The 126,273-nt window shown below is 47.1% G+C and overlaps 5 protein-coding genes across 6 annotated transcripts; 1 reads left to right on the top strand and 4 right to left on the bottom strand.

Moving 5' to 3' along the window:
- Nucleotides 1-4,245: 4,245 nt before the first annotated feature.
- TPI1 (triosephosphate isomerase 1) lies at nt 4,246-15,880 on the bottom strand. Its single transcript, XM_080987244.1, has 7 exons — nt 15,676-15,880; nt 8,821-8,944; nt 8,027-8,111; nt 7,767-7,899; nt 6,308-6,393; nt 6,060-6,147; nt 4,246-4,835 (listed from the first exon to the last, which is right to left on the bottom strand). Exons 1-7 carry the CDS (start codon nt 15,785-15,787, stop codon nt 4,717-4,719), a joined length of 747 nt encoding a protein of 248 aa, XP_080843370.1. The 5' UTR covers nt 15,788-15,880; the 3' UTR covers nt 4,246-4,716.
- A 5,375-nt stretch (nt 15,881-21,255) lies between these two features.
- Nucleotides 21,256-48,362, bottom strand: USP5 (ubiquitin specific peptidase 5). Of its 2 annotated transcripts, none has more exons than XM_080987108.1 (20): nt 48,176-48,362; nt 41,602-41,727; nt 41,354-41,420; nt 40,968-41,101; nt 40,623-40,768; nt 39,458-39,642; nt 37,259-37,353; nt 36,300-36,493; nt 35,006-35,077; nt 33,532-33,613; nt 32,650-32,775; nt 31,987-32,140; nt 30,892-31,066; nt 27,876-27,964; nt 26,199-26,390; nt 23,975-24,118; nt 23,706-23,851; nt 23,405-23,558; nt 22,522-22,606; nt 21,256-21,879 (listed from the first exon to the last, which is right to left on the bottom strand). In XM_080987108.1, exons 1-20 carry the CDS (start codon nt 48,281-48,283, stop codon nt 21,786-21,788), a joined length of 2,568 nt encoding a protein of 855 aa, XP_080843234.1. In that variant the 5' UTR covers nt 48,284-48,362; the 3' UTR covers nt 21,256-21,785. The 2 variants fall into 2 exon arrangements, with proteins under 2 accessions (XP_080843234.1, XP_080843235.1); XM_080987109.1 differs by having other exon boundaries at nt 26,268-26,390; nt 48,176-48,357.
- A 417-nt stretch (nt 48,363-48,779) lies between these two features.
- CDCA3 (cell division cycle associated 3) lies at nt 48,780-58,396 on the top strand. The gene is made up of 6 exons (XM_080987240.1): nt 48,780-48,920; nt 51,662-51,839; nt 51,992-52,130; nt 52,954-53,229; nt 55,263-55,384; nt 57,948-58,396. The coding sequence occupies exons 2-6, from the start codon at nt 51,720-51,722 to the stop codon at nt 58,086-58,088; spliced, it is 798 nt and encodes a 265-aa protein (XP_080843366.1). The 5' UTR covers nt 48,780-48,920; nt 51,662-51,719; the 3' UTR covers nt 58,089-58,396.
- Nucleotides 58,397-58,534: 138 nt separating this feature from the next.
- On the bottom strand, nt 58,535-88,221 carry GNB3 (G protein subunit beta 3). Its single transcript, XM_080987225.1, has 10 exons — nt 88,060-88,221; nt 70,675-70,776; nt 69,792-69,830; nt 68,138-68,244; nt 66,919-66,982; nt 65,753-65,915; nt 64,750-64,816; nt 63,480-63,681; nt 61,706-61,922; nt 58,535-59,467 (listed from the first exon to the last, which is right to left on the bottom strand). The coding sequence occupies exons 2-10, from the start codon at nt 70,729-70,731 to the stop codon at nt 59,361-59,363; spliced, it is 1,023 nt and encodes a 340-aa protein (XP_080843351.1). The 5' UTR covers nt 70,732-70,776; nt 88,060-88,221; the 3' UTR covers nt 58,535-59,360.
- A 4,809-nt stretch (nt 88,222-93,030) lies between these two features.
- On the bottom strand, nt 93,031-119,385 carry P3H3 (prolyl 3-hydroxylase 3). Its single transcript, XM_080987122.1, has 15 exons — nt 118,720-119,385; nt 114,628-114,780; nt 112,335-112,521; nt 110,953-111,084; nt 110,708-110,838; nt 110,352-110,441; nt 108,251-108,303; nt 107,689-107,747; nt 104,003-104,127; nt 103,803-103,898; nt 98,632-98,782; nt 97,072-97,189; nt 95,716-95,791; nt 95,152-95,292; nt 93,031-93,597 (listed from the first exon to the last, which is right to left on the bottom strand). The coding sequence occupies exons 1-15, from the start codon at nt 119,194-119,196 to the stop codon at nt 93,379-93,381; spliced, it is 2,208 nt and encodes a 735-aa protein (XP_080843248.1). The 5' UTR covers nt 119,197-119,385; the 3' UTR covers nt 93,031-93,378.
- Between the last annotated feature and the right edge of the window lie 6,888 nt (nt 119,386-126,273).

The raw sequence follows: 126,273 nt of genomic DNA, 5'->3' as shown, positions 1-126,273 counted from the left end.
ATAGAAGACGTCCCTTCTCCTCCCCTTCTGTGCTGTTCTGGGGGTTCTTTTGACCCTCCCTCCAAGAGCTAATATGGGGGGTTGCACAGGGGGGAGGAGAGGGGAGAAAACCCCATTACACTGGCAGGACTTGTTGCACTGGGTCCCGCTGGCACAACTGTTTAGTTGAATCCAGGGCTCTCTATACCAACGGCAGGATTGATTGAATTAAACTATTCCCCGTCTTATTACGTTACTGGTGGGCTGGATGGAGAGAAATACATTGGCTCTGCTGGCTTGGGAAGTAGTGATCCCCAACAACATTGCTAAATAGGTTTTCCCTGTGCTGCCACTAGAAAGCTTCTGAATTATTTGAACTAGACCTTGTCTTACATTTGTGATTTAATGGTGCAGGTAGAGGAACAGGTTGAATGCATCCAGCCATTATTATTTTGGATGAATATTTGTGCTATGAGAGCTAAGCACTAATAATTTATCTGTAATGTTCCTGAGATTTACAGGCCTGTACAGTGGTACCTCGGGTTACATACGCTTCAGGTTACAGACTCTGCTAACCCAGAAATAGTACCTTGGGTTAAGAAATTTGCTTCAGGATGAGAACAGAAATCGTGCTCTGGCAGCGTGGCAGCAGCAGGAGGCCCCATTAGCTAAAGTGGTGCTTCAGGTTAAGAACAGTTTCAGGTTAAGTATGGACCTCCGGAACGAATTAAGTACTTAACCTGAGGTACCACTGTAGTTTATTACCTTTGTGCAAGCAGAGTTGTGCTTTTGTCATCCCAAAGTTGATCCCGTTTTCATGAATTACTTGCAATAATTTGCAACAGTGTATACATGTGTGTTTTATAATTTATTTGAGCATTTGAAATAATGAGATGTGAATAAATCTTTGCATTGTTTTCTTTTTCCTTTTGTGTTCAGGGTTAACTTTGTTTTAAATGTTTTGATTTACTGTTGCCTGCTATTATCCATTTCATTCTTTCTTTGTTAGCTAACTTGATTTTCTTTCAGGATGAACAATTCTAATTCACTACGTTGAAATGATGACAGGTGGCAAAGAAAGTGCTGGTGAAATTGACATAGATTATTTTACGTCCCTAGAACTGACCACGTGAGGGAGCTCTAAGACAGGCTATCAATTTTTGGGTGGCCAAAATGACAAAGCACTTCCTCCCCCACCAAATTTTGCTCTGCATTCTCTGTTGCTTTAACAGATCCAGCAGCAACAGCATTATATTGTTTGCCTTTTTATATAAAGCAAAATAGCAAAGAAACTGCTGGTCTGGGAGACATGGATTATGGGTTAACTTTGCACTGCGGGGGAATCGCACCCTGACTATGTTCAGAGCGACTTGGGTTACCACTTCTGTGGTCATGTCCACAGAATGGAATATGACAGGACCCCCAAAGATGTGCTTTACAGGGAGCTGGCTTCAGGTACCAGGCACGAAGGCAGACCAACTATGTGCTACAAAGATGTCTGCAAATGTGACATGAAGGCTGGCAACCTGGGAATCTCTTTCAGATGCCTGCAGACAGGCAGCCAAGTTGTGCATCCATAGCCGTGACCAGAGGAGGAATGACTGCTGGGAGGAGCACAGAGAGGAGGAACGCCATGGTGCGTCTGCAGACCTTCCTCTGCCCCACCTGCAACAAAACATGTCTCTCCCGTATCTGTCTCTACAGCTACAGCAGATGCCATCACTCTCCGCTGGATTTGACTGTATCCCCAGTGGCACTTGTCCATTGTCTCTCGAGACAGGTGCCAGCAGGTTTTCCTTTGCCAGGGGAGGATGAGCTATGGAGGTGGAGAGAGGACTCTGGCAGGCAGAACAGAGCCTCATGGGTCTCTGTAAGGCTGCTCTCTTCAATCTGGCATTTTCCAAAGGTTGCTGGACTCCAGCTCCCATCAGCCTCAGCCAATGGTCTGAGATGATGGGAGTTGTAGTCCAAAATTATCTGGTGGCCACCAGCTTAGGAAATTCTGCTGAAGAGGTGCACGCTCAACAGCAAAAAGCACAAAAACCCTGAAGTGCACCAGTTTGTCAGGCTCCAGTACCAGTTACCTACCTTAATCTAGTTTTACAGTGGGCTGCTGAAATGATGGAGCCAATTGCAAACTTATGAATGACAAAAGGGTATAGCAGGAAACCCTTTCCCAAGGTAGTCTGCTGAGCAATCACGCTAGGAAACTTACGGGAAAGGAGAAGGCTCAGCCAGCCAACCCACATCTTGAAAGGTTTTTTGTTTTTGAAAATACCAAGCATACAATTTAAGACTGCAAGCTCCTCAGGGGCAAAGGTATGCCTTTTTTGCTTATGAAATTCTGCATCAATATCTGTTTGCATCCATCTACCTCAAGTGACAATGGAGTGCGCCTCTGGGGGTGAGATCAAACTGCCGAAGAATCACAGTGCCTGCTGTGGCTGCAGAGACGGGCAACTCCTAACAGCTGCCTCCTATGTTGTTTTTGCTACGTTAGCATCACTGAAGTGACCTCCCCGGGACACAAGCCTGGGCAGTGTGAATGGAGGTCCTGGGCTGCCCAGACTTCAAGACCCCCTTCTCGACCTCGCTGATGGGGGTCCAAAGGAAAGCAGAGCAATATGTCTGGCACCAGCTTGGCTCCAGGAACTGCCGGAAGGAGGCGTACAAGGCGACATCCAGCAGTCTTAGGGACTTCACTCCAGATTTGCGTAGGGTTTACTCCTGACCCTTTTCTTCTCCAGAAGATGTCCTGCAAGACAGTGGGCATGGACTTTTCTCCTGGAAGCCTGACCACAAGGCAGTGAAAGTTTAGGATCAGAGTTTCCTTCAATAGTGCTGCAAAGATGATGTGGTTACATCTTGGTAAGGGCTAAAGGAGACAGTGTACAGAAGTGATGCCACCCTCCCCATCTGTAGGTATATATAGCAAATGTAAATTAACGTGTAGTATGTGAACAGCAGCTCAGCAAACATATTTTTTATCTACCTGGTTCAGACAAAGAAAACGACCCTGCAATTTAGTGGTGAAATATAGCTTCAGCATCCAGCGAACATTTTTGCGTGATCAATGTTATATTTTCCTCTGCAAATTTTTTTTGATAATTGTGCTTACCAAGAGTAAACGATTCTTCCCAATTATAACAATCATTCCTCAGTGGTGCATAAAATCCCATTTTTTGCAAGCGATGCCCCCTAAACCACCTGCCTTGACAGATGTGGAATTTAAGATGGCCTGCTTCTAACCAGAAAGCACTCCCATTTCACATGGGAGTTTTAATGAGAAATTAACTTCTAAAATGTAGTTTATATGGCTTCAGGCATGCCAAGGATACCGATTCATTAAAACCAGTGTTATCAATCTCGCCTTAACACCCCCCGGTCCGCCCTGCCCCTCATTCATTTCAGCTAAAATGTGATTGCCTTCATTTTTCTATGCCGCATTCTCTGGCTTATGCAGCAGTCAGCTCTGAAAGGTATGGACTTAGGGATAGACTTGACCCAAGCTGCACATGGCAGCTTGCTTTGAAATTATGAAAGCCAAAGTTTTCCTTCCCCGTATTTGTGGTGGGGAGTGGAGCGGCTGGCAAAAGCTCTCCAGCCAATAAACAGCACTCTTAATTCTTGCCCCCTCCCATACATTTTCACTCCTGCCTCCAGACACTGTGAAAATGAGAATAATTCCTCCCAAAACATTATGTGAAAATCTTGAGGCCTGGACAAGTTCCCCACCATGTTCTCCTCCAAATGACTCAAGGTGAGCCTGCCTGGCAAAGGATCAGAAGCAGCTCATGGCCCACCAACAAATCATGAAAATCAGTGCTTAAAGGGAAACGCAGGATAACTTGACAGTGAAGCAAAATGGTCTCTGGCCCAGTAGACCTGAAGGAGCGTCTCCACCCCCATCGTCCAGTGCCGAGGGCCTTCTGGCGGTTCCCTCATTGCGAGAAGTGAGGTTACAGGGAACCAGACAGAGGGCCTTCTCAGTAGTGGTGCCCGCCCTCTGGAATGCCCTCCCATCAAATGTCAAGGAAATAAACAACTATCTGACTTTTAGAAGACATCTGAAGGCAGCCCTGTTTAGGGAAGTTTTTAATGTTTGATGTTTGATTCTGTTTTTAATCTGTTGGGAGTCGCCCAGAGTGGCTGGGGAAACCCAGCCAGATGGGTGGGGTGTAAATGATAATAATAAAAATAAGAATTAATAGTAATTTATCTTGCAGGCTACACTGTAGTTGTGGCAACAGATTTCAGAGCCTTACGTTCGTTTCCCTTTCTTTATTTCTGTTCGTTGTTGGTTTAGGGGGTGGGACACAGTACGGACGCACATCTTACACACAACACAAGCCACTGGGTAAAGACTCCGACTCGGCTGAAGCGAGAGGCAAGAGACCCCGTCCTCAGCAAGGCAGCAAAACTAGACATTGATCAGAAAAAAACAGGCCTCTGTCTAGCTTACAGGGAGAAGAGCAAGGCAGGAAGCCCTGTCCCTCCAGCACAGGGGGAAGTAAACAAAGGCCTGCTTGCACAAAAGATCCAGCTAACCGAGAATTGCCTTGGCAACCGTTGTGTTTAGCAGCAGTGTGGGACAATTAACAGCAAAGTACGGGAGCGGGGACTTGAAGGGGAGTTCGTGTGACCCAAGTGCAGAGGGTGGGCGCAGGTTTCTACAGTGCCGTGTCTTCCGCCCGCGATGAACTGCACCCCCTCACTTCGAACGCCGAGCAGCAGCTTTCAGTGTTTCGCGTTGATGATGTCTACGAATTCAGGCTTGAGGGAAGCCCCGCCGACGAGGAAGCCGTCCACGTCGTGCTGGGAGGCCAGTTCTTTGCAGGTGGGGCCAGTGACGGAACCTGCAGAGGATTAAAATCCCCATTTTTTTAAATTTAAAAAATGTCCAAGGAGGGAAAAGAAACCACACAGCAGATAAGGACCAAAAAACCACAATAGTCTTTGGCTACATGGCTTTTCCAAGGCTAATTCTGCGACCCCCCTCACAGTGCCTTTCAAAAGCAAAACTACTCTGGGAAAGATAATGTGGAGAGGTGGCAGGAGTCCTTAATCCTGTCCAGCTTTTCTGCTGTAATAAAATTGTGCATGCACAAACACATATACCCAAGGAGGGCACCTTGGAGCAATGTAGGCAGGTGGAGGGTTAATGCCCACCTCTTCTCCTTGCTTCTCTGTTCTGAATTGTCTCCTCTCAGAGCAGCCATGCTTTCAAAATTAGGTAGCACGATTACATGTACTAGCTAGGCTGACTATTGTCTCGAACCACTGCAAACTGTGGAGGTTTCACCACAAGCAAGTAGCATATAAATGCTACCCCACATTGCCTTTTAAGAAAACCCTTCTTCTAACCCGCATCCGCAGCGCCTCACAAGACACTTATCTGCAACTAAATTATGTCTTTCCAGATGAACTCTCTTCACATTTTCTTTTAAAGTTTCTATGCCTACCTTAATTATTAGTGTTGGCAGCAGGGTCAATCTGGTCATGAAACCGTGCTATCTAAAAACCACACAGAAAGCTTGCTGTTCGCCAACAGCTACACTGGGATGGCAATTTGAGGAGGCGGTTCCATAGGCCTGACCATCCCTCCCAAATTAAACCTGCCATTCTCCATGGCAAGCTGCGAGAAGATGGACGCAGCTTCTGCGCTTGAATTGCGGTTCCTTTAATTTTAATTGCCAGTGTTTCATTATTCAGTTCAAGGATTGTCCTTGGCAAATCCTTACCAAAAGCCTACAAAGGAGCTCAGCGCTTAAGACATTTTCCTTTCTCCAGTACGAACCATCTCTTAGAAAAGGGAAGTGAATTTGGGCAACACTTTCCTCCCTACCCACATCCATATCTGCTGAGGAGCCAAGGTTTTTTTTAGTTCTTGTGGCCTGAACTGGCCCTACTACAGCCTGTGCAGCTAAGGAACTAAGGAACGCACAAATTAACTTTGTGCCCCTTTGAGAATCTGTTTGACAGGCGCACATCTGAAACAGGATGTTTGCTGTGCGATCAATAGGGGGAAAGGGCAAACTCTTGCCACACTTGCTTTGCGAACTGGGGAGGGCTCCGTTTACCTCCGTAGATGATCCGAGTCGACTGTGCAACAGCATCGGACACGTGACTCTTCAGCCAGCCCCTCAGTTTCTCGTGAACCTCCTGAGCCTAAGAAAAGGCAAGAATCGTGTTACTCACAGCAAGCTAAAGGCCATCGGTCCAGAGTCTCAGAGTGGGGCTCAGGGATATTCCCCATCCTCTGATGCCAAGACCACCTCCAAAGGGAAACAAGATTTGGGAACACGGTTCTCGCTAACCACATCCGTACCTGCTGAGGAGTTGCAGTTTTACCAGTCCCAATGGCCCAAACTGGCTCATAGGCAAGAACCACTTTGCTCCAGTCCTTCACGTTATCTGGGGACAAGAGAGGGGGACAGTGAGCATTGTGGGGGGTTGGGGTTGGGGGGGTAGTCAGGCACAATTTGACCTATTGGGAAGAGCATGTTTAGTTAGATGGCAGTTGCGGGGTGGGGAGCACCAAGATTAGACATCTCTAAATTTCCCATCAAGTTATGAGGGTAGAACTCCAGAATTGTAGAGTTGGAAAGGGGTCCCGAGGGTCATCTAGTCCAACCTCTTGCAATGCACCAATATTCTGCACAGTGTGAGACTCGAACCCACAACCCTGAGATCAAAAGTCTCATGCTCTGCTGACCGAGAGGGATTCGAAATAAAGCTGGAAGCCTCCATGAGCAGAGCAGATTCCCAGCTGGAGACCTTCGGCTTCAGTGCATGCGGGGGGGGGGGGAGCAAACGAGGCCTGAATGTGCACCCCTGCCCCCCCCCCAAAAAAAACACACCATGATATGGAGCACATGAGGACAAATGCCTGCATAGGGCTCAGGTTTTGGAGTAATGTATCCAGAAGCCAAAGTAATGAGAGAAAACCTGGGTCACTTAAAAGTTAGTGCTACCCAGAACTTTAAGGAGCTCTGAGCACGCATTTACTGTAAGCAAGTTGTGCTTCCTTTTTCTGGTTATTTGGCTCTAACTTTTGCTAAATACAGACAACTGAACAAGCTTTGTTGCATTGCAGTCTTCATTAAATTACTGTATTTTTAGCTCCATAGGACGCACTTCCCCCCTTTTAAAAACTATGGGGAAAAGTCTGTGCATCCTATGGAGCGAATGCAGGGGGGAGGCAGGCAGGAAAAGCCCCCAAGAGCCGCACACAAGCTTCGTGCGGCTCTTGCGGGCTTTTCCCCAGGAAGGAGAAGGGACCGCCGCTCCCCAACCTGTTCTGGGGCTGGGGTCCCAGCCCCGCGGCTAAAGAGGAAGCCAAGACAGCCAGCGGGATGGATCCCGCTCGCTGTCTTGGCTTCTTTGCTCTTTGGGGCTGGGGGGGGGAACCCGGGCTTCCCCCGACAGCCCCAGAAGCTCCGGGAGAAATAATATTTTTTTTCTTGATTTCCCCCCCCCCCAAAAAAAACCCAACAACTAGGTGTGTCTTCTGGTCCGGTGCGTCCTATAAAGCGAAAAATACGGTACCTTTCCATTGATATATAATTTTATGGTATTACTAAAATAAAATAAAACGGTATTATGAGCCATCAAACCTCAAAAACACACTTTCCCCAAAAGGTTTTGGCCACTAGTGTACATGGCATTTCCTGCCTACTGAATGATCTATTACCAAACGTTTTGCCCCATTATTTCAAACCAAAGCATTTCTCTCCCCTCACCTGAAACCCAAGGAAACTTCTGCACATTCCCCAGTCCCCTCTTACCAGCAATAGCCTTGGTCTGCTCAAATACCACTTTCTCGGTGATGCCAGCCTCTCGCTCGTCCAGTTTTTCCCCAATGCAGGCGATGACGCCCAGACCCTCAGCCAAGGCGTGCGCCACCTTCTGCCCAATGAGCTGGAAAAGGGGGAGGAGGACAGCTTCAGAGTCCCATACAAACTATACCATCTCCGCACACCTCCTTGCTGCAGGTGATTCCCAGCCCAGCGATGGTGGAGGGAAAGAAATCTACTAGATCACCCACCTCGTCGGACTCTCCAAAGACATGCCTCCTCTCAGAGTGTCCCAAAATCACCCAGGTGACGCCAACATCCTTTATCATGGCTGGGCTGAAACAGAAGGAAATAATAATAATAATAATAATAATAATAATAATAATAATAAATAAATAATAATAATAATAATAATAATAATAATAATAATAATAATAATTTTATTTATACCCCGCCCTTCCCGGTTCAAAAACTGGGCTCAGGGCCCAAATTTAAAACACTTAATTATAAAATCAGCATAAAATACGGTATAAAAACATGAATAACAATAAAATTCAAAAATCAAAAATCAATCAGATAATCCTCAGGGCTAGCTGGCTGAATTGGTCCTACTTGGGCCAGCGAGGAGGCCAGGGGAGAATTTGCTGTGGGGTCTCAGAGCGGGTGATCTTCATAAAAAGGGGAGGGGGAGGGAAGAGAAGGGAAATAAAAGATCAGGCTGAATTCAAACTAAAGGCCAGGCAGAATAGCTCTGTCTTACAGGCCTGACGGAAGGAGGTTAAATCCCGAAGGGCCCTAGTCTCATGGGACAGAGCATTCCACCAGGTTGGAGCCATCGCTAAAAAGGCCCTGGCGGAGGATAGTCTGACTTCCTTAGAGCCCTGGACCTCTAAACTATGGTTAGGGCAGACCAGGAAAGAAATCACACCATCTGTTCTGCCACGGGGTGCAAACCAAATGCTTATTTACTTTTTTAAAATTACCCCTCGCTAAAGGATTGCCAGTTCTTTGTGGCCCCCGGCCCCCAGAGTCCCAGCAGACTAACCTGATCTCTCCTGTGAAAGCTCCCTTAGGCACCTTGTAACAATTCTGGGCGGCCACACCGATCTTGGCATCAAGCTTTTGGCGGGCAAAGTCGAGGTAGATGGAGGGGGCACCACAAACGACCTCTGGGGACGAGAGGGAGAAAAGCGTCTAGGATGAAGCAGGCGCCCCACAGAGTCTCTCGGCTGCAGACTATTCCCACCCCAAGGCCAACTCACTCTTCGGGTGCTGGACACAACACACTTGTGGGTCAACTCTGCTGGTCATGCCATGAGGTTCAGAGGGTAACCATGGGTAAATAAACCTTCCCTTCCACCACCAATCTCCCCTTCCCCAGTGTTAGAAACTCAGATATACAGTCATACCTCGGGTTGAATGTGCTTCAGGTTGAGCGCTTTTGGGTTGCCACGGAACAACGTGATTTTGAGCGTCTGCACATGCACAAGCGGTGAAACCCGGAAGTAATGGAGCGCATTACTTCCGGGTTTCGACGCTCGCGCATACACTCAAAATGACATCATGCGCATGTGCGGAAGTGGCAAAACACGACCCACGCATGCACAGATGTGTCTTACGTTATTCAGGATGTGAATGGGGCTCCGGAACGGATCCCGTTTGCATCCCGAGGTACTACTGTATATAAGCTAGGCAGCAAATGGTTCCTTAAAACCAAGGTTGCAGTTGCCAAAACGGAATGTCTACTCTAGTTTATATTTTGGGGGCAAGACGACTCTAAAGTCTTGTTTTTGAAAGGATGGACTGACTGCGATTGATTCTCTGTTAAACATCTGGCTAGTTCAGATGACAATTGTGAGCTAGGCTAAGAACTTCAAAGAAGAAGAGTCACTTGATTGAGGACAGTCCCCATGTATATTGGCCTATTCGGACCTCTTTTTCTTAATCGTGACTGCTCCTGCTCAAGCTGCACAGGAAAAGCAAATGGGCTCGAGAAATTAATTCTGTGCAGATAAAATATAACTGATACCACCACTACAGGATGGGACATTAGTGTGTGGAAGCAGTCCAGATCCAAGGATCCCCAGGCACGCGCCACCAGATGGTGGAGGTGTCAGGCATCATCCTGGCACCCAGACATCTTCACTTGGTCGCAGCAAGTGGTTGAAAGTCAGATGCAAATGTGCCTGCCTAATTTCAAACCAAATCAATGATTTTTTTAAAAAAAAATTAAAAATTGTATTTTCAAAAAATTTAAATCGGATTTTTAAAATAAAATGCTTTTGGAGAAAAAATACTTCTAAAGATAGCTTTCTATTTAAGTTACATTAGAGTCCAAAAGCTATTCAACAGGAAATAAGGATTTGTTTTAAGTTTTTCATGTGTGCTAAAACTCAGTCTGTGTTTTTTTAAAATTGTTTAACCACATCAGTTAACAAAAAATGGATACATATGCTATAATGTTATTGTTTTAGTTAAACAAATTGTTTAAATTGTTATTAAGGAAATGATTGTTTTTCTCCTTCCAATAAAACATAGCAGAAAAGTTGTCCAAATATAAACAGTTAGCTGATTAAACCTCACAATTATCTGTCTGTGTATTTCTAATAGTATAACCAAATCAGTAATTTTTGATACAACTGTAAAAAACTATTCTGAAGATTTATTATTCCAAAAAATGAAACCTTCATCTGGTTGTAAATATTAAGATTATACCAGCAAGAGTGAGTCTTGTTGCCTAAATGGTGATTTAAATCAATTTGATTTCAATCAAATCCACCCTGATTCAAACACTGTGGCCCTCTCTCTTGATGGCGCCATGAGGCCTCCACAGCACTATGCACAAGCCCCACAGCACACTGATGGCCATTATTAAGTGTGCTGCTTGCACATCTCACATTCAGTCTGACTTCCCCCTTTCATGATCAATTGTGAATGCACCTCAGAATTCAGCACTCCAAGAGTTAACAGGGAGAACACAATCAAAAGTGATTTTCTTGTCTCAAACGGCCTTTATCATACCTAGTAGCATTTGAACAATAGTCTAATTTGAAGGGTTAAAGCTATCAGTTCTAAAAGCAGACCTGAAAACACACTAGAGTGTAGGACAATTGGCCTGTGGAAAGTGGGGGGGGGGGGAGGAGAGAGAGAGAAAGAATTTGGCTGAATTGAGGTGAAAGGGGAGATTTGGCTGAAGGTGTTAAGGTGGCACCTGAAGGAAAATGAATGCGACAAGGGCAAATTGTTTTTAAAAAGAGAAGGGGAAGTTGGAATGGCATTTGCATAGTGATTTTGTGGAGCCTGGGGAAAGGTTTAATGTGAGAATCAGAATAGGCAATTGCAAGACTTGGGTGGGGGGCACTGCTAGAGAAGTAAAAGTTCCATAGGGGGTTTGCATTTGGGGGTGAGGAAACTGAAGAGAAAACAAGTGCACAGCAAGGGGAAGAAAGAGCATAGGTTTCCCTAGAAATGGGAGCAGGTGGCGCTGTGGGTTAAACCACAGAGCCTAGGACTTGCCAACCAGAAGGTTGGCGGTTCAAATCCCGCGAAGGGGTGAGCTCCCGTTGCTCAGTCCTTGCTCCTGCCCACCTAGCAGTTCGAAAGCACATCAAAGTGCAAGTAGATTAATAGGTACCGCTCCGGCGGGAAGGTAAACGGCGTTTCTGTGCGCTGCTCTGGTTCGCCAGAAGCGGCTTAGTCATGCTGGCCACATGACCCGGAAGCTGTACGCCGGTTCCCTTGGCCAATAAAGCAAGATGAGCGCCGCAACCCCAGAGTCGTCCGTGACTGGACCTAATGGTCAGGGGTCCCTTTACCTTCCCTAGAAATGGGGACCTGGTTGGGTTTTAGAACAGAAGACAGGTAAGGGTTTGGGCAGCTGATGGGAAGGAGTGGGGAGCAGAGTCCTCAGGAGTTTCTGTGTGGGGAAGAGGAGATCTTTTTGGAAATCAAAAAGTTGGGCTTAAAATTAACAAAGACAAAGGCTACAAATCCTGTCTTCCTGATAGTGACTGGGTGTTAATAGATTTTACAGGGTGCCAACCAGGAAGAGACTGTCCTAAAGTTGCTAAGTGGTTTCTAAAAATGCATCTTCATGCCAGATGGGGGAAAGGAGATGAACATATTTTAGGGGGTTTTCTGGAAGGAGCCTTAGGTTATTGAAACTACTAGGTTAGTAAGGGGGGAGAAGAAAGGAAGGAGTGACATTTTTGGCAATTTTCCTCTTTGCTTAACACTTACATGCTCTTTTGTTTATCTTTAAATTTACAAATGCGAAGAGAGGATGTCAAAGACTTTCAGCAACAAAGCCTCACTTGAACACGGCCTGCCTGAGTGAGAATAGATGCTCTCTCTCCTTGACTTTCCATACTCAAAGAACTTCCCTTCTCAGATGCAGGCCAAATCTTATACCAAAAGCTGAAGCTTAGAGGTGCTGCACAAAATAATACAGCCCGGCCTACTTTTGTAAGATTGAAACGTGACAAAGGATATATTTGTAACCCAACCCGAATCTTTGGGATACTGCTGAAAAAGCCCAAGTAGTAAAAGAGCTGCTTTGGTAAGTTTTTCAGTGAGGTTAAATGCATCTACTCCCTCCAAATAGTTTTCACTCAGAAAATGGGAATCTACACTAAATCTTATGTCTCAGTCTAAAAAGCTACCTTCAGCAAGGTTAACCAGCAAACAGATTGGCTGTCATTTCCCATTATAGATTTATTTATTTTTATTAAAAAAACATCACCCTATCCTATTGACCAGGGATGAAGAACCAGTATTCCTCTGAATGCTGGACTTTAAATCCCAGTGTTCCTGACCAGTGACCGTGATCCCAATTTTCGGAGGGTCACAGGGAAGCAGATGTGCCAGCCACATCTGGGTTCAAGGCAGTACAAATAGCATCCTTCTTGGTGTGTGGCAAATCCCTTCTTGCTCTGTACTGCCAGGTCAAATCCTGAAACAATATCTGCCTGAGGGTCAAGAGCACAGGTAGGCAAACTAAGACCCGGGGGCCGGATCTGGCCCAATCGCCTTCCAAATCTGGCCTGCGGACAGTCTGGGAATCAGCATGTTTTTACAGGAGTAGAATGTGTCCTTTTATTTAAAATGCATCTCTGGGTTATTTGTGGGGCACAGGAATTATTATTTTTTCAAAATATAGTCTGGCCCCCCACAAGGTCTGAGGGACAGTGAACCGGCCCCCTGCTGAAAAAAGTTTGCTGACCCCTGGTCAAGAGAAACTTGAGCCTTATAATTCGTTTTTGCAGGCTGGAGACAGAGCTCAGGGGTAGAACACTTTCAATTTAAAAAAGATCTTACTGGGGTGGGAAAAGCCTTTTTTCTGCACAGGATCCTGGGTAGCCACTGCTGGTCAAAACAGGTAGCAAAATAGGACTAGACAGACAAGTAGCCTGACTCAGGACAAAGCAGTCTCATATGTTCATAGATATATAAGAGGTTATACAAATGGAGGGAAACCTAATAAGTGGGAGGGGGGTGGAGCTGTGGGCGCTGCAAAGGTCAGAAACTTGAAAGCTGACTCCATGGGGTAAAGGGCAAACCTATTCCCTATAACCAATAATCGTAAGAACTGCTACACTATTTCTTGAGAAAGGGGGCTTTTGGGGTGCGGGCAGCCTAGCGTTTACCTAGCAACATAATCCTGGATGTTTTTACAAGCTGTTCTGTGGCTAGAAGCCTTGCTTAGCCAGCTGGCAAATAACGGGTAAGAGAAAGCAACAACCGGATAGCTCAGTTTGTTGGAGCACCGACACTGATAACACCAAGGTTGCAGGTTTGATCCCCGTATGGGGCAGTTGCATATTCCTGCATTGCAGGGCATGGGACTAGATGATCCTCAGGGTCCCATCCAACTCTACAATTCCACGATGCAGTCTGCATGGGGGACACTGCAGTGGCATCTCCAACAGAGGGAGGTAACCCCAGATCTGCTCGAATCCTGAGGAGGCCGTATAATATAGAAGAGACAGAATATCTGGGGAAACTGAGTAGATCAACCTCCCCCCATATAGTTCATCTGGAGGCCCATTTCCTGACCTTTAGCTAGCTGCAGGGATAGAGTTTCCCAACTCCAAGTACAGTAGCTGGTATTTTTAGGCAGCTGCGCCGCCACCTATATTTAGGAACCCTCTCCTCCAGACCCTTTGACATTTCTTCAGGATGCCCCCACCTTGCCCTTTTCTAACCCGAGAGGGACAGCGAAAAGGATCTGCCAGCCAAATTTTGGTCCAGGCATCCTCTTTGCCCCCAGGCAAGGAGTCCATGCTGCAGGCAGAGTCTCCTGCTGCCACAACCATGCCAACCAAAAGCAAGAGAGGCAGACGGGCTAGCTAGTCTCACTGCCTGAGAACTGGGCATCGTGCCAGCCCTGATCAGACAAAGAATTCTGCAGCAGACCAGGCCTCAACTGCATCCCTTTTCCCTCTCGCTACATGGCCCTTGTGAGGACTGGTCAGATTATTTCCCGGCTTCTCATCCACTGCAAGCCACCAGTTAAATGTAGGGTGGGTGGTCATGAACACAGCACCCAAAGCACTCTGTGCCACGTGACTAGCGGGCACGCTCTCTCTGAACACAGGGTGACTAATAGTGGGCCTAGTTGCCCTAGTACAATAGACTGTAGGGAGAGAGGAAGCTCCTTCAAAGGTATTCTAAGATTTTTAACCTTTCATTTTTCTCAAAAGGAGGTCATTGAGAGAAGGCAAAAATGGGCAGGCGGTGCTTTACACAACTGCTCTGCAAGGAGTAAATCTGCTCCTCTCACAACTATCCGTACAAAATCACCAGCACTTGACCCGTTTACTAGTAACATAAAATCTACTTGTATTTTATTCCTCTTTGCATTGAAGCAATTAACTTTGCTCTGAGCTTGTGCTTAGGCCTCGGCTGTTCTATGCTGGCCTCCCTGGAAAACCCGACCATGACTCCATTAATTTCAACAGCTCTACTCTGAATAAACTTAAGTTGAACAGCACCCTCGAAACTGCCCACCACAGTATTTCTTCGGCCTTTTGAACCTGCCGACACGTTCCGCCCGCGGATTTATTTTTCTTTCTTTTATAGTACAATAATGCAGTATTTCCCGGCGAGGAAATAATGTAGCAAAAAAAGCTTATTTTCTCTGCCAGACCGGAAAGATGTTAAACACAGAAGCAGTAAAAAAGAAAGTATGTAGCAAGTTTCCTTTCCGGGGCGCAGAGGCTTCTTCGGCTCCCTTCCTCCTGGCAAGGCTTTATAAACGCCCAGAGAAGGAGAGAGAGACAAGGAAGGCAGCTTGCCTGCCGGGAGAGGCGGCCCTGGAGTACGTGCGGGAGAGCACGCGGCGGGGGCGAGGGAGGGACCCAGGCATCCGGGCGCCTCCCCCGCCCTTTCCCGAGACCCTAGGAAAGGCACCGCTGCAGCCAGGACGGGGGGGGGGGGGGGGATGGAGCGGGCCAGGGAAACAGGCCGGCCTCCTTCACCGGCTCCCCTTTCTCATGCTCCATCCCATTAAAGGCCGCTGCGGATAAGCCTTAAGCGCGTTAATCGCAGACTCCTAGAGCTGGAAGGGACCCCGCAGGGTCATCCAGACCAACCCCCGGCAGCTGCAGGCATCTCGACATTGTTTCTCCCCCTGCGCGAGTTCATCGGCGTGTATTATCCTTCGCGCTCCCCTATGGCGAAGGGGGCGCAAGAGGGGAGACGGGCAGGGCTCGGCGGGGCGTGCGCCCCCGGACGGTTCCCGATCCTAAACGTGGCACCCGGTGGCCCCGCTTGCCTCCTGCCAGCGCCCCCGGGGAGCCTGCAGACCCGGGCGCGGGGGCTTCTCCTCCCCTAAGGCTAAGCGCGCGCCCGATCGCGCCCCTGCGGGGCTCCCCCCCCACCTGGGCACCCCCCGGCTCACCGGTGTCTGCGGGGACCTTGGCGCCATTGAGAGTCTGGATGAGCTCCCCGAGGCTCTTCTTGTCGCCATTCATCTTCCAGTTCCCGCCGACGAAGAATTTCCTGGGCGACATGTTGACGGTGGTGGTTGGTGCCCCGGGGCCGCCCGCCTAGATGGATGCGAAGGAGAACTGCGAAGGTCAGAGCGCGCAGCGGCGGCGCAGCCGTTTCCCCGGCCTCTTTATAGGGGCGCGAGGGGGACCCGCCCACTGGCCCCCGTGACGTCACGCGGGCCCCGCCTCCCCCGCCGCCTCCCTTTGATGTTCCGAAAGAACCCGCGAGCGAGCGCGGAGAGGAGGCGCGTGCGCGCTGGCTGGCTGGCTGGCTGGCTGGCATTTCTTTGCCGGCGGTGATGTAAGAAGCAGAGAGACTTACCGAATGTACTTCACGTTTCTAAAAGTGCCTCTGTGTCTTCTGTAATCAGGGGTGCCAAACTCAATAAAGTATGAAAGGGGGGGGTGCAGGGAAGACTTGCCAAACACAACAGCACTTGATTGGCAATGCCCATTAACTTAGGTCCAGTCATTAGGTCCAGTCGTGGCCGACTCTGGGGTTGCGGCGCTCATCTCACTTTATTGGCCAAGGAAGCTGGCGTACAGCTTCCAGGTCATGTGGCCAGCATGACTAAGCTGCTTCTGGCGAACCAGAGCAGTGCACCTTCCCACCGGAGCGGTACCTATTTATCTACTTGCACTTTGACGTGCTTTCAAACTGCTAGGTTGGCAGGAGCAGGGACCAAGCAACGGGAGCTCACCCCGTCGTGGGGATTCGAACCGCTGACCTTCTGATAGGCAAGTCCTAGGCTCTGTGGTTTAGACCACAGCACCACCCACGTCCCTCCATTAACTTGAGGGGGGAGCAATAGGTGTAGCCAGAATTTTTGTTAGGAGGGCAGACTTTATGTTGGAGGGGAAGAACTGCAGTTAAGTATTTTTATTGATGGGGGGCAGCTGCCCTTCCCTGCTCCCCTTGGCTACACCCATGGAGGGCAGTCCCCTCAAATATTTTATTGGGGAGGGGGGAGTGAAGAGACCTCAGGTCCTAGAGTTGGCTCCTATGTCTCTAATATTTACAATGAAACCACATCTCCATGAACGATTGGAAGTTGCAGTAGGCACCCATCAGTCTCAAGAAACAATGGAGTGTGCCTCCGGGGGTGAAGTCAAACCGTTGGAGAATCACAGCGCCTGCTGTGGCTGCAAAGAGCCATAACTCGTAACTGCTGCCTCCTGCATTGCTTTTGCTGTGTTAACGGCACCAAAGTGACCTTCCTGGGACACAAGCCTGGGCAGTGAGTATGGAGGTCCTGGGCTGCCCAGAGGACAAGACCCCCCTCTCGGGCTCACTGATGGGGTCCAAAGGGAAGTCGAGCAATACGTTTGGTATCATCTCTGGATTTGTGTAGGGTTTACTCCTCAGTCTTCTCTTCTCCCAAATATATCTCACAAGGCAACAGGTGTTTAGGATCAGAGTTTTCCTTCTTCTAGGTGGGCTACCTTCCCAGGTAGAGGAACCCCACTTGACCATCACTTCCCTTTACAGTATGTGCAGAAACTGCCTTCTTGACCATTGCACCCACTTATTGGTCTGGTCTGCTCAATCTTCCAGTCTGCCCTTGCATGCAGAATAAGCTGCTAATGCACGTAAGGTTTGAGACCCATCAGTTCCCCTCACCTGGTTTAGCCAGCCATTCAAAGGTGTGTCCACTGTCACATGCTGATACCTTCTAGGAGCCACAGGTGAAAGCTGAGTGCAGGGAAGCGCTGGTTTAAAAATAAGTTAGCTGAAGCTGATCTGAATTATGTTTGGAATGGTGGCAGTAGCTCAGTGGTAAAAAATACATGCTTTCCTTGCTTTAATATAATGTCCCAGGTCCAAATTCCAGGTAGGCCTAGGAAATATCTCTCTCTCTCTCTCTCTCTCTCTCTCTCTCCCCCCCCCCCCAGCAGAGCTGTTATCAGTGGGCATTACTCAACCAGGTGTACCAACAGTCTGACTTCACAGGTAAGGTGTGGTCCTCTGGAAAGGAGCCAGGATGGACCAGGAGTTGTGCAATTCTGCAGAATACCTACCTCCCCCTGCTTCTCTTTTAGTTTAGCAAAACAATTTCGTTTTCTAAGCAACTCTGCAAGCAACATGTGTAATTGAAATGCACAGATGAGTTCTGTTACTTGTTTAAAATATGCATTACAGCAGCCTACGAAAGCCTGATCTGCATTGATTGGTAAGTTAAAGTTAAAGGGACCCCTGACCATTAGGTCCAGTCGTGACCGACTCTGGGGTTGCGGCGCTCATCTCGCTTTATTGGCCGAGGGAGCTTCCGGGTCATGTGGCCAGCATGACTAAGCCACTTCTGGCGAACCAGAGCAGCGCACGGAAATGCCGTTTACCTTCCCACCGGAGTGGTACCTATTTATCTACTTGCACTTTGACGTGCTTTCGAGCTGCTAGGTTGGCAGGAGCAGGGACCGAGAAACGGGAGATCACCCCGTCGCGGGGATTCGAACCGCCGACCTTCTGATCGGCAAGCCCTAGGCTCTGTGGTTTAAACAGCGCCACCCGTGTCCCTGATTGGTAAGTTAGTAAGGGTTTATTTGAATCTGTTCACCTTTGCCAACCAGCAGTCAACACCCCTTTTCCTCAACCCCAGCTTTCTGTAATTTGCCCCTTCTTCTGTACTGCTAAGATAATGCCCAGCAGCACAACATGTTGTTTTAATGTCTTACATAAAACAGTGGCTTCTAGAAGGCTCTCTTCCCGTGTGTGGCAATTTGTGGAACAGGGCCCAGCACATCATCCGTTTCATATTTTGATCTCAGCCCAGGGCAGCCTTGCAAAAGAAAAACCTGGAATAAAAAGAGCAGCTTTCACCCACCTGCTCAACCTGTGGAACACAATAAAGCCCCACTTGCCCTGTGTAGAGTCATGAAAACATTCCATACAGCCTGCAATTCTAGCTACACCATTTCCACAAGGAAAACCTTTCCAGATCAGATCAGCACTCTCCCCAAATATCCCCATCACCAACATAAACATGGGAAAATGCCTGGTGTTGCATAATAGGGCTCGTTCTACCAATGAGTTGGCAAATACCTTGACATTTAGAAAGGGATTCAGGTTTCACAGTTAAAGTAGTTTGGTGATCAGCCCACACTATTTCTCTGTAAGTCTGAGCAGCTTTAGAAGCATAGTAAAGCAGGTCAGTTGTGGGACAGCACATTTATAGGGCTTATGTCTGTGAACATCTGACTGAAAGCGTTTGAAATGCCTGCTGAAACCTCAGAAGGGTATCTTGACTGCATGAATTTCCAGTGATTGGAAAGTGTTCCCACTCCTGCATAGCTCACCACCCCTGGTTTCGCAGGGCCGAGGCAGAAGAGATGGTGCAGAACAGCATAGAAGTTGGGGAAACTAAAAAGAATGGAAAAAATGTGCTGTGTTTGCATAATTGCAGCTTTTTCTGGAATTGAGTTTCTATTGCATTGGTGCAGAATTTCATTTAGCAGAGAATAAACATTTAGAAAATTCATGTGGCATTAGCTCCTGCATTTATCTGCGCTATAGGGAGGAATCTATTTTGTTTTATGCATGGGGCCTATTTATAATCACAATACAGCATTTACTATATAAGTAAAGGGAAAGCCTCCCCAACTTCAACCCCCGTTTTGCTAGTCAGACACCTGAAATTTAGTACAGTGGTACCTCGGGTTAAGTACGTAATTCATTCCGGAGGTCCGTACTTAACCTGAAGCACCACTTTAGCTACTGGGGCCTCCTGCTGCCGCCGTGCTGGCGGAGCACGATTTCTGTTCTCATCCTGAAGCAAAGTTCTTAATCCAAGATACTATTTCTGGGTTAGCGGAGTCTGTAACCTGAAGTGTATGTAACCCGAGGTACCACTGTACTTAAAACTATTTAAGAGTAGGATGTCCTTTCAAACCTCCGCCTTTCACACTGAGAGAATAGCTGTCATAATATGCCTGAACTAAAAGAACCAGCCAATGGGATGCCACAGGAAATACTGTAGAGGAGGGCCTCTGTATGCCACTACAGAGACATGACCCCCACCCCACAGGGCAGTTTCTGCTCTGCAGCTGTATTGATCCACCAGCTCATACAACAAGGCCCTGGAAACAAGTGATGAGCACTTTAGATACAAGGCCTGCATGACAGCAATAGATAGCAGAACCGTCACTTTGTCCCTATTGAGAATCATTTTGTTACTCACTACACTTTAAGTTCTGCTGAATACAGCGGGCATCTTTCTAACTTTTGACTGTGCCTAAAAGTAAAATTCAGTTTTGTAACACAAGCCCAAAATGAACAAGCGTGACCAGGCAGAAGTCTCTCTCGTATAATACTCCTTTAGCATAGCAGGCAGGGCCGGCCCACCTGAGAGGCAAGGCAAGGCAACCGCCTCAGGTGGCAGGATCCAGTAAGGCAGCAGATTTCAATGCCAATCTCCACCTCCCCACACACCTTGTTCCTGATGTAGATCTTCCCTCAGTCCCTTCTTCATTGACAGGGGATGGGGCCACCATTTGGGGGGCTGCCTCAGGTGCCAAAACTTTTTGGGTAGGGTGGCGGATAGATCCAATATATTGTCCAAAACCGGTTTGAAATCCATATTGTGATATTGGTTTCATAATTTTTGACCTGGCAATATATCACAAATCATGGTGTGTGTGTGTGTTATGCAAAAATCACAATGTAGGAAAAACAGTGAAGCCAGCCAATGCCTCTATGTAGCTCCATCCTTATTTCAAACATTGTGATATATCAATATATCACTATGTTTTGCTGGTGATATATTGCAATATTGAAAACCGGATATTTTCCAGTCCTAGTAGCAGAAGGGAAAATGAACTGCACCTTATGATTCTGTCCTGGCCCACATGAGGGAGGCAGAGGCCTGACGTAGCAAATGCAGAAGGCACAGAAAGCCATGTGAGTAGGAAACCAACCCCGTGGACAAATTTGACTCCAAATTTGGAGGATGCCCGGTCTGCTTTCACTCTTATGAATTAATTGAATGGCTCACGGAGCAAGCAGAAAAACGAGGAAAAGCTACTAGAAAATGGGAGTAGATTTTGGTGAGTTTTTCCTAGAAGTAGAAGTCATGCTCATCTCCATTAATACCCCCTCCAAAAGAAAAAAAGATGTACTGTATTTTTCGCTCTATAAGACGCACCAGACCACAAGACGCACCTAGTTTTTGGAGGAGGAAAACAAGAACAAAAATATTCTGAATCTCAGAAGCCAGAACAACAAGAGGGATCGCTGCGCAGTGAAAGCAGCATCCCTCTTGCTGTTCTGGCTTCTGGGATAGCTGCGCAGCCTGCATTCGCTCCATAAGACGCACACACATTTCCCCTTACTTTTTAGGAGGGGAAAAAGTGAGTCTTATAGAGCAAAAAATACGGTATTTTGTTACATCAGATCCAGGGCATAAGGCCTGTTCATAGACCGAAACACCATTTGCTGTGACCAACCAACGCAGGCCAGCCTATAATAAAAAATGAAGACTATGAACAAGACCCAATTGCTGGAAGGGGGGTACAAGGTTTTTATTTGATCCTTTGTGTTTTGGCATATAAGGGGCACATGAAGAACTGGTGCTAACTTTACGGCCCAGGTTCCCCCCAGCACAATTCCCAGGGTGGGGGTGAGGGGGGGGAAAGCCGCCCTATATGGTACAGAAAGCCACACGTAACCCAAGTGCTCCCTCCTGTCCCCACCCCTTTCTAAATTGTCCAAGCGTGTTATAGTTACATCAAGAGGAAACATGTTGTGCACAGATGTCCCCTGGGTGCCTGGGTTCAGTGAGATATATATTCCCCCCCTTCTTGCTCTTACACAGAGGTTCAAACCCACCCCCACCCCCGCCCACCAGTGTCCAGAGGGGCAGCAAACTCCAGCTTCCTCGAGGAGGGATACTGCTCCTGGGGCCGCAGCAGTGGCACACAGACACATAGGGGTTGAGAGTTGGCCCTCTTCGTTGCATTCATCGCTGCCATTTCCCCTCCTCCTGCCATCGCCTGGCTCCTACTCCACATCTGGCAGGAGAGGGTCCTAGCTGGAGATTCGCTGGTAGAAGTAGATGTAGCCAAGATCCTTTGGAGGCTTTTCAGAGGCGCAGACTTTCTGGTCGTTGTAGATCACCCATCTGGAGTGGGGCGGGGAGAAGAGGGATTTATTGAAATTATTTCTTTTCCTTTTATGAAAGGAAACCAAGTTTCTAGTCCTTATGGTGGCAAAGAATGCTCCGAAGTGAACAGATCGAATGCCTGCTTAAATCTCAGCAGCCAGAGAGGTGAGATAATAAGATATTCAACATAGCTATTACACCCCCCCCACTCTCAAATGTAAGTGAAACAATGTATCAATAGGGCACAATTATTATTTCCCCCCTCTAAAATGCCACTTTGCGTAATGGGCATTACAGGCTTGGGATTCCTTTGGGGCAGAATTTTATTTAAAAAGCACACATAGCCCAGCATACGGGCACTTCCAGTAGCCAAGCTGCCCTTCCGCAATGGCCGATCAAGGCAGTTACAGGGCTTCTTCACTGCCTACAAAATTCAAAGACATATTTCACTGCAGACCAAGGAATATGCACCGGGAGTAAAAAACTGCCAACTTGCTGAAAATTCATGTTTCTAACTTCCGCTTGGACTGCCTTGTTTAATTTTTAGGGTTAGATTGTAAGTAACACAAGTCTAGTTGGCTGGCTGCCTTCAGAATCCTTCCTTGTCCACCCCGCGCCCCCCCCCAACTCTCTCAAAAGGAACTTTTGTTTCCCCCTTACCTGCTATCCTTCTTGATATGACAGACGTAATGGCCACACATAGTGGATGTGCCCATGTGGCTGATGAAGGCAAAAAGCTGGTATTCTGAAAGAGCGAAAGGAAGGAGTCAAGCATGCTTGCTACCCTCTCTGCATAGCTCTCCCTCAAACCGCCAGAGGATAGTAGAATTGTAGAACTGAAGAGCTGGAAGGGACCCCGAGGGTCATCTAGTCCAACCCTCTGCAATGCACGAATCAATGTAGGATCTGGTACATTATGAGACTGGATGAGCTGCCCTGAAGAACAACCTCATTGACATGTACAGATGAGAGGCAGGCCATGGCATGTGCATTTGTGTGTGTGTGATAATCTGGAACGGCACCAAGTCTGTCTTCAAACACTCCCGTCCCCTTAAAGAAGGTGCCAGAGGACACAAGACTGGTTCAGATAAAGTCAATCGAACAGCCTTTCTGGACCTAGCCAGTGCCCATCTAGTTGCCACCCATAACCACCCAGTTATTTCCAGGAAACAACGGCAATAACCCTTCCTGCATTGTTTGCTGGCTGGCATAAGGAATTCACAGGTACCTTCTCCAATATGGCTAGGAGCCTTTTATAGCCCCAGCCGCCATGACTTGTCCAATCCCGGTTTTAAAGCCACCTAAGACAGCAGCTATCACCGTATCTTATGGAAGCAAATTCTCTAGGTCAATTCGGTGCCAAGCTCCCAATTGGGAGTGGGGTGGGGAGAAATAAATAAGGGCTTCAGGGCTTGGGATGCAGACTGATGGGTGAGGCACAGATCTAGGCAACCACAGTATGGACCACGATGTTCTAAAGCGCCAGGGTACCAAAACTACTCAACCCTCGAAAGCCAAAACTCCCCCAGGGTTGCAGACTCACTTCCAGATCCATCACGCACTTTTGGCCCTACAGGGACAGATTCAGATATGGATTCGGCCGCCGAACGCCCCTCCGAAATGTCCATGGCCGCTTCTGCGTCCAGGTCGTCAATATGGCTGAAGATCCAGTCCACAGCCCGCTCGAGGCTGTTATTCTGCGGAGGAGAGGATTGCAAACAGTCAAGCTAGGAGCCCACCCAATTCTTCCCCCCTGCCCCCAAAGGGCACAGTTCCAGGCACAATGATGCAGAGGAGAAGCAGAAGAGGAGGAATGTTCTGCTCATCTTTCACCCTTGACCCACCGTAGCTCTGAGCGCTTTCATGGCCTGATCCCGGGAAAAGCCCATGGAGACGATGGTGGCCACACTGTCTTCTGATGGAGGGTCTGGACAAGCGATGGTGGAACCTGGTCCACTGGATCCAGGAAGAACCAGAGGATTTGCAAAATCTAGAGAAAAGAGGAATGAGGAAAAAGGTGGGAGCCATGGAGTTTCCCCACCCAACATGTCCTAATCCCAGCAGGAGGAGAAGTTTAATGCCCTGAGAATAGGGACCCACACTGCTGACGTACCTGGATCATCCATGTGGGACATGACCCAGTTCATCGCCGCCTCAGCCCCACTGTTCCCAGTGTAATACACAGCTTTGCGGCAGGCGTCCATCGGAAAGCCCATCTCCACCAGTTGAGTTATCACAGACTCATCCAACATGGGGGCTGCAATGGGAGGGGAAAGGGTTAGAGGTCTCCAGAAAGCACCACTTCTGGCCAAGCCCTTCGCAGGACCAGGCCCCAGCCTTCCGCTCTGCAGGTTTTCTCTCTCGCACACACTATGCGTCTTCGCCAAGGCCATGCCTGTATCCAGCAGTCTATGGAAATGGCCAATCCTGCAGCGGCAACAAGCAGTTGCTGGGAGAGGCATAACCACCTCCCCCAGCTCCGCGCCCATTTCTTAAAGAGGAGTCAAAGACAGACCAAGCCTGGGATGAGATGGCAAACAATGACCATGATTTACAACACCATGCTTCGTAACAAATACAATACTATTGTTGAACAATATGGGTTCATAATAACTAGAGGAACAATTCTTTATGCATTGTGATGCCTCTCTTTTCTTCGTCTTCTTCCTTTTTGGTTGATGTGAGGTATGTCCCCCCCCCCCAAAAAAAGCATTTTTTTTTTTTTAAAGATAGACCAAGCCCTATTCCCATCCATACCTTCCTCACAGGGCTATGCAACTGGTGGCTCACCAAACCCACATGCTGCCCAGAGGGGCTGGGGTGACCCAGTCAGATGGGTGACATGTAAATAAGATTATTATTATTATTATTATTATTATATGGTAGCCTGCTAGCCAGCAGCTCCACCAGTCTCCTGTTCTGGCCGTTGCCAAAACAACACCATCCCGACAAAAGTATTTAAGGAACGGGAGATGGGGAACATCCTACTAGGTCAGTTTCGCCCTAGACATACTACGGTTTCTTTGAGATTTCACAAACCTGATCTTGAGAGCAGTCAGTGGAGACTTTGCTAGCTGCCCTACCTTCAGGTGGGAGATCAGGCAGACAATAGTGGAGCTTTTCGCCACTGACTTCTGAGAGAGCCAGAGGAATTATGACGACTGGGAGGGTTGTCAAGCTGCTGGCAGGCTACACTTTCTAGCTGGTGGGCTGCGTTCAGTTTGGTGGGCCACAGCTGCACAGGTCTTCTCTAAAGGAAATGTACATGCTGCATGTGACGATGACTACGAGCAGAGGAGGTGCAAGTGCCCTTTGACAAGAAACGGACTTTGCCAAGGATCGCAGAGGCTTGTTTCTCTGGAATACCTCTTCTGAACGAGGCTGAAGGTGCACTATGCCCCATCCATTGCCATAACATTTCACTCTGCTAATTTCATGGTGGGATTCAAGGTCTCAGTTAAGGAAGGGTTCGGAAAGCTCCAGGGCACCACAGGTCTCATTAGATGGGGAAAAAGATGTGAAAGGAGAACACAGCTCTTAAACAGATGTGCCTCAGAGACAGGATTTGAGCGTGGTTGTTAGGAGCCCCTACTCTCGAGTAGGACCCTGGCAGAGACACATGCCTGACTGGCATGTTCTCTCCCTCCTGGTCGATCGTTTGGGAGCTTCAAAAGCTTTCTTCTGCCCGAACATCACAGCGACCGATGCCAACAGACATCGGCACACTTACAGATACGCAGAGTATTTCGCAGTTTGCGTAACAGAACTCAGTAGCTCAGCATTTTGGCTAATCTACTTTATTTACATAAAAACACACACAGAGCACTGCAGCATGGCTCCCTCTCTCTCTAGCATCAGACAGCAAAGAGACAAAGGACAATAGTCCCACTTCACGGCACACAGTAACACAAACATCCTGTCTCCATCACTTCCCACTCTGTGGAATGAAAACATACAGAGTCATGTGATAGACAACAATCCCATGACTGCAGACACGGGGAATGAATCTTCAACAGTGATTGACTCAGGCTAAAAAAAGAAAAGAAAGGGGGGCGGGTGATTCCCTAGAAACACACCCGGTAAGATTCAGACTTTACAATTCCATCCCTGAAGCCCCCATGATTCAATAGTGGATCCTGAGATGTAGTGTAAGGTGGTGCAGAGTCAGGCAGCCAGCAATTAGACAGAAGAGCTGACAGGAAGACAGACTGAGCAAGGAGAAGGAAAGGCACTGACACAGGTGACAGGACACAAGGAGAGAGAGGGAGGGGGGGTTGAGTGAGTGAGTGAGTGAGTGAGAGACTCAAGGAAGAGAGGAAAGGAGAAGAGTCACTAACATGTCGGAGAGGAGAAGTGAGGGGAGCAGAAGGAGTCGTCGTCCTCGTTGCCATAGAAACCCAGGCTACCTTTGGGCTCATCTGGCGTCACCAGCGGAGGCGCTATGTCAGGCATCTCCTCCTCCTCAGGTTGCAGTCCCGTCCCCTGGAGTGCAGAGATGTCCAGCTCATCTGGCATTTCGATGGAGACATCTGTCAACGCAAGCAGCACAATGGGGATCAGGTCAGGGATTGTGTCGAAGGTAAATTGGCTAAACAAAGAAGGCTAGCGTAAAAAATGAAAGAAAACGCCACAATCTATGGACGTGCTAACAGAACAAGGCCACTGATAAGGAGATGCTCCTAAGAATAGATGTTGCGTAGTGGCAGAGACCATGAACCAGGAAGTCCACAGCCACAAACCTGTGTGAGTGTCTGGAGGCTCTTGGAGGATGGACGGCGACTAACAGATTGAGCCTGAATCCCAACAAGACAGAAGTACTGTTTTGGGGGGACGGGGAGGACAGGTATGGAGGGCTCCCCTGTCCTGAATGGGGTAACTCTGCCCTTGAAGGACCAGATGCGCAGCCTGGGAGTCATTTTGGACTCACAGCTGTCCATGGAGGCGCAGGTCAATTCTGTATCCAGGGCAGCTGTCTACCAGCTCCACCTGGTACACAGGCTGAGACCCTACCTGCCCGCAGATTGTCGCGCCAGAATGGTGCATGCTCTAGTTATCTCCCGCTTGGACTACTGAATGCACTCTACGTGGGGCTACCTTTGAAGGTGACCTGGAAACTACAACTAATCCAGAATGTGGCACCTAGATTGGTGACTGGGAGTGGCCGCTGAGGCCATATAACACTGGTCATGAAAAACCTACATTGGTTCCCAGTACATTTCCGAGCACAATTCAAAGTGTTGGTGCTGACCTTTAAAGCCCTAAACGGGCTTGGCCCAGTATATCTGAAGGAGCATCTCCACCCCCATAGTTCAGCCCAGACACTGAGGTCCAGCTCCGAGGACCTTCTGGCGGTTCCCTCACTGTGAAATGTGAGGTTACAGGGAACCAGGCAGAGGGCCTTCTCGATAGTGGTGTCCGCCCTGTGGAACGCCCTCCCAACAGATGTCAAGGAAAGAAACAACTATCTGACTTTTAGAAGACATCTAAAGGCAACCCTTTTAGGGAAGTTTTTAATTTTTGATGCTTTATCGTGTTTTAATATTCTGTTGGGAGGCTGGGGAAACCCAGCCAGATGGGTGGCATATAAATAATAAATTTCTATTATTATTAACCTACCAGGTAGTTTTAAGCAACCTAACATCCTGTGGTGCCCCCCCTTCATTTCCCCCGTATCTACAATTGCAGATAACAGTGGCCTACCTCACAAGGGTATTTTAAGGATTACCGGAGAGCTGAACCACTTTGAACAATCAGAAACACCATATATCTTTGCTAAGTACTGTCATTACACTTGTCAACTAGGATGGAATATCTGGTGCAGCGACAAGAGTTGCCATGCTGGAATTATGAGGCGTCACTCCCAACCCTGGACAACCCGTGATTTCCCAACATTTTATTTATTTATTACATTTTAATACCACCTTTCATCCGTAGATATCAGGGCAGTTCACAGCATAAAAATACAAGATGAAAACACAAAGTGTACAAAAAACCTCCAAGAATAGCCCTCTTACCGAGTTTTTTGGGCACCCAGTCTAGGCCAAAAGTGAACTTCTTGATCTGGATCACGAGATAATCTGGGAAGGATGCAAACCGGGTTGTCCTAAAAAATGAGAGTAAGAGCTAGTGAAGCATCCCATTTCAAAAGTTAAGCAACACCCAACCAAGAGAGAAGGGAGACTCCTCAATAATAGACTCTCACATGGAGCAGCAGTTGCAAGCTTACAGTTTCTTGGATTCTCGCAAGCTTCCCACTTTCTGCAGGGACCGTGCACACAATTGCTTAACTTGCTTCTACTAAGGATGCACGTTGTTTCATACCAAACAAAACAGAAAAATGGAAGCCACCAGTCACAAGGCTAACAGAACAAACAAATGAGTTCCAAAGGGGCAACTGTACACTTTTGAGCTGAAGATGTCCAACAATGTGATAGGTCTTCCTTCCACAGGTGGAAGGACAAAAAAAGAGAGGTTTACCCTTTGCCTGTGCTGGTACTTTCTGAATTGGAGAAATGTTTGTATGTTTCTGTGCAAAATATAGCTGTAGCTTATCAGTTCCTTTAAAACTTTCAGTCCTATTCCATACACTTCGCTGGACTGATCATGTTATGCGGATGCCTGATTATCGTCTTCCAAAGCAGCTACTCTATCCTGAACTTAAAAATGGAAAGTGTAATGCCGGTGGTCAACAAAAGAGGTTTAAAGACTCTCTCAAGGCAAATCTAAAAAAAATGTATTATAAACACTGACAACTGGGAAACACTGGCCTGTGAGCGCTCCAGTTGGAGAACAGCCTTTATCAAAGGTGTCATGGGCTTTGAAGACACTCAAACTCAGGATGCAAGGGAGAAACGTGCTAAGAGGAAGGCACGCTTGGCAAATCCACACCGTGATCAACTCCCGCCCGGAAACCAATGTCCCCACTGTGGAAGGATGTGTGGATCCAGAATTGGCCTCCACAGTCACTTACAGACTCATTGTTAAAACCGTGTTTATGGAAGACAATCTTACTCAGCTACGAGTCATCGCCAAAGAAGAAGAAGTTGTCCCACCCAGATCCCATTCCTCTGTGATATGGATTTGCAGATTGTAGCTAATCAGTCTCCTCCCTGTGCCTGGCATGTGTTTCTTTTACCTTTATTCATTCAAAGCTTGCTCAGAATCCAAGTGTGTTTTAGTGAGTGAGCAATTATGCACAGTGTGTGTGTGTGTGTGTGTGTGTGAGAGAGAGAGAGAGAGAGAGAGAGAGAGAGAGAGAAGGATGTTCTCTCTCTCTCATATACTGACTGAATCAGTCCATTCATTGTCATAAATTACAATGAATAGCAGACGGGCAGTTTCTGGTTGTAGACAAGGGAGACATGCTGGCAGAACATCAGGCCATGGCACTTGGCAGCCTTCCAAATGGAAGAACCCAGTAGTTTTCCCCATCCACTAGCTAGCAAAACAAGGAGGAAATGGACTGAGGGGAAACAGGATGAAGCAGATATCCTTCACAGGCAGCTGCACCTGTGTGATTGCAGCCACTTCTCTGGCTAAGGAGGCTGTTGTTGCTCAGTCTTCCCCTCCTCCCCAAATTATTCCCAGGTAGGGAATTTGCCAAGGGGCTGGAGTTAACTTTGGATATGAGGGATATCCAAATATGATTTGAGCTATTCCCTCCCAAGTCAAGAAGCTGTGCAGGGCGCGCCATTCTGGGTAATTACTTGACTAAGGCAAGGCAATAAAGAGCCCCTCTCACTTTCCCAGCTGCCATAGCATCAGCCACAATCTGCACAAATTGAGAGGGAGCAACAGCCCAGGTTTTTGTTTTCTCCACAAATCCTGTGGGCAGTGGGAGAACAGCAGACCCAACTCATGGAAGATATGCAGGTGAGGGGAATATCTCCTATGTAAGATCTAGCCAGGGGTCAGCAAACATTTTCAGCCACCTTCAACATTTTCACCACTGTCCATCAGACCTTGTGGGGGGCTGGGACTATATTTTGGAAAAAATAATAATGAACGAATTCCTATGCCCCACAAATAACCCAGAGATGCATTTTAAATAAAAGCACACATTCTACTCATGTAAAAACACCAGGCAGGTCCCACAAATAACCCAGTGATGCATTTTAAATAAAAGGACACATTCTACTCATGTAAAAACGCGCTGATTCCGGGACCATCCGTGGGCTGGATTTAGAAGGTGATTGGGCCCCGGGCCTTAGTTTGCCTACCCATTCAGGTAAGCTGTATACAATGAAGGGGAACGTTACCAAACCACGGCACGTCATCCCTTGGTCACTGGTGCTGCAAGGGGAGGCAAATGGGCTCATGCCTTTTGTTTCCGATGATGAGAAACATGACTGGAAATTGTGTCACACAGGTTTCTAGCACCTAGGTCTCCCACTCTCTGGGCCTCATCAGCTCTGGTTTGGTGGTGCAGCTTTGTTTCTCAAATCTTATAATATGCATTGTTTGTCAAAGCCACTAATGCCTCCAGCCAGGCCTTCAAACTGTGCCCAATGTCTGCCAACCGGGCCTGTCTGTGCAAGAGCCTGGTTTCTGCCCAGCTGGTGCTCCTCTGCCACACTTAGCGTTTTCCTACATGGGGAAAAGGGGTCCTGTTTTAGGAAAACTGTCTGCAATTTGGTAGGGTCCAGTTCCTTGGGAAGATCATTGAACGACACAAAAGCTTCACAGCAACAGGAAACAACTCCACAATGGCACTAATACAGTCGCACCTTGGTTTTCAAACAGCTTAGTTCTCGAACGTTTTGCATACCGAACGCCGCAAACCCAGAAGTGAGTGTTCCAGTTTGCGAACTATTTTTGGAAGCCGAATGTCTGACGCGGCTTCCAATCGGAAGCTGCGGTTTGGTTTCCGAATGTTTGGGAAGTCAAACAGACTTCCGGAACGGATTCCGTTCGACTTCCAAGGTACAACTGTACTACGATGACACAAATGCAATCCTCAGCAAGGTTTATTTCCTTGCATGCCCCGAATTTCAAACTTGCTAGCACTGCCTCCCTGCTCCCCCAACTCACTTGAGCGCCACAGACTTGGCCTGCAAGGCTGTGCTCCAGAAGTCATCTACTTGCTCTGGGGCCCCATAGGCCTCTAGGCAGGAGCTGAAAGGCACCTTGGCACGGACCAGTTCGGGCAGCGGCTGCTTCTCCTCCTCGGCCTGCCGCTTTCTTTCTTCATATTCTAGCAACTCATCTGTAGGAAAAAGCAAAAAGAAGCACACAAGGGATTTATCATTAGGTTTGGCTATAGGTCATGGAAAATGGACTGGCCAGCTGCAATTTCCATTACATAATTCCCTGTGTCCGCTGCCATGCTAGTGGCAGCATCTTTCACCTTTCTTCTTTCTTAAAATTCTTGCTGGTATGTTCCAAAAATACACACCATCGTGACAAACAAAAACAGTACACCCCCCCCCCGCCACAAACAGTTTAAACGGCCATTGATTAATTAGGATTAGAACAGCTACCAACCAGACACAAATCCTTGTGCAGGCTGTTAAATTGTGCTGTTGCTGGCGAACTCTAGATGAAATTCTTTATCTATTATTTGTTATTATCTATTATTCGGGTGAAGGGTGGTATAAATTTTTTATTAATAATAATAACAACAAAAACCACAGGAAAAGCTCTGCAGTATCCTCTCCCTTCAATCCATGCTTAGTGCATGATGTGCATGCACCCTAGATGACAGATAGGGCAGAGGTGGAGAGACACAGAGGCAGCTGCTATGAACAGGGTTTTAGTGTTCCTAGAACCTCATAGCAAGGCTCGGCCAGTTTCAGAGTGGAGCAAGGAAAAGGGAATTGGCTGGCCATTACCCTCATGAAAATCACAGGGAAATGATACAGCAGGGTTTCTCAAACTTGGGTCTCCAGCTGTTTTTGGACTACAGTTCCCATCATCCCTAGCCACTGGTCCTGGTAGCTAGGGATGATGGGAGTTGTAGTCCAACAGTCCGAGACCTACGTTCGGGAAACGTTGCGGTAGAGTAAGCTTTGCTTGGGGTGGAAAGGAGACCATTGCTCTTGCACATACCACTCTGAGCACAGAAATAAAGGTCTGCAAAGGACGGAGGGGAGGTGGGGAGACACCAGTGACATCACAGCTCCCCACCTTTGTTCAGCGCTGCCTCCATGGGCACCGGCAGCTGCATGATGTAATCAACGCGCTGGGTGTATTTCACTTTCTCCGTGGCCAAACACTTGAGCTTCTCCTCCACCAAGAAGCGGAAGACCTCGTTGGGGTTCTCGGAGCTACGGCAGTTCCTCTGAGGAAGGAAAATATGGGAAAAGGAAGGAGAGGCGTTAGGGCCAGCGACAGCATACATACTGGAGGAGAGGATCCAGGAGCAAGGATCCAAACAAGCAAAAGCTACTCTGTCCGCCTCTCCTTTAAAAGCCTATGCCAAAGCTTCCAGGCTTCTGGACTTTCAGGAAAGCACTTGCTTCGGCTGTTGAGGAAGCACTCTTTTGGGCCTAGACAGCACCCTGCCTAAGCCAATGGCACACCCAACATTCCTTATACTCGAGTATAAGCCGAGGGGGTTTTTTTCAGCATAAAAAGTGTGCTGAAAAAGTCGGCTTATACTCGAGTATATACGGTATTTCCTCTCTTCCAATGACAAATACTGTCAGCAGCCTTCTCCCTCTTTCCCTCTGGTGGCAGCATTCAGTGCTGGCCTGCCAAACAACTCCTAGTCACCGGCCCAAGTACCCTTCCTGCCATTTCTATCCAGTATAAGTAGAAATCCATTTCCTAAAGCCCGGGAATTGTTACCTCCACCATGTTAATGAAGTGCAGGAAGAACTCCTGAGCGTCTTGTTGCCGATTAGTGGAGAATTCTGGATGACCTTTGCCAACAAGTGATTTAAACATTCGAGGTGCGATGCCATCTTGAATGCCCTGCAAGGAGAAGAGACATTTGCTTCAACCAGGAGAGATCTGTAACCAGGGTGGATTTGATTTAAATCAAATCAATTTAAATCACAAGTCAGTAAGACTTGATTTAAATCTCTCTCTTTTTTTACAGAAAGACTCATTTTTGCTGGTATAATCTTAATCTTTACAATCAGATGAATGTTTCATTTTTGGAATAGTAAATTTTCAGAATAGTTTTTACAGCTATATCAAAAATTACTGATTTGGTTCTACTATTAGAAATACATTAAGAGAGATAATTATGAAATTATTGTGAGGTTTACTACGTAAACTGTTCATATTTGGACAACTTTTCTGCTGTACTTTATTGGAAGGAGAAAAGTAATCATTTCCTTAATAACAAGTGAAACAATTTATTTAACTAAAACAATAACATCATAGCATTTGTATCCATGTTTGTTAACTGATGTGGTTAAACAATTTAAAAAACCAACAGACTGAGTTTTAGCACACATGAAAAACTTAAAACAAATCCTTATTTCCTGATGAATAGCCTTTGGACTATAATGTAACTTAAATTGAAAACTATCTTTAGAAGGAATTTTTCTCCAAAATCATTTTATTTTAAAAATCTGATTTAAATCCAAAAAATCCGATTTAAATTTTAAAAATCTGATTTTTAAATTTTAACAAAAATAATTTATTTTTATCCACCCTGCCTGTAACTGATTTAGGAAGCCTCCTTCCAAGCTCAGGGACAAATGGGCTTCATAACCCTACCTTCTGGTCCAGCTGCTGCTCTCCATCTGAAGCAGCTGGCTTTGAATATTCCCCAGAGAGTAACCCATGGCCCAACTTGGCTCTGGAAAAGCAGATAAATGTAATCAGCCCTGACATGGATAATAAAAGCATGACCTTGTGAGTTTTAACCTTGTAGCCTGCTGAAATCTTGATGGGCACCTCCCGCTTCACACAAAAGATCAGTGTTTGGGCTCTAATACTTGGAGTGATTTAGGAGCCTCTCAGTGTCAACCGTGTTCAAGGAATTCTGCAAACAGTACAGTATGTCTTTTCCAAGGAATAGGGATCTCAGGATTGGTGGCATCCAGCTTTTCCTTGAGCTATAGAGCTGGAAGGGACTCTAAGGTGCAGGAATCTCTGCTAAAGCATCCAGGACGGATAGCCATCCAACCTTTGCTTAAAAGCTTTTTCTTTTCAAGAACAGGTGTGATGTACCTTTGGCCCACCAGGTGTTGCTGAACTACAACTCCCATCATCCCTGGCTATTAGTCATGTTTGCTGGGCGGATGTAATTCATAGCTCAGCAGCACCTGGTGGGCCAAAGATTCCCAACATCTGAAACAAAAACTAATTCACACAATTCAGGGTTTTTTTTTAAAAAAAATAATAATCCCAAAATCTTGGATTTCATTTTAACAGACTGCATCTAGACCAGGCTTCCTCAACCTCGGCCCTCCAGATGTTTTGAGACTACAATTCCCATCATCTCTGACGACTGGTCCTGTTAGCTAGGGGTGATGGGAGTTGTAGTCCCGAAACACCTGGAGGGCCGCGTTTGCCTATGCCTGATCTAGACACATCAAAGAACTGTTTCAGGCAAACGCGCTTTAAACTTTGTATGAGAAATCGGGTTGGCAAAAATGGAACTCCGAAGTCTGGTGCCACAGTGTTATAATGCACATACTACACACATAAAACACCTTTTCTTTACCAATCTAGCTGTGTCCTTAGATTTCTAAACCCTCACAATTCTACAAAATGTGGCAGCACCCCAATCAGCACAGAATGTTTCTCAAATTGTCGCTGCTTTTGCTTAGTGAGCACACTCTGTTCACTGCCAAACAGTGACAAACATGAGCGGCAGTAGCAAGAGAGGGAAGAAACCCCTCACTTTAGTCCCCAACCCTGTCCCTTTGGGGCAGAGACTGGCACCCAGGGGTCTAGCAGTCTAGTTTCACAGGTGATTGGGGGGGGGGAGCTGAAATGGATGTGGGTCAGGTGGCAGAAGGCCTTCTGCCATCCATCAGCTCAGACCTCTGGCAAGAGAGATCTGTCTGACTCTCCTCTGGCAGTCCATTGGCTGGGGAGAGGGAGGAAGAAAGGGGTGTGGCGTGTGGCAGAAAGAGAGAGAAGGGGTGGCTGTACCCCGCTAGCAGCACAGCAGCCGCTAACACAGACAACCCCCGAGGGAAAGCAGCCCATGACAGAAAGAGCCCTTTAGAGCACTACGTACACTTGGGTGTTGAAGTCCTGTGTCGGATCAGCAGGAGCATTTTGGAATATTTTCTCTAGCTTGTCTACATACCTAGAATGCAAGCAAGCAAACAAACGAAAAAGAACAGTTCAGTGAACCCACGGTTGCATAATTCAGAACAGCAGAGCTGGCAATATTCAGGGGTTTGGGGGCCCAAATAATCTCAACCTCGTTTTGTGAAAATAATAATAATGCACATGTCTTGGCCTTGGAGCAGTAGAGAAACATCTCTTGCTTTTGGGTCTCTATTGCATGTTTGGAGTTGGAATGTCCCCTTAATATGACCTTGCTTAGGTACCAACTTGAATAATGCTGAGAGAGATAGCTGCCCCTCAGCTCTGAAATCTCCTTCCTCTGGAGACTCCTGTTTGGCATGGCTTCCGGAAGCAGTGTGTTTTCATTCAAGTTGGCTTCTGATAGCCAGAAGCAAGGAGGGTGGGCTTTAATTAAAGAACTGCGGCAAGCGGTTTTGTGACTGATGAACTCTCACCCATTCCCAGTGCCTGAGGTGTGGCAGGGTACACCCTGAACAACAGCAACAAAACTCACTGAAAATCATTATCCGAATTTTGTAGGTCTGCTAGATGTACAAAGCTTTAGACAAGGCCCACAAATGGTTTATTTTAACTTAATTAGAAGCAGAGAGAATGAACGTGGGCTACACTATCAGGACACGTTGATTTTTTTTCAACTTTCAAATTCCAAAAATGAAGAGAGCTAAAATGCTGTAACATACCTTGTGAATTCAAAAGATATTTTGGTTAAATCGATATAATTTAGTTTTGCTTGGTAAGTAAAATGTGTGTAAAATTTCAAAGAAATCATTAAAAATGATTGCCAAATATCTGCAGTTAGATACATTAGTATTATTTTTATTGCTTATTATTGCTTCATATTGTTGCTTCCTCTTATTATTATTTAGTATTGCCTGACCTTTTCATAAGGCAAAATAAAATTTCTTTGTTTTTCCAAAAGCCATTTGTGCCTCTTCATCAAACGCAGACATACCAAGCTAAATGTTGTCTAATCACAAAAATAATAGCAGATTTGAATTCCTCACACCCAAAAACATATTTTTGAGACCCTTCAGCTGAAGAAACTTTCAAAAATTATGTTTCACCCTCTAAAATGACACCATACTAAGCTATGCTCTCATCTCTGAAGGTGTTAAGATTGCTATATTACAGGCGATATCTGTTTGCACTCTCAGAAGTGATTCAATACAATTTGCTGCAGCTACAGGCACAATGGAGGCCTCCTCCAGGTCACTTACTTCCGCTGGAAATCTGGTATGCTGAACAACACCTGCACTACTGAGTTGAGATAGCAGCTGTTTCCCAGGTTACGGATGCCTGTGTAGCCAGGGCCATAGAGTGGCTTGAGCTGAACCCCGGACTCTTGGATCAGCTCCCACTCACCAATCCGCTGGTTCATGTCAATCTCTAGCTCTGTCATCGTCTTGTCAGTCTGGGAAGAAAGAACCACAGAAAATGCTCAGAAAATGCCCCTCCCCCAAGAGTTGCTGATCCAGGGGAAATTAATGGAGTAAGTCACAACAAAGGCGGCATGTGAGAAAGCTTACAAAGAACTCAAGAGCCCTCTCCCCGCTCTCCATCTGGGCTACTTGGAATTTATCTTGCTAAAACATTGAATCAAAGACAGAAGAATTATTCTGGCCACAGTCTGGCATTAGGAGTTGGTAACAGGCAATTATGGTGCTGGAGGAGACTCTTGAGAGTCCCACGGACTGCAAGAAGATCAAACCTCTCCATTCTTAAGGAAATCAGCCCTGAGTGCTCACTGGAAGGACAGATCGTGAAACTGAGGCTCCAATACTTTGGCCACCTCGTGAGAAGAGAAGACTCCCTGGAAAAGACCCTGATGTTGGGAAAGATGGAGGGCACAAGGAGAAGGGGAGGACAGAGGACAAGATGGTGGGACAGTGTTCTCGAAGCTACGAATATGAGTTTGACCAAGCTGTGGGAGGCAGTGGAAGACAGGAGTGCCTGGCGTGCTCTGGTCCAGGGGGTCACGAAGAGTCGGAGACAACTAAACGACTAAACAACAACAGGCAGTCTCTCTCTCTCTCTCAATCCCAATTTGTCCGAAAGCCTTTGAGCTACTCCAATGGCAAATCCATATCCCATTCTAGTGTCACATGTGAAAATCTCAAGCCCGAGTGGCCATGAAAATCTCAGGGCAGGAAGCAACACTCCCATCGCCCCTTCTCACCTTCTGCATTTTGAGCATGTCAATCCCAAAATGAGCCAGGTGCTCTGCCAGGTTGGGGTCCAAAACCATGTCGTCTTCATCGTATGAATAGACATCTAAGGAGAAAGGAAACATTGGGAGGGGAGGTGGAAACCAACAGCTTTTTGGTGCTGTTCCACCTACAGAAATCCTCAAGAGCAGGGATGACCACCTGGGGCAGCCCAGCAGGCTGAATGCTGCTTGAGCCAGCAAGATAAATTCTATCTGGTCCCCAGCAGTCCTATTATTTTTAAAAAATACAGGAGAGAAGATGAACTATCTTTGACTGCACTTTGAGTAATGCAGGGCAGGGGTGTCGTTTTTGAAAGCTGCATGCAAAAAATGCTACTTAAAATTTCAACATTAAATCTTTTATACGCCTATTTTGCAGGATTAATGTACAATACTATTGGCCCATATTACTCAAGCTGCTTATGGAAGGGATGGTTGCAGCTCATGGTCGAGAAGGTCTGCCAACTGGCAGCTGATGGGACACACTCAGTTGTTTAAGTATGCTGATCTGGCTCTTCAAGGACTTGCAAAACCAAGGTACAGTTGTACCTTGCTTGTTGAATGCCTTGGTACTCATCCGTTTTGGTTCCCAAACGCCATCAACCTGGAAGTGAGTGCTGTGGTTTGTGAACATTTTTTGGAAGCCAAACGTCCAACGTGGCTTCCAACTGAGTGCAGGAAGCTGCTGCAGCCAATCGGAAGCCGCGCCTTGGTTGTTGAACGTTTTCGGAAGTCGAATGGACTTCCGGAACAGATTCCGCTCGACAACCAAGGTATGACTGTATGTCCAAAACCTTTCCTTCCTACAAAATGTGGGCAAAGAGCCAGGCCTTCCAGATGTGCAGAAATATATGTCTCTCATTAACTGTGAAGCACCTATGCTCAATAACAGCAGAGATCCTGCAAGGCAGCGGAGGTTTAGGATCAGAGTTTTCCTTCTTTTAGAGGGGCTACCTTCCTAGGTTGACGAGCCCCATCTGCCCCTCACTTCCCTCTACAGCAGGTGCAGAAACCGCCTTCTTGACCACTGGACCGACTATTAGTCTCATCTGCTCAGTCTGCCAGAGCCTGTTTGCATGCAAGGGCGTGTAGCAAAACTCATTTCTGACTCCCCTGCCCCAAGAACATGTGGTCATTCCTGGTGGAGGCAAGGCAGGCTTCTAGGATATGTAGCAAACCAACTGCCCTAGCAGGCCTCCCAATCGTGGAAGAATGTTGGCATGTGCAAGAATAGCCGTGCTCACTTCAAGTTGGTGGGGAAAAGAGGAGTCAGCTCCGACCCAAACTGTCCTTGGGCCCAGGCAGCAAAGGCTTCTTGCAGACCCCTATGACTGTAACTGCTTCATAGCAAGAGCACAAACAAGAGAATCTGTCCGTGGCCACAGACTCCAAAAACTATTCTAGCACCTGTCTTGTCTGCAGGATGTAATCCATTGGTACAGTCAAATGCAACATTCCTGTAACTTCCTGTTCCACTGGACTGGAGCATCTTCCCCCTGCATGTGACCTGGGAGATGGGCGTGGCTGACTCCATAAAAGAGCCATCATGCAGCCATTTTCTCAGTCTGTTGTCTTGCTTCGCTTGCTCTCTTGCTTACTGTTCTTTTGCTGCCATGCTGTTCTCCTGCCGCCATTTTGTTCTATTAATGTAATTTTGCTGTCTGCTGGCTCTCAGCCAGCAGCACATGAGTTCAGTCTCCATATGAGATGAACTCACTGTCTGTTTGTGTAAATACTAAGTAAAGCCTGCCTTTCAGGGACCAAATTGTGAACTGAAATGTGAGTAAACTTTTTGTTACTTTACTCAGAAAGACTTTTGTGTCTTATGTTTTTATGCATATTGTATTATTTATATGATGTTAGCCGCTCTGGGTCTGACTCCGGCCGGGGAGGGTGGTGTACAAATAAATTTATTATTATTATTATTATTATTATTATTATTATTATTATTAAATGGGACACCAGGAAATAATCTTAACTAAGAGATTCAAACAAATCTGCAAACTAGCTTCCAACTATATTGAGGGGAATTTGCTCTGCTACATCACTTCACTAGCGTGAGGGAGGGAGGGATAATACTCATTCAATACATCCTTTCCTACTATCCTTAACATTCCCACATTGTCAGGACAGAGACTGGCTGCAGCCTCAGCTAGACGCTTCGCTCACCAGCTCCATCAGGAGTGATTGTTCCCAGCTTCACGGCCAACGGGTAGCCCGTTTCCCGGTAATGTTCCACTGCGTGATTGTTGCCCCCGCTGCCGTCAAAGTAGCGTCGTCCACACAAGATGGAGCCATCGGTCATGTTGAGCCACAGGTTCTCGCGCATGTCGCACTTGCTGCACTTCCAGCCACTGGCAATGGAAACAGGTGGGGGATAAGCGACTTCTCTCAGCCACTGTGACTTTCAGCCCACCAGGAACAGGCAGGCAGGCAGGCATGTACAAGCAAGCCCGGGCATAGGCACACACGCAAGCCTGTCTCCTTCCTGGAGAATTTGCGGGCTTGCATCCTCAGGTGAGAGCAGGCGGGAAGACTTGGCAAGCGTCAAAGGAGTCCCTTCCTCCTGCTACGGGACTCAGCAGAGGGATGGAGTCATTTTGGACTCACAGCTGTCCATGGAGGCGCAGGTCAATTCTGTGTCCAGGGGAGCTGTCTACCAAGCTCCACCTGGTATGCCGGCTGAGACCCTACCTGCCCGCAGACTGTCTTGCCAGAGTGGTGCAGGCTCTAGTTATCTCCCACTTGGACTACTGCAAGGCGCTCTACGTGGGGCTACCTTTGAAGGTGACCCGGAAGCTACAATTAATCCAGAATGTGGCACCTGGACTGGCGACAAGGAGCGGCCACCGATACCAAATAACACCGGTCCTGAAAGACCTATATTGGCTCTCAATACATTTCCAAGCACAATTCAAAGTGTTGGTGCTGACCTTTAAAGCCCTAAATGGCCTCGGCCCAGTATACCTGAAGGAGCGTCTCCACCCCCATCGTTCAGCCCAGACACTGAGGTCCAGCTCCGAGGGCCTTCTGGCGGTTCCCTCACTGCAAGAAGTGAGTTTACAGGGAACCAGGCAGAGGGACTTCTCGGTAGTGGTGTCTGCCCTGTGGAACGCCCTCCCATCAGATGTCAAGGAAATAAACAACTATCTGACTTTGAGAAGACATCTGAAGGCAACCCCGTTTAGGGAAGTTTTTGATGTTTTAATGTGTTCTTAATATTCTGTTGGGAGCCACCCAGAGTAGCTCGGGAAATCCAGCCAGATGGGCAGGGTATAAATAAATAAATATTCTTAATTGTATTATTATGCTGAGACTTTGCAATCAAACTCACCAAGGAGGGATACGCACGGCATTCTGGAGCTGCTGCAGTGAGAAGGCGTGCCTTGACACACGCCGAACCTCCCCATCCCAGGCCTGCACCTCCTGCTTCCGCGAGGCAGAGTCTGCTGTCAGAATCGCTTCAATTGCACTGGAAATCTGAATGGGCAAGAGGAGAGGGTCAGCCTTCCAGCGTCTCCTAACCCACACACCTGCATTGCACCTGCAGACAGAGTTCTGCCAAGGCACCTCGATACTCCCCCCCCCCGCCAAGCCCCAGTACTTGGCCTTTCTTCTGCCCCCAACAAACAATCCAGGACTGCCCCCCCCCCCCATTCCGATGAAACAGAGAGCCTACCCTGTCCTTGACCATATCTGGCAGACCCTCCAGTCCATCTCGAGGAATATCCAAGTGCTCTGGTAAAATGACTATTTTGACATATTCATCATATTCATATTTCTCCTCCGGGATGTCAAACCCACCTTCCACGCCTGCCAAAAGAGAAGCATAACAGCAGCAAATGAGAGGTGCAAGAGACAACATGATAAGATCAGGAATTAGAAGTCTGAGCCAAATACCAAACTCCACATCATCGGACCCCCGAGCTTAGGATATGTATGATCTAAAAGGGAATGGGAAATATCAGCTTCCCTGCAGTCTTTACCACTAGGAAAACTGTAGCCCAAATATATGCAAGGACTTCATCCTCAGGGTACCAGAGAGGAGCAGGGATAGTTGCTTACCAATAGCTAGACGCGTTGGTTTCTTCCTAGGAGGATCTCCAGAGCTGGAGTTGGTATCTTCTTCTTTCTGGAGCAAAATCAAGAGGGAGGTAGTTAGGAAGCCATCCCAAAGACTGGGCCACAGCCCACAAGGCAGCAGCCATTGGGACCTGGAATTTCTTCCCCTGCTCAGAAAGTTAAACACGTGAACCCCACTTTCTCAGCTCAAGCAGTTCAAGCGCATAAGATAGAAAGCCAGCTAGTCTTACCAACTTGCGTGTCTTCTTAAGATGTAGATAAACTCGCTGACCTGTTTTCTCATAATGCTTCCCCACATATTGCTTTCCAAAGCCCAGGAATGTGTTCATGCAAATATACAAGCCTCCATCAGACTCCTGTAGAATAGAAATACGAGGACATTCAACAGGTATGGGGGTTGAGGGGTTGTTGATGAGTCTGCAGTGCCATGAGTAATCCAACTTTTTTTTTAAACAACAATATCACAAAGATTCTATGCCCCAAAAAGCTAAAAGCCCGCAGCCTAAGCTATCCAAATGTATTCCATCTGCAAATCTCTCGTTTTTAACAATTTCTTAAAGATTCCAGGCTCTTTGCCACACAACTTCCAAGCACATCTGTGCAATCTTCAGGAAGCTGAGTTCTACACCCAACACTACATTCTGTGTTGTTGTTTTTCTGCACTTTTCAGAATCGGGGCCTAAAGGCAGCCCAGTCTACAAACTGCATTTGAAAACCAAATCCAGCCTACAAACCAAGCTGCACAGTCTGCACTGGAGTGGACCAGATTCTACAAGCGGGGAAATAAAATGTTTGCATGTCCTCCCCCCGCACGGTTTAAATTAAAAGCCTGCACAGTTAAGTGTGCCAGTGAGAAGGCTGGACTGAAACCATTGTGCCAACATACCAGCTTGACATGTGCATGGGAGATTTGAAGTGGAACATCATTCAAGCCATTCAAACTGAAGTGGTTCAAATTAGAGGTCTACGTCACGTTTTGTCCCTTGTCTTTAATACGGAGGATTTCCAGGTTTGAGGCATTTTCACTTGTCACAGGGTGCGAGGCTGCTTCCTCTCTGGACTATCTTTTAGTTATCATTTTCCATAGTCTACTCAGCCAATGATGTTTTGGAGACAGAGGAACCAGAACCACACACACAAAGTATTCTAAGGTTGAGTTCATATAAAACAAATCATATCAAAATGTGAACACACAAATGTATTCAGAGGAAAAATCGCAGCCGCTTTTGTTCTGCCTCTGGTCCTCCTGCTGCTGAACTACCCGTTACCAGTAGCTAAATCACGGTTTGGCTTAGTGTTATGTTTGAACTAGGACTTGTGGTTTGTATCCCTCAGACAAACCACCAGCAGTTAGTGAAGAACATACCTTGGCTGCAGCTTGTGATTTGTGTGGAGCAAGACAAACCACGAGCCCAGCTTAACACTTAAAACAAAACAAAGCCAAACCATGGCTTTGATCTGGGTAGCTCAGCAGCAGCAGAACTGAGGGAGAAGCAAAGCAGCTGTGACTTTGGCTGCGAGTACCCACACGCTTGTAAGTTCATGCTTAGCTATGGTCTGGTTTAGTGCCTAAATGTGAGTGTGAGCACGCAATAGATTCATGCAGTGATTTGATACTTGCTATTTATTATTATTTTTAAACACTTCCTGAGACATCAAAGACGCAAGGACAAAGCTTAAAGTTTTGAGTAAAGCGTAACTATGAAGATCGAGAAAGAGACAGGTCATTTGGTGTGTTCTTCTGCATTGCCTTTTACCCCTGTGTAACTCTATAAAGCTCAGGGCTGCCTTACAATTGTCAGTCTTGTTTAGATGCCTATTTGGACATATGAACTGCATATATTAATCTATTCATTTAAGTTACGAATGATGGAATATTTTTGTAGCTATTGTTAGCCTATGATTTTTCTATCCTCCCCCTCCCCCTGGTTATATTTGCAATTTTTTTATTTATTTCATGGACCGGCTTTCTGCACAGAGGTTAAGAATGCTACTCAAGGCAGATCGGTTGTCGATCCATTTTTCTTCCAATCCCACAAATCCCAGCATGGCCAGACACTCGCTCAAGATGAACCAGCCTCCTGGGCATCTTTGCTCCCAGGAATGTGGCAGGCAGATAAAGAGCAGCAGGGAAGGGAGAAGAGATGAAGCTGATCTTTGGAGAAGAGCCTTACCAGACTCTCTTTCAGGCCAAGCAGTCTCTGTGCTATCACAATCATTCTGTGTTGGAGAGAAAGTTGCCAGTCTACTCCTATATTCCTGGTTTCTGCTTGCTGAGTAATAGTTGCCGTCTGGCTCCTTATGCAGCTGTGCTCCACCCTCAAACATCTGACCTGCTGCCAGGAATCACCCTCCTTAGGCAGACACTGGACTGCAAGCCTCCCTCCCTCCTGTGGTCTAGGCTGCTTTTACTGTCCAGGAAGCAGTACAATATTCATCTCAGTGAACAACCAGTGCTCTCCTCTTTTATCCCCACTGACTGGGCGTGTATCCAGTGTTAAAAATTCAGATATATAAGCTGGGCGCCAAATGGATTCTTAAACCAAGGTTGCAGCCGCCAAAACAGAAAGTCCAGTTGCTATTTGGGGGCAAGACAGCGCTTAAGTCTTATCTTTTAAATGATAAAATGATCTTTTAACTGAATGCGATTATCATTTAAACATCTGGCTAGTTCAGATGGCAGCCTTGAGCTAGGTTAAGAACTTTTGAGAGCTTAAAGAAGAAAAGTCCCTTGATTCAGGGACAGTCCACGTATATAGTCCTATTCCTACCTCTTTTTTTCTTAATGGTGACTGCTCCTGCTCAGGCTGCACAGAAAAAGTATTTTGGTTCCAAAAATTCATTCTGATTGTGCAGAAAATAAAGTATAACTGATAGAATTCTAAAGGCTGGGGGATTAGTTTGTGAAAACAGGCAAGATCTAAGGACCGCCAGGCACGCACCTCCAGCTGGTTGAGACATCAGGTGCCATCCTGGCGCCCAGCCATCTTCACTTGGCCGCAAATGGTCAAAAGCCAGATGCAGAATGTGCCTGGCTAATTGCGAACACCGGGTGTGTCCTCATTAAAAAACTTTTGATCTGGTTATCACAATAAATCCTAATCAATTGGTGAAGCTGAACCTGGGGAAGAACTTCTGTTGCATAGAAAGTATATGCAGGATTTTTTACAACTTGTAAAAGTTGCTTTTAAATTAATTGGATAATTCTGACAGTTAAAAGAGTGAACCGAGTAACAGGCACAGCGCTAGATTTTCTGAACACATCCTCCAATAGCAGTTTGTATTAGGCACCATGAAAACACCCAAAGCTGGATAAATCTCAGGTAGCTGCTGTTTCTCAAACTCTTCCCCGCAAGGTAGAACATGGTTTGAAGTGCGTGTGGTGAAGCATCCCTATTCTGAGATCGAACATTTTGTTTCCATTTTTTCTTAAAAGCAGATCAGTCTTTTTATTATAGGATGTTTGATTCCAAATCTACCTATGGACAGTACTGCTGCATATCATTTTCAGGAAATTTGGGTCCATGTGCAATATTGTAATGGGCAACAGTAGAAATATGGCATTCAAGTCCTTTCTGGGATTGAGATTTAATGTAGTGTTAAACTCAAACATAGCAGACAACAGCACCTGTTTCTGAAAGAATACAGATTTTTATTTAATATAATCCCATCAAGATGCATGGTGCTTTAAAACAGTATAGCGTGTGGGTATTGACCATTGTCACCTAGATTCCAAATTACAGATAAGGAGGCCTTGAATCCAACTGCTTGAGACAGATTTTGTGAGATGTGAATGCTTATCCCTATCTTGACAATACGTGTGGCATTAGTTCTGTACTGGTGAATGCGAACAACATGCCAAATGATAGACATCACCCTGTCAGTGTCAAAAATCACTCTACAGCCATCTCTTATGACACAGGGCTTTTCCTGATGACTGTCAGCTAGTCTCAAATGCACTTTTTCTGATCATGTTTGTTGTGAAGGATTCATTATGTCTCCCCAGAATTTCTGTCCCAGGAATGTCGTATTTTCATAAGACTCAAACTGCAACACACTGTTGCTGGGAAATTATTATTATTTCCCCAGCTGGTAGAAACAATCTATGTTTGAAGAGGCCTGGAATGTGATAATGCAAATGAGAACCTGTCAGACAGGGTCCCCAAAGCTGCCAATTATTGCAACCAAACAGCCCCAGTCAAGTGCCTCAAACAATCCCTTCCTACCCATTTGTAGAGGCTTGTGGGGAGCTAAGAAAAAGGAGGCTACTCTCCTGTTGTTTAGAAGAGACTCATTCTTCTGGCCCATCTAGTCTAGCACACTGTTCTCACAGTGGCCAGCCCATGTCCCCAAGCTGATCTTTCAAGGAGACGCTTCTGGCCATTCCACGACCAGCAGATTGCCAGTTGGTGCCAACATGAAAGCAAGCCATCTCTGTAACAGTTCCCACCCTCTGGATCGCCCACCTTTAGGCAATTTGTGAGATGCAGGCAGTAATGACCTCAGAGCACTAAACATACACGTTTACCGACACTCTCCATGACTCTTAATTTTTGTTTTGTACACTGCTCAGCTTTATCTGTGATATACTGTTGTCTACAGTTTATAGCTATTTCTTAGGAAATTACATTGAATGCAGTGTTATTTTTTAAAATCATTTTTATATAAGCTACTTAAGAGATTTTTTTCATTGTTGCTATTACATAGAATCATAGCAGGTTCGTCTGGTGCCTTTATTATACACCTTTAGACACCAGACGAAAATGTTCCTCTTCAACCAGATCTTTGACTGATCAACATTCTATGTCCTTTTAAACGTGTTTGGACAGGGAAGGTATTGGTTTGGTTCGTTCTTGTTTTTATTATTTATTTTGTGTTCTTGGTCTGTATTTTTAGGCTATGAACCACCCTGAGATCTTTAGCCGAAGGGCGGTATACAAATTTAATAAATAAAAATAACAGAATTGTAGAGCTGGAAGGGGCCATGAGGGTCATCTTCTAGTCTGGCCCCCTGCGATGCGGGAATCTTTTGCCCAAGGTGGGGCTCGAACCCGCAACCCTGAGATTTAAGAACCTCGTGCTCTACCGACTGAACGATCCCCGTTTAGTACAAGTTGTATGTGTGGTTGTTATATAATGGAAATCAATCAAATTATTTAAAAAAAAACTATGAAAAGAAAAACAAAACAAATAAACAAGCAAACGAAGACCTCGTATGCCAGAGGCTCAGGACCTTGTCGCATCAATCCATGCGATGGTCACCTCCAGGCTTGACTACTGTAATTCGCTCTACGTGGGGCTGCCCTTGAAGCTGTCCCAGAAACTCCAGCGGGTGCAGAATGCTGCAGAGAGGCTCCTCACAGGGTCTCTGCCATGGGAGCATATTCACCCAGCGCTTTTCCAGCTGCACTGGCTCCTGGTGGAGTACAGGGTCGGATTTAAGGTGCTGGTTTTGACCTTTAAAGCCCTTCATGGCCTAGGACCCATGTACCTACGGGACTGCCTCTCCTGGTATGCCCCACGGAGGACCTTAAGGTCCATATATAGCAACACCCTAGAGGTCCCGGGCCCTAAGGAAGTTAGATTAGCCTCAACCAGAGCCAGGGCCTTTTCAACACTGGCTCCGGCCTGGTGGAACGCTCTGCCTCATGAGACCAGGGACCTGCGGGATCTGATTTCTTTCCGCAGGGCCTGTAAGACAGAGTTGTTCCACCTGGCCTTTGGCTTAGAATCAGTTTGATTCCCTCCCCCCCCCTTCTTTTTCCTTCCTCCTCCTATGAAGAGACTGTACCCTAATGTTTTAATGTTGTATCTTAATCTTTTAAATTGTATTTTAATCAACTTGTTTTTATTATTGGTTGTTAGCCCGGTCATGGCTGGGGAGGGCGGGGTATAAATAAAAAATTATTATTATTATTACCGACTGACTGATCCCAGCTTAGTATAAGTTGTGTGTGGTTTTTATATAATGGAAATCAATCAAATTATTTAAAAAAAAACTATGAAAAGAAAAACAAAACAAATAAACAAGCAAGCAAGCAAGCAAGCAAACAGACGAAGACCTCGGATGCCAGAGGCTCAGGACCTCGTCGCATCAATCCCATGTAAAAGGTGTGGCTGCAGAGCCAGTGATGCAGCACACGTGCGATTCGAAATTGAGAGGCCTAACGTTGCCCTTTCCCCCCGCCCCAAAGGACTTCGGGATTTGCAGTTTTCTGGGGGGGTCGCCGCCGCCAAGCACACAACTAAGAGGGACTCCGTTTCCCAGCATGCCCCGCCCCGATAGTTCCAGAGACTTCAGTAGTCCGGCGAAGCGCAGCCGTACAGCCGGCAACCGGGCGCGAGAACTACAGCTCCCAGCATGCCGCGCGCCCCCCTCAGCTTCGAAGCGGCCCTGCCTTGTATCTCTTCAGAACGGCTGAGGCGGCCTGTCAGAGGGATAAGGGGCCGGGAAAGCGGCGGGGTGGGGCGCCCGCAGGCAAGGCGCGGGCCTAAGCCAAGAGGAAGGCGGCGGCCTCCCTCAGAACTACAATCCCCAGTAAGCCAAGCGTATTGCAAGCAACTGAAAAAAGGAAAAGGTGACTGGGCCGCAGTGCCTGCTGGGACCTGTAGTGCTCTTTCGGCTCCCTGGCAGCAGGTTCGAAAGGGACGTCACGCCCCGGGAAAAATACAAGTCCCATGGTGCCTTGCGCCCGGCTACGCTAACCTCCTCCCCCCACCCCGCTCCCACAGCCTGGGCGGCCGGAGTCTACGGCGACAACGGGGGCTCCCTCCGGCGCCCGGCGCTTTCCTACGGGAGCTTACCGGGGTGTCGAAGGAGAAGGCGCACTCATCCTTATGGACGCGGTCTCCGGCCTTGGGGACCCGGATGGATGGCAGTACAGAGAGTAGCGCTTCACTCAGCTCCGCCATGACAGCTGCTTTTTCCGACTCCTCCCACAGCAAGGTCCGACCAATCAGAGAGCGACGTACCTCAGGCTCCACTAGCCAATGAGCACAGGCACGAAGACGAACGCTAGGACGCGCGGTGCTTTGTTTGGTTCGTCCTCCTCACCCACCTTTCCCCGCCTATCAGCGCTTTCGTTCTAAACGGACATCCTCCTGATCCAATAAAAATACTAGGTGTCCCTTCCGACAAATGGAAACGTTCGGTTTCTTTTTTGTTAAACTCCGCCCCAATGAGATTCGAGCTGTGCTATTGGGTGGTGGGCTTTTGTATTTGCCCGAATTAGCCAATAAAACAGCGTCGGCTCTGTGGCCCGCGCTGCCTTATAATTGATTGACAAACGCTCCACCAATAGAAGGCCACTATAGGAGGGGCGATGCTTTCAACTTTCCAGTTAAAAAGAAAAAGAGGGTGGGGAGAAGGAAGGGAGGAAACGGGATTGACGTCACATTGAGCTGCTTCGAAGAGCGCGGCGAGTTGAGTGACGGGAGCTTGAGCCAGTCAGAGCTGCAGCGTGGCTGCTGTGGGGGGGGGGGGGGAAGGCGGGAGATTCGAATTGCAGCCTCCGAGTTGGCCCTCGGCGCGTCGGGCGGGCGAAAGCAGGTGAGTCGCATAGAGCGGGGCCGTAACTCGGGTGGTGGGAAGAAGGGCAGCCAGGATACCTGGCGAGGGGCGGGACCCCACGGGGAAGGTGGCTATGGACTTGGCGAGCTTAGCTGGGACTTGGGACCGCAGAGCTCCCTGCACGGAGAAAGCTAGCAGCTAAGGGAGAAGACCCCCTTTCACCTGACAACCAGCCTTCTACGTGCAAGATTTATTATTATTATTATTATCATCATCATCATCACTATCATTATTTATACCACGCCTTTTTTCCTGACAAGGACTTTAAGGTGGACTTTAGCAGATTAACATTATATGTCCTTTTAAATGTTGTTGCAGGAGTGGGGTTATGTGTTTGTTTTTCTTGTGGATTATGCGTTCTCATATTGTTCAGTTATTGTGGATTATACGTTCTCATATTGTTCAGTTCAGTTAGGTTGTGAACTGCCCTGGGATTTTCCAATGGAGGGCAGCATAAAAATTTAATAATAATAATAGCAGGAACAGCTAAAACATATTGGACGGGAATCCTTAAAAAAAATTAATAGCATTAAATTATATTTGTGTGTGTGTGTGTATAATGTAGTGCTGGTTTTAATGTACAGTGGTACCTCGGGTTACATATGCTTCAGGTTACGGGCGCTTCAAGTTACAGACTCTGCTAACCCAGAAATAGTATCTTGGGTTAAGAACTTTGCTTCAGGATGAGAACAGAAATCGTGCTCCGGCGGCGCGGCAGCAGCGGGAGGCCCCATTAGCTAAAGTGGTGCTTCAGGTTAAGAACGGTTTCAGGTTAAGTACAGACCTCCGGAACAAATTACCGTAAGTACTTAACCTGAGGTACCACTGTATGTGTTTTGGGCTTAAAATATTCTGAGTTGCTTTGAATTGCTGTGGCCAAAAAAAAAAGACTACTGGTGATAGCATATGGTGACTTATATTAAGGAGTGTTCAGTCATGTGAGTCCCCTCCACCTGCAGTCTGAGGTTCTGCTACCCCTTCAGTGAGAGCTACCGTATTTTTCGCACCATAGGACGCACTTTTTCCCTCCTAAAAAGCAAGGGAAAATGTCTGTGCGTCCTATGGAGCGAATGCAGGGGGGGAGGCAGGCGGGAAAAGCCCCCAAGAGCCGCACACAAGCTCCGTGTGCTCTTGCGGGCTTTTCCACAGGAGGGAGAATGGACTGACTGGCCGCATCAGTCCCTTCTCCCACCTCCCAGAAAAGCCAGGAGAAGCCGCAATCTCTTTAAAGGGGTTGCGCGGCTTCTGCGGGCTTATGTGAGAGGTGAGGGAATCCCCCCCACCTCCCAGGAAAGCCAGGAGAAGCCGTGCAGCCCTTTTAAAGTGCGCACGGCTTCTGCCGGTTTTGCAGGAGGTGGGGGAATTCCCCCACTTCCCAGAAAAGCCAGGAGAAGCCGGCAAGGAGAGGCTGCACGGGGCCCCACGCAGCCTCTCCTTGCCGGAGGGGTTGCGCGCAGCTATGGAGCAAGCCAAGGCAGCGAGCGGGATGGATCCCGCTCGCTGTTTTGGCTTCCCCTTTATCCCCGTGCAGCCTCTCCTTGCTGGGAGACGCTGCGCAGGGCTTCTCCTGGCTTTCCTGGGAGGTGGTTGGATTCCCTCACCTCTCCCAAAAGCCCGCAGAAGCCGTGCAGCCCTTTTAAAGTGCGCGCGGCTTCTGCCAGTTTTGCGGGAGGTGGGGGAATTCCCACACTTCCCAGAAAAGCCAGGAGAAGCCGTGATCTCTTTAAAGGGGTTGCGTGGCTTCTGCGGGCTTTTGGAAGAGGTGAGGGAATCCCCCCCACCTCCCAGGAAAGCCAGGAGAAGCCGTGCAGCCCTTTTAAAGTGCGCGCGGCTTCTGCGGGCTTTTGGGAGAGGTGAGGAAATCCAACCACCTCCCAGGAAAGCCAGGAGAAGCCCTGCGCAGCGTCTCCCGGCAAGGAGAGGCTGCACGGGGCCAAAGGGGAAGCCAAAACAGCGAGCGGGATCCATCCCGCTCGCTGCCTTGGCTTGCTCCATAGCTGCGCGCAACCCCTCCGGCAGGGAGAGGCTGCACGGGGCTATGGCTTCTTTAGCCCTGCGCAGCATCTCCCGGCAAGGAGAGGCTGCACGGGGCTAAAGGGGAAGCCAAAACAGCGAGCGGGATCCATCCTGCTTGCTGCCTTGGCTTGTGCCATAGCCGCGCGCAACCCCTCCGGCAGGGAGAGGTTGTGCGCAGCCTGTACGCTGCTCTTTGGGGCTGGGGGGGGAAAGATTTTTTTTCTTGATTTTCCCCCCTAAAAACTGGGTGCGCCCTATGGTCCGGTGCACCCTATGGTGCGAAAAATACGGTATATGAAATTTGAGAGGTTTCCACTGGGTGTTGTGGGAATGCTAATATCTTCCTCAGTATTTGCCCCTTGATTTATGCTGGCCGGCAGTGCTATTTTCCCAAAAAAAGAGGTGCCGGAACCCACCATGAATGCTTCCCTTATTCTCTTATAATGGCAATGGCACCCACCTGAGAGGTGCCGGAACTGAGTTCCAGCTGAAAAAAAAGCCCTTGGCTGGTAATCTAGATACCCCTTAAGGGAGACGGTGCCAGGATTTCATTATGGCTTTTCTTATGCTTTCTTCATCCTGCAGTGCTTTGAGGTAGCAGGCCTTTTTAAACTGAGGGTAGCCTTTGATTTAGAATATTATGCTGTTGGTGACCCTTTTCCCGGATTGTAACTCAACATGTTGAGTGACTCTTCTTTCTACAGAAGTCTTGGTCAGCAGAAGAATTGCCCTGAGGAGTTGCTGTGTCCGCTGCCTGCTGTCATGGGGGCTTCCGAGAGCTCTCCAACAACACCCACCTACAAGCCTCTGCTGAATAAGCACCTGCAACACGTTAGCGATCCACGATCACCTACAGCTGGGATCCTGAGAACTCCCATAGAGGTACAGGGAGACCTTGATGCCCATCTTTCAACGCCTTTCTAAAGCGGCATGGCTTAGCTTGTTGTCCCTTCCGCTTTCCCCATCCCTTTCCTGTTGTTTGTTCTAACATAGTTCACACAGGCTGAGCCATGCTCATATTCATTGTTCCTTAGGTGGAAAGCTCCCCGCAAGCGAGTCCCCTGACCGATCCAAAGGACGTTGGCTTGGCACCCAACAACCAGAATCTTAGCTGTGACCCTCGTTCCCCAACACCTGGTGTCTCGCGTACTCCCGTGAAACCTGTGGAGCCAGGTAAGTGGGGATGTGATGCCCAATAACCCTAATGATCAGAGAAATGGGACCTTTGATTTTCCTGGCTTGAGAACGGCCGCTCGGCAGAATGGTTCCCAAGAACCATGGTGAGAAATGTTGGCTGCTCTTTCTTCTTTTTGAGGAAAGAGCTGCGTGGCCTCAGAGCCATCATCTGTTTAGGGAAATTTCAAATGTTTGATGTTTTATTGTGTTTTTAAATTCTGTTGGGAGCCGTCCAGAGTGGCTGGGGAAACCCAGCCAAATGGGCGGGGTATTAACAACAACAACAACAACAACAACAACAACAACAACAACAACAACAACAACATTATTATTATTATTATTATTATTATTTATTGTCTTGCCAAAGATGGCTCTGCTCTTGTGTTGCCTCAAACTCAGAGGTGAAAACATGTAGTTCCTGCTGGAGGTTTATCAAAGATGCTTCTCCTGGCATAAGATTTCACATTTATTTATTTGGTTTATGAGTCACATAAAAAAAGTACAGTGGTACCTTGGGTTACAGACGCTTCAGGTTACGGACACTTCACGTTACAGACTCCGCTAACCCAGAAATAGTACCTCGGGTTAAGAACTTTGCTTCAGGATGAGAACAGAAATTGCACGGTGGCAGCGGGAGGCCCCATTAGCTAAAGTGGTGTCTCAGGTTAAGTTTCGGGTTAAGAACGGACTTCCAGAATGAATTAAGTTCTTAACCTGAGGTACCACTGTATTCTCTAGGCAAGATGCACAGCAAAATAGGTGGAATTAAAACAAACCATACAACTCATATTCTCAGTTCTGTGATTTTCCTCCTTTCTAGACACCATAAACTGTCTAGTAAAGCAACTCAGCAGAGTCTTTGTAGCAGAGGACTTGGAGGGAGATATCTTTCTGGAGGAGTCTTGCCGTGATGAAAGCCAGAAGTCTGAAGCTGCCCTTGTGACAGAGGAGGCTTCCAGGGGAAAAGATTCTCCAGGAGAAGCATCCCAGGAGAGTCCCCTGTGGGCAGAGGAGAGAAATGAGCCGCTGCCCTCCAACGCTTCTGCTGCAGCTGCAACAAGAACAGCTCCCCCTGTCGGTGTTCTTCATCCAACAGGTGAGGTTTTGATCACTCCAGGCAGTGCCTCTAGTCAGTTGCTGTCATGGACAGGTTGGATTCAGAGGAATGGGGGGAGGCACCAGAGGAACCCCCCAAGCGAAGGCGACTCAGAGCCCAGGAAGTGGCGGTGGGACAACAGTGGGTGGGAGGGAGAAGACTGGGAAGAGTGTCAGTAGCTGAAGAGGTAACATGGCTTAGTGAGCCGTGAGAGTCTGTGGCCGAGAGAAGTCCAGAATCAGAGGCGGATACTGAACAGGAGAGTGGAATGAGGGAGGCCAAGAGGCAGAGATGAGTCCAGCAGGTGAAGAGGCACAGGGGTCTCCCCCTCCTGCTGCAACATACTCCTCTCCACCCTTCTCTCCCAGAACCAGAAGAGGCATGCAGAGGGTGGAGGTGAGGTTGGTTGCATGCAGGCGCAGTATCTGATCGCTGGGGGGGGGGGGAGGGAGACAAACCCCGGCGAGGAGGGGGCTGAGGCAGCTGTGGGGAGACAGGGACCCCCAGTCTCAGCTTCATGGGGGCAAGAACCGCCAGAGACGAGTTGCTGTGGTCATTAGACCTGACACTCCTTTGCAAACTGTGGCTTTGTTGTTGTTGCTGTTTAGTCGTGTCCGACTTTTCGTGACCCCATGGACCAGAGCACGCCAGGCACTTCTGTCTTCCACTGCCTCCCGCAGTAGCAAGAGTTAATTCCAACTTGCCTGGTGTGATTTACTGCTGGCTCGCTCATGACAGTTCCTGTTCAGAGGGGAGTGAGGGAACAGGAATTTAGGGGGGCAGTTGGGGTGGGAGGTAGGGATGCTTGTGTGTAAACGCATATTTTTGGGTGTGCAGTTGTAGCAGTGTAAGCTGGTGGTTACTGTGAAAGGTATGGAGGGAACTAGTGCTGGCCCCCACCCCTGTCAAACAGTGTGTCCCATGCATGCAATTTGCAAATCAGGCTTGGTTTAAAACTAAATGCTGGATATGATGAGGCAAGTATTCCACCTCTGCCAGCTTCCTCTTGGGAGACCCTGCTCCAAGAGGAAAATAGAGGAACACAGTGCAAGCTGCTGGTTGGCTGGCGCAGCAAAATGTGTTCTCATCTATCTGGTTGTGTGTCCCAGACCATTTGGAGGTGGAGAAGGGGTGTGTCAAAGCTCTTGCACTTCCATTTTGAGAAATTGTAGTTGCCGAGGGTCATCTTTTCATCTCCGCCAAGCTAAGCAGTTGGCCCCTTATCTCTCTCGCCCTGACCTAGCCACTGTGATCCACGCGACGGTCACCTCCAGACTGGATTATTGTAACTCGCTCTACGTGGGGCTGCCCTTGAGACTGACCCAGAAACTCCAGCGGGTGCAGAATGCCGCGGCGAGACTCCTTATGGGGTCTTCACTGCGAGATCACATTCATCCGGTACTATACCAGCTGCACTGGCTCCTGGTGGAGTACAGGATCAGGTTTAAGGTGCTGGTTTTAACCTTTAAATCCCTATACGGCCTAGGACCCTCGTACCTACGGGACCGCCTCTCCTGGTATGCCCCACAGAGGAATCTACGGTCTGCAAATAAAAACATCCTGAAGGTCCCAGGCCTCAGAGAAGTTAGGCTGGCCTCAACTAGAGCCAGGGCTTTCTCAGCTGCGGCCCCAATCTGGTGGAACGCTCTGTCACAAGAGACTAGGGCCCTGCGGGACCTGACATCTTTCCGCAAGGCCTGCAAGACAGAGTTGTTCCACCAGGCCTTTGGTCAGGGCCCAGTCTGACTCCCTCCTCTGGCAACCTGCACAGAACTTTGCTTAACGGTTGCCATTAATTTGATTTTAATTAATTTTTATAATGAAATGTTTTAGAATGTTGGATTATTTGATTGTTTGATTATTTGTTTGTTGTTAGCCGCCCTGAGCCTGGCTTTGGCTGGGGAGGGCGGGATATAAATAAAATTTATTATATTATTATTATTATTTATTATTATCTAGTCCAACCCGCTGCAAAGCATGAATGCTGCATGCTAAGTTGTCATTGATTTGTTCTTTGCCCTTTTCTTTTCAAGGGAGCAGAACGACAAGGCACAGAGCCAGCAGCAAGATACTGGCAATGTCAACAGGTGCTGGACGTTCTCCCCTAAGTGTCTTGCAGGACGACAATTCCCCGAATTCCCTTGCTTCTCACCAGGTGATGTATGGGAAAGGATGTCTCTCTACTCTTCCACTGACCATAAAAGCTAGGAGCTCTGACACGCCCCTGCTGTATTTCTAGGGCTTGGATTCTCAGTTTCAGCAGTCGGAGCAGAATTGATTGCTTGGTGCCTCTTCCATCCTATTAGTTTTGTTATAGTCCCTCCAGCATCAAGTCAGATTGTGTATACGGTTTTTGAAACACCATTGGAAAAACCTGCAAACCCTCCCCATAACCTCTGGAGACCCTTTGAAAAAAACCAGCACTTACCAGACGCCAGACTCCACCACAATTGCCCCCTCCAAACTCCCTTGTTCAAACTCCCAACTCCCCACAGACCTCGATGGTTGGTGTAAGGGCTCCTGGTATTGCACTTGCAAAGACTTGTGGGATTGCTGGTTGCTGTTTTTGCACCTTTTTTTACCTTTCTGGGCTCTTTTTGCCATTTTAAAAGTCACATCCGTGTTTGGTGTATTGCATCCGCAGCCATGCATCAATTGAATGAGTGTAAATTGGGTTGTTGCCTGTACTTTTCTTCCCAAATGAGTTCTAAGGCACAAAATAAGAGGCCACCACACCTCTTATTTAAAATTTTAACGGATGCAAAGGAAAGAGGCGGATTTGCCCTGCCAGACCTCAAACTTTACTATGAATCAGCATCTTTTTGCTGGTTGAAAGAATGGCTACTTCTTGAAAACACTGACATTTTGGATTTGGAAGGTTTTAACAATGTATTTGGATGGCATGCATATTTATGGTATGATAAGGTCAAAGCACATAAAGCATTTAGAAACCACATTGTCAGGAAAGCGCTATTTAATGTTTGGTTAAGATATAAGGATTTGCTAGAAAACAAAACCCCAAGGTGGCTGTCTCCAATGGAAGCGAAAGCCTTGAAAAAGGTCAATATGGAGGTCAAATGTCCGAAATATTGGGAAATCTTGGAACAAGATGGAGATAGATTGAAATTGCAGAGTTTTGAAAAACTAAAAAACAAAGTGTGAGACTGGCTTCATTATTATCAGATAATGGAGGCATTTAAATTGGACAGGAAAATTGGCTTCCAGGTGGAAAGATCAAAATTAGAAACAGAACTGTTAGAACCCAAAACTAAGAATTTGTCAAGAATGTATAACTTGCTGCTGAAATGGAACACTCAGGATGAAACGGTAAAATCGGCTATGATTAAATGGGCACAGGACATTGGACATAACATTATGTTTGCTGACTGGGAACAGTTGTGGACCACAGGTATGAAATTTACGGCATGTAATGCCTTAAGAGAAAATATTATGAAAATGATATACAGGTGGTACATAACCCCAGTCAAGCTTGCAAAAATTTATCATTTGCCCGATAACAAATGTTGGAAATGTAAAGAAACGGAAGGTACATTTTTTCACCTTTGGTGGACGTGCCCAAAGATTAAGGTTTTCTGGGAAAGGATATATAATGAATTAAAAAAGGTATTTAAGTATACCTTCCCTAAGAAACCAGAGGCCTTTCTCCCGGGCATAGTCGGCCAAATGGTGTTAAAAAAGGATAGAACTTTCTTTATGTATGCAACAACAGCAGCAAGAATACTCATCGCAAAATATTGGAAGACACAAGAACTCCCCACGCTGGAGGAATGGCAGATGAAATTTATGGACTATATGGAACTGGCGGAAATGACTGGTAGAATCCGTGACCAGGGAGAAGAGTCGGTGGAGGAAGATTGGAAGAAATTCAAAGACTATCTTCAGAAACATTGTAAAATTAAAGTTAATGATAGACTAAGATTAAGATTAGGATTAAAGATGTTTAAAGAAATGGAAATCTGACAATTAAGAGGGAAAATTTTAATGTTATATTATACTAAGATTAAAGATCAGGTTTAAAGAAATTGAAGATATATATTACAATATTATATTAAAGTTAAAGATTGGGATTAAAAAAATTGAAAAGAAATTGCTGGACAAACAATTTGGATTGGAATACAAAAGAGGGAGGTATGAGGAAGTCCAGAAAATAAGCAAACTAAAAAAACGGAAATGGAAAAGAGATATTGTTTTTAATTGTTATGTTTTTTGTTTTTTGTTGAATTGTGTTCTTTTTTGTGTGTTTTTGTTATCTTTTTTTTTCTTTCTCTTTTTTTGAGATATGTATTGTGTATGTTTTTCTTTTCTTTCTTTGCTGTTCAAACTTAAATAAAAATTATTTACAAAAAAGTAAAAAAAAAAAAAAAAGAGGCCACCACAACGGGGGGAACCACTGGGGGATAAAATCTCACCACCTTTATTGTCTAGCTAGACCCTGGCAGCTTGGCCTCCTCTGACAGGGGAAGCACAGCAGGAGAAATGAGGCCGGTGTGTGTTTCTGTGTCTGTTAGCACTGAGTTCTTGACCTTTTCTCTCTCGCTGGATATCTTTTTGGGGGAAGAATTTTATTAAAACTTGTAAATGCCCTCTCTCCCAACTTGTCACTGGTTGTTCCTATCTGGGGGTGGGAGCATTTATGTGCACTGGTGTCTCTCCCACTCCCCATCTCAACATGGCAACATCTTGTTTTTCCTTCTCAGAGTAAGAGGCGACCGTCAGCAGCAGATAACCAAGGAGAGCGCAGGGAAGGCGTGTTAAATTCTGGACGGGGCTTCAAAACAGGCTTCTACAGCTGGGATTCCTTGAACAAAGAGAATCAGCGTCATTTGGTTGAAAACTAGTCTCCTTCAGATGCTCCAGGAATTCCTGGCCCCTGGAAGCTGCAGGAAGGAAACTCTGAAGACTCGAGGATTGTGGCCGTATCGTGGGAAATACAGCCTTTGCCTCCCTGGCAACTGGTTTCCCTCTCACTGCTTCTGTTCTCGGTAAAGGAGTCGCTCTTTATTTAGTTCTCTCATCTCTAGCTTCATATTTATGTTTTATCTTGTACAGACTCTAGTAGGTAGCTTACCTTCTGAAATGTCTTTGCTCCTATGAACTTTCTGTTTTCTTTCTTGTGTGGAAAATAAACTTTCGCTTTTGATTGAGACGGCGGCTCTTTGATATTTTGCAACCTGCTGGGAGGGAGGCTAGTGAACTGTGCTGTTTTTTGTTGGAAGAGTTGACTTCCCACTGTTCTGGGAGCTGCAACCCTTTTCAGGAGGGTAATACTGGACTCTGAAGTCCAACGGGAGGAAAGATTTCTCAAATGATGCAGCCTGAGCCAGTTTGTCTGATGTGTCACTTTTATTTTGCTTGGGCTATAAAACTCCCGTATGGTACAATTACATTTCAAAGCAGTGGCTAAGAGGAATCTAGCAGATGCTGGAGAGGGGCAAAGTGTACACACCAGGTAAGAAAGTGCAGGGTGGCAGCATTGACTACAGGACTACATAAAGCATTCCCTGACCCTGGCGCCCAAAATGGAGGCAGCAAAGTCCCCCCCGCCCTGAAAATGCATAGATTATAGCAGTGAGGAGCTAACTTACTCTTCGTTCCTTACTTGAAATAAAAGTGAATAAAGAGCAATGCAGAATCCTTGGTCTGGTGAACCTCTTCTTTTCACAGAACTGCATGCGATCGGTTAACAAAGGGCAAAACGGGTGGAGGTATGTCTGTGGGTGAACTAATGGGATGAAAATGGAAAAGAAATCTTAAAAACTGAAGGTACTGGAGAATGCATGAGACTTCTTCTGGTTGAGGAGGGTCAGGAACCTGATGGGAGCCTAGGGGTTTTCTGCAGCTTCAAGTAAAGGAAGCTGGCAGAGTAAATAGGTGGCCTGCCTCTCGCTGAAGTGTGTCCCTGAAGCAGCCACACTAAGAGGGGATCCCTGAGCTCGGGTTGTGGGGGAGGGCAAGAAAAAGTATTGGGAAAACTGGCCTGTGGACCCTTTCCCTGACCACCTCCTTTAGGTAGGGAAGTGTCTTATGGATCAGTAAGTCTGCATAGAACAAGCAACCAGTAGTACGCAATAAATGATGCCTGGGGAGGTCTCCCTTCTCCCATTTCCTCATCAGTTCCAGATTTTCAGGAAGCTGTCCCAGGAGCCGGTAGACACAGCCATGCCGTCTGCGGTTACGCCCAAACAGCTCACCCGGTTGTCATGTCCAGACAGGATTCCTGACAGGGGAATGGATGGAAACCCATTAGGAACACTTTGGAAATACTTGCATCCCATCTTTCTGCCATGCAGACCGAGGCACCTAACCTAACAAAGCAGAAAACGTGGTGTAAACGAACAGATACAAGCCGAGAATCATGGCCATGACAAAATGGGAAACTTGGGACTCGGCTATACAGCTGCAAATAAAACATTTTAAATGTGTTGTGAAGTGCAATATACAAATGCAGCACTAGATGGTGATGGTGAGCTATGGCACATTCAATACATTTTTCAAAACATTTTTTAAAGAAGCATTTTCACAGCGTTTTTTTTCTATGAGTGTAGATTCCACCCAAGTTAAAATATTCTCTAAGCTGCTGAGAACCCCTTGCTATTCTATCGTATGCAACAAATAATTTTTAGGAGAAGTGCTTGTGGTTTATTGTATCTGCAGTGTTTTTATGGTTATTGTTGCTTTTCTTTTTGTTCCCTTTGTGAATGATGCCATGGCCTTTGACTAGTGCAATAAAGTTTATGATGAAATAACTGGAAGCATAAGAGGAAGGAAGGACCCAGGTCCCTTTAAGGAAGGAATTCCAAAGTCTGGCTGCCATTCACTTGCTGAATCAGAGCTACTCAGAGCATGGGCTCCATTTGGGCAGCTTGATATGTGACAGATTAGCTCTTTGTTTATCACTCAACCTATGCTTGTTGTTGTGGATGGTCCTGCAATACATTAAAGTCCACATCTCAACTCCATTCCCAAGCCTCTGAACCACTTTATACAAACAGTAAAGTCGTACCACTTCGGCCTGAAGTTGCACAGTTAGAGAGCCCTCAAGGGGTGGGCGAGGGGATGCAGCAAAGTAGCATTTTGGAGAAAGAGTGAGTGACAGTAGCCTGAGCTCTGACATATCTAGGGTGGCGCTGTGGTCTAAACCACTGAGCCTCTTGGGCTTGCCGATCAGAAGGTCGGCGGTTCGAATCCCTGCGACGGAGTTAGCTCCCATTGCTCAGTCCCTGCTCCTGCCCACCTAGCAGTTTGAAAGCACGTCAAAGTGCAAGTAGATAAATAGGTACCACTCCGGTGGGAAGGTAAACTGCCAGAAGTGGCTTAGTCATGCTGGCCACATGACCCAGAAGCTGTCTGCGGACAAACGCCGGCTCCCTCGGCCTATAGAGCAAGATGAGCGCGCAACCCCAGAGTCGTCCGCGACTGGACCTAACGGTCAGGGGGTACCTTTACCTTTACTACTATTAATTAGATTTATTAGTCACATGTTACTAAGGTTTCCAAGCGACATACATTTCAAAAAGATGATAGAACCCTGACGATTCATATAACACCCCTTCGTGTTGGTTTGATTTCTATTCCACCTTCTGTCCTTCACATTTATTAGTATTACTAATAACAACTTATTGATCACCTTCTACCCAAGCGTTCCAAGGCAATGTACAATGAAAGAGCAAAAGTCCCTGCAGGTGTTATTTTAAATACAGTGGTACCTCGGGTTAAGTACTGTATTTTTCGCCCTATAGGACGCACTTTTTCCCCTCCAAAAATGAAGGGGAAATGTGTGTGTGTCCTATGGGGCGAATGCAGGCTTTCACTGAAGCCTGGAGAGCGAGGGGGGTCGGTGCGCGGCTCTCCCACGGCTATCGGAGAGCTTGCTGGCACCCAGAAGCTTGGGGCTCGCTGAGCTCAGCACGCCCCAAGCTTTGGGCTTCACGCAGCTCTACGCTAGCCGTGGAAGAGCTGCATAACTTCGCTTCCCGCGCCCCAGCCCCGCACCTGGGGGGGGAAATAATTTTTTTTTCTTTATTTCCCCCCCCCCCAAAAAAAACTAGGTGCGTCCTATGGGGCGAAAAATACGGTACTTAATTCGTTCCGGAGGTCCGTACTTAACCTGAAACTGTTCTTAACCTGAAGCACCACTTTAGCTAATGGGGCCTCCAGCTGCTGCCGTGCCGCCGGAGTCCGATTTCTGTTCTCATCCTGAAGCAAAGTTCTTAACCTGAAGCACTATTTCTGGGTTAGCGGAGTCTGTAACCTGAAGCGTATTTAACCCGAGGTACCACTGTACTTGCATATGGAATTCATTGTTGTGACCCATGCTGGAATCAGTGTGATGATATATAAATACTTTAAAATAAAATAAACCGACACGCTTTCCTGAGGGAGAAGACGGTCTTTGTCCCTGGAAGGGAAGTAGCTGGCATAGAGAGATTCTAGCTCCGGGGCACGGCCTACTCACCCACACGTTCTGCTTTTAGGGAGTCCCAGATATTGCAGTTGAAATCATCGTATCCAGCCAGCAGGAGCCGTCCACTGCGGGAGAACGCAATTGAGGTAATTCCGCAGATGATGGTCTCGTGTGAGTAGACAATGAGCTCCTGGTCTGCCCGGAGGTCATAGAGGCGACAGGTGGCGTCGTCGGAACCAGTGCAAATGGCCTCGCCATTGGGGAAGAACTGGGCAGAGACAGATAAATAATAATAATAATAATAATAATAATAATAATAATAATAATAGTAATAATAATTTTTATTTATACCCCGCCCTCCCCAGCCAAGGCTGGGCTCAGAGCAGCTTACAAGCAATAATAAAAACAAGTTGAATGATTACAACTTAAAAACAAAATTAAAATACAACATTAAAATATTGAAACATTAAAATATTAAAATGTAGCCTCATCGCAGGAGGAGAAGGAAAAGAAAAAAGAAAAGAGAGGGAGGGAATCAAATTGGCTCCAAGCCAAAGGCCAGGTGGAACAACTCTGTCTTACAGGCCCTGCGGAAAGAAATCAGATCCTGCAGGGCCCTGGTCTCATGAGGCAGAGCGTTCCACCGGGCCGGAGCCAGTGTTGAAAAGGCCCTGGCTCTGGTTGAAGCCAATCTAACTTCCTTAGGGCCTGGGACCACTAGGGTGTTGCTGTTTATGGACCTTGAGGCTCTCCGTGGGGCAGACCGGGAGAGGCGGTCCCGTAGGTACGAGGGTCCTAGGCCGTGAAGGGCTTTAAAGGTCAAAAGCAGCACCTTAAATCTGACCCTGTACTCCACCGGGAGCCAGTGCAGCTTGAAAAGCACTGGGTGAATATGCTCCCATGGCAGAGACCCCGTGAGGAGCCTCGCTGCAGCATTCTTCTGTTGTAAATAAAAATATGCCCTTTTCCCTTATGGGGTATCCAAGAGCCCATATAGAGTCCTTACATAGGTTCCCTATTGGTAGGAGAAAATAACAGAGGCCAACCAGAGAATATTGAGAAGCAAAGCAGCTAGTAAGCCTGATCTTTATTGATCTGTTGCAACAGGGTGCTCCCCTTACATGCAGGAAAAGAGGAGCACCCACAAAAATGCTGTGAAAGGGCTTATAAAAACTTTTGAAATTTCCATCCTGTTGATCAAGACCACCCCCAGAAACATTATACATACATCACAGAAGGGGTGTAACCTATGACCACCCCTCAGATACATCACACCCGCTGGAGTTTCTGGGACAGCTCCAAGGGCAGCCCCATGTAGAGCGAATTACAGTAGTCAAGCCTGGAGATGACCGTCACATGGATCACTGTGGCCAGGTCGGGGCGGGAAAGGTAAGGGACCAACTGCTTTATGCGGCGAAGGTGGAAAAATGTCGCCTTGGCTGTTGCTGTAACCTGCGCCTCCATGGAAAGGGAGGCGTCAAGGATTACACCCAAACTCTTAACGGAAGGCAATGGGCACTAATTGGGCCCCTGCAAGAGAAGGGAGTTGATCTCTCATCCCCATGCCATCCCAACCTAGCCATAGGACCTCTGTCTTCGAAGGATTTAGTTTCAATCGGCTCCCACGAAACCATCCAGTCACAGCTTCCAAGCTTCTGGTCAGTGTGTTCGGGGCCGAATCGGTGTGGGTGCAAACAATGATCTCACTCCCCTCCTATTCTGCAGCCCCTGCCCATTATTTTAACACTAGCTGCCTTCCCCTGTCCTTTATTCCAGTCCTGCCACCACCCCTCAGCTCTGGGCCCGGCCACTTAGGGGAACCTACAGAGATGGCGTTGATATCCGACTCGTGCCCTGTGAAAGTCTGGCGGCAGCTGCCCTCCCGGACATCCCACAGCTTGGCCGAGGCATCGCAGGCTCCAGAGATGAAAAGATTGAAGTCTGGGGAGACGGCCAGGCTCATGCAGTCTCCAGTGTGGCCGACGAACGTTGTCTTCGGTTGTCCGGTTTCAATGTCCCAGAGCATACTGCAGGGGGCATTGAGGAGAAGAGAGGAACAGAGTGATGGGGCTGTTCTGCTCATGGGTTCACCCAGAGAAACTCTCTCTCTCTCTCTCTCTCTCTCTCTCTCTCTCTCTCTCTCTCATTTGTTTATTTAAAGTACTTCTGTCCCACCTTTCCTCAAAACAGACCTCAAGGCAGCTAACAGAAATGGCAACATTACTAAAATTGCCACCTCCTCTGCTCTTGTATCTGATCTGGTTGTGGCTTTAAGGATCCTTAAAATCATAATGTTTTACTTGTGCATATGAAACAGCTAGTGGTTTATGTTGGAGATGTAAGATGCCCGTTGCTGACATTTTACATATTTTTTGGAAGTGTCCTAAAATACTTAGGAAATCAAAATTATCACTGGATGAAGCTTACCAAGAGATCCACTGACTACTCCTTTTGGGTATATCAAAAGGTGACAGGGAGAGGTTCCTTTATTTATTTTGTGCAGTTTGTATAATTATTGTTTACAGCTGGAATAAAATATCCTGGCTACCCAAAGTTTGGGATATAGCCTGCACAGTTAAACTAACTAGTATGATTCAGGTCAGAGAGGGTAAGGGAAATTATGGCTGCTTTGCTTAAAAATGGACTTTTTTCACCATGTACTGGTGTACTAAGGTACAATGAAATCTAAATCCAGATGCTTTGCTGGAAATAGTTTTGAGATTTTTGTATGCTACATGAAATGTAATAAAGGTTATTAATGGTTTCTTCCTATACTGTTTTGTTTTGTTTTGTTCTGTTTGTATATTGTGAAACTATACCCACCCTTTATAATAAGTAATTTAATCACTTTGTTTCATATTTACTGTATTATGAGATTATGAAACATAATACTGTCCCAGTGCTATCTCTCTCTGTGTGTGTTTGTGTGTGTTTAATATATACAATCTTCCTGAAGGAGGATTATTCTGAAACATACTGGGGCTGAAATAATTTTTTCCTTCAAGCACTTGTCAATCCTTCATCAGTCTCTCTCCTACTCTCCTACTGTCTCTCTCTCTCTCCCCTTCCTACATGGATAGATAAGATACACTCACCATGTGGTGTCCCCAGAGCTGGTCACAATGTTGTTGTCATCTAGGAATCGACAGCAGGAGAGATAACCTGCAGGGAAGAGATAACAGACTCTGAATATCATAAGTTTGTGGTGATAGAGGTTACTACAGGCACTGTCCGTACTCTCTGCTTAAAAAAAGTAATTAGTTTTTTGAAATCAACATTTTGGACCACGAAAAGCTGAACTGGGCAACCTACATAAATAAGGCCGATAAGGAAAATATTTTGCATTGTTTTGCAATTTGTACTATAAGAACATGGGACGTGGATGGCGCTGTGGGTTAAACCACAGAGCCTAGGACTTGCCAACCAGAAGGTCAGCGGTTCGAATCCCCGCGACGGGGTGAGCTCCCGTTGCTCGGTCCCTGCTCCTGCCAACCTAGCAGTTCAAAAGCACCTCAAAGTGCAAGTAGATAAATAGGTACCACTGCGGTGGGAAGGTAAACGGCATTTCCGTGTGCTGCTCTGGTTCACCAGAAGCAGCTTAGTCATGCTGGCCACATGACCCGGAAGCTGTACAGCGGCTCCCTTGGCCAATAAAGCAAGATGAGTGCCACAACCCCAGAGTCGGCCACGACTGGACCTAATGGTCAGGGGTCCCTTTACCATTACCTTTACTATAAGAACGATCATTTATCCCACTTTGTAGAGAGGAACAAGGATCTACACAGGGTTACCACTGGGAGTCGTATTCAGCAACCCCTTGGGCTCCTCATGTTACCCCCACACTTGTAAGCATATCTTCACAATCACAGGGCTAGAAACTTCTCCATCTCCCCAGGAATCCTGCATGAAACCCAGGAGAGCAGCTGCCAGACAGTGCAGAGAGCGGATTCGGCCAATGCTGTAACTTGAAAGAAGGCAGCATCTTGTGTCAAGCTGGGAGTTCCAGGAAGTTGAATTTGGCACTTGGTGCTGCTTCCTGTGTGTTTCCTGTGATTCTGTGGGAGGACAGAAGGTGCAAAGCCCTGGCAGAAAGATCACCTGTATGGGCTGAGAGCTCCCGGCTCACTTTCACATTCCCTTCGCGGCTCTTGAGGTTGTAGATGGAGCACATGTTGTCGAGACCTCCGCAGGCCACAAAATTCCCTGATGGGGCGTAGGCACAGGTCATGACCCAGGAGGAGCGTAGAGGGATGGCATGAACCTGGGATCAGAGGACAGGATAGAAATCCAAAGTAAGGTTGGATGGCCAGTTTAGGGCTGGGTAATACTGTGGGACGCGGGTGGCGCTGTGGGTTAAACCACAGCGCCTAGGGCTTGCCGATCAGAAGGTCTGCGGTTCGAATCCCTGTGACGGGGTGAGCTCCCGTTGCTTGGTCCCTGCTCCTGCCCACCTAGCAGTTCGAAAGCACGTCAAAGTGCAAGTAGATAAATAGGTACCACTCCGGCGGGAGGTAAACGGCGTTTCCGTGCACTGCACTGGTTCGCCAGAAGCGGCTTAGTCATGCTGGCCACATGACCCGGAAGCTGTTCGCCGGATCCCTCAGCCAATAAAGCGAGATGAGCACCGCAACCCCAGAGTCGGCCACGACTGGACCTAATAGTCAGGGGTCCCTTTACCTTTACCTTTAATACTGTATCTGGTTTTCAACATCGCGATATATAACCAGCTAAACATCGCGCTATATTGATTTATCATGATGTCTGAAACAAGGATGGAGCTATGCAGAGGCCTTGGCTGGATTCATGGTTTTGCCCACATTTTGATTTTTGCATTACACACACACACACACACACACACACACACACACACACGATTCGCGACATTTTGACAGGTCAAAAATTATGAAACCAATATAGACGTCAAACAGGTTTTGGACGATATTTTGATATATATCGCCCAGCCCTAATGGCCATCTGACATGGGTGCTTTCATTGAGATTCCTGCATTGCAGGGGTTTGGGCTAGATAACCCCCCCCCCATCCAGGTCCCTTCCAACTCCATGTTTCTATCAAGCAATATTATGCAAGCAGATGTAGCTAGGAACATTGAAAGAAACACGGGCTGTAATTAAGATGCAGCAAAACAAACTCAGGAATAAGATGTTTGTGGCTCTGGGGGAAATTGGCACATTTTAATTTCTGATCTTGCTAGATGGTTCGTACCTGGTGATAGATGGTTCGTACCTGCTGATAATATCCCTTACCTTGTTGGTTGTGTACGTGTCCCAGACAATAAGTTTCCCATCTTGTGAGGCACTGACCATGAGCCTAAGGGAGAGAACCAGGTGCGCGTCAGCTTGGTTGCTTTGACTGGTAAGGTCTCCTTCAGAGTACACTTCCTTGCCTCATCTCAAGCCACTGCCTTTCTCCCCAGGGCTACCAAACCTTCAGGGCTACCAAACTGGAACTGGGAGCCAGCAGGCTTCCTCAACCTTCGCCCTCCAGATGTTTTTGGCCTACAACTCCCATGATCCCTAGCTAGCAGGACCAGTGGTCAGGGATGATGGGAATTGTAGTCTCAAAACATCTGGATGGCCAGGGTTGACGAAGCCTGATATAGTGGTTAAGAGTGGTGGACTCGTAATCTGGTGAACTGGGTTCGCATCTCCGCTCCTCCACATGCAGCTGCTGGGTGACCTTGGGCTGGTCATACTTCTCTGAAGTCTCTCAGCCTCACTCAACTCACAAAGTGTTTGATGTGGGGGAGGAAGGGAAAGGAGATTGTTAGCCGCTTTGAGACTCCTTAAGGGGTGTGATAGGCGGGATATCAAGTCCAAACTCCTCCTCCTCCTCCTCCTCCTCCTCCTCCTCCTCCTCCTCCTCCTCCTCCTCTTCTTCTTCTTCTTCTTCTTCTTCTTCTTCTTCTTCTTCTTCTTCAAGGTTCAGTCCATATTCTCAAGGGCAATTTTGTGCTTTCATCTACATTGGGCACTTCCAGAAGAGGACTTAATTTTCATGGTCTATTGAGATATTGCTAACAGGTGGCTGGCAACAGGTGTTGTTGTTTTAATTATTGCGTCCCCCCAAGAACGTTATACCTGGATTAAATAGGACCGGGGTGGGGGGGGGAGAGATATGGACTGGCGTTTTGATGTCAACGTAATTACTACACTTGAGTTATTAAGGGGTAGTGGAAGGGTGGGCTTGTCTTTCTCTGCCTACAGGGCACTCTTATAGCTTAGACTCACATAATAGCACCACAATGATGATACAACACCAACAATTTACATGACGGCCCTTGATTCCCACTTCAACCATTATAAGGCTGATTTGATTCTCCCTCACCCCTTCTTCACCAGCTGGGGGTAGGGGCACCATTTTGTGGTTTGCCTCAGGTGCCAAAATACCTTGAGCCTGAGGGAAGGAGCTTCTGGCCCAGGGCGCAACAAGACGAAGCAGGTGCAATCCTTTTGCGTCACTTACTTGGAATCTGTGGACCAGTGACAAGCATAGATCTTAGCCAGGTGTCCACGCAGAGTCCTCCGTGTACGCATCTGAATGCGCCCAACCACTTCCAGCCCGGACACAAGCTGCAGAGAAAGGAGGAAGTTTCAGCCCCTGCCATCAAAGGTGTATGGCGGAAGGAGGGACAATGCGGGTATGAACACACACTGTCATGGCTGCATTGTATTAGTTCGTCTCTCCTTCCATGTACACAAACCACCTTAATCAGGGGAGTTCTGGAGGAAGGAATGGTGGGTTGACAGCCTCGGCTCTCTGATGACAGAAGATAATTACCTGGTGATTGATGGTAATCAGACTGAATGTCTGACAACCAGGCACTCTGAGATAAAGAGTGATCGAGGGAATAACCTCAAATGCTCTGATCAAAGCTGTTTTCTGCTGTGGGGCTCAGATGGGAGCTAAAATGAGCTGGCGAGTCGAGGAACTGACATCTCACTCAAAGAACCATTCGTGGTCAGAAGATCTGCACCCCCCTTTCTTAAAACATTTTTGGCACCAGAAAAATTGTAACTTAGATATTTCTCTGTCTGCTGGTGAAAATTTATGATCGGGAAGCTTGTAAGAGTCTCAAAGAAGAGAGGGGAAGCTGGCTAAGGCAGAGTGAAAAGCCTGATTTCTGGTTGACAATAAAGATTAAACAGAGGAAGGAACACTTTGTGTGAACAATCTTTATTCCTTTTTCCTCTTCTTGCCTCTGAGTAACTGAAAGTTAATCAGCATCCCTCGTGTGATGGCCTGGGAATCGGATCCGAATGCTGAACCTGAGGGATCCCAGCCTGCACAAGAGTCCCCACCTCCAGAACCAGCTGAGCTGGGGCTGGGGCATGAGCCTGAAGGGTCCTCACCTGTGCTGGGTCCTCAGGTGCAGGCACCAGCTGACTCTGCTCTGGCTCCTGAGGGGATGGAGGACCCATTGCCTGCAGGTGCTCCACTCTCAGCCCCATCAGGGGAAGAGGAGGTTGCCTCTGGGTCCAGTAACCCTCCAGCCTCTCCTGAGCTGCAGAGGCTCTGGGCAGAGAGGCGGAGGGAACTAAGTTCCCGCAGGAGGAGTACTGTCCTCCAGGCCAGGAGAGGCGAGTCACCTGTGGATCGGGGCTGCCCTATGCCTCGGGGGAGATAAAAGCCAGCCAGCCCCAGTCCCAAGTTGCAGGAGCAACATCGTTGGTTGTCAGTTCCAGCCTGATCCCTGACCTGCTTCCCTGCCGGAGCTCCTGACCTCACCCGACTACCTGCCCTTCACCCAGCTTCAACTTCTGTGGACTGCCTTCATTGTGCACCATTGATCTCGAACTGGACTCGGACATCACCTCTCGGTTAGCCCCCGGGACCAGCACACCTCCCTGCACCTGAGGACTGTAGGCCACCTTTGGTTGTACAGTACAGGCTGTGTGACTCTATACTCCAATGCCTAGTCACTGCTACTCCTTATACCCCCCCCCCATCATCTGCTGCCTGAGGCGACTTCTTCCTCTCTTCTTTACCCTAATGGATGGGCCGGCCCTGGCCACAGGTGATTACGGGAAACTCCACTCCTCTCTTCTGAGCCCTGATGGATTCTTCCCCTTAGACAAATTCTGCCCAGACACAGTGATTTAGTATCAGCCCTTCCTACCTGTGCAAGCGTAGTGTCCGCACAAGCTTTTCGGGCATCCTGCAACAAAGGAGAGATGGAGTGAAATTGCAGGCAAAAAGAGGCAGTAGGCCTGGAGATCTTCTGTATCTTTGTGGAAGCTGGCTGTCTCAGATTACCTGGCCTTGGATAATAATAATAATAATAATAATAATAATAATAATAATAATAGAAGAAGAATTTCATTTATAAAAAGACTGAGAAAAAATAGGAGAAAAAAGGGAGAGTAAAAGAATATTAAAAAAATACTGTTACATGACCATACATTTAATATACAGCCGTGTTTATTCTTATTATCCTAATACACATCAATAACCTAATATGTTATGCATAAATTCACACCAACTATCACTGCATTTATCCAAAGAAGGTCTGTGTCTACAACAGGGCTGCAATGTGTCTGCATTTCCCCTGACATTACTGGGATTTCAAAGGCGGAATTGATGTTCGGTGGGAATTTCCAGAAGGTGGCGCTTTATATGAAAGATTCTCTCATCTGATTTATTTCTTATTTCTTATTGTAAATGGCAAGGAAGATTGGGACTAGGGTCTTCCTGATTCATAGCTTGGCCCTCACACCATAGATGGAGAACCTCTGGCCTTCTGGATCAGTGTTTCCCAACCTCTGGATGCCAGCTGTTTTCGGACTACAATTCCCATCATCCCTGACCACTGGTCTTCTTACTAGCTAGGGATGATGGGAGTTGTAGTCCAAAAAATAGATGGAGACCCAAGTTTGGGAAACACTGCTTTAGATGTTTTTTGGACTACGATTCCTACCATCCCTGACCATTGACCATGGAGGCCAAGAATGTCTGGAGGGGCTAGGTTCTCATCCTGGCTTACGCGCCCCACCCCACATTACCTCAATCTGCTTCTTCAGCTGCTCAGCTTCTTGCTTCATCTGCTCTATTTCACCCATCTTGACAGGCTAGCTTTGGGCCTCCCACTCGGGGTCACCTGGGTCCTGCGGAAATTAAAAGAGAGGTTGAGGTGGCCACATCCCAACTCGTTCATGTCTCCTCCAGCACCTCCTGTTCATCCAGATCTCAAGAGTTGCTTGAATGCCGTTTGCCAGAGTGTGTTACTCTGCAATTTCCCCTACAAAGCAAAATGTTCTGCAAATTTTGGGCCAGCCCAAAAGCAAAGCAGTGACTTTTACCACATCGCTCTGTTGTCACAGATTGATGGGGAAAGCTCACTAGGAAAAATCCATGAGCAAGGGTGAGGTGTGTGTGTGTGTATATATATACATATAAAATAAATGTGTTATTCAACCATGTGTTTTTACAGTCTATCTTGTTCTGTTTGCCATTTGTAAAAGTTATAGTCCCTAAAAATAGAAAGCACAGTTAAATAAATCCACTTTAATAAAATATTGAATTGTCCACCCACAGTACTGAGATTCCAAACAGGCTACGAAATGTGTGGCCCCTCCTGTGGTCTCCAAAAACCACAAGTCCTGTGCCACGCCACGTCTCCACAACTTCGCCCAGTCTCTTCAGCCTTTGAGCCATAGCTGTCAACTTACAAATTTGAAAATAAGGGACCAGCAGCCTCGAAAATAAGGGATCAGCAGCCAAAATAAGGGATCAACAATTACTTTGATAAAATACATAATTTGTTGCGTGCAAATGGCTTTAGATACCTATTAGGTCCTATACATTACCATATAGCATATATTCAACACAAAAAAACAGCAACAATTTGTTGTTGACAAAGCACAGCTGGACATAGAAAGGGCCCCATTACCTTCAGTAGCTTATTTAAGGGACATCATCAATAAGGGACAGCAGCGGGACATGGCCCTGCGATAAGGGACTGTCCCGCCAAATAAGGGACGCTTGACAGCTATGCTTTGAGCTGATCCACACTATACATTAAAAGCACATGACTTCCCCCCAAGAATCCTGGGAGCAGTAGTTTGTAAAGGGTGCTAGGAATTGGGAGCTCTGTGAAGGGGAAACTGCAGTTCCCAGGAGCCTTTGGGAGACGTCATGTGCTTTAAATTTGTGCTCAGTGTGCTTTAAAAGCATGGGGTGGAGATGTCATCTACTTCTGCTTTCCCCACTACCAGAATTTCCCCTGCTGTGGTCCATTGTTGGGTAAGTTTAACCGCTTACCACTGCCTGGTGCTTCTATGTCTTGAACAACAGCAGCGGGTGGCAATAATGTCCATGCTACAACCCCCCCACCCAAGAAAAACCTTCACCTGCTGATTTTTGCAGATCAAACTTCTGGTGTGAAATATACTCAGAGTCGAGTGTGGATTCCATGCTCTTTATTCAGCCCATAGTAGTGAGGAATGAAAGTTCCTCCAAAATATCTGCTTTATATACATTATTTACACAATGGGTCGCATGTGATTGGCTAATTCTGGGATTCTCCTGTAGGCCAATCAGGTTGTGGATTCACTTCCACCTGGAGCTGGATTGGGTGGCTCCTGCGGACCAATCATACTGCTGCATTGTTCTAGGACCAATCAGACTGCTGCATTCTGAATCCTATTGTTCTAGGACCAACCCTAGCGCTGAGTCCATGCAGGGCTGGCCTGAGATGTTTTGGCCCTGAGGCAGAGCACCAGATGGCCCCCTCCCCTCTCCACCAGGGAAGAAGGGATGAATGAGGATCTATGTCAGGAACAAGGAGGGGAAGAAAGATCTACATTGGGATCTGCTGCCCCGGTGTATTCTGCAGCCTGAGGCAGATGCATCACCTTGCCTCATGGGTGAGGCAAGGCCCATGACCCTTTCCCTTCCACTTCCTATTCTCCACTGTGCATGCGCCCCTTGCATGTGTTGCAGAAATGAATTGCGCTGGAGAGGAATGCTTGGAAACGGTTTGCGAGTGTGCGGCCTTGGAGTTCAGTGTCAAGTGTGGCTGATTTCTGTATTAAAAACCCATTTTCTTTTTCCTTTAAATTAGCCAAGCCCAGAAGCCTGGGGCACTCCAGACAGAACGTAAAAATTATCCTGTGAACAACAACGACAATTATATCCCACCCATCTGGCTCGGTTTCCCCAGCCACCCTGGCAGCTCCCAGCAGAATAGTAAAAACATGAAAAAACATCAGACATTAAAAACATTAAATAAAGGGCTGCCTTCATTTCAATAAGCTCCTCTCCTCACCCATCCCACTAACCTCCTTTTTGGTATTAGTGATGCATCTAATTCCCTTCCACCCCTTTCAGCCAATTCTGGTCATGGTCTTTAACAGACATTATTTAATGGATTTCTAGCCAGCTCTTTAGGGGATATCATATCCTCCTGAGGTGGGTTACAGCAAATGAATAAAGCGCAACGTTACGATTCCAAGATTTAAAATTGCGTTTTGATGTTGTTTAGTCGTGTCCAACTCTTCGTGACCCCATGGACCAGAGCACGCGAGGCACTCCTGTCTTCCACTGCCTCCCGCAGCTTGGTCAAACTCATGTTCGTAGCTTCGAGGACACTGTCCAACCATCTCGTCCTCCGTCGTCCCCTTCTCCTTGTGCCCTCCATCTTTCCCAACACCAGGGTCTTTTCCAGGGAGTCTTCTCTTCTCATGAGGTGGCCAAAGTCTTGGAGTCTCAGCTTCAGGACCTGTCCTTCCAGTGAGCACTCAGGGCTGATTTCCTTCAGAATGGATTAGTCTGATCTTCTTGCAGTCCATGGGACTCTCAAGAGTCTCCTCCAGCACCATAAATCAAAAGCATCAATTCTTAGGCGATCAGCCTTCTTTATGGTCCAGCTTTCACTTCCATACATCACTACTGGGAAAACCACGGGATTATCCCTTATTTAAATGTAAAATGCTATGTTCTGAATTGATTCAATACAGGACACAGTTTGTCCTGTATTCCCCCTATTTCTACTTTGCTCCTGGACTCACTCACTCATTCTCTCTTCTTTCCTCCCCCCCCCCATCCCACCTCCAAGGAAGAGCAAACCAGGGCAAGGCTTTCATGTTGTCCCTTCCCCTTCCCTGCAGCTTGGTCTGGGTTATGGCTGCAGCCTGGGAGCAACAGGCCCCATCCCTCAGAGAGGAACAGGTTCTGAGTCCCTAGAAAAAAATCAGTTTTCGGTCAGCGTAGCCCAGAGACCCCCGTTTTGAACATAATATTTGAGAAGAGGGAGGGAGCAGCTCCCCACAGACTTGCCCTCCCTCCCTCCTTAATATTTTTTATCTCCTTCCGAAATTGAACATGTGGAACAAAGCTCATCCCCTCATCAGAATATGCCCCCCTATTTATTTATTTTTGCCCTGGACTGCATTTATTGCAGTACAGTACTGCATGTGTGCGAAAGGTCATGTATTTCAGCTCCGGGTAGCAAAACACAGACAGATTTACAAATTTGTGTGTCTGTGTGTATTTGTGTGTGACAAATTTCAGAGGGGCCAGCCAGCTAGGCTGCAGTAGGTTGTAATGGATTGCTTTGAAGTCATTTCAGCACCAGGTGGTGGCGACAGGGGTGCGTGGGGTGGATCACACCCCCCCTACCCACCCACCGCCATCCTGTCCTGTATTTTGCCAGAACAAAGGTGGCAAAACCCTACTTTTCCAGGATTACTGAGGGGAAGTCGTGCGCTTCAAATGCACAGTGCGTACACAGCCTTGGTCTCTCTTTGATCACATCAAGCCAGCCATCCTAATTTCTGCTGTGCTGCTACTACGCAGGAGCAACAGGTGGCAGTGCTGAGAGAGGAAATTCGGCAGCGCCCTAGGTAGCTGCTAGCACTTGTAGACGTAGCCTCACTGAGGGTGCTTCTCACACCACCCGCTCAGTTCCTGCGTGTTGACTTGGCAAACATCCCTCCGTTATGCTGCCCAGCTAGGGATGTCACCCAGTTAGAAAGAAATGCTAACTGATTCATCAGATGAGTTTTGAAGGATGAATTAATTGGTCCAATCTGCTGTTTTGGTTGTTTTTATCCTGGCCCATCTTGTGGGTTTTAGGCTCTTTCTCTATATAATTGGATTTGTACTATTTGCTTAACGTGTACAGTACCATTGTTGCAAGCTGTCCTTTTTAGGCTGAACGGTGGAACTGAAGAGTTTTGAATGCACGTAATCGGATAGTTTTTTTAATGAAAAAGGCAGCTTTTCCTGTTTTTTAGATGGCACGTGCATACGCAATAGCGGACCACATCTTAGAAGAGGGGTTCCCTTCTCAGTGAAAGAGGGAAGCCCTCTTCCAAGATGGCACTGGCCACCTGCAATAATTGTAAGAATTTCTAGTAAAAATCATTGGCATTTTAAAATAGGGCTGTCCGAGTAATTAGGTCTTTTCTGGTCATTTTGAATGTTGTTAAATGAATGAATCCAACGGGATAAATCTATTGGAGGCTGAAGCTGTATGCACAGGATTTAAAACAACGGCAACTGTGGGAGTGAGATAAGGGGCTGGAACAGCTTAATGTGTAACTTTTCAAACTGATGCCAAAGTTTTGTGCTCGTGTTGTGCCATGAACCCCGCATTTTGTGCTGCCCTCCCAAACTGAGTTATTAATACTCAAACTGGGGGCCATAGGTCCCACCAAAAAAACCCCCAACATTTTCTGGTTCACTTTGGTGTCAGTTTGAAGGGGACCCAAAATTTTGGGGTTACACATTATTGAAGCTGGTTGGAACATTAACATGGGATAACAGGGTGGCAAAGAGGCTAAAGATCAAAAGACCCTGCATGCCCTTAAGAGGCCAGGAGACTGTCATGTGAAAATGGTCTGAATGTATGGCAACAAGGGTTTAGAGGAGGCTCATTCATCACTCTTTGTTGCCGACTGACTCCTCTCTCCCCACCAGCATCACTCCATCTTCAGACTCCACTCACACCTGTTCTGTGATGGGCCACGGTGAGAGTTTCAGGTTTCAGGATGTTCTCTGGATGTTTTGCATCTCACCTGATGATCCCAGGTAAGACTGTTTGGTGGTAGGAATATATTATTTGAGCGTTTCAGGGAGCGGCTGGTTCAGGGAGGAAACAGTGCACAGACCTTTGCCAGTTCAGAAATGTCCCCAAGCATTTGTTTCCTTCTTCCCTGCTTTGGAGAACGGCTAGTGCCATCTGTGTTTCCCAAGCAAACAGGGAGAGGTTTCAAGGGCAGAGCTACTTACAGTGGCTTCATTTTCTTTGGATGGGAGATGGCACTGGAGCTTTCAGAGTGTTGTCGCAATGTTGACTTTATTTGCGAATATACAAGCGCAGCCGTGGCAAATAGGCAGCAGATCCCTGCTTCACAGAGATGCCCCAATTTTTCTCTATCCCCATCTTTGTTGAAATGGCAAACTGCCGTTCATCACATACAACACCTTGCAGAGCCCTTGTCTCAAACATCACCTCTGCAGATCAGAAAACCACCTGCATAGCCATTAGAGCAGGCATAGACAAACTTGGCCCGCCAGATGTTTTGGGACTACAACTCCCATCATCCCTGACCACTGGTCCTGTTAACTAGGGATGATGGGAGTTGTAGTCCCAAAACATCTGGAGGGCCGAGTTTGCCTATGCCTGCATTAGAGAAATATTACAGTTCTTTAGCCAAAGGCCTGGCCACCACGCATTCTGAGGCTGGGTGGTGGCAAGATTTCATTTTTAAGAAACACTTTGTGAAAAGGGTTAATGCCTTGGTCCTGATCCCCCACCTAACCCCCAAGCACCTTTCAATTTTAAAAACCCCATAGGAGATCCTAGTCACAGATTGCATGTTGATTGGCCCAACATGATCAAGGCAGAATAAACCTGCATGTTGCATGGAAGAACCTTGATCGGATCTCTTGCCATTAAGATAATAACTGTAAAAAAACAACATTAAAAAGCATCTGCAGGGTGTCCATACTAGATCAGGACAGGGGAGGGATGTTTTAACTTGTCCTGCCTGTGTTGTTTGCTTGATTGAAGTCCTCTCCCAAATATGCTAATAACCCCTCTGTGGGGTGAAGGCAAGACAGAGGTATCCATATTGTGCCTGACTTTTTTCTTCAGCAGCTACAGGATGGAGGATTTAAATGGTGCCAAAGGGAAGAATTAAACACCCTCAGGAACTGCTGTCCACATCCAATGTGGCCTCCCATTGGGTGATTCTGTTGTTTTTATTGTTTTTCTATTGCCGACAAAGATCCGTATAGTTAAAGCTATGGTTTTCCCAGTAGTGATGTATGGAAGTGAGAGCTGGACCATAAAGAAGGCTGATCGCCGAAGAATGGATGCTTTTGAATTCTGGTGCTGGAGGAGACTCTTGAGAGTCCCATGGACTGCAAGAAGATCAAACCTCTCCATTCTTAAGGAAATCAGCCCTGAGTGCTCACTGGAAGGACAGATCCCGAAGCTGAGGCTCCAGTACTTTGGCCCCCTCATGAGAAGAGAAGACTTCCTGGAAAAGACCCTTATGTTGGGAAAGATGGAGGGCACAAGAAGAAGGGGACGGCAGAGGACAAGATGGTTGGATAGCAGGAGGCAGTGGAAGACAGGAGTGCCTGGCGTGCTCTGGTCCACGGGGTCACGAAGAGTCGGACACGACTAAACGACTAAACAACAACAACAACAACAACAACAAATTGTTTTTAATAGGTTGTAACTTGGCAATCAGAGCAATGCTATAGCCACACACCACACTCTTAAACCACATGGCTTTCCGCCAAAGAATTCGGGAGACTGTAGTTTACGGCTCACAGAGCTACATTTCCCAGCACCCTTAAACTGCCACTCCCAGGATTCTTTGGGGGAAATGTGCTTTAAATGTATGGTGTGTAGGCTTTGCTCTTGGTCTTCAGACAGCACCAGAAATTTCTCAGGCTTCACGTTCTGCAGGTAACCTCACTACCCACCTTTCCACTCTCTTCCCTCAAGTTTTTTCCATGTCAGGCAGATGGATTTTTCCTGCTTCTTGCATCAAAGGGATACAATGGAGTCGCAAGGGAGTTGTTTACACTTCCTTGATTGCCACTAACCCCACTTCGCCCCTAAACTTTGCATATTATTCTGGAGGTATCAGTCTGGAATAAACTATCTCTTGGTTTTGTGCTTGAAATTGAAGAGCACAGACCAGAAATTTCTATACTTTGCTTTGATAAATATGATTGATTGCCCCATCCGTACTGCAGGTATAAAAGGCTTGTTGAAGCATATTAACTAATCTGCATTGAAGGGACATTGAAAATAAAACTTTTCAGGAGTGACAAGGGAATATGTGCCAGCAGAAGTGAATATGCACCAGAGAAGTACCGTATTTTTTGCTCTATAAGACTCACTTTTTCCCTCCTAAAAAGTAAGGGGAAATGTGTGTGCGTCTTATGGAGCGAATGCAGGCTGCACAGCTATCCCAGAAGCCAGAACGGCAGGAGGGATTGCTGCTTTCTCTGTACAGCAATCCCTCTTGCTGTTCTGGCTTCTGAGATTCAGAATATTTTTTTTCTTGTTTTCCTCCTCCAAAAACTAGGTGTGTCTTGTGGTCTGGTGCGTCTTATAGAGCGAAAAATACGGTAGCTGATGTACAAGAGCCAAACTCCCTCTTAACTTCTTCTAGACCCCTTTTGTTTGGACTCTGGACATCTCTCAGTTCTGTTCACCTTCCACACTTCTCCTTCATGTGCTTTCTTTCTCGATCTTCAAACAAAACCAGCCTTTCTGGGTTGGAAGAAGATCTGGAGTGTTTCCCATATGAGATGTCATAAAAAGACAAGCTCCCCCAGTTTAAAAACTAGGCAGTTTTCTCTCCTGTTTTTCTTGTTGCAGAGAGCCTTGACAATGCAAATTGAAATGATGGCTGCTATTTTTCATGAGGTACCACAGGATTTTTTAAAAAATAATAATTTCTGGCCCACAGCTGCTACAACCACACTGGATCCTTATTGTGGTTTCTATAAGGGTCAAAATCTCACATGGTCCTCAAGTTACTAGTCAAGCTGAGCAAATCAAGGCCATTGAACAAACAAACTGAACACAGCCAGAATCTCCAGTCCCAAACTAGCATTGTCTGAAGCACTGGGCAGGTCCTTCGCACCTTCCCTGTGGTTCACCGTTTCCCACAGTTCAGTGGGTATGGTGTAATCTGCTCACTTCCTGTCCCAAGAAGAGAGTTGAACTTTGTGATGCCAGGATACTTGAATAGCTGTCTGTCTTCAAAGGTGCCTCCCTTTTGCAAAGGGCTGCCATCTGATGTAAGGAAAGTGGCTACCAAGGACAGGGCCTTTTAAGTGGTGGCACCTCAGTTAAGGAATGCTTTCCTCAGAGAGGTCTTGGTGCCTACTTCATCGTACTTTCAAGAATCAAGGAAAGGCCTTTTAGAATTAACTTAAGTTTTGCTTATTGCTTTTATCTGGCTTTTAAGATCTTTCTTCCTGTACGAACTGTACTTTTAAATTTTCAAAATTATTTTATGTAAAACACCCTGGGAATTTCAACTGAAGACTGGTATAGAAATTTTGATGGGTGATCATCTTCTAGGACAAATTTTCCTCCCTCTCTCTTCATGCAGTACTCCATCCTCTTATTTATGGCTGTTCGGTGAGTTTTTCCATTTATAATATTTCACTTGCCTTAACCTTCCTGTAACTATAGCAGTGGTGGAAAGGCCAGTAGATCTACGTGTGGATCTCTGTTGTTTCCACGTTTGATGTTTCGGGAGTTTAAAATTGGTCCTGGCTTGGGGCATCTGTTCAATGCATTGGCAGAATCTTCCTTGAGTCTCTTCTGCAGTAATATTAACCATGTGCTTTAGTCTGAATCTTGTTTGAGTTGTTGTCATGGTCCAGTTTATGGGCAGCCAAAGTCCCAGCTGAGGACATCGGGACCAGGGGCAAGATGGCGGGGTGGGAGCAGGAATGAGAGTTCAGAAGCCAGGAGTCAGGAAGCCAAGAGTCTGAGGATCAGAGAGCCGGGAGTCAAGAAGCCAAGGGTCCGAGGATCAGGAAGCAAGGAGTTACGAAGTCAAGGGTCCGAGGATCAGGAAGCAAGGAGTCAAGAAGCTAAACGCAACAAGGCAGGAAGCGTGTTGCTGTGGCAAAGAGCCAAAGGGAAATGCTAACCTTATATCACTTCTCGGCTCTTGCCACCAGGTGCTGTGAGTTACCAATTGGCCTCACCTGTGCGGCCGCGCCTTGCCTCTCCAGAACAAACTTAGGAAAGCCCCAGTCCTGTGAAGCCCTACTGGTCACAGGGCCTGGTTCCCGCACCAAGAGACTCAATAATATTTGTAGTGTTTATAGTGTTCTTTTAACGACACAGTCCTTGGTCTTATTATTCTTGGAGGCGAATGTGTGGTTCATTACAGTGGGCAATAGGCATACAAGCAAAGGAAGACGTGCAGCTGTCATGTTATCCTCTGCAAAACAGTTGTTTGAATATGACAGCCTTTTCCAACTTGAGCCCTCCACACAACAACTCTCATCAGCTCCATCCAGCACAGCTGTGCTAGATGGGAACTGATGGGAGTTGTAGTCTTAACCAGGACGCAAGGGTACGCAATACCAGCACCTTCCCCTCTTCCTCACATGTTAAAAGTGTGGCACTTACTGTGACAACTTCATAGCGAGTACTGACACCTTTTTTTCTATAAAAAAGAACTGGTCTTAACAATCAGGAGGGTACCAGGTTGGCAAAAGCTAGAATTGGCCTCTGACTTTTCAGTTCCCTCTCTTTTTCTTTGTCTTGTCTAAGGCCAGAACTGAATCCTGGCCCAATTTGGCCCAAGCTCTCTGCTCTGCTCCAAGGCTGCCTTTTCTTGAATCTGTTTGGCAATTCACAGTGCCAGACCCTTCAAGTGTCCCTATTTTCCAGGGATGTCCCTGTTTCTGATTTGATCCCAGAATGTTCTGCTTTTCCTTAGGATGTCCCTATTTTCATTGGAGACATGTTGGAGTGTATGGAGTTATCCGACCCCTGAGGCGTCTGAAGGCAATCCCTGTATAGGGAAGCTTTGTTTCTTTTAAAAAATGTGTTTAATTATATTTTTATATATGTTGGAAGCTGCCCAGAGTGGCTGGGGCAACCCAGTAAGATGTGTGGGGTATAAAGAGTAACATTATCATTATGGAATGGGACGTCCCTATTTTCATCAGAGAAACGTTGGAGGCTATGTTGCAGTGCCAGAGTATAGCAAAAGCATCAGACACGCGTGTCCTGTCTCCCTGCACCCCTGGAGTTAATGGAAGGTGAAAGCAGTACAACATTATACTGGAGGACGAGGAGGAGGAGGAGGAGGAGGAAGAGGAAGAGAAAGGAGGGATTTGAGGTTTCTGCAGTGTAACACAGTGACTAAAAGTGGAAGTTATGAGCTGGAAAGCACGTGGTCCACATTTCACTGTGGACCCTCCCTCTTCTCAACCTTAACCCTCCAAGTACGACAACAGGATACTTTTCCATTTCTATTTATTTTGCTAGTTCTAGGAATGGTGTTAGGGTTAAAGCAAAACAGCAGAGACAGGTGGCACCTGAAAGATTAAGGCTTACAGCTGCAAGCACACACTTACATGGGAGTGTGCCCCATGGTGTTTAATGGGGAATTACTTTAAAGTAAAGATGCATAGAGCTGGTCTGCACCAGATTTATGGTGGCATAAGCTTTTATGGGCTAGTGCCTCCTTCATCAGATTAATCATCTTTGGCAGACCATCTCTGCCTCCCTCCCTTCAACGGTCCAGCCAGGTGTGGCGAGGGAAGGCCTCTGAGCGAGATCAAAAGGCCATGGAACATAAGAGCTTTGGAAGCTCTGTGACATTTCTATTCCAAGCCCATGTGTGATAAAACATCAAATGAGTTATTAAAAATATGGCAGTGGGACTGGAGCCATTGTTCCTTCTTTCACAATGCCGTCCCACCATTCCTCTCTAGAACTCAGGCAGAAGGGCCATTTAGGCAACTGCCAAGAAACGAGGGGAAGGTTTCACCACAAAGAAGAGAACACACAGATTTGCGTAACATTTGCATTGGCTAATTTGTATGTATAGGCGCACGTTTAAAAATAATGGCTGGAATTTAAACAGAAACACAATACATCCCTGCATGGTGGGGAAGATTGCGGCCAGGTGACCTGCAGATTGCCTGCTCGGTCTTCCGCCCAGGTATTAACACTCAATGGTCCACTGCGACTCCCCTTATGCCTTACAGCAGACTGGGGTCAGAGAGCCCTTCAAAGAGAGGCTGTCTCTAAACAGACTCTGTAAATACGCTGTAATGTGGGGAGAGTGGCTACCCTCTGGGGGAATGTATCCTGTGTCCTCACAACAATTTGGTGAGGTTAGTATGAGAGGTTAAGTCCTTGCCCACAGCTATCCAGTGGGTGTGGGCTTTGAACCCCCTTCTTTCCAAACTAAGGCTTTCTCTACGACCCCAGATTGCCTCAATTCCAACCTCTCTGGCCACCCTCCTGGCACAGTGCTTTGCCCACCAGCCCTGCCTGGCCGCAAATGGCGCCAGTGTCCATTCCTCTGCCTCTCATGGGTGGCAGCTTCCCAACTCTGTCTACAGCCCCTCTCCTGTCCTGTGAGGGCCCCAAATCCCCGCTACTTCTCCCAGCTGCTGCTAACCTCAGCCCCACATTCAAGGCACAGCTCTGTTGCCTCATGGGTTGCTCCTCCATCTCCTCGTATTCTCCTTGCCCTATTTCCAAATCGTACCTCCCTTCCCAACTTCTCTTTTTGACATTCACCACCCGCTTCGTCCCCTAACTTCTCATTCTCCTTTAGCTATTTTTAAGCCCCCGTGTTCATTTCGGGGAAGGAGGCGTGATGGGGGTTGGTGCTTTACCGCGTGCGGCGAAGTTTGCACCGCTGCAAAGGTGAGGGGTTACTAAGCTGGCAGAAGAATCCTACGCTAGGGCAGAGGCTCACTTATTAGGAGGGATAGGAAGGGCTAAATATAGCAGGAGGGAGAGATGGAGCAGCTTAGGCTCAGGTCTCCAGCGGAACCTTCCAATCTCGCAAAGGGAACAATCTAAATGAAGGCTGGGAATTGTTCCCAACCTCAGAAGGACAAGGAGCCACACACAAGGATAAGAATAACTTGTAGCTCCCCCTGAAGCCTCAGCCCTGCTGTACCCTACAGTAAATGGCAGAAAGCAAATGTTGGCCCGGAAATGCAGCAAATTCTGCGAAGTATTTCAGTGGACATACAGTAAGAACCCTGCCCATCGAGCCAGGCCTGAAGCAGATCTGGCATCAAATGAAGCTTGTTTTGAGGCTGGAGAAAGCCAGGGACAAGCAGACAGTCCTGCTTTCATATACACAAGGCAGAACCCGTGATGCTAATGCAAGACAATCAGCACTGTTTTTCTAGAAAAAGAGGTGCTGGAACTCACCATGAACGCCTCCCTTGTTCTCTTATAATGGCAACGGCGCCCACCTGAGAGGTGCCAGAATCGAGTTCCAGCTGGGAAAAAAGCCCTGAATACAATCCATCTAAAAATGACAAAATGGTAAACTCGCAGAAAGAAAGAAAAGAAAACCACTTTGGGCTTTTTCCTACAATCAAGCAGTATATAAACTTTATGAAATAAAATAAACAATAAACAAAATGGAGGTGGACGGTTGGAGAGTGTAGGCCACAGTACACCTACAATATATTAGTTTTACAATGGTGATTCAGTAAGATGTCCTTCCAAGTAACATATTTTCCCTCTACCTCGCCTTTAAAAATAGATGATCGAGCCTGAAATGCAAAAAACACATTGGCTCTGTGATTTTTTTGTTGGCTTATGACTGTGTTCAGTGGATTCCCTCCCGTACCCTGGCTGGGACCAGCATGGCTGCCTGCAATCCTTTGTATACAACTCTGAATGTGATCATGGATACAGAATCACAGAATTGTACAGTTGGAAGGGATCCCAAGGGTCATCTAGTTCAACCACCTGCTATCTAGGAATCTCAACTAAAGCATCCACGACAGATGGACAAGGAAGGAAAGGTCACCGCCTTCCAAGGGAGTCTGTTCCACAACTGAACAGCTCTTGGAGCCAGAAAGCTCTTCCTGATGTTTAGTTGTAATCACACTTTCTTGTAGCTTGAAGCCATTGGTTTGAATCCTACCCCCCAGAGCAGGAAAACAGAAAGTTGCTCTACCTTCCATTGGATATTTAGATATTTGAAGCTGGCTATCATATCTCCTCTCAGTCTCCTCTTATCCAGGCTAAACATACCCGACTCCATCAACTCTTCTTCATAAGGCTTGGTTCTTAGATCCTGCATCATCTTGGTTGCCCTCCTCTGCACACGTTCCATCCAGTTTGACAATAAAAGGTAAAGGTAAAGGGACCCCTGACCATTAGGTCCAGTCGTGGCCGACTCTGGGGTTGCAGCGCTCATCTCGCTTTACTGGCCAAGGGAGCCGGCGTACAGCTTCCGGGTCATGTGGCCAGCATGACTAAGCCGCTTCTGGTGAACCAGAGCAGTGCACAGAAACGCCGTTTACCTTCCCGCCAGAGCGGTACCTATTTATCTACTTGCACTTTGATGTGCTTTCGAACTGCTAGGTTGGCAGGAGCTGGGACCGAGCAACAGGAGCTCACCCTGTCATGGGGATTCGAACCTCCGACCTTCTGATCGGCAAGCCCTAGGCTCTGTGGTTTAACCCACAGTGCCATGTTTGACAATATCCTCCTTAAATTGTGGCACCCAGAACTGGACATGGTACTCCAGGTGTGGTCTAACCAAGGCAAAATAAAGCAGAACTATAATCTCCCTTCATGTGGGCACTATACCTCTGTTGATATAGCCTAGAACAGCATTAGCCTTTCTTTCTTGCTGCATCACGCTGTTGACTCATGTTAAGCTTTTGGTCCACCAAGACCCCTAGATCCTTTTCACATGTGCTGCTAGTAAGCCAGGTGTCCCCCATCTTATATCTGTGCATCTGGTTCTTCCTGCCTAAGTGCAGAATCTGACATTTCTCCTTACTGAAATTCATTTTGTTAGTTTCGGCCCAGTTCTCCAGTATGTTAAGGTCATCTTAGACCCCGATTCTGTCTTCTGCGGCATTAGCTACCCTCCCAGTTTGGTGTCACCTGTAAATTTGATGAGCATCCCCTCAATACCTTCATCCAAGTAGCTGAACAACAATGGGCCCAGGACCGAACCCTGAGTCATCCCACTTGTCACCTTTTCCCCAAGATAATCAGGAACTATTAGTGAGTACTCATTGGGTTTGGTTAGTTAACCAGCTACAAACCCACCTAACAGTTACCTCGTCCAGCTGAAATGAGCTTAAGTTTTAAGTTTGATTTTGTTGGGACATAAGCATTATTATCTTTTAAATGATGTGACTCTGTAGGCTTGTTGTGTTTCTCACATGTTATACATAAATCCTGAACAGTTCTCAATAGATAGATAGATGCTTGACTTACTTTGCCTGTTACACTGTAGGATAGAATGGAAGCTTTAATTAGGTGATCAACTAAAGCTTTCCTTGTTTAATTAAGGAGTTTGAGGGTTAAGAGCACACTTGTTTATTTTCTGATGCTATCTGGGTCATGTTTATCTGCTTTTAAGTGAACTTTAGAGACATTCATTTATCACATTCGTATCCTGCTCTTTGTCCAAGCAGTTTAGAGGGGCATGAATATGTTAATCCTATTTTATTCCCACAACAACCCTGTTTGGATGGGTTAGGCTGAATATTAATGACTTGTCCAAAGTCATCTGAGGACTTCATGGCTGAGTAGGGATTTGAGTCCAGGTCTCCACAAATTCCAGCTCCAAAACACTGTACATCATCCATAATTCTGTACAACACATTATGACATTTAAAACAAATAAAACCCATCTTTGGCAATTTGTTCCACCACTATTTTTTTTTTTTTTAATGAGGAGATGCTTCTTCTGTTGCTACTTCTTCAGCTATAATGAACAGTTATGACAGCTGTGAAAATAACTACAAGCTCTGCTATTCTATAATAATATCTTAGTTGAACCTACCTAGATGCCTCAGCCTTGCACACATTAAAAAAAACCTGTTATTACTATCTGAATTCTTTCTTTTTGTTCTTAAAAAGTGCCCCATGTCCTGTATATGGTGCTTTGCTAATGCCACCAGTGATTGCATTTATCTTCTTTGCAATAACTTAATACTATGTTATCACGTCTGGTTGGAGCTATTATATTCTTTTGGTCCTTCTCAGCAGTGCTAGAGCACCTAGAAAACTTCGCCTTTGTTATACAAAATATGGCTTTCCCCTACGGACTGTACAATAAAACGAGGCCTCTAGATCCGTCTTCACTGACTGGGTGCCTTCTAGATGTTTTGGACCACCACTCCCATCAGCCACAGCCAAGACAGCCAGTGGTCAAGGATGATTCAAGCTATAGTACAGCAAGTTCTAGAGAGCACTATGTTGGCTACTGCTCCTCTAGGATAAAGCACCACACATTAAGGCCAATAGCCTGGATAGCTCAGCTATTGGTTAGAGCATGGCGCTGGTAATGTCAAGGTTGCAGGTTCGATCCCCACATGGGACAGCTGCATATTCATTCCTACATTGCAGGGGGTTGGACTGGATGATCTTCAGGGTCCCTTTCAACTCTGCAACTTCTATATGAAGAAAGCTCACACTGGTAGTTACCTTAGGACCAAACACCACTCATTAAGGGCAAGAACCCATGAAAGCTGGCCATATGTTCACCTGACATGTGGAAAATAAACCTGGTGTGAAACAAGTATGTGAACAATACCTCTGCTCCAAACCAGCAGCATTTTCCCAAAGAAACTGAAATATTTTCGACATTAAAAACCCCCAGAGTATTTGGTGACTCTGTTTTGCTTTCCATACACTTCATTGATATTATCAGGACAAGCAGTTTAGGGTAGGATCACTCAGTTTCCCCCCTCATTACTATGTGTATGTCTGTGCTTGTGGTTCAGTTAGCAAAAGGAAGCTCCGGCTGTGCTTACGTCCAATGCCATCCAAGACATTTTGCCACCTGAGGCGAAGAACAAGAGGGTGGACTGAAACCAACTGAGCTGGCAGCTGAATCTTCACTTTGGCACTGGAGACATCTCAATATCTCTTGCCACACCTGAGGGCAGCCAGCCCTAGAGCTGCAGAGGCATGCCGTGCAGCACACACCGCTTCAACCCCTCACTGAACCTGCTGCCTCAGGTTGCCCAACGATAGGGCCAGACCTGTAAGTTTTTGCACACTGGCAGCTGACCGTTACACAAGCAGTAGGCCAACATAGCAACAACTCTGAGGGATGTACTCAGTGTGGCCTGGCCCACCAATGCAGGGCACCTCCTGACATTGCTGTGTGGGTGCCACTTGCCTGTACAACAGAGTGGTGTGAACTTTTGTTTTTGGAACTTAAATCAGCTAATGTCACAAACTGAAAGGAAACGGACCAGTACGGAGGAGCTAGCAGTCCAGATTCCTCTGCCTTGAATTTCTATGGCACCCCAAGTTTTCCTCTTGAGGCAGGGAAGGCGGGTGAAGGCTATGGCAAAGAGCTGTAAATAGAAAAGGGAAAGGCACGGAAGGACGTGGGATTAATAGATGTCTTGGGACTCCATGTAATCCCTATGCAGGCAGGACTTGCTTGTCCTGTTGACCCTGAGCTCCTTCAGCACCGGATAGAGTTGATCCACCACCATTCTTACCCTCCTCCTCCTGCCAGCAGAGATCAAAGGGCAGGATAAAATTACCCTGATCCTCCTCCTCTATTCCTTCAGCTCCCACCAAATGTTGTGGATTCTTTCTCCAAAGAGAACTCTAAAAGTATGGTGCAAGGGTGAGAATCTGAAGCATGTGGCTGCCAGCTCATTACATTAGCAGGTCCTTCAGGGCATTCTGTGGAATATCCTTTTCTGGGAGAAGCGGGACTCCTGGCCCTCTCTCCTTTTCAGTGAGCAGAACAGAACTTGCGCCAACCTGCCAACTCTGAGGTCCCACTTCAGGCAGGATGCGTAAATCCTTCAGGACAGCAAAAAGTACAGGGGAAAGCTCGTTCACCATCACTCGTGAAGCCTGGTCGCTTTTTAGTTTGTAATGAGTTCATTTTTAGTTTGTAATGAGTTCGTCAGATAACACTCCTGTTGCCTTCACAAGGGGCAATACGCACACCTCCGCTCCACAAACTACAGAGATAATGGGTTGGGGGAATGTAGTTTTGTGAAAGTAGCCCCGAGAAACAAAATCACTTTTATGCAATTGCCTGTCCCACAACCTTCTTAAACCAGGTCTCTTTCAACACCCTAGGAAACCCAGAATTTGCATTCCACCAAGTCAAAGAGTGAGGGATCCGGGAAAACAGGGAGAGGGGAGAAGAAACAAGAAGGGAGTCTACTCTTACCGTTCTCTATGGGCTGACCCCTCCTGCTCGGGACCCCCTGGCTCCCTGGGTGGGGGGTTTGGCTCCTTCAGGCCACGAGGTACCTGCTTCCACTGCTAGTTTACTTCAGCTGTTTGTGTTCCAGCACCAGCGAAAGTCCACACGCTTGGTATCTCTCGCTGGCTCTCAACGTCTCATCCTCTCCCAGGATAGATCTCCCTGTGGGGAGCTGGGATACTGTGGAGGGAAGGGTGGGGGTTTGGGGGAGGGCCAATTCCAGGAGCAGCATCAGGCAAATTAAATCAGACACCAGAGAGTTGGGGAAATCGGATTGGGACTTAATGCAAAGCAAGCAGGTTGGGAGGGGAGAGAGAGGGAGAGTTATGTGCTTTCTCGAAAGAGGAGGGGGGGAAGCACATCCAGAGAATGTTGGTGTGATTCATTTGTGTTTTGCATGAAGATAACAGAAACGATCCCAGGGAGAAAATATACATGCATATATATTTTTTTCATTTTATGGGGAATGGGTCTGGAGGGGTATCCAGAGGCAGGCAGGCTGTATTCTGGCGAAACCCACTGTCCTCTTGTTTTTTGGTGAACCCCACCTTTGGTTGGGAAAGGGCAGCAATGGGGACACACACCTTAGGGCAATAATTGAGGCAACTGTATTCTAGAAAAAAAGGTGTTCTGTGGGCTGGCAAATGCATTTGGTCGAAGGCCTTTTGGCAGCTGTGTTCTGGGATGCTGCTGTAGAAGGATTATCTTGGCCTCAATCTCTTTTAATCTCTCCTGCAGCTTTGGCCCAAGCCTGAGATAAATACCTTTTAACGGATCGCATTCTGACGTCAGGAAGCCATCAATCTAATCAGCTGGGCCACTTCTGGGCCAGAGGTAGCCCACCATGCTGAGAGGGCCAGGGACCTCACATGGATCTGAGGCCGACTAGCCCCCCGACGGGCTAGTAATGCGCCCTCTTCCTCCCGCAAAATGAGCATCATCTATGACAACTGGATTTGAAATGAGCTCTGGATGTACAGGAGAAAAGGGCAATTGGATAGGGAAGCAGATGTTGCAGAGAGAATGGAAAGGGGGAAACGCATTTAGTTCTCCCTGGTTCCCTTTAGAGTAGGATAATAGAAATAACACTTAGCATTTATATTGTTCATTTCAAGCATTCTTGGTGCTTCGGTAATCCTTTGGGCAGCCCCGTGTGGAAGCACAGCATTATCCTCATAATGCAGATGAGTAGCTAAGGCTGAGATTGCTATTTGCCTGTGGCTACCTAATGAGTTTTGCGGGTGAGTCAAAACTTTCAAGTTGAGGCATCTTAGCTTCTACTCAGCAGCAGCAACAGGTGGGAGCAAACCACCTATCAGTTTTTATCAGAATCGCATTGAAGCAAGTGTGTAACACACACAAAAGCACCTGCTTGGCCCTCCCATATCTTCCCAAGCTCATTGGGACTGGATTAGCTCCCATCAAGTGGCCAGGCAGTCAGGAGCCACAACCAACGTATGAAACGGATCTACTCTATGTTCATCCAGGGCTGTTTTTATAGCACCATGCTTAGCCCTCAACCCTGGAATGGCAAGGGTTAAGCCTCCCCCCGCCCCAGTGCTATAGTCTGGATCCAATCCAGTAGGGTTTTGCTGCTTTCAGACAAAGGTTGCTTCCAGATGACCCGTTTATTGACCATCCTTCCTGATTTGATTGCACAAAGTTTGCAGGGTGGTATTATGACGTTTGTTGCTTATGCACTCCGATCTGTTTTCAGTGAGGTTGCACGACAAAAACATTTGCTATCTCACACTTTACAGCAGAATTTCCTGGCATTTGCCTTATCGCAAAGTCTGGTTTTTTGTGAGGGAATAGGTTTGTTGCACAAGAGCACCAAATCCACTTTAACTGCATAGCCTGAATTTGCTGGTGGTATTTGATGGCAAAACAGCGTCTTGAAGCACCTAAAGATTTCAGGAGATCAAAAAATGGCTGCCCCATAGAATTGTGGAACTGTCGAGTTGGAAGGGACTGCAAGGGGTCGTGTAATCCAACCCCCTGCAATACAGGAAGCTTTTGCCCAATTTGGGGCTCGAATCCACAACCCTGAGATTAAGAGCCTCACGCTCTGCTGACTGAGCGATCCTAGTTTAGGTAACTCATGTTCTGCTTAGTTTTGACTTTTATCTCCCATCATCTCTGCTTCCATGCTGTTGCCCCAGAGCCTAAGGGTGATTCCATATTGGATAACCCCACTTGGTTCACTTACTTTTTATAAGGCCTTGTGTATGATGTTGTTATCAAATCATCGTTCTCTTGTGTTTTCACCACGCTTGTTTTTCCGACTGCAGAAAATCTGACTTTTTAAAAGGGGGGGGGGTGAATCTCCACTGATACTGCGGTCTTGTTCTTCCATCTTTTTAAAAGATGCTGTTTTGAAAAGTGTGGTGACATATTGGGCAGCTGAGCCAATTCCCACCTACTTTCCAGCACATGCTCACTATTTCCGTACCTGGAGGTGCCATTTTATCAACATGTTAATTTTTTTATTAAAAAAAACCCATTAAGGCTTTAAATTTGAATTGTAGAGTTGGAAGGGGACCCCCCCCTACACACAAGCATCTGGTTCAACCCCCTGCAATGCAGGAATCTTTTGGCCAGCGTGGGGCTCGAACCCACGAACCCGAGATTAAGAGTCTCAACAAGGGGCACCCTTGAAGCTGCAAAGGTGTTCCATGTTTTCTGGTCTTTACAGTCAACATCCTTTTCAGTGTGCTCCTCCCCCCCTCCCCTTTATAATTTGACCTAAAACATTCAAAAAAGTTATTGAAGTAATTGCTCAGTAATATTTGCATTTTTGGGATGCGGGTGGCGCTGTGGGTTAAACCACAGAGCATAGGACTTGCCGATCAGAAGGTCGGCGGTTTGAATCCCCGTGACAGGGTGAGCTCCCATTGCTCAGTCCCTGCTCCTGCCAACCTAGCAGTTCGAAAGCACGTCAAAGTGCAAGTAGATAAATAGGTACCGCTCCAGTGGGAAGGTAAACGGTGTTTCCATGCGCTGCTCTGGTTCACCAGAAGCGGCTTAGTCATGCTGGCCACATGACCCGGAAGCTGTACGCCGGCTCCCTCGGCCAATAAAGCGAGATGAGCACCGCAGCCCCAGAGTCGGCCACGACTGGACCTAATGGTCAGGGGGCCCTTTACCTTTAGCTTTATTTGCACTTTCACACAATTTTTTTTTAAAAAAAGTTTTTTAAAAAGTGCGCTCAGGTGAATTGTCCTTTTCTTCCTCATGTGGCTATGTCATATCCTGTTGTGTGGATGCATAAGGCAAAGTGGGAAGCCAGCTGTAATTCTGCGAGTCCCTTGCGGTGCAAAAGCAACGCTTGGGCCACCAATTCGTCTGCCCAAAGGCCCAGGCCCCTCCCAGGAATGGGGTCATTGCCATCTTTGATACTCTCCCCTCTCAGCTTCTGTTTGACTACAATATAATCCCATCTCTGGATGCTAATCCCCTGCACAGGAACAACAGTGGATTGTGTTTATCCCAGACTGGAAACCTGTAAACAATCCAGAAGTTCTTGTCCTCCCTGCTGTTTAGCTGTGTGATCCAGTACAGATACAAGAGACCATGTACGTCTAAATAACTGCGAGTCTGAATACTAAAAGCCATAGCTAGTTATCAGTAACTCTTTTCCTAATCTCGCCCACTTTTGTGTTTGCTGAGGGAAGGGCTATTCATCTGTTTTCCCTTTCTCCAGGCCTCTGTCTCCCAGCATCATTTGTTAATTAAATCTTTGCTTCCAGTGGAAACTCTCTCTCTGTTTTCGTCTCCGTCCCCACAGTTTTGACAAGCTCCCAGGAGCGATAATCACACTCATCCAAGTTGGACCTGTTGACTTTCATCCTCAAAAAGCTGCTTTCTCACTGCCATGTTTAGTAGCAAGCCTGTAGTTTCCCCACTTTCTGCCCAAGAGATGTAAAATGCCACCGGTGCAAAGTAGGTCATTCAGGCAGGGTTAGTGGTGAGGTTTGAGCCTGTGGCATGTTGTCTGCACTGGTAGACTATTGTGCACATGGAGGGTTGCGTCTTCAGCGCAGTGTTATGTGGTGCCTAAACATTGTGTCATTTTTGTCTCAGAAGCAAGGACTCTTGTCCGGTCTGTGCTGTCCTTTTTGCGGGGAGGGCGGGGGTCAGTTTGAAAAGGAAGCTTTCTTCTGTGTGCTGTACTAAACATACAATATGTTGCACCACCACATGGGAAGGATTCGCCATGGAAGGGGAAACAAAGATCTGGTTGCTTGTTAAAGAGATCAAGCAACTTCTGGACCACTTATTCCATCAAGGTTTCTCTCTGGATAAGATTTCATATATATCTGAACTCCATTGCACTCCTGCTATTGTAGGGGGTTGGGCTAAATGACCTTTGGAGGTCCCTTCCAACTCGATAATTCTATGAACTGCTGGAGACTGTCATCATTTTCCAGGAAGTTGGAAGGTTTTCACAAAGAAAGGATCCATATCGTCGTTTTACTTTTGCCTGGCTTTGAAGGGTTTCAGAAACAGTAGGGCAAAACAAATTAGTATGTGCTCTGTAGGAAGAGAATTACCCACCCACCTTTGAAGCATGCTATTAGACCTTATAGTGAAAACCTACCTAGGAGGAGAGCAGCACTGATCTACTGAAGATCTGGCACAGACAGCACAAGCTGTTCCTAGGATATATCTCAGAAAATTAATTGGCGCAAGTATTTCTTTCTCTCTGCTTTTTACTCTTCATTTCCTCAGGACTAGGAAAGGTCTGTTCAGGTTTCCCCACTCGTTCATTTCTTAACTTGCCCACCACAGATTCCGGCCCTGGCCTAGCTGGTTCCACAAGTGTAAGTTTCCATCACAACAAAATTTCTCAGACCCATCCATTTCTGATGGTGCCCTCCTCCTGTTTTTTAATTCCTTCATATAACTATGTGAAAAACGGGGCTGGTAGAAGAATGATATTCAACATTTATATAGCACTTCAGAATGGTCAAAGCACTTTATCTCAGTCATCATTACAACAGTCCTATTACTCCTGTGTAGAGATGAGAGGCTATAGCTGAGATGAGAGAGTTGTAGCAGGGTTTATTCCTGGTTCACAGACATCCCAGTGGGGACAAAACGATTCTCCGGCTAACTTGGGTGGGCATGGTCCAAGCCACCTTCCGATGTCATTTCTGGTAGTGCCACATGGAGAACCAAAGCCGCCTTGCCACAATGCCTGGCACAGGGCAAAAACTCCCAGGTCATTCACTTGCCACGAGCTGCTACAAAACCTGAAAGGCTTCTGCATGTCCAACATGCTCAGAATTCATCTCTGGCTCGCAGCCTCGTGGACTGTATCCCAGAGTCTGAGTTTGACCTGGTCCTTTGGCTGGTGGACCTGGCTCTTCCCTTTGGAGTTGGGGGCTCTGGGGAGTCTGCGCCACTGGGTTCAGCACCTCCATGCTCCTCCCCCTCTGAATGCAACTGCTCCTGTTCTGCCTCCTTCTGCCTCATCAGCTCTTCTGCCCGGGCCCGTTCCTACAAGAAGAGAGTGAGAAGACCGTATGGGTTGGAAACAGAGGAGCCAGGTCATCCCCAAGATTGAGGAGGCCGGCCACACATCGTGTGCCGTCATGTGCATCTCTCAACACCACGCAGGCTGGTGTGGCCTTATCCCAGGCTGCGCTAGTCCCTGTGGCATCTCCTGATGCCACGCAGTGCCAGCGCAGCCTTCCACAACATGCACCCGGCCCCTTTCAAACAAGTATCAAGGGGGGCGAAGACACCTCGGCCCCCTAGAGTTGGTGTGCCTAGTTAGAAAGGCGGAAGGAGTCTTGAAGAGCAGCACTTTGTAAGTTGATGGTCTCCTTGCTGAAGGGTTGAGCTAGCTTAATAACATGCATTATGTGTATTTTATATTTATTTTAATGAACCAAATACAGAAGTGCCTTGGGTTACATATGCTTCAGGTTACATACGCTTCAGGTTACAGACTCCGCTAACCCAGAAATAGTGCTTCAGGTTAAGAACTTTGCTTCAGGATAAGAACAGAAATCCTGCTCTGGCGGCGAGGCAGCAGCAGGAGGACCCATTAGCTAAAGTGGTGCTTCAGGTTAAGAACAGTTTCAGGTTAAGAACAGACCTCTGGAACGAATTAAGTACTTAACCCGAGGTACCACTGTAGAGTGAAAAATTATGAATTATGAGAGTGTGTATGAGCCTAACAGTGCTTAGCTTTTTTAAAGTTGCTTTTTTTAAGTTGTCAATATTGTTTTATAGATTATGCCATATTGATTTGTTAATCATTTGACTTTTGTTGTAATTGCAATGTTTATTTTATTTTTCAGTTGTTGTTTTATAGATTGTAATCGTTTTATTGATGATTTGTTAATTGTACGATTTATGCTGTATTTGCGATGTTCTATTATGGCTTATCATGTTGTTATTTCTTGTTTGTAAGCCGCTTTGGGATTCATTTGAATGAAAAGCAGCACAGAAATAAAGAAAGTGGTATTTCCTCCTCCAGAAGTCCACAGGATGTGTATGCATTAAATTCTACCACTTGCTGCTTGGATGCGCCGCATAAGCGAATAATAATAACAATAATTTATTATTTGTACCCTGCCCATCTGGCTGGGTTTCCCCAGCCACTCTGGGCGGCTTCCAACAAAGATTAAAAATACATTAAAATGTCACACATTAAAAACTTCCCTGAACAGGGCTGCCTTCAGATGTCTTCTAAATGTCAGGTAGTTGTTTATCTCTTTGACATCTGATGGGAGGGCGTTCCACAGGGCGGGCGTCACCACCGAGAAGGCCCTCTGCCTGGTTCCCTGTAGCTTTGCTTCTCGCAGTGAGGGAACCACCAGAAGGCCCTCGGAGCTGGACCTCAGAGTCCAGGCAGAACGATGGGGGTAGAGACACTCCTTCAGGTATACTGGACAGAGGCCATTTAGGGCTTTAAAGGTCAACACCAACACTTCATCTCACCCCCAACCCAGCCCCCATTTTACTTAAGTATATATGCCTTTGGACAATGCCCATTGGCTCCCTCATCCCTACATCCTCCAGCTCTTCTTTGCTTTGCGTTACCTGCTCCGCATGCTCTGGGAAGAGGGTGTACCAGAGGGCAATGGCACAGCGCCTGCCACGGGTCACAGCCCACACGCCGTGAGGGTTCTCCCCGCCAGAGCTGAAGGCCACCAGCCTTCCACATTTAGGGCGCACCTCAGCCTGCCACACAGAAAGAGAAAGAGGGAGACTGGTGTGAATCGATGGCTTTGCCATGAGCCCATCCGTTTCCCCTTCTCCAACTCGCCTTCTTCTTGGGGCGCCAAGTTGGATGGCAACTTTCTGAGCTGTTGATGGGATCTTGGTCCCCCTGCTCTGGAGCGAATTGCACCATGCAGGACTGAAGAGGGACAGAAAGGTGAAAGGAACGCAGCGACTAGCAGAAGAGCTAGGCATACCAGTCGACAAGGAGTTAATGCCTGTTCCAGGGTGAAATTTGACTGAATTTGCCTTTGACTGCCCAATTTGAATCTGCTGCTGTTGCCAAGGACAGGTTCTGTTGGAGGGGAGGGGGAGGATCCCAGCTACAGCTGTTCTTCCTTCTCAGCCATTCCCTCACCCCCCAAGCCGTGGGCCCAGACTCACTGTAACAGTCACAGCATCCATCTCAGTGAAAAAGAGGTTCCCCCCCTGGAAGTCATCGTTCAGGTAGAGGATTGCACTGCAGAGAAACGGGAGACAGGCAGAGTTATGGGTAGCTGGGATTTGCTCCAAGGTCCTTCACTCGTCTTTAAGAGCCAGGTTGGACGTGAACGTTGCCACAGAGACTCGCACCCCACGGGTGAGGATTTGTGTTGTTACACGTGCCCGCTTGATTGGCATTTGCAACATCAACAAAACTCCAGAGCACGTTCTTTAACTCTTTCCAAAATGTTTCCTGGGCTGTTGTTTTAAACCGAAGCAAAGAACGGAGAGTCAACACAAAAGGCAGCCATGTTGGCCCATAAGAAACCTTTTGAAATTCATTATGAAGACAGTACTTTTTCCTAGACCATCTAAAATGTCAACCAAACCACCAAAATGGCACAAAAGGGTGTGCAAGCTTTTGGGTTCTTCAAGGCCTCATTTGAGCACCTGAAAACACCTCTCATTAACACTCTTACAAGATGCAGAGTCCCAACTTTACCACCACCCATCTTTTTTTCTTCTTCCCCCTGCTTGCTTTGTTTACCATCTAGCCTGGGGTTTCCCAAACTTGGGTCTCCAACTGTTTTTGGACTACAATTCCCATCATCCCTTGGACCAGAATGTGGTCTAAACCCCCCTTTAAATCCATATCAACAAAAAGAAAAGAACTCACTTTGAAACTCACCTACAGGTGGTACCTAACACCAAGAAAACTAGCGCTAATACGCCCAGGAACCTCACCAAAATGCTGGAGAGGGTGCACCTCCACAGGCACATACCTCCACATGTGGTGGGAGTGCCCCCAAATCCAACTATTCTGGTCAACAGCCACACGATAAATATGTAAAATAACTAAGCAAGTATTAGACATCACCCCAGAATTGGCCCTACTAAACATCTTCCAAGACAACAATGCCCACTTACCCCACAAAGAACTCATAACCCACCTACTTTCAGCAGCCAGAAACACCATAACCAGACACTGGAGAGACCTGTCAGGAGTAAGCATGGACCAATGGTACCAAATAGTATGGGAAACAGCCCTACTAGAAAAATTAAGCAATTCCCATCATCCCTGACTGCTGGTCCTGCTAGCTAGGGATGATGGGAGTTGTGGTCCAAAAACAGCTGGAGACCCAAGTTTAGGAAACCCCGATCTAGCCTGATGAACATGTCCTCAAAAGCTTTCGCACTATTTTGCGACATTTTGGATGGCCTAATAAATATATCGCCTTCATCTGGATTGTGTATAAATGAACGTACATGTGGCTCTTTAAAAGACATATATATCAGTCTTCCCCCTCGGTGCCTCACCTGTAGTCTCTGTATATGTAGGCAGGAGGTTCCCTCCAACATGTGCTGCCCTCGGGGTCCAAGAGACAATTGTCAGCATGGACTGGGTGGCTGAGGTCCATACGACTTTCCTTCTCTCCTAAACAACACCAATGAAAACCATAAAATGCCTTGTTTCCGACACCAGGAGAAAATGTTGAAGAATGCAAGGAAAAATGTTGGAGGGGAATAGACACATCCTGTTGGGAAGGACAGGATGAAATAATTAAGTGTAATGAAATAAATAAATATAATGAAATAAATGTTCATAAAATATTTGATATCTGCCATCCCAGCATTTTTATTTAATAATAATAATTTTTTATTTATACCCCACCCATCTGGCTGGGTTTCCCCAGCCACTCTGGGCGGCTCCCAACAGAATATCAAAAACACAATAAAACATCAAACATTAAAAACTTCCCTAAACAGGGCTGCCTTCAGATGTCTTTTAAACGTAAGATAGTTGTTTACTTCTTTGACATCTGATGGTATGGTGTTCCACAGGGCGGGCGCCACTACTGAGAAGGCCCTCTGCCTGGTTCCCTGTAGCTTTGCTTCTCGCAATGAGGGAACCACCAGAAGGCCCTCAGATTGTATTTTATAGTTAGCATGCATTGATAATTAGGCTACGATCCAACTACTCATGGGCAACTAGTCACGTATAACAAGACTACTTTATGTATGTGGAACTCTCTTGCTGGATTGCGACGGGTATATTTGAGGGAGTTCAGCTGATGACATTTCATGTTTGATACTCTTGATAATTTGTATCTGGGAGCAAGCAGCTCCAGAATCTCAGCTGGTCAGAGTGTGGTGCTGATAAGGCCAAGGTTGCAGGTTCAATCCCCATATGGGACCGCTACATATTCCTGCATTGCAGGGGATGGATTAGATGATTCTCAGTGTCCCTTTCAATACTACAATTCTACGAATTTTGGTGTGAATTTTGCAAACAGAAAAATTTGAAACTTTGGCATATGTTGAATATTCACAAATGTAAGATTCAGCGCTGATGTTCACTCCTTATTAGAAGATAGTAGCATAGCCAAGGCTTTTACTCTGCCTTTCAAATGAATTGTTTGCATGGTGTTATGTACTGAGTTGAATAGGATCCAAAAGGCAGCAGTCTGATGGGTCCTAGAACAATAGGATTCAGAATGCAGAAGTATGATTGGTCCTAGAACAATGCAGCAGTATGATTGGTCTGCAGGAGCCACCCAATCCAGCTCCAGATGGAAGTGAATCCACAACCTGATTGGCCTACAGGAGAATCCCAGAATTAGCCAATCACGTGCAGCCCATTGTGTAAATAATGTATATAAAGCAGATTATTTGGGGGAACTTTCATTCCTCCTCCCACTATGAGCTGAATAAAGAGCATGAAATCCACACTTGACTCCGAGTATATTTCACATCACTTCTATTAATTGTTTTGAAGCAGTAAATTTATCAGCTGGGTCGTATTTCCAACTAACAATGTAGAAACGCTCTTGTTCAGTGTGGAACATTGTGCTGATGAGAAGAGGCAAAGTTCCTTACCCTCAGCAGCCGTGCGACACACAAGATGTGTGAATGAAAAATAGAGGTCTTTGCCAGGGGTGAAATAGGATTCCACAATTTTCCGGGATTTCTCACTGGCTTGCAAGAGAAGCTTAGCATCCCTCCAGTTCACAGTGCTCTCCTCAGCCAACTAGAAGACAAAAAGCCATTGCAGAAACCCTCACTTACGGAAGTGTCCTGAATTTGCGTGAAGCTCCAGGCACACATGTGAAAGAGAAAAAAGGGTACAGACAACAATTGCCAGAATACGCAGCAGTTTCCTTATCAAAATGCAGGAGAGGGGCTTCTGCACATGTAACAATTGGGGAGAGGAGGGAATGAAAGTTGGCGCAGCTTGTCTTGTTTGTTAGAGCTGCCAGGGTAATATCTGTTTACCTTTCAAAGCATCAATGAAGTGAGAGAAGGAAATGCTATGGCTGTTTATTCCCTGGTCCCCTTGGCTGCCTTTCCTTGCCTGCATCAAGGTATGTGTTGCATGGCAATCTGCACCTGCCCAAATTCCTTTATCTGCACAACTCTCAATAGCACAGGAGGCTTGTCCTCTGTTGCAATGGGGCACCCTCCATGATTGCAGAGAGGAGGAAGGATGGAGGAAGGGGTCTCACACTGGTGGAATTCAAGAAATGGGGCCTGAAGCAGAAATGCTCATAGCATATTTTATTTTCTTGTGATTTTGGCATTTATGTCAGAAGACAATTATTGGAGGCCTTACAACTCAATAGGCTCAATTCTACGCTACCAACGGTTCAGGACCTGCTCTCGGACAGGAATGATCAAATTACTCTAATAGTGGCTGAATTTTTGAGTGCTGTCCATGTAGAAAGACTGGGCCATTATAAAGAGATTTAGTGGTTCTTAATTGATTGGTGATGTGGTAGTGGTGTATTGTATTATTTATGCAAATTGATTTCCTCTGGAGTTAAAGATCTGATTGGGACAAACCTTGTTATGCTGAGCTCATATTTTGCAAAATTTGTATACGGTGTCTGTTTGATAATGTGTGGTTTGCTATGCCTAATAAAGGATATTTGATAAAAGAAATGCTCATAAAGACAGAACACAAGCAAGCGAGGGTGGGAGAAAGGAAGAATGCTGGGAATATTCACTGGCATGAGATAATCACATCAGCCTAAGGTTGAAACATACCTTAAGAAACACCTTGGGAAGAAATCCTTGGAAGAAGAAGAAGAAGAAGAAGAAGAAGAAGAAGAGGAGGAGTTTGGATTTGATATCCTGCCTTTCACTCCCTTTAAGGAGTCTCAAAGCGGCTAACATTCTCCTTTCCCTTCCTCCCCCACAACAAACACTCTGTGAGGTGAGTGGGGCTGAGAGACTTCAAAGAAGTGTGACTGGCCCAAGGTCACCCAGCAGCTGCATGTGGAGGAGCGGAGACGCGAACCCAGTTCCCCAGATTACGAGACTACCGCTCTTAACCACTACACCACACTGGCTCTCTTCCAGGCCTCCTCTATTCCCTCAGCAAGCAGTCTACACAAATCTTTTGCATTCCATCTTTTTGTCCTCTTCTCAAATGTTTCACAATAGGATCCTCTTCGTCAAGACTCCACCCATGCTCATAATATGGCCTCAGTGTTTTTCTCAGGGCTTCTATTACCCTCACATTTATCATTCCTGATGGTGATGTCTCTAAATACAATCCAGCAATGAAAATCCTTAGATATTTGGGTCCCACCCCCACCTGTATGGTCCCTGTAAGGCTTTGTTTTGCAAGCTGGTCTTGGGCAAAATATTTGTCACTTATAGGACAAGCATGTAGTGCATGATACGAGGTCTGCCAACTTGTCAGAAGCTAGAGGACAGCAGTTTCCCCACCAAACTGAAGGCGGGATGAGAGTCACATCGTTGCCCATGGAGGAGACTCATTCCTTTTGGAATGATGGGTGGGAGGACCGGGGAAAATGTCACCATATGAATGTATTTAGAAAGCACTTTTTAAAAGAAAAGTATAATCTTATCTAGGGATGCGGGTGGCACTGTCGATTAAACCACAGAGCCTAGGACTTGCCGATAAGAAGGTCGGCGGTTCGAATCCCCGTGACGGGGTGAGCTCCATTGCTTGGTCCCTGTTCCTGCCAACCTAGCAGTTCGAAAGCACGTCAGTGCAAGTAGATAAATAGGTACCGCTCCGGCGGGAAGGTAAACAGCGTTTCCGTGCGCTGCTCTGGTTCGCCAGAAGCGGCTTAGTCATGCTGGCCACATGACCCGGAAGCTGTACACCGGCTCCCTTGGCCAATAAAGCGAGATGAGCGCCGCAACCCCAGAGTCGGCCACGACTGGACCTAATGGTCAGGGGTCCCTTTACCTTTTACCTTTATAATCTTATCTGCATGCACATTGAAATGTTATGATCCTTAGCAGCAGCAAGACTAATAATGAGATGGTTCTTGTGGGGTACGAAGGAGGAGAGGTATATGGGATATAGCTCAGCTGGTATAGCCTGAGACTCTTGATCTCAGGGTTGTAGGTTTGAGCCCCATGTTGGGCAAAAGATCCCTGCATTGCTGGGAGTTGGACTGGATCACCCTCATGATCCCTTCTGACTTTACAGTTCTATGATGAAGAGTATTTTATGGGCTAAGCCTGCAGCATGATGCTGTGTGCAATAATATTTCTAAATTCCTTGTTTTTTGAATAAACAAAAAAAGTCATTCTTCAAAATCCTGCAGAAACTCTTTGCCAGAGAACATGAATAAACTCATACATCACAGGCTATGAAGGCTACATAAAGGCAAAACTATACATTACATGCAAATTTGTTTCAGAGAACCGAATGGCTTTTTTTTTTTTTTTTTTTTTTTTTTTTGGAAGGCAAAGCAGCTTCAGGAAGAGATTGTTTGGAGAGAAGAAGCACGTCTGTGTGTGCTAAGCCCTTTCTGTGCCAACCACTTCTTTGCTAAAAATCACACACCCCCAAGCCGTTTGTCTCACATGGGGCCTTACATACATGTTTGTATGTACACATCTGAAACCCTGTAGGGGAAAATAATCCTTACAGGAATGTTTTTATCTGGAGAAGCACTGGGTCAAGGAAAAGGTTAAACACTCCCTTGCCACTTCTCAGATGAAAACTCTTCCCTCCTGAATTTTTTTTACCTTAGAACAGGGGTGCCCAAACTTTTTTCAAAGAGGGCCAGATTTGATGAAGTGAACATGCGTGAGGGCTGACCAAAGTTGTTGAGGACATACCGTATTTTTCGCCCTATAAGGCGCACCGGCCCATAGGGCGCACCTAGTTTTTTGGGGGGGGAAATAAAGGAAAAAATATTATTTCCGCCCCAGGCGCGGGGCTGGGGACAGGCTGCTATCCGCAAGCCTTGGGAGCCTGCGGGAACTGCCGCCGGTCTCCCCAGGCTTGCGGATAGCTTCCTGAAGCCTGGAGAGCAAGAGGGGTCGGTGCGCACCGACCCCTCTCGCTCTCCAGGCTTCAGCGAAAGCCTGCATTCGCCCCATAGGACGCACACACATTTCCCCTTCATTTTTGGAGGGGGAAAAGTGCGTCCTATAGGGTGAAAAATACGGTATACTGCCACGGGGGCAGGATTAAATCAACCAGTGGGCCGGATTAGGCCCCTGAAACAGACTTTGGACATGCCTTCCCTAGAAGAAGCAACGGGAATGTTTCACAGTCATTTCCAACCACAGGAGGAGGAAAGTGTGTTTGTACATGCATGAGTGTGTCTTTACGCATGCATGTAGATAAACACACAGCAGGCAACATTGCCTCGCATATACTGTTCAACTCCAATTAAAAATGTACTTGTTTACAACTTCTTTGCTATTTCAACTTGACAGTGTACTCTGGCTTAAAGTTCTCACACCTCTGCTTTCTATCTAGCTTCAGAGAAGATGCAAAGAAAAAACCTACACCTAGAAATAGGAGCTTGCGCCTTCTAAAGCCCCCCAGAGTGCCTTCCATCAGCTGCAGCAGGTGGCCCAGTTACGCCCCTATCTCAAGAGGGATTGCCTAACTACTGTTGTCTATGCTCTGGGACGCAGCTGGCACTGTGGGTTAAACCACAGAGCCTAGGGCTTGCCCATCAGAAGGTCGGCAGTTCGAATCCCCGCGACGGGGTGAGCTCCCGTTGCTCGGTCCCTGCTCCTGCCAACCTAGCAGTTCGAAAGCTCGTCAAAGTGCAAGTAGATAAATAGGTACCGCTCTGGCGGGAAAGTAAACGGCGTTTCCGTGCGCTGCTCTGGTTCGCCAGAAGCGGCTTAGTCATGCTGGCCACATGACCCGGAAGCTGCACGCCGGCTCCCTCGGCCAATAAAGCGAGATGAGCGCCACAACCCCAGAGTCGGCCACGACTGGACCTAATGGTCAGGGGTCCCTTTACCTTTATGCTCTGGTAACTTCAAGGTTAGATTACTGCAATGCGTTATACGTAGGGCTGCCTCTGAAGACGCTTCAGAAACTTCAGCTAGCGCAGAATTCAGTGGCCAGGTTGCTCACCGGAGCAAGACGGTCTGAGCATATTACACCAATCCTGGTTCGACTGCACTGGCTACTAAGTAGTTTCCAGGCCCAATTCAAAATGCTGGTTTTGACCTATAAAGCCTTAAACAGCTCAGGACCACAATAACTCAAGATCCAGAGGGTGGCAACACGAGAACAGGCCTTCTCTTCTCTCCCCAGGGAAGTTCGCCAGGTGCCTTCATTTTATACCTTTAGGCGCCAGGCAAAAATGTGCCTTTTTAACCAGGGCTTTGGTTGACCTGCTTGACATCCTACACCAAGGGTCAGCAAACTTTTTCAGCAGGGGGACGGTCCACTGTCCCTCAGACCTTGTGGGGGGCCGGATGATATTTTGAAGGGGAAAAAACGAACCAATTCCTATGACCCACAAATAACCCAGAGATGCATTTTAAATAAAAGGACACATTCTACTCATGTAAAAATGGGCTGATTCCCGGAACATCCGCGGGCGATTGGGCTGGATCCGGCCCCTGGGCCTTAGTTTGCCTACCCATGTCCTACACCCTTTTAAAATGTGGCTCTTTTTTGGGGGGGGTGTTATTGGGTTTTTATTTTTATTTTATATATTGTGATATTTTCTGTGAACCCCCCCCCCCCGTGACCTCCGGGTATAGGGCAGTATATAAATTCAATTAAAAATAATATAGACATTTACCTGCAGAGCCTTTAACACTGTTAATCCTTCAAATTTCTCATGGGGAGTGTGTGGTGAACGCCTGCCGCGATAGCCGCCTTCTGTTCCCCCAGCTGCCTGAAACACAGAGAAACAATGTGAGGGACGCAGGGTTGCACTTGGCTCCCTCTCCTGCTGCTGGCGGGGGGTGACGCAGGACAGGTGCTGGCACTTTTCCTTACCTTGGCCAGGCGGAGGATGTCTTTGCATTCAGATTCAGTCAGGACTCTGTCCAAGACAACTCTCTGGGAGCCATTGAGCTGCTGGGAGTCCATGGTGATGGTGATGCCCTCGAAAGCAAGTGGTTCTGGGGAAAGGAGATGAGCAAGACGGTATAGGAATGCACACATGAGGCAATGCTATCCTTCCGCTGTGCCTAAGAGGTGTAAATAAACAGGGAGGAAACTGATCTCCTTACAGGCCCTAGTCATTTATGTGTTGCTTCCCAAACATATAGGGAGAATACCTGTAAGACCACATAACACCGGTTATATGGAATAATTTAATATATTTAAAAGACCACTGTAAACAGTTAAAATCATTGGCAGGGATACACTGACACTTGTAATGTGAAATGAACTTTGGTAATTACGGATATGTAACAGATAGATAACGGTAAAAGACGCAAAATATTTTTCTTTGAATATGGAACCCATGGAGGGAGGGAAGGAGGTCCGAAGGTTTGAAAGAACCTTTTATTTTAATATTTGGAAATGGTTAAAGTAAAAAAAAAGTATAAAATTATGTAAAACCAATGAGCAAGACCACTAGGAGGCTCAAAGACATTCAGGATTTGTCATCCAGATAGATCCTTAGTATACTTTATTCACATTTAGTACACTAGCAAACAGTGTGTGATTTGCAATCCAGCTATTGCTTATTTTCGCCTTGTAAATTTGCCATAACCTTTGGCGTAAGAACCAAATACGTTGACAAATCTTTGTTGATATAGTCAAGGGCTACTACCAATGAACATGCATGGTACAAGACACCAGCCAGACACGTCTCCCATTCCGAGTCAACAGTTTCGGTCCCAGCTGACAGTAGAGGAGCTGTTGTCCAAAAAGGAGGCAGAAACATAGTGTTCGAACGCTCATCTCTGGCAACACCATTCCCTGGGTCACACAGGCAGGGCAGCCACCGCTGGCCTCACTTTCACTCCCATCTGCTGTGCAGATGGCCAAAGGAACAGCATCAAAACAGAGGAGCGCGTGCCCCTGTGCTGCGCAGAAAGGGGGCAACACGCTCCTTCTGGGAGGGAATGCGCTTTGGCATGGGTACAACACATGTGCATAAGGCAACCCTGCCGCTGCAAGGCCTGTGCATAAGCAAACACTGCCACCACAAGGGTGCTGCCTGGCTCTGCAAAAGCAGCTATGGGCCCAACACAAGTTTGCATGGAGGATGAGGCTGTCAATGGCTTTATGCTCCGTGATGGTTACACAGCCTCTGTAATCGGATGCAGTATGCCTCTGAATACCAACCGCCGAAATCATGAGTGGGAGCGGGCTGTTGTGATCCAGTCCTGATTCCCAGAGGCATCTTGCTGGCTACGGTGGGGACAGAATGCTGGACTATATGGCAACTGGGAGAGACTTCATCAGGCAAAGCCTTATTCCACCTGCCTTGCCCACCCTCCAGTCTCTGCTTCTCCATTTGTATTGTATTATTTTATGCACTGTAGCTTGCCGTTGTTTTATTGATTGTAGTTTAGAAATTATTTATTGTAATTTTTAAGAGTGGATTTCAGTTTAATTTTTATATGCTGATATTTAATATTATTCTCTACTATTCTAAGGAATGTTGAATGTTACTTATTTGATGTAGGCTGCGTATTTTAAAGTTATGTTTTATTATCATATTTTTGTATTGCATTAGATTGTTATACGGTGTACATTTTTTGTTTCTTCAGCTTGTAAACCGCCTTGGGAATTGTAAGATAGAAAGACGGTATACAAATTAAAAGTGATGATGATGATGATGAATTGGCTTGATCCAGCAGGGCTGCTCTTAAATATAGTGAATAAGCTCCTAATTCCCTAGTACTTTCCGATTTCTCAGCATATTGCCTCTTAAGCAACCTCCGAGTCGATCTGATTTAGCATGAGTTTGGAAGCTTCAGCACTGGGTCCCTGTCATTTCACAGAATCATAGAGTTTGGAATCTGTTTCTATCCGTGGGCTGTTAGGCTGCTGAATGGAAAATAATATAGTGCAACTGACTGTCGGGGTTGGTGTGTTTTGCGACAAGCACACAGAGTGCAATGAGACTGAGTGTTTGGGGGGGGGAGGGAGACTCAGTGAGACCGCAAGGGTCCTCTAGTCCAACCCTCTGCAACGCAGGAATCTTTTTGCCCAACATGGGGCTGAAACCCATGACCCAGAGATTAACAATCCCACACTCTACCAGCTGAGCTATCCTTTGCACAATTTACATATTTACAAAAGAAAGGATCACGAAACAAAATGGTATTTCAAACCCAGGGTAAATCCTTAAAACGTAAAGCTTCACCTAATTCACCAAAGCCAATTTAATTCAGAGCCAACTTAATTCAAGCGATAAAAAACACCCCACCCTGTGCTGGAAGCACGGCTTCAGACAAAGTTAGTTGTTTTTCACTGGGAGCAGAAATGCCGAATTAAGATAAAACCAGCGGATTGTTCAAAATTCTTCAGTGCTCTTCCAAAGGCTACAAGGCTCAATCTAAAACTTGAACAGGAGTCTCAACAATATTTTTGGGCTAGCGTTATAAGCAAACCCAAACTTTCATTTTGCCAGGACCGCCCCCCCCCCCTTCTGAAGCTCTAAACTTGGAGCCTGCAGGGGAAGAGGAAGAGAGAAAACAAGGCCCCACCGCCAACAATTTGGAAGAGGACTGCGGGGAGAGGCTTGCTTCAAGCCATGCACCTTCGTCTCCCCTCTAGTTCACCACGTGGCCACCCACTCTCCCCCGGGGGCAGGGGACGTAGTCCCGCTTTGCCCGGGGGATCCTGGCCATGTCAGTGCCCAGTCAGCCAATCCGCTGGCTGGGGGTGTGTGGCTGGGACCATTTAAGCAGAGGCGCAAGCCAGAGGGCTTCCTCTTTGGCTCGCTTCCTCAATTGCCCGCCCTCCCTCCCTATGTTGCATGTTTTCATCATTGGCCTTGCTATGGACCTTGGTTGGTCGCTGTTGAGGGGCCTGGTAGGAATTTTTCCACTTGGCAAATTGGCACAGGCCATTTGGTTTTCGCCTACCTCGTAGCAATGGTCACAACTTTGCTAGGGTTGCGGTTAGGCATTGTTTGACCTTGCGATGGGGGAGGTGAGGTGTGGCCATCACCTGCCCCTTCAAGCTTAAGGGTATGCCGTTAAAGGAATCCAGGGGTGTGGATCTTGTCCGAAGCCCGGGGTGGGGCTAGAGCCATGACACGACCTCGACGGGAACACCAGGGGGAGCTCGAGTTGGTTTGCATCGATGGGGCTCCCCTTTCCGGTGGTTGACCCTTACTGGACTCCCAGCGTGACGGGCAGGAGTCAGATATACTCGGGTCCATTCAGTGCCTAAGCCAATACCGCTCACATTCTGTAATCAATAAAGTTGTGGCCAAAATTTGCCCAATAACATTAACCTAATATCCGTGTCCTTGTGTGTGCTATTTCTCAACTATGGGGGTCTCGACACGCAAATCCCAGGCTTCAGCTAAACTTAGGAGCTGGAGAAGGGGCAGAGTTGGTTCCTTCTTCTCTTTAGCTCCAGGTTCAGAGGAAGCTTCACTCACCAATGCCCAACTCCCCTCAAACCACCACAGGGAGTCGGTGGGGATGACCAAGTCTTGTTGCCTATTCAGCCTTTCCTCCCTGCATGTCAGGTCGTTTTCTGGTACTCACCTCTTGGCTCCTGCTGTCCCATATCTGGGGCTTTCAGCCTTTGCTTCTCTTGATCTTCTCTTGGATTAACAAACAAACACAAAAAAGGCCATCAATTGCAGAAATGGAGGACATGAGACTTGTTGGTTTCTATTTCCCTCACTGAGCAGCAACTGCAGTCACAAGACATTGTTTTGCATTCCACAGTCCAAGTTACTGTTGGATTCCCACGGGAATGGGAGACTGGATGTGACGTACACTGGTTTCCTGTTTTTCACTGTTTCTCTCGGTGTTCTTTGTTTCCGAGAGGAGTTGCTTCTCTGCTCTCACAGAGGCAAGATGCATGTTTGTATTCTCTCAGCATAGAGTGGAAATAAAGTTAAGAATGTGGCACATACTGCTTATCCTTCTGCTGTGTGGACTACTCTGCTTGGGCTCAAGATGCCTGTATCAGCTTCAGATGTCCCGAAGCTGGTCAAAATCTCACAAGACTCTCCCCTATTAAAAAGTTCGGCAAAAAAGCAAAGGCTACAACTTAATATTGCTCCCCCTCAGCCCAGCCTCTCTGCCTTCTGGTGCTTACTTGTGTTTTTCCTTCATGCTTTCAGGAATCAATTCCTCTGGAGTCCACGAATCCTAAAGAAATAAAGGCACGGACTCATGTTACACAAGATTTTTTCCATGCTGTGGCAGAACCCTCACCTCCTTCTACATATTGCAGTATAAAGTTCCTGCTCCCTCACCATGGTATGTGCACACATGCTCTGCCTCCCAGCTAGTTCATGCTACAGCTGTGGCTCCCAAACTTTCTTCTCTGGGCCACAGAGAAATTTACCAGCACCACACCAATTTACCAGCACCACACCAATTTTTCATTGATAATAAATATACTGGAGCCCAGGAAGAGACGCTCCAGAGCGGTGCTCAATTTATAACACAGAATACAACTACTTTATAATGTCATCATCATCATCAATCTTATGGCCCAGAGACCCAACAAATCGTTACAAAGCAATACACAATTCATACAGCCTACCTCCAGGTTAAACAAGCATTTTGTTCAGAATATAGGGATCATTGGTTCTTGCAACCACCGACAAAAACTTGGCCACTGCTAATGTTCTAGCGTTTGTCCGGTCTTCCAATAGGAACCTGACATAGTGAGCCTCTGATTTTCCTGGGAAAGGTACCAGCAAGGGTAATATCAGTTCAGCCCTGGCTTGCTCATATTTTGCACAGTGCAACAAAATATGTTTTATGGAATCGATGTCTTGAGCACATGAGCAAAGTCTGTCCTGGTAGGGAACTCCTCTCAACCTGCCATCTAACACTGCAGAAGGAAAGACGTTTAGTCTGGCTTTGGTGAAAAGCCTTCGGTAGTTTGGTACTGTCAGGTTTTTAATGTAAGATGTTAACTTAAAGACATGCCCATATTGTTCTCCTACTGCCAGCGGACTACAGACTGCGTGTGATTGAGATCGCAAGTCACTGTGTGCATTATCCCATAATCTTTGCTTTAACGTCTTTAGGGCGCCTTCATAACCCAGGTAATACAGTTGGGGGAGGGGTGACAGACCAATAGAGGTGGCTTTTTTAGCCATGGTTTTCTGCCATTTGCTGACAAATTCCTCATTGGTCAGGTGTTGGTACAAACCCTTCCCTAGATCAAACATTTTGTTTATATGGTGTTTACTTTGAAACAAACAAACTTTCATCTCCTCATCAGTGCAAAGAAGCCTTACTCTTTTCTGATGTGTCAGATTTGTCAGTGTTGAAAATCCCTGTTCGCAACAATATATCGTGGAGAACAGTAGTATAGCCAATGCTCTTGAACAGAGGCGGGGATACTGTTTCTGTTTGTATATCCAAAACAATTACTATGCTATGCTATGCTATACTATATTATACTATACAGGCCTCAGTCCTGTATACCTGAAGGAGAGTCTCCACCCCCATCATCCAGCCCGGAAACTGAGGAGGACCTTCTGGCAGTTTCCTCGCTGCGAGGTGAGGTTACAGGGAACCAGGCAGAGGGCCTTCTTGGTAGTGGCACCCACCCTGTGGAACGCCCTCCTACCAGATGTCAAAGAGAATAATAACTACCAGACTTTTAGAAGACATCTGAAGACAGCCCTGTTTAGGGAAGTTTTTAATGTCTGACACTGTATTGTTTTTAATATTAGGTTGGAAGCCACCCAGAGTGGGCGGGGTATAAATAATGAATTATTATTATTATTATTATTATTATTATTATTATTATTATTATATTACACTACACTAATGTTTCAATGTTTATTTGATTGTCCTTGAATATTCTGGCTACACTTGCCATCCTTCAGGCTAAACCAGTGTAGCGCGCCACATTCTTTGAAAATCAGCGAACCACAGGGATCTTTTTGGAGCCACATCAAGTGAGAAGCCTGACCAAAGGTGTACTTTGTGTCAGGGAGGTAAGCAGTCGATTCCTTTATTTAAACAGTCCTTGCCCTCCTGGCTTTGGGAACTCACTGTGCTCAACTGGAAGTAGCCATCTTGAAGTATCTTTGATATCCATACCTTGCTTCCTGCTCATCGCTTATTTCAGGCACCAAGGCAGGAAGTGGGGGGGGGGGGAATGGTCCCCTCCATATATTAATTTGTCAAGTACACGTCCATAGATGAAAAAGCAGACTGCAGCTACTTACAGGGTCATTAAAAGTTTCCCCAAGGTGCTCCACTGCATAGTAAATTAGTTTCTTCTCCATAAGAGACCTCTCCACATAGTGGCGGATATTCTGTGAAAGAAATAAAGATATTAAAACCAGGCATTTAAAAAAAGTACTACAAAATGGCTCCCGCTTTTTTGCTTAAAAACAACAACAACAAACTCTGACTGTAAATCTGCACAGCTATCTGTCCCATGTGCCTTAAGGTCACTTGAGTGATTTTCATGAGAGAGTTGGGAATCCTTAACTCTCTCTGGATTATGCCCAGTGTGCAAAATATTTTGTTCTCATTGATATGGTGCTTGCTTCCAGATGGAAGAAATGTTTACTGGTACCTCTCTGGCTGCAATGGGCACATCTCCCAGCTCTGCTTGGTATTGCTTCAGTTTCTCCAGCAACGCCCCGTCTGATGGATAGAACTGCAAATAGGTAGCTGCACATTCAGCGGCGAGGGCCCAATTCCTAGCTGAAAACGAGAAGATGGACTCAAGTTACAATGGCTCCGACTACCATTCCATCCATGCTCCACCCCACTCTTGTCCTGGGCACATTCCCACTCAGCACAGCATCCCCGGCTTACTTCTTTCATAGGCAAACTGCAGCAAATCAAAATGAGACGGGATGAAGTCTTCTGTGGAAGACACCCTCCCGGGCTTGGTGGCAATGTCAAGGACACACTTCTGTCTGCACTTTAGGACCTGGATGTAGTGAGCTGGAAGAAGGCAGAAAGAGAATGAGAAATAGAAATAGAGAATACATGCCCCCAGAGTAACAGCTGGACTGTCAATTCTTCGGCGATCAGCCTTCTTGATGGTCCAGCTCTCACTTCCATACATCACGACTGGGAAAACCATAGCTTTAACTATACGGACCTTTGTTGGCAAGGTGATGTCTCCGCTTTTTAAGATGCTGTCTAGGTTTGTCATTGCTCTTCTCCCAAGAAGCAGGCGTCTTTTATTTTCATGGCTGCTGTCACCATCTGCAGTGATCATGGAGCCCAAGAAAGTACAATCTCTCACTGCCTCCATTTCTTCCCCTTCTGTTTGCCAGGAGGGTTACAATACCCTAAAGAAACCCACAGCCTTCACCTGTGTTTCGGATTTCAAGGCCTGTATCCTGGAAACCAGATGGCTAACTCTCCACGATGACCTGACCTGCCTTTTGCAGGACCCCCTTCCTCTTTTCCCTGTTCAGGGAAGTTTTTAATGTGTGACATTTTGATGTATTTTTAATCTTTGTTGGAAGCCGCCCAGAGTGGCTGGGGAAACCCAGCCAGATGGGCAGGGTACAAATAATAAATTATTATTATTATTATTATTATTATTATTATTATTAGAGCAGCACTTGAAAAGCAGAATGTGCTTATTTAAGGGCTATGGGATGTTTCTTATACTTAGGGATTGCATTTTCTCTCAAGATAATGCCCTCAGAAGTCATGAGCATGGGGGTGGGGGAGGAATACTGCCAATATTCAAAATTTCCCAACATTTTTTTGTTTCACCACAGTGCAGGAAAGCAACCTAAATGAAAACACACCTGCCCCTTTTCTCCCATGAGGTGAAATAGATGCTTGTGATGGGGAGGACATTTCAATTGGGAAAACATCGCTGGGAAGTGGATAAACCTTCTCTTTCTATTGCCAGATCCCAACCCAAATACCCCTCTAACTGCTCTTAAAAGAACAAAGGAAATTTCATTAATGGCTCTCCCCACCACATCTATTTAAACCCTCACCCACTTTTTGTGACTGTTAGGCAAGCATTTGATATTCGTTAAGCATCTGGAGAACATGCCAGCCGGATGGGTGGGGTATTATTATTATTATTATTATTATTATTATTATTATTAGAGTCTACAGAGGAGTAAACATGTGTGCTTGCTTCAAGAGGAAGGCCGCCTCAAACCACAAGCTCTCTCCAGCTCTTCACGTTCAGCGCTCCCTCAGACTTTTGCTGCTACTACCTGCAATGGCTTCGTAGAGGCCAAGCTGTGTCTCCTCCGCCTTTTCCTCATCCTCCTGAGGCCCTTCGCAAAGGGCCCTGCAGTCCTCCAGCGCCAGCAGCCCTTCTTTGAGCGATTCCTCCAGCTTTGTCACCGCCTGCTGGTAGTCATCTGCCTTGTAATGTTGAATTCCAGCTTCGTAGGCCACCTGCAGGTCACAAACCCATCAGTCCCCCAGGACAGCCCAGGTTGTGACTCTAGGACCCTCATACCTATGGGACTGCTTCTCCTGGTATGTCCCACGGAGGATCTTATGGTCTTCAAACAAAAACATCTTGGAGGTCCCGGGCCACAGAAAGGTTAGGCTGGCCTCAGCCAGAGCCAGGGCTTCTTTGGCTGTGGTCCCGATCTGGTGGAACGCTCTGTCACAAGAGACTAGGGCCCTGCGGGACCTGACATCTTTCCGCAGGGCCTGCAAGACAGAGCTGTTCCACCAGGCCTTTGGCCAGGGCACAGCCTGATCCCCTCCTTTGGCAATCCTCACAGAACTCTAGCCCAACGGTTGCCATTAATCTGATTTGAATTAATTTTATAATGAAATAATATTAGAATGTTGTATTTATTTTACTGTTGTTAGCCGCTCTGAGCCCGACTTTGGCTGGGGAGGGCGGGATATAAATAAAATTTGATGATGATGATGATGATGGGCTGTGGTAGCAGGCCTTTGCAACCAGAGGCTAAGCTCTCAGGGCCAAACCACATGAGGCATGGGAGTTTATGGCTAGATGTATCTTTTAAGTCCTAAAAGCAGCATGTAGGAATGGTAAGAGTTGTCTAATGGGTCTTTAACCCGTCCCTTGTCAGTTTGCATTTCTTAGTGCAGAAAGTATTGATCTGATGTGTAGAGATCTCTCCTATTCTACTTAATTCGAGAGGGTTCTGGAAGCTTCTCTGTGTGAAAGAAACAAGCAGAAGGTTCATGGTGTTTGGGTTATACTTTCAGAGAAGCTGAGTACAGCTGGCTTAAACTGGTTCTGTTATCTCTTCTGTCAAGGTCATGCTGACTATAATAGGCCAGGAGGAGCCTGGGGTTCACTTTCTCTTTCTATCTCTCTTCCTTCTGGTGTGCTGTTCTGTATATAGTGGTATGGTTTAGACTTATTGTAAGTTTAATTTAAGTCTGCTGCAACTGGATTTCTTATGGACAGTGCCAATCCTGAATGTACAGTCATATCTCGGGTTAAATGTGCTTCAGGTAGAGCATTTTCAAGTTACGCTCTGTGGCGACCCGGAAGTAACGGGGTGCATTTCTTCCGGGTTTTGCTGCTCGCGCATGCGCAGACGCTCAAAATGATGTCACACGCATGCGTGAAAGCGGCAAAATGCGACCTGCGCACGTGCAGACACGTCTTACGTTCTACTCAGGATGCGAATGGGGCTCCGGAACGTATCCCGTTCGCATCCAGAGGTACCACTATATTGGATTTGTGACCATTATGCTCATTTGCCTTCCATAGCAGTAAAGCTCTGCTGGATGAAATATTTATTGCGTCTGGTTTAATTTTTGGGAATCCTGCAACGTGTTTAAGTTTTTACTCTGCTAACTATACATTAAGGGACACGGGTGGCGTTGTGGGTTAAACCACAGAGCCTAGGACTTGCCAATCAGAAGGTCAGCGGTTCGAATCCCCACGACGGAGTGAGCTCCCGTTGCTCGGTCCCAGCTCCTGCCTACCTAGCAGTTCGAAAGCACGTCAAAGTGCAAGTAGATAAATAGGTACCACTCCGGCGGGAAGGTAAACAGCGTTTCCGTGCGCTGCTCTGGTTCACCAGAAGCGGCTTAGTTGTGCTGGCCACATGACCCAGAAGCTGTACGCCAGCTCCCTCGGCCAATAAAGTGAGATGAGCGTCGCAACCTAATGGTCACGACTGGACCTAATGTTCAGGGGTCCCTTTACCTTTACTTAACTATACATTGGAATCTGGATCCATATTGAGAAGAATTCCATGACATCCTTCTGTGCCATTTTCAGCTTACCATCCCCTCTGGAGCCACAGGTAGCACTGTGGGAAGGGGGGCGCACCCCCACCTTCAATCCTTGGGAGGTTTTCAAGTAGAGGTTAGATGGCCATATGTTACATAAGATCTAGTTGAGATTCCTGCATTGCAAGGGGATTGGGCTAGATAACCCTGGCGGTCCCATCCAACTCTACGATTCTGTGAATTCTTTACCACCCACAGGCCCCAGTAGGGTTCACAAAGCAGCCCTCCTTAATCTGCCAAGTAACATCCAGTTTCCCAGAAGTGTCTCACCCAGTGTGGCATGGCTTCAAGATCCCGAAAGCTTTCTGCTTTCACCCCCGCCATGCGCCGGTATTTCTCCATGTCCTCGCGCATCTGTAGGTGCTGTGGATTGGCCACGAAGAACGTGTGAGCTGAGGAAACAGCTTCATCGAGTTTCTTTAGCTGCAGGAACAAAACAGTACCATTTAGAAGTAAAATGAGGGCCACGAGGGCACCATTCTCAGACTGAGGTGGCAGAGAGCATGGAAAAGCCCACTCTTAGATTTAATAGCATGCACACAAACACACACGCAAAGCAGTGCAAGTTAAAAACATTTGTTACAGTTTTTTTATCCCTCACAGTATTATCACGAAATTAAAAGACGCCTACTTCTTGGGAGAAAAGCAATGACAAACCTAGACAGCATCTTAAAAAGCAGAGACATCACCTTGCCAACAAAGGTCTGTATAGTTAAAGCTCTGGTTTTCCCAGTAGTGATGTATGGAAGTGAGAGCTAGACCATAAAGAAGGCTAATCGCCGAAGAATTGATGCTTTTGAATTCTGGTGCTGGAGGAGACTCTTGAGAGTCCCATGGACTGCAAGAAGATCAAACCTCTCTATTCTGAAGGAAATCAGTCCTGAGTGCTCACTGGAAGGACAGATCCTGAAGCTGAGGCTCCAAGACTTTGCCCCCCTCATGAGAAGAGAAGACTCCCTGGAAAAGACCCTGATGTTGGGAAAGATGGAGGGCACAAGGAGAAGGGGACGACAGAGGACGAGATGGTGGGACAGTGTTCTCGAAGCTACCAGCATGAGTTTGACCAAACTGTGGGAGGCAGTGGAAGACAGAAGTTCCTGGCGTGCTCTGGTCCAGGGGGTCACGAAGAGTCGGACACGACTAAACAACTAAACCACAACAACAACAAGTATTATCAGATGTCAAAAGAGATGTCATAGAATTGTAGAGTTGGAAGGGACCCCCGAGGGTCATCTAGCCCAACCCCATGCAATTTAGGAACCTCAGCTAGAGCTTCCCCAACAGATGGACATCCAAACGCTGCTTTAAAAACCTCCAGTGAAGAAGAGTCCCCAGCCTCTTGAGGCAGCCCATTCCACTATCGAACAGCTTTTGTTTGTTGTTAAAAGCAAAAAGGGTTTTTGCTTTAAAAACAAAGCCACCCAGCATGCAGACTATGGAAATGTAGGTACCTGAAGGAGCGTTTCCACCCCCATCATCCAGCCCAGACACTGAGGTCCAGCACCGAGGGCCTTCTGGCAGTTCCCTCACTGCAAGAAGCCAAGTTACAAGGAACCAGGCAGAGGGCCTTCTCGGTAGTGGCACCCACCCTGTGGTACACCCTCCCATCAAATGTCATGGAAACAAACAACTATCTGACTTTTAGAAGACATCTGAAGGCAGCCCTGTTTAGGGAAGTTTTTAATGTTTGATGTTTTATTATGTTTTTAATGTTCTGTTGGGAGCTGCCCAGAGTGGCTGGGAAAACCCAGCCAGATGGGCGGGGTATAAATAATAAAATTATTATTATTATTATTATTATTATTATTATTATTATTATTATCATAGGTAGCCCTGTCAAATAAACACTTGCCCTCTGTAACACAGTATATGTGTGTCCGTGACTACTTCCCCCTCTCATAATGGTTCCTGGCAGAACACCATTTCCCCTGTTTTAAAGCTCTTGTCAACACAATAACTTCAATACACAATAACTTCAAGATTTGGACAAAGGCCTATTTCAGATTACAAATGATTGGAGTCTGTGAGGGGAAAATATGAGCAGGGGCAGACTTTGGTTACATGGCTCCCTGAGCGAGGCCAACATTTGGTGCCCCCAAATGAATCTTCTCAATTTTGTGCCCTCTTGGCTCAGCGCCCTGTGCGGAGCAACCGTCCGCGATACCCTAAATCCCTCAATAAGTGAATGGCAAATAAGATTTTGTGAATATATAGAATCAGCAAGACTTACAGCAGTGGTAAGAGGCAAATCAGACCAGAAACTGATAGAGGAGTGGGCTTGAGTGAAGGAATACATCTAAAAGCATTGTTCCGGTATTAATACAGTGGTACCTCGCAAGACGAATGCCTCGCAAGACGAAAAATGCGCAAGACGAAAGAGTTTTTCGTTTTTTGAGTTGCTTCGCAAGACGAAAAACGAAAACGTCTTGCAAGTTTGTTTCCTTTTTCTTAAAACCGTTAATACCCTATGGGAAACCGTGCTTCGCAAGACGGAAAAACTCGCAGAACGAATTAATTTCGTCTTGCGAGGCACCACTGTATATCAATATGCAATGAATGAAACTTATAGAGTAAAAAATTAAGAAGAAATGGGTATAAGATGAGACAGTCAAAAATAATATTGATAACACAGTGAAAAGAAGAAAAGAAACAAAGGAAATCACATATAGGTAGAGGAAAGTCAAAATTTATGTCTGTATGTTTAGTTTGTATGTTTGTTTTCTTTTTTGTAATCTAAGTTGAGAGATGTATGTATCAATGTACAATAAGTTTGTTTCGTGTTCTGGTTTGTGTTTGTAAGTATTGCATTTATCAATAAAAGTTTTTTTTAAAAAAAGAAAAGAAAAAGAAAAAAATCCGGCACGGATACAAGCATCGCCAGCCAAGGGATTTTGTTGCTGGAGGTGCATATGCAGCCCGGTCCATAGGCAGACCCTACAGAGTCAGCAGCAGCATTCTCATGCTAGCGATTGCGCAGCATCCTCCACCATCGCAACCGAGGGAAGAAGGCGAGTTGAGGCAGCGAAGGGCAGGCTGTTTGGCACACCAAGCTCTGCCAGCTGAAGAGAAGAAAGCATCCGTTTCCCAAGGGAAATCACCTCGCTGTGGCTCATGGCAGGGCCTGCCCTGGAAGCACGAGGCACCCATCACCACTCACTTGGTACAGCATAAGAAAGGTCCATATAGTTAAAGCCATGGTTTTCCCAGTAGTGATGTATGGAAGTGAGAGCTGGACCACAAAGAAGAAGATCAAACCTCTCCATTCTGAAGGAAATCAGCCCTGAGTGCTCACTGGAAGGACAGATCCTGAAGCTGAGGCTCCAATACTTTGGCCACCTCGTGAGAAGAGAAGACTCCCTGGAAAAGACCCTGATGTTGGGAAAGATGGAGGGCACAAGGAGAAGGGGACGACAGAGGACGAGATGGTGGGACAGTGTTCTCGAAGCGACCAGCATGAGTTTGACCAAACTGTGAGAGGCAGTGGAAGACAGGAGGGCCTGGCGTGCTCTGGTCCAGGGGGTCACGAAGAGTCGGACACGACTAAACAACAACAACAAAGACTCTTCATCTCGGGGCCGCAGGTTCGAGCACCACATTGGGCAAAAGGTTTCTGCATTGCAGGATTCTGTGATTCTATAAAATATGTTGCAAGGGGAGGGGGAATCCTGAGTTCTGTGCCCATAACCCCGTTTTAGAAGTGCTTGTGTGTAGCAGCTAACTCTGCTCTAAGGCAGCCCAGGCATGGAATTGGAAGGCAGTAGACGTAGCAGCAGAAAAAAACGGATAAACAAGGACTTCTGAACTGAGTGCCAAGGACCTGCCAGTTTAAATTGCTTTTGGCCATCTGCACATTTTTATTTTTTTGCTGAGTAACTCTGCACAGCCTGAATGTTTCTTGACTGCACTAGGCATTTTTCTGCCCATAGAAGACGACGACACATGGTTGCTCTTAATGTAAAGACCACAAAGTATGATAAGATAAAGGAGATTCTGACTAAACATCAGGAAAACTTTCTGCCAGTGATAGTTCAATAGTGGAATGGTCTCCCCCGGGGTGGTTGTGGACTCTCCTTCCTTGGAAGTTTTCAAGCAGAGGTTGGCTGGCCATCTGCCATGGAAGCTTTAGCAGAGATTCCTGCATCGCAACTCTACAATTCTATAATTCTATAAATTCCCATCATCCCAGACCACTGATCCTGCTAGCTAGGGATGATGGGAGTTGTAGTCCCAAAACAGCTGGAAAGCCCAACTTTGGGAAAGTGAAAAATAAAGTTTGCCAAGTTGTTAAAGGCGGGCGGGCGGGCAGGCGAGGCAGCCACATCAGCAGCTGCGGGCGCCTCTTGGCCCCGTCCTGCCCCTCACCTTGAAGAAGGCGATCTGCAGGTAGTTGTAGGGCTCCCTCTCCTCGAAGTCCTGCCGGATCTGCGCGCTGGCCCGGTGGAGGGAGGGCTGCCCGCCCAGCCGGCGCCCCAGGCACTCCTCCAGGCACTCGGCCCGCTGCAGCACCCGCTCGAAGAAGCCCGTCTCCCAGGGCCGCGAGGGCGGGCGCCCCGCCGAGAAGCCGGCCTGCCACTGGCACGCGCCCTGGCACTCCCGGCGCGCGCCCTGCAGCTCAGAGTAGCTGTGCAGGCAGCGCTGCAGCAGCTCGGCCGCCCGGGGCCAGTCCTGGGCGAAGTAGGCGCGCACCCCGTCGGCGTAGAGCGCGTCGTAAGGCGCCAGGTGGCCGGAGGAGGGCGAGGAGAGGAAGAGGAGGATGGAGAGGAGGAGGAGGAGGAGGAGGAAGGGGACCGAGGAGCGGGGCGAGGAGGAGGAGGAAGGAGGGCGCGAGCGGAGAGCCATGACAGAGGGCAAAGGAGAAGAGGAGAAATTGCAGACGTCGCCCGAGGAGTTGGGGCGAAAGGGGCGGGCAGGAGGCGGCTGGGAAAGGGGCCTGCGCTGCTGGCGGAGGGGGAGAGGAAGGCGGGGAGAAGGGATGCGTAATCCGGAGCTGCTGCCCGAGGCTGCAAATTCCTCCCAGGGGCAGAGGAGGCCCAAACAAGCCGGGGAAGGACGCGGCGGCGGCGGGGAAGGAAGGTGGGGCGCGCGGTGGTGGAGGGATGCGCGCGCGCTCGCTGGTTCTGCCCTAGCCTGGAGGTGATAAAGTACGTTTTGCTGCTTAATTCCTGTGCTTTAAGTAGGGTTGCCGCCTTTGGTTGGGCAAAATACAGGACAGGTCAGGCAAAATAGAGGACAGGTGTGGGGGAGGGGGTTAATCACCTTGCCAACAAAGGTCCGTATAGTTCAAGCTCTGGTTTTCCCAATAGTGATGTATGGAAGTGAGAGCTGGACCATAAAGAAGGCTGGTCGCCAAAGAATTGATGCTTTTGAATTCTGGTGCTGGAGGAGACTCTTGAGAGTCCCATGGACTGCAAGAAGATCAAACCTCTCCACTCTGAAGGAATTCAGCCCTGAGTGCTCACTGGAAGGACAGATCCTGAAGCTGAGGCTCCAATACTTTTGCCACCTCATGAGAAGAGAAGACTCCCTGGAAAAGACCCTGATGTTGGGAAAGATGGAGGGCACAAGGAGAAGGGGACGACAGAGGACGAGATGGTTGGATAGTGTTCTCGAAGCTACCAGCATGAGTTTGACCAAACTGCGGGAGGCAGTGGAAGACAGGAGTGCCTGGCGTGCTCTGGTCCATGGGGTCACAAAGAGGCGGACACAACTAAATGACTCAACAACAACAAAAATCCCTTTCCCTGGTGCAGAAATCACTTCAAAGCAAACCATCACAAGGATCCAATGGAAGCTCTCAAGTCACTGCAAAGGTTCCGGCAGCACTATTGAAAGGAAATCCTCCCCACCTGCTGGATTTCTGCCTGCCAGAAGGATGATAGATGCAGAAACCCAGCCAAAAAAGAAAGAAAGAGACAGAGGGGGAGAGAGAGAGAGAGCAACAAATTCTGCTTCTCTTCCTCACAGAGCTTTGCCTCCAGCACCCTAACAGGATTCGCATAACCGCAGGGCACCTTGACACAACACATTTTTCTGTCATGGTAGGAGTGCCTGTACATTAAGGAATGCAGTCAACAGGCCTGCCAGCCAGCCATGATTGAGTGCTTAAGAGCCAACTTCTAGGGCCGAGGTCCCTTTGGCTCCCCCCATAAAATATTTGAGAGGGCCACCCCCAGAAGTTAATGGGGATTGCCATTCAATGGTGTGTGCACACTGTGACTTGTGATCAGTTTTGCAGGACAGGGTTTACCTGGGTCCATGGGCATAGCTGCCAATGGGGGGCAGCTGCCCCATATCAAGTAAATAAATAAAAATAATTAACTGAGATTCTGCCCCCCTCACATAAATCTTGGCTACGTCCATGCCTGCCCCCCCCAATATTTTATTCAAGTTCGCACCCCTGATTGACTGTAGTTCCCTGTGCTGTTCATGCTGCTATGATTATTTATTAAATTTGTATCCCGCCCTTCATCCAAAGATCACAGGGCAGTTCACAACATAAAAATGCAAGATGAGAACACAAAATGCACAATAGAACAAAGACAAAGCAATGATCTCAACTCCCACTAACATATTTAAAAGACCATAGAATGTTAACCAGCCAAAGGCCTGGTTAAAGAGAAACGATATTTAAGGAAAGCACCAGGCGAGCCTCCCTGGGGAGAGCAGCCCATAAATGGGGAACCACTGCAGAAAAGATTCGTTCTTGTGTTGCCACCATCCAGACCATAGAAAGAAGGGCCTCAGATGATGTTCGCAAGGCCTGGGTTGGTTCATATGGGGAGAGGCGATCCTTGAGGTATTGCGGTACTGGGCCATTTAAGGCTCTATAGGTCAAAACCTATAGGTCAAAGGCTTTATAGGTCAAAACAGCATCTTAAAAAGCAGAGACATCACCTTGCCAAAAAAGGTCCGTATAGTAAAAGCTATGGTTTTCCCAGTAGTGATGTATGGAAGTGAAAGCTGGACCATAAAGAAGGCTGATCGCCGAAGAATTGATGCTTTTGAATTCTGGTGCTGGAGGAGACTCTTGAGAGTCCCATGGACTGCAAGAAGATCAAACCTCTCCATTCTGAAGGAAATCAGCCCTGAGTGCTCACTGGAAGGACAGATCCTGAAGCTGAGGCTCCAATACTTTTGCCACCTCATGAGAAGAGAAGACTCCCTGGAAAAGACCCTGATGTTGGGAAAGATGGAGGGCACAAGGAGAAGGGGACGACAGAGGACCAGATGGTTGGATAGTGTTTTCGAAGCTACCAGCATGAGTTTGACCAAATGGCGGGAGGCAGTGGAAGACAGGAGTGCCTGGTGTGCTCTGGTCCAGGAGGTCACGAAGAGTCAGACACGACTAAACGACTAAACAACACAAGGTCAAAACCGCAGGGGGCCTTGGGTACTATGCACCTTGGCTTGGGGGAAGCAAAATGTCTTCTGCTGGAGTGCTGCCAGGAGCAAGCCAGCAGTAAATCACACCAAGCGCATTGGAGTTAACTCTTTATTAGCAAAACATGATCTGCACTGGAGTGTTAGGCCGGAGGAGCACAGCAACTCAGGTCTTGCCCTCATGAAGCAGTTGCCAAGGCTAAAGGTCCCTGCCTTCCTATAGCTGGCGATGTCCCCTCCTCTCCAGGGTGTTTTCCAAGCAATCGGAATCTGCGCCTGCCGCTGCTCTGCCCTTTTCATGCCTCTCCTGGTTCTAGGAGACCAGGGGGGAAGGGAGCTTGTCGCAGCAGGAAGGGGAGACCCCCGTGCCTCTTCCCAAGCTGGGCCTATCTCTGCCTCTTGGCCTCTTTCCTCTCCTGCTTCAGCTTCTATCCATAGCTGTCAACCGTCCCTTATTTGGTGGGAAACTCCCTTATTCCAGTGCCATTTCCCGCTGCTGTCCCTTATTGATGATGTCCCTTAAATTTCCCGGGTTTCAAAGGAAGCAGCTCCTCTCCCTTCCTCCCTGCCGGCCAGGGAGGAGGGAGGCTCCAACTGTGTTGCTTGGCTGCGTTGCTCACCCAATAAGGAGTCTAAGAACGACTGGGGGGTGGAGCTTGCATGCCTTGTGCCAATCAAATCGGCCGCGTTGCCTGGGGACTCGCCTTTGCTCAGCGCTTCCCAGCGGAGAGGTGACGGTGGTTTTCCTTGCTGCATCCCCTTTGCCGGGTTGCTGCACTGTGGGAACCACCGCTTGAGGCTTCGTTTGGCTGCTGGCTGGGCTTTCTGCCTTTGGCTCGGAGGGGCTCAGAAGTTGAACATACCTGTGCCTGGAAAATCCCTTATTTTCTGCTGCTGACCCCTTATTTTCGAGGCTGCTGGTCCCTTATTTTCAAATCTGTAAATTGACAGCTATGCTTCTATCTCTGATTCTGGACTTGTCCCTGCAAAGAGTCTCCCCACTCCCTAAGCCCTGTTACCTCTTCAGCTTCCGAGACCTCCTCCTCCCGGTCTTCTCCCTCTGACCAATCATTGTTGTCCCACCACCACTTCTTGGGATCTCAGCCTTCTTCCCTTGGGATATGACTCTCAACTGGTTCCTCCCACTATTCCTCTGTGTCCAACCAGTCCGTGTCAAGTGCCAGCCTAGGGCTATGAGGAGGAGGAAACCCAGGTTGGTTTATTGACTTTATACATTGACCTTCCCCAACAGAAATGGGGCCCAAGGTTCAAATCCCCAGTTAGAATTGCAAAGCTTCTGTTTCAGATTGCCAGGAACACTGGTGTATCCTTTATTTATTGCATCTGCATTCCACTTTTCCTCCCAGAAGCTTGAGGTGGAATGCCTGGTTCTCCCTGCCTTTGTTTTATTCCCACAACAATCCTGTGAGGCGGATTAGGCGGATGCAGTGACTGGTCCAAGGTCACCCAGTGAGCTCAATGGCTGAGCACGGATTTGAACCCGGGCCTCCCAGGTCCTAGCCCGCCACTCTAACCACTACCCCACACTGTGTATGTATAGATGTATATACATATGTATGTACAGTATAATAATAATAATAATAATAATTTATTATTTATACTCCGCCTATCTGGCTGGGCTTCCCCAGCCACTCTGGGCGGCTTCCAAAAAAATATTAAAATACTGTAATACATCAAACATTAAAAGCTTCCCTAAACAGGGCGGCCTTCAGATGCCTTCTAAAAGTCTGGTAGTTGTTGTTCTCTTTGACATCTGGTGGGAGGGCGTTCCACAGGGAGGGCACCACTACCGAGAAGGCCCTCTGCCTGGTTCCCTGTAACTTGGCTCCTCGCAGTGAGGGAACCGCCAGAAGGCCCTCGGTGCTGGACCTCAGTGTGTGGGTAGAACGATGGGGGTGGAGACGCTCCTTCAGATATACTGGACCAAGGCAGTTTAGGGCTTTAAAGGTCAGCACCAACACTTTGAATTGTGCTCAGAAACATACTGGGAGCCAATGTAGGTCTTTCAAGATCGGTGTTATATGGTCTCAGCAGCCACTCCCAGTCACCAGTCTAGCTGCCGCATTCTGGATTAATTGCAGTTTCCGGGCCACTTTCAAAGGTAGCCCCACATAGAGCGCATTGCAGTAGTCTAAGCGGGAGATAACCAGAGCATGCACCACTCTGGCGAGGCAGTCCGCAGGCAGCTAGGGTCTCAGCCTACGTACCAGATGGAGCTGGTAAACAGCTGCCCTGGACACAGATTTGACCTGTGCCTCCATGGACAGCTGTGAGTCCAAAATGACTCCCAGGCTGCGCACCTGGTCCTTCAGGGGCACAGTTACCCCATTCAGGACCAGGGAATCCTCCACACCTGCCCGTCTCCTGTCCCCCAAAAACAGTACTTCTGTCTTGTCAGGATTCAACCTCAATCTGTTAGCCACCATCCATCCTCCAACCGCCTCCAGACACTCAGTATATGTTGAAAATAATTTAAATCCCGCTCTTCCTAAGCGAGATCGGCATATATTAAAAATAGTAAAACGGGATGAACAAACTTTTCTTCCCTTAAGACGGCGGGGCTACATTTTGACAATGTGTATTACAGGTCTTATTTTTTAACATGTACGACGCTCCTGAAGTTTTGAAATGGCCTGAGAGTTAAGTGAAATAAATGTGTGATGTGATTATGGTGGATATCTTTTTATATCTCCAAAAAGATAGGCATGAGAGCCAGTACAAACTCAAAACATTTGAGAATAAAAAATTAAGTCGCCAGCAATGGAAATCGGCTTCAAATAAATGGTCTGAGGTCTTAAAGAACTCTAATGGCTCACACTTTGATAGAATACATACATTTGGAATTTCAGTTCCTCCAAGAATTCTGGCTTCAGTGCAGGAATGGCTGAGTGAATTTCTGTGGTCGGGGTTACGTAAGAGGGCAAACTACATCAGGCTAATGGTTCCCTCTGGCTTTAAAATCAATGAGAATTGGACATTACTAGCACAAAGTAATCTGATAATGTTACATTAAGGATTAAAAGAGGGCATGAGCTCTCATATATTCTAAGGTGTTTGAGCTAAAGTACAGCTTGTCTGATCTCAATTAAGTTTTGGCTGAGCTGATTATTACTATTTATGTGTTAATTACTCCCCCCTCCAAATGAAGCTCAAAACAACTTACAAAAAACAAACATTAAAAAGGGGTAAGGAACAAGGGCAAAGCAGCCTAAAATACACAAATTACACACACACACACACACACACACACACACATACACATACACACACACAGATCCAACTCTGCATCACCTCACTAAAATTAAGACCCAGAGTCCTGGGTGAACAAGAACGTGTTTGCCTTGTGCCTAAAACAGTTAGCGATGGCACCAGACACGCCTCCCTGGAAAGCACTGCATAAATGGGGGGGCCACCACTGAAAAGGCAAGTTCTTGTGTTGCCACCCACTGCATCACACTGAGGGGGCACATGCAGAAGGGCCTCATGTGGAGAACGCCGGGTCTGGGTTGGTTCATGTGGTGAGAGGCAGTTCTTGAGGTATTGGGGTCCTAAGTTGCATAAGGCTGCCCAGTCTACCCAAGGGGTGCAATATTTGTCTTGCCCTGGGCGCCAGCAACATTTGCTACGCCACTGCAAAGGCTGTATACGGGGAAATCGAGCTTTCCTCATGGCTAGTGATGGAGAAGATTTCCATCCTTTTTCTTGACAACCTCTGTTAAGATAGCCAAACTCACCTGTATCATGGGGGGATGATGTTACCAGCCCACCACAGCGTGCCTGCCGCAGGAGAACTGAAATAGCATGTCTGGAGCATTTTGAAATTGAGCGCTGCATGCTCAATATTACATGCATGCGTCATCTCTTGGCACTGGGACACTCCGTCTTGGAATCCTTTCTTCTCAGTTGGCTGTTGAGTCTCTTTAAGTAGTATCTACAGTGGCACCTCAGGTTAAGTACCGTATTTTTCGCTCCATAAGGCGCACCGGACCATAAGGTGCACCTAGTTTTTAGAGGGAGAAATCAAGAAAAAAAATCTTGTCCACTTCTCCCAGAGCTTCTGGGGCTGCTGGGGGAAGCCCGGGTCCCCCCCCCCCCAGCCCCAAAGAGCAAAGAAGCCAAGACTGCGAGCAGGATCCATCCCGCTGGCTGTCTTAGCTTCCTCTTTAGCTGCACGCAACCTCTCCAGCTGGGAGAGGCTGCGCGCGGCTATGGCAATACCCCCACCTCCCGCAAAAGCCCACAGGAGCCACGCACCCTTTAAGGAGCGCGCGGCTCCTGCAGGCTTTTCTACGAGGAGGGAGAAGGGACTGACTGGCCATGTCAGTCCTTTCTCCCTCCTGGGGAAAAGCCCACAAGAGCCGCACGGAGCTTGTGTGCGGCTTTTGGGGGCTTTTCCTGCCTGCCTCCCCCCTGCATTCGCTCCATAAGACGCACACACATTTCCCCTTACTTTTTAGGAGGGGGAAAGTGCGTCTTACGGAGTGAAAAATACGGTACTTAATTCGTTCCGGAGGT

Source organism: Podarcis pityusensis, assembly GCF_964106645.2.
Source record: "Podarcis pityusensis genome assembly, chromosome: 17".
NCBI classification, from domain to species: Eukaryota; Metazoa; Chordata; class Lepidosauria; order Squamata; family Lacertidae; genus Podarcis; species Podarcis pityusensis.
Note: the sequence above shows the minus strand (reverse complement) of the source record. Positions and strands in the feature narration are given on the sequence as shown.

Coding starts and splice junctions, on each gene's coding strand:
- TPI1 (XM_080987244.1), bottom strand. CDS start 15,787: ATGTCGCCCAGGAAATTCTTCGTCGGCGGGAACTGGAAGATGAATGGC. Junction 8,945..15,675: donor CAAGGTCCCCGCAGACACCG/GTGAGCCGGGGG, acceptor TCTCGTCCCCAG/AGGTCGTTTGTGGTGCCCCC. Junction 6,394..7,766: donor GCAGACCAAGGCTATTGCTG/GTAAGAGGGGAC, acceptor TCTTGTCCCCAG/ATAACGTGAAGGACTGGAGC.
- USP5 (XM_080987108.1), bottom strand. CDS start 48,283: ATGGCGGAGCTGAGTGAAGCGCTACTCTCTGTACTGCCATCCATCCGG. Junction 41,102..41,353: donor ACCAACGCGTCTAGCTATTG/GTAAGCAACTAT, acceptor CTCTTTTGGCAG/GCGTGGAAGGTGGGTTTGAC. Junction 23,852..23,974: donor GTCCCACATGGATGATCCAG/GTACGTCAGCAG, acceptor TCTTTTCTCTAG/ATTTTGCAAATCCTCTGGTT.
- CDCA3 (XM_080987240.1), top strand. CDS start 51,720: ATGGGGGCTTCCGAGAGCTCTCCAACAACACCCACCTACAAGCCTCTG. Junction 51,840..51,991: donor TCCTGAGAACTCCCATAGAG/GTACAGGGAGAC, acceptor ATTGTTCCTTAG/GTGGAAAGCTCCCCGCAAGC. Junction 52,131..52,953: donor CGTGAAACCTGTGGAGCCAG/GTAAGTGGGGAT, acceptor CCTCCTTTCTAG/ACACCATAAACTGTCTAGTA.
- GNB3 (XM_080987225.1), bottom strand. CDS start 70,731: ATGGGTGAAATAGAGCAGATGAAGCAAGAAGCTGAGCAGCTGAAGAAG. Junction 66,983..68,137: donor CACTGGTCCACAGATTCCAA/GTAAGTGACGCA, acceptor TCTCTCCCTTAG/GCTCATGGTCAGTGCCTCAC. Junction 61,923..63,479: donor CGGATATCAACGCCATCTCT/GTAGGTTCCCCT, acceptor GTCTCTGCCCAG/TTCTTCCCCAATGGCGAGGC.
- P3H3 (XM_080987122.1), bottom strand. CDS start 119,196: ATGGCTCTCCGCTCGCGCCCTCCTTCCTCCTCCTCCTCGCCCCGCTCC. Junction 103,899..104,002: donor ACATCCTCCGCCTGGCCAAG/GTAAGGAAAAGT, acceptor TCTGTGTTTCAG/GCAGCTGGGGGAACAGAAGG. Junction 93,598..95,151: donor TCCCAGAGCATGCGGAGCAG/GTAACGCAAAGC, acceptor CTCTTCTTGTAG/GAACGGGCCCGGGCAGAAGA.